General features: G+C 37.8%; 1 protein-coding gene across 1 annotated transcript; it reads left to right on the top strand.

Annotated features, from left to right (window-relative positions):
* The first annotated feature begins 15,316 nt into the window (after positions 1-15,316).
* Positions 15,317-96,489, top strand: LOC102220574 (metalloprotease TIKI2-like). The gene is made up of 7 exons (XM_014471199.2): positions 15,317-15,749; positions 19,456-20,025; positions 62,343-62,489; positions 68,772-68,946; positions 90,612-90,708; positions 93,901-94,179; positions 95,664-96,489. Exons 1-7 carry the CDS (start codon positions 15,636-15,638, stop codon positions 95,887-95,889), a joined length of 1,608 nt encoding a protein of 535 aa, XP_014326685.1. The 5' UTR covers positions 15,317-15,635; the 3' UTR covers positions 95,890-96,489.
* Positions 96,490-124,197: the final 27,708 nt, after the last annotated feature.

Here is a 124,197-nt window from a genome sequence, read left to right as displayed (position 1 = left end):
GGAGGAGCTGAAGTTACTCCTTTGAATAAAAATGACTTAGTGTGCAGTAATTCAAAACCAATGCTCTACTTTCATCATAAAGATGACCTATTCGTTCTTACTATTCTGCAGCTTCAGTCATCCCAGTTAATTTATTCATAGATACAGCAAGATCTTTTTCAAGGAGTCCCATTGGAGGACATACTGCTACATAAAATGTATTTCTCTTATGGAAAATATGGATTATTTTATTATATGGTTCAGTTTAAGTGGTCTGAGTTGCTTGGACTAAAATAATGTAATGACTTAGAAGTGTGATGACAAACTGCAGGACTAGGAGACGATAACCTAACAAAGATCAAGCATCCCTCCATCAGTTAAACTATATATCAATGCATAAAAAGCATCTTTTTTAAAAGTCTGAAGGACTTTTCTGAATTCTCTCTTAAATAGCATCCAGCAGTATTGTTTTGTTTCTTGTAAAATTGATTTTGTGTTAGTTTCTCTCTATGAAGTGAGAGGTACTGGACTTTAAAAAGATCAGAAAATCAGAGCCAGGGTTACAGTAAATATTAACTGGAGCAAAGGAAACAAACAGTAAATTGAAAAAAACCAATGAAAAAACTGATCCATAATAACAAAAAAAAATTTTTTTATGGACATCATTTTATAAAAATATCAACCAAGTGCAACAAAACAAACCTGCATTTACAATATCAGATGAGTAGCATTGTATCATTACAAAACAAATCACACTATTTATGTGACTGTATAAAAGTGGACTGGCTGATCAATTTGGTTTTATTTTACATAATTATGACCTTGCTATTTAGCTGGGATGTACTCTCTTTGTTGAGGTAATGTTACAATATCACCTTACCATTGCTATAAACTATTGTAAGGTTATCATAAAGCAATACTAGCCATTTGATTTAAATCTGTAAATCTATCATCCCTCTGTTATGTTTTCTTGCGTTGTCTAAACCTCAACAATCATGTGGTTCCCAACAAAGCCAAGACAAACAGGAACCTTGGGATTATTCAGTACTTTTTTATCAAAATCTTCTTCAGTCCATTCCCTGAATGAAGTCTGGGCTTTGGAAATGCTCCACTCAACAGTCAAGTCTCCACCAGGGCTTAGGATGGGATTAGAGCTTAAATTGCAGACTCTGTGGCTCATTTACTCTCCGAGTCCACGGCCTTCAAAACAAAAGTTGCATGTGGACATGTCCAGTGATATGATAATGGCATGAAATGAGAAACACATTTCAAGAGAGAAACTCTTCCCGGGCACCGTGGAGAGGCTTTTATGTGTAACGTTTGATGTTACAACATACAGAAGATGTGAAAGACCAAAGCGGAGGCAAAAGGAAAGATGTTTTGTGCATATCCCTGAACAATCTGTAAATGGCAACGGGAAGAAAATAATGATTTCAGGGAGAAAAGTAGGAAATTACGAGCATTATGTGGAGCTATTAGCATTTTCATAGGGCTGAACTGCGGAGAAAAAACAAAGCCAATGTCGGATAAAGATAACAAATATTGGTGAGAGCCATAATAATGATAATTTTTATGCATACACACCTATTTATACATTATGTTCCTTTTTTGGTTCTGAAAGTAAGGCTAATTTAAAAAAAAATTGAGAACAATGCGGTGTTGTAAGGATTTGGGTTTTTCTCTGTGTTGATTTGAGTTTTTCTGTGTTTATTTTGAGTTTCTGTGTCCTTTGAGTCTCTGTACTGTCCTGTCCTCCCCTTGATTGTTCCCAGGTGTGTCTAGTTTCCTGATTACCTCCTGTGTATTTAATGTCACCTGTGTCTCTGTCGGGTCCTTGTCGAATTGTCAGTTCTGTCTAGTGTCGTTTGTTCAGTTCTGTCTAGCTGTTGCACTGTGTCCGTTCGTTTCCCCAGTTGCTACCAGCGTTGAGCCCTGGCTTTAGCTCAGCCGTGCTGCCTGGCTGTTGGACTGTGTTGGATTGTGTTGGACTGTTTTGGACATTCTCACCATTAAAAACCATCCTTTCACTTCAACCTGGGTCTGCAGCGTTTACTTCACCACCTTCCACCACTTCACCTCTTGACAGGGGTAGTTCGAATCTATATGACGTGGAGGTGGCTGAACAATATAAATACCCTAGTGTTCACCTGCACAACCGACTGGACTGGAGATTTAGCACTGAAGCCGCCTACAAGAAGGAACCAAACAGGATGTACTTCTGGAGGAAGCTTAGATCCTTCCAGGTTTGCACCAAGTTGCTGCATAATCTTCTAGAAGTCTGTTGTTAAGAATGTCATCTTTTCTGCTATTAGCATCAACAACCTGCTAAAGAAGGCTGGTTCTGTTCTGGGGGCTACTGTGGGACCCCTGGAGATGATGGTGCAAAGAAGGATTTTACGTAAAATCAAGAAAATGATTAACAACCCTGACACTATTAAACTTTAAAAATTATGTAGCTTTATGTTATTAAAGCTAAAGTTTAATCAGTAATACTTTTCTAGTAGCACTTGAAGACTGGAGTTCAGCACCACTGCTACAAATGGATGGTCTGTCTCCAATGTGACTGAGATTGAGTCATTTCACAAAGAAATAGGAGAAGAGTGTTAGTCTCAATGTGTAAAAAACATATTGACGACCACTGGTCATTTTCCTTTAATTTCAACATTAATCCACTACTTTGCATTGGTCACAAAATCCCATTAAAATCCATTGTGGTTTGTTGTAATGTGGCAAAAAGTGAAAAAAAGTTTGAGGCACATTCTTCAAATACTTCAGCAAGACAAAGTACATCTAACAAGTTAATAAATTCCCTTAGCCATAATCCTGTGTGACTTCAAAGATTTCACATTACAAGCACCACAAAAGTCTGATTGGACAGGACTTTTCAAGAAAGTCATGCAAAAAGGTTACGTGTAGCCCAAATATCCCCGTCTCCTGCATAGTTACACTGTGAAAAGCTTCAAACTTTTGAATCGCTGAGATTTTCTACATGTGAAAGGATACACATTTATGATCAAAGGAGCAATAAACGGAAAGAGCATGGGAGAGAATTACAAGCAACAAAATCCAAATGCCCCTTCACAAAAACAGTGGACTCCTGTATTTTCTGTGCTCAAATTTCTTCTTAAAAGTTAACCTGTCAACTTCATTTGTGAGCCTCTGATGTCAAAACAAAGCTCAGTCATCTCTGGGTGTGTGCACAGCGTGCAGAGTGAGAGGCCAGCACATTGGCTTAGATGTGACTTTCAATCATGGTGCGTGCCTCAGCCCACCAGACTGTGCTTAACCCAGCTCTGGCTCATAAATCAACCAACTGTCTCAGTTTGGCTGCAGCTTTCAGAATTCCCCGTAGAGTGATGCACTGTAAGTGTTAACCCTCTGTGGTCTATACAGGAAAGCCTCTGGCTGGCCAAGTTGCCACTGTGATCTGCCAACACAGTTTTATAGCCGTTTACTTTCTTTTTTTGACAAAAAATATATTTTTTGTCAGAATAACTGTTCCTACTTTGAAAGAGTCTGGAGAAATTGTAATAGTAGAAGATGAGTTTTACTAAGGACTATGGCTCTTTCCTCAAGCTAGGTGATTTGTATTTATTTTCAAACATATTACATTCTATTTTTTCTTCCTGTTTCCAATTTTTTCTTGCAATTTTAGTGACTTTTTTAAAAAAAGTTCCCACTAGTATTTTGTTTCGCAAACCACATAAAGTCACATTTTTTCAGTTTTCCAACAAAAAACCTAAAAATGCTTAGATGAATCTTTCATCAGAAAGAAAATCAAGGTTTGGCAAAATTTAACCTTGTTTTTCTTACCAAATATGTCAGTATAGATGAAAAACACTATAGCTGAAGAAACAAGGTACATTGTGTCTTCAAATCCTGTCACAAAGTGCGTGTGTATCGGGTTTAACATTTACATAGTTCATTCCCATTCATCTATCCTGAATGGGAATGAATTAAGTTAATTTATTATTCAGTAATGTCCCTGTCTTATCATCTGACCATCTTGGTAGAACTGTACTGTTCTACGTACAGTCTATGACTGTTTCCTATTGGTCAAATAATTATTGTCTGAATTAATCAGAAGATAACTCCAACACTGCCGTGTGACGTTAGCCATATCATGCATTCAACATGCAGAGAGAATATTCATATGCGCAATATTCATATCTCCATTGCTTAGCATGACATTAAACAATGGTAATATGCCTGGTTTAGCAAAAGATCCCATTGTGTATGCTGGGTAGAACAGTCGATCCAGATGCTTTATTTTCTAAAAGCAGTTTGTCTTTGTATGTCTACAGCCCGTCACTAATTTCAAAATGTAATCAGTGTTTGAAAAAGAGTTTGCCTTTGTGCTATAAAGTCAAGAAAAACAATTACAACTCTTCAGTAATTTTATCAGTTCTAAATTAGAGTTGTAACATTCCAACAGATTCACTGACTTATTTGTAGCTTTTCACCAAGCTGAAAATATGTTTGTATGAACATATATTTGGTACTACATTCACAAATAAAGGTTTGCATGTAATATTGTATGTGTGAGTCTCACTGAAACAGATTATAGCGCTCCAAGTGTTTTATTGGCCGTGCCGCTGGGTTGCGAGTGTCAAAGCTTAGTCAGATTCAGGCTGTAATTTATCTTACATGAGGCCGGTTGGAGACTGGGAGCTGTCATCGCTGTGTTATTGATGCGTAGCACTTAAGCCACACTCCTAGACTGCATTGCTAAAAGAGTCAGACTAATCTTTGCTTGACGCAGTCTAAATGCAATAAATAAGATGGTTATTTTGAGAATGAATTTTGGATTATATTTATTAATCATCTGTCTCACTCACTGAAAGCTAAGTGGATTTAGGGACACACACCGGAGCACAGCAGAAGAATCCCAAACAGAACTCCAGGAAAGTCTATAAGCAAACCTGGAAGTGAAAGAACAGATGAAGTTCGTGTATTTCCTTGTTTGAATTTTTTTTTTTTTTTACTGTAGATTAGAGTGTAAACTGTGACACATGTTGAGGATCAGCTCAAGAAGAAGAAGCAAATCACTTTCCTGGACCTTTCCCCAGAGCTCTGTTTATAAATCAGTTTCTGTGTGTTTCTGTATTCAGACACAGGAGTCGTACTGTTTTCATGTGTTTCAGCTCTTTGTGTATGATGTTTGTGTGTCTTCCAGCTCAGTCAAACAAACGCTGCTGTTTAATGTATTCACCTTACATACCTCGTGTGTTTGTGTGCATTTTGTCAGAGGAGCCATCTTGCTTGACATGTTTCAACTGTGCTGTCTGTACGGATCTCTGTTTATGTCAGCGTCTGTGTGCGAGTGTGTTTCACATGACGGTGCAGCCTGCTTCTCTGCAGACTCTGGGCCTGTCGACAGTCCAACTGCTCCCTGTCAACCACCAGAACAGCTTCAAGTGTTGGTGAGGAGCTGCTGAAGGAACCATGCCCATTGAGGAGAAAAGGCGTCTTGTGTGTAGGTCTATGTGCGTGTACCTGTTTTAATGTTTATGTTCATCTGTGTGTTTATGTGGCTTGTCTCTCTATATTACACTCCTATGTCTCTTCACCTTAAAAGCTTTTCTTTAAAACCTTTACTATTTTACTTTTTTTTGCATTATTTTTGTTCCCACTCTTCCACCTCCTCACATTTGCCTCAAAGATTCTGATGAATACACATCCTCAGACATGACCTTGTCTCCAGGGGTTCGAGTGAGCAGAGCAGCCAAGTGTTACAGAGCCCCGCCTTTGTCATGAAAATAAACAGAACTCTGAAAATATGGGGAGGGAAGAGACAAAGACTCACAGGAGAGCAGAAGACAAAGACAGCATGAATTGTAATATTACTCAAAATTATATTCATACTCTTTAACCACTATCACTGGTAAGCTACAAGAACTCATAGGACTCATAGTGAATTTGCTCATTAGTTACATGGTTATTTATTGCAACTGGAGACTAGGCTGGGTTATAAGTACTGAACCATATCAAGGTTTAAAAATGCTAATGGTTAGAAAAAGAATAAAAGTTTTCCATCATAAAGCTTAGCGTAATGCAGCATTGCACTTGTTGCTATCCACTGCCCATCAGCTGACTAAAACAAGGCTGATAGCATTTATCTTTTCTTTTCTTTTTTTTTGGTTTTAAAGACATTTAATTGTAAATATTTCCAGTCCCAAAAAACACATTAAGTGATGTTGTGGAAAGTAAGGGAGCACCGTACACCATCCTTATAAGGATAACTGTTGCCGTTTGTTAGACTGCTCCGAGAGAACGGAGGAATAAACAGCAAAAGAAGAGGAGAACGAGGAACCGAGCATTGAGGAAACAGACAATGCAGAACAGAAGAATCTGGTTAGCAAACTGACAGGCTTTTTACTACAGGGAAGGTGAATAATTGACATGAGAGCAAAGTGTGCCTAATCAGGGAAATACTGTACAGCTGGAGGAGAACCGAAGCAGGGAAACCGACTAATAAACTCTGGAATGAACCCAAATGAAATAAAACAGGGAGATTTAACAGTGAAACCCCAAAAACCCCCACTAACATTAGAATATAGTCTAAGACACAAAGACAAGAACAAAGAGAGAAACTCAACCCAAAAAATTGAACGTACTGAACATCCTTGGTGTTGCAATAGGCAACTTAAAATAATTCAAGTACAAAAATTAAGTAAGAACACAAATACAGACTGTTCTTGACCCTTAACATCAAAATGAAATGACATTTCATAACAACAATACACATTTTATACATTTATAAACCTCTGTTTCAAAAATCCAAATAGTTATAAATAAATGTCATGCAGTTGACATGAATGTAATAGTCAATATGCCATTCAACTTTTTGTAGTGATGGGAACAATTGCTACTGTTGTGCTTTAAATGCAATTCTATTGCACACTTTTTTAGTTATTTACTCTTTTGGAAATTACAAATTAAACAGTTGCATTTTTACTCGAAGTTATCAGTTTGTGAGAGTCTCTCTCCGGTCCATGCCCGAGGCCCGTTGGTACTAGCTTTGTGGTGTGCTTAGCATTTATTTTTACTAAAAGAAAAACTTATCTTCTGTGCAAGTCTATCAGCATATTGAACACACGTGTTTGACCAAGCAAACAACTTCACATGGTTTGGTATTTAAACACCTGGCTCAAGAAGACACACTATGTCTAAGACTCCTCTCTGAAATGATTTTTTGTCTAACGACACCGCCGGGATTGCTGCATGACCAGAAACTGAGTACCACAGGGCACTAAGCAAACTCTACATGAATGCAGAGTAAACGGTTAAAATCCCATCAGACTGAATGCTGAGCCAGAAGCCGAACTTTCAGAGGACGGGCTTAGCTTTCTTTAGACCTTGTAAACTCCCAGAGGCTAGAAAGAGCAACCACAGACCAGCAGTGGCTAAAACATCCACTTCACATTCTCTGACGCACTTTAAGGAGAGTATCTTTTAACCAAGGCAAACTTTGATGCCATGCATTTACTATACATATGACATTAAAGTACCTGGAACAATAAGCTAATCTTCAAAGAACCTCATTAGAGCATACAACCTCCTTCAAAAGGAGACTGAGTCCAAATCCTTTTTCTTTTTTTCTTCATCTTACAGAAGAGCTCATCTGATCCCTGAGGCTGGAATTCATGTCTGGTTCCTGCACATCACTAAAGACCTGAGGCTTTGATTTCATGATATCATAACACATGCTGTTAATACTCTCCAGCAAATGCAAAAAGGCCTTGTCTGGCTGCAGGAGCCTCTGACTGAATAAACTACAAACAGGACATTGACAATGACAAACAACAGTATCACAGAGACAAACATTAGTGATATTCGGCATCCATAATATTATTACACCGGCGAAAACTACTTCCCATCCCTGGGATTTACAGAAACACCATTATGGCAGCTGAAATGACAGGAGGGGAAACATTATTATTTCTCTGCATCCTTTTCTTTTACCATTCAAATGGCTTAAAAGGTGGATGTGCCTAACAGCAGGAGGAGCCTTTTCACTCCTCCACCTCGCCTGCTTCAGCTTTCACAAGGTAAATGGGGTTGAGAGAAAAAAGAAGATAGCAGGGGGCCTGCAGATTTGGATAATGCAATTACTCACAATGGCGGTGATCAGTGGGAGAGAGTATAATGCATCACAGGGTGACTTTGGCAGCTAAGCCTTTGATGTGAGAGCATCAGCGGCTCTACAAAACAAACACGGGGATGGGGTATGGTTCTTTCTGAAGGAAGTTGGTATCTGTGTATGAAAAGAGCGGGAAAAGAAACATTATGATCCAAAGAGTCATTTTACCAAAATCAAAAAGGACAGAATTGATTCCAATTATCAAGCAGGCTTTATTTATCTTAAAATAGAAATTCTTCAATGCATGATTTTTTTTAAAAGACTTATCAGAGTCTCGGTAAGGTATTGGGTCACCAGAGGTTTCTATATAAATGAAACAGATTCTGCATGACACTTCCATCTTTCTAATAAAGGTCCCTTGTGTTCAGCTGTTTGGAAATTATTTAAATATAGCTTTTTTTTGTTTCCATGAACTTTGAGTGGGAAGAATAATCATCTGCTAGTCTTCTGCATAATAAATAACTTTTTATTTACTTACCCTACAAATAATTACAAATAAGACATGATTCAAAATACACCTTACATTGGCTGAAAGGCCACTTAGGGAAATAAGAAGCCATTAATCCAAAAGAAACATAAAAAATTTTTGCATATTAGAAATGTTTTTACGCACAAAGTTGAAGCATTTCCCCTTGTTACATTTGGAGGAAAAGGGTGGAAACTTCCAAATCAAAGAAAACCATCCCGACAGTGAAGTATGAAAATGGCAACATCATGTTGTGTTGGCAGAGATGGGTAAGCAAAACAAAGGGCCTCGTGAGGAAAGAACTTTGTGTGCAAATATTGAAACAACATAAAGACATTAGCTAAGAAATTAATGCATATGCACAAATTGAACTTCTACATATAGATAATGAACCAAAGCATAAAGTTAGGTGCTTGGAGACTGAAAAGCCAGTAATTTTGGAGGCAAAAATTTGATCTCAGTCCAGTAAAAGTAAAAAAAACAACCTAAAAAAAAATAAAAAAATCTGGCTTTCAGAAAGTAGATATAATTAGGGTAATCCTAACCTACACAGAACAGGGAAAGTCTGGTCTGATTTAAAGTCAGAGACAAATGAAAGGTGTTGATAGGTTTTTGAATTGTATGCAAATAGATGCTTTCAACAGTAAGTTCTGTCCACTTACTTTACTTGCCTCAGTGTCTATTTGAAACTTCGTCATACCTTTGGGCATCATGTTCAAATACACGAATCAACATCTGGTCTTATGCTGCTTTGGATTAGCAGGGTAGTGTGCCTCATATAGTATGAGCAATATGAGTTTTAAGTTTATCATTGCAAAAATGCACTCTTAAAATTCATGGAATCAACCACATTTTTTCGCCCCGGTTTTACTGGATCAGATACTTAAAAAAAAACAACAAAAAAAAAACAACCCTGGCTGTGACCCTTGCCATTTTATCTCCTCCTCTCATCTTCCTCCTCCTGCTTTTGCTCATTCAGGATGATGAAGACAGATAGCCATCATCTGCATATATTGACAGGCCGTGGCAGATATCAGTCTGATTGCTGGCGGGAAACACCTAAACAGAGACTCTGCAAAGCCTCTAAGTGACAACAAAACAAACAATACAAAACACAGATGTCGACTCATTTCACTTCCTCCTCGGTTATGTGTCATCCCAACTTTGAACCCTTTTGGAGTTCTGTCATATTTTGTAACGAATATCATTGTCCTTCACCTCCTACCCCTTTTTTATGGCCTCCTATTTTACCATGGAATCCAGAAAAGGGAGACCACAATAACAATTCACTGGAGACTCAGTCAATATTATTTCTTGACATCTTCAAAGCACAACAGAGGATATTGGAGCCTGAGCAAGAGATGGGTGGAGGTAGGATAGACTGTGCATGTCGGGGTGTGTGTGTGCGTGTGTGTTTATGTGTGTCTAACTGTGTATAACACCTGGCAAAAGTATTCACACCCCTTGTGCTTTTAACACTCTGTCACAAAGTAACCATAAACATAAACTAAAACAAAGTAGTCATGAAGTGGGAATTAGTGGAAGTTTTCAAAGTATTTTCCAGATAAAGAATGGTAGAAATTTGTTTTCAGCCCTCCAAGGAAAATACTTTCTTGAAATGCCTTTTGTTGCAACTGCAGCTGCATGTCATTTGGGGGTATCTCTATAGCAGCTTTGCAGGTCAGCACACAAAAGATATTGCCTAGTTTTCCTTGCAAAACATCCCCAGCTCAGTCAGGTTAGATGTAGAACGTCTGTGAACAATAACTTTGGGATCATGCCACAAATTCTCAATGGGATTAAGGTTTGGACTTTGACTGGGCCATTTTCAAACATGAATGTGCTTTGATCCAAACTATTCCATTTGCTTGAACTCCTTTGTAACCTCTAACAGGGTTTTTTTAATCACCCTGTATTTAGCTGCATCCATCAACTCTGACCAAATTCCCTGTCAGTGCAGAAAAAAAGCATCTCCACAGCCTGATGCTGCCACCACCATGTTTCACAGCAGGGAGGAGGTGCTCAGCATGACGTGTAGTAGTAATTCAGATTTGTGGACTGCAGAACTAATTGCTGTGCTGATTTCACATTCTCCCACCTGGGCTGTGGATTTCTGCTGCTCCTGCAGAGTTTCCACTCCTTTCATTTTCAGATAATGTACTGAATGGTGCCTCACTTCCAAAGCTTTTTCATAACCTAGCCTGTTTTAAACTTCTTCACAACTGTTTCCCTGATCTGTCTGATGTGTTCCCAGCTCTCCATGATGCTGCTCTCTAACAAATCTCTAAGGCCTCCAAAGAACAGAATTATACTAAGGCCAGTTTTATATATCTAGACTCTATTAACTAAGGCCAGGTTCACACTGCACCCTGAAGTGACCCAAATCCAATTTTTTGGTGAAATCGGATTTTTTGGCATGGTCGTTCACAGTTCAAAATGTGAACAACCACTTGTATGCGATCTCCTGTGTGAACTGCAAGCGACCTGAAAGTGTCCCGCATGCGCAGTAGAGGGCGCAATAACGTCACATACATAGCGTGTGATCAGCCATAAAAACAGAAGAAGAGCTCAGTGTTTGCGGAAGTAGACGTGGATGCTAATGGTGGAGCATATCTTACGATTCTAAAGTTGCTGTTCGATCGGAGCCAGCACATTAACAACTTAATCCACATAATGGTCCGCCATGGTTGTTTTTCTTCCCGCTTGCGCGTATCAGGTCGCAGAATAGTGGCGTTTGTCGAGTATCAATGACGTCCAGGTCAGCTACGATCAGGCTTTCGCTAAGTTGCCTGGATCGCATTCTAAAAAAAATGGTCTCTGTTGTTCAGACTGTCATGAAGAGATCGGATACAGGCCGCATTAATTCATGCTGCAGTGTGAACGTAGCCTAATTGACTCCTAATTGACAGTTGGCTGCTCCGGAATTTATTAAGACTAAGCAGGTATGTGTCACATTCACACCACACTTGTATAATTTTTTCCTGTTTACAAATATGCACGACTTTGTGGTTCAATGTGTATTTACATTTTTGCTGCAAAATTCCAATAAAACACACACAGTCATAAAATGGAAGAAAGGTTGAAGCACCCTGAGTACTTTTGTAAATGAAAACGATCGAGATAGAATGAAAGTCAGAAGTTTCTTTTTTTACGCCACTAGGGGTCCCTGTGCACATAATATACAATTTGCTTACGTCCTTATTGTCAATCAAATTTCACTGGATTCTTCAAGACATACAAGTGTATTGTTTTTATTTTGTGTTTCTACAACGATACCTAATGTTGAGAGAATGCAGAGCAATGCTAGGGATTTCTGCACATCATCAGACAGCCTCAAGGACAAGCAGACATTAACAAAGTCTCATTCTCCCCCCTCACTGTGTGCTTTCCTCTTTATCAGCTCACGCAGAATGTAATAGCCAGAGAAAGTGCTGGAAAGCATATTAACAGGGTTCAACTACAGACATGCATTGTTCACTATTTCAAAAAAATACCTTTACGAGTAGCAAAGGGAGGCTTTCCGTTTCTCCAAGGCCTTCCCCAAACCTGCCCTCTGTAGATGAGGGCATTTTTGCAATCTGCTTACAGAACATTAACTCTAAAGTCTTCTTTCGTCCCCAGCTCTATATGCACACCATGCAGTAAGCACTGGCCCCGGTCCAGGAATCTCCCACAGCCGGGGCGCTCATAAGCCCTCTTCTAACAGGCCAAGAATGCGAAAAGCTCCTTCAAAGAGAAAGCCCTCTGCAAGGTGTGGTTAAAGTAAGGCACTGGAGTCCGCAGGTGGCTGGGTTAGAGCAGTTGAAGCAGCTAAATGAAATCCCACACCTGTTGGAGCAAAAGCCACAAAATGGGGAAAACAGCATAGTAAGTTTACAGTAATTAGGTTACATCATCATGCTTTTATTGTCCTACTGCTTTTTATCTGCTGCAAGCACGTGAAATCATTTGAGGAAACATTATGGAAAGGAAAAAGAAGACTTGTCTACTTCTTTGAGTCTCAGAGATTGATGAATCGGAGCCAAAAGATGCTGTCCAAGTCAAATTTTTGCGCTATGAAATGTGCTTAAAATACAAATAGAACAAAGTTACTCAGCACTCGTGAAATGGAAAACACAATAAAGGTGCAGAAGGACAGTCAGCCGTGAGCAGAACAGCCCCACAGCAAAAGTGAATGCTGAGTGGTGAGAAGAGGAGTGGAGAGGACGGGGAGAACACGGCCGAGGACAAAGAAACGCTTGTCTGGGGTCTTTCTACCACCAGCTTGACTGCGGGGGGGCCTGGTGCCACTTGTTTGAGGGGGTCCCCATGATAAATTTCCACTACTTGACTCTGTCACACAGTCTGCCACTTGAACAATAACTGAGGTCACAGCTGAGTAGTGGAGCGTTGACATCGTGGCCCGGGCAGGAAGGGGGGTCACTTTCTCTCAACACTGGCTGCTATTCCAGATCCGCCTGCTCCACATCATGACTAATGAATCTTTAAAAGAAGACTGCAGGTAACATAAATGAAACAATTCTCACTGTTCTCTTTAATCGTACTTATTTATTTGTGTTCATTAATCATGCTGATAGGGCTCAAGGCTCTTTGCCCCAACAAGATCCCCGAACAAGGGTTTTGTCGAGCAAGAATTTGAGGAGGATGCGCGTTGTCGCATTTGAAACATTGTGTATTTACATTTTGAAATGAAGGTGCTGAAAATAACGGAAAACAAACAAACTTCTCAAGCTGCCCTGTAGGTTCCCGGCTTTTAAGAGAAGAAAACTCGCATTCAGACAGGAAATAGAAGCCATGCGCCCATACCTACTGTATTAACCATTCATCCTTCTGTCTGACCATCCATCCACTGTTCACCCATGTTCAACCATGTAGGATAGTGGAAGTTAATTTGATCTGATTGGACACTGGAAAACGCTATTGTTGTACAAAAAGGAGATGGCCAATCACTGAAGCTATTCAAGCCTAACGTATCATCTCAATGCAAAATATCTTGCGGCTACCATACATGACCCAAACACTAATGTCAGCATCCAAACTCCACATTTCTGACAATGTATTTTTTCACTGAAATTACATGAATAATCAGGGTTTGAAAGCTGAATGTATAATAACACTTTGCGCCAATCTGATGGTTGAATGACCTAAATAACACTAAAAACAATAAATGTTTTTGTTGTTGAGCTCACATGTCTGTCTATTCAATAATTTAGCAGCAACATATTTGAATCCAAATTGTTGCTAATTTTGTCAATACTTGGTTTTAGATTAAAATGCCATCAATTGTAATTAATCAATTAACTCTATTAAAAATAATACTCCACCACTAATTATTAGTAAAAAAAATGCCAAAATTGAATGCTGATATAATCTAGTGCTTTAAATTAAAACAAAAAAAGCAACATTTATTCTCATGGATGCTAAAAATCTGATTGATTCAGTAATAAGTGCTACCTATAGCATCAATTTATTTTAATTTTGGCAAACTTCAAAAGCACATTAAGCTGATATTAACTGCCTATCTGCTGAGGCAGCCAGCCTGCAGCCCGGTGCTTTACAGTCATGCTGCTGTAACTTGTCAACTGCAGTTTTGTAACAATGCACTGACAGGTGGTGCTTCCCCCACCCCCACCACCACACCACGACTGTCCAGGTTCTACTGGACTCTAAATGTTTTCAGTCAAAATGATCTTTCTTGCAAGCAAGGACATGCAGTTATTTTTAGCAAGCTGATAAGCAGTGTGCAGCAACAGATGGTAGTGAGATTTGGGGGACTATTTTAACCCTTGGTATACCAATACTGTCCCATGCCTGGATGCTCCTGTTACTAAAAAAGAAGAAAAAAAATCAGTATCTTAGGGGTGTCAAGAAATGAACAACTAAAAGAGCAGTAGCTTGAGTTGGCCCAAGCTTATGTAAAGCCCCAAGAAAAATTATATTTGGGGCTCACCTCTAGCTCAACCTCCACCACAGCAATACTAACCTCCTGTAAAATAATCAATGCTTGGTCTTTTCTAGGTGACTTCTGAAGGCAAGTGACATTTCTACTTAGAGATATTGAAGTAGGGGCACATGTTCTTCACATTTGGCATTTTTTCCTACCATTTTACTTAAAAGTGGTCAAGTTTGATGTGCTAACAAGAACTCCCCTCACACCCCACCCCTCTACAAAAAGACATTCTCAGGCGACAGAAACTGCAAAATTAGCTCTAGGGTATGGGTCTGTTATCAAAACTTTGAAATTATGAATTTTTTCATATGTCTCTGTGTGTGTACAAATGCAGTGTGAGCAGGTTCTGTGTACATGTTAAGTTCTCCTGAGCCCTAAGGCAAGCAGCTGCACTATTCGGTGTTACCAACCGGCCCTGCCTGCGGCAAGAAAATATATACACAATCACCAACTCTATAAGATTTGTATATTTTAAGTGATTATTTGGAGGGACTCGTTAATGCTGATTAGTACACAGTACAGATCCGGCTGTGACAGACATAATATTGAGGTAAATTCAAGAATACAAGGCGATTTAAACCTCGCAGCGTTCTCTCTGCGTCTATCTTTAGGGTCTTTTCTCACACACGCATGTCCTCCGCCGCTCTGGACCTGCTGCTCACTCCTCTCTAAAGGGGCTGTGGTGGTGTATGCATACTTTGTGTTTAATGTTGTGGAGGGGTGAGGGGTGTACTCATGTCGTTCCACCTCTCTCTCTCTCTCTCTGCGTCTCTCTCTGTCTCGCCCCCGTCCAAACTCGCGCAGCGCAAACTTTTCCCTAAGACTTTTTCAGCTCGTGGCCCCGGAGCGCTCCGTGCGAAGAGACACGAGAAAAACTGCAGACAGAAACAAAACAAACTCAGAGGCGGAGTGCGTGAAGAGGCGGGATGGTGCTCCAGCCGAGCTGCACATGTGAGCCCAGAGGCCACCGGTAGCGCTTCTTTTTACTCTTTAATTCAAAGCACAGAGAGTAAGAGGAGAGGACGCAGTCTGACAGAGAGAGTAAAATAAATAAAAAAAAAAGTTCTGTGCTACAAGTGTCCTGTCACCTCGGGGAGATGTTCTACTTGCCGGTGTTCAGCTGGATCCTCCTGGGCGGTCTGCTGCAAACTGTGGCACCCTGGGGTGCGGGGCGTACGGGCAGACCGAGGCAGTGCGACCCACCGAAGTCGGTGAGTTTTATTGGGGGATTTTATTGCGCAGAAGAGTCCTTTTATTAGACTCATTACATAATTTGCTTCTGAGAAAACAAGTCCGTGGCAAAATACACAGACCTGCATGTTTTGCAGCTCTACTAGCAAAATAGCAGATGATTTTTCTGTTTTATGTTTGCATTTATACTATAGCAGTTTGGAGAATGGAAAAACTGGAATTAACATCGAATAATGGGTGTTAAACATAGCTGAACGGCACACAAAAATAATTATTCAAAAATCTATTGTATTGATGCCTTAATACTTGAAAAAAATTGCAGCTTTGAACAAAATACATAATTTATAAACAATATATTTTTCTTCTTAACAACAGTAATATTAATAACCGTTATGATTATTATTATTATTACTATACACATGTAAAAATATAAAGAGATTCTTTATAGGATTGTATAGATCTCGGCCTTCCCAATGAGCGGGTTTGCCAAAGGAAACTACGCGCTTGCCAACTTTACGGCTGTTTATGTGACAAAGTAGAGAACACCCACGGTTGACTTAACTTCATTTGGAAAAGTTTCATTGACCTTTCTGAAGTGGTCATGTTTCAACACAGTGTGCGGCTTATTAAACAAATACAGGTTATTACAGGGCAAATCAAAGATTTTCCTATGTGCGCAGAGGAACACTAATCATACATCCCACACGCTTTTTTTTTTTTTTTGCTGCTGACAGGAAGAAAAAAAATGCATCACCTAAGAAACAGGTGTATGGCACTTGAAAATCGCTCTCCAAGTATCTGCAGTGAGGTTATTATCATTATGTCATTATATCATTATGTCTGAAAAACTGGTTTTGTTTTTAGAGTTCAATGTAAAGACTTCGTGCCCCTGCGCTTCGTGTGATTTGTATGCGTCAGTACAGTGGTCTCTGTTTTGCATTAGGAGTAATTACCCTCATAAAAAAAGGAGCACCGCGCGTCAAAGCTCTCCAAAAAAAGTCCGCCCTGCCTCAGCAGAGGGGATCTCTCCTCTTGTCGGTTATAAGTCAAGCACGACCACACTTTCCGTGTCTAAAAGTCATCTTAACCCTTTAAAGCCAACATAAGTAATACGAATCAGGAAATTGTGATCTTTTAAAACTAAACTGTTTATTGAACTTTTCTTTTTAACAAAAAAGTTACAAAATGTCCCCTTTTTTTGTATTTTATCTAAAACGTCTGCGTTTTTTAATGTTTTCTTGACAATATTTATCACTTTTACCGCAATTAAAAACTACATTACATTTTTTGTCTGGCAGTGTTAAAGTTTTTCAAATATGTTCTGCAACACATTTACTTCATATGGAGAATTGAACTAAATGATTGAATCTATCCCTCCTTATATTTGTATACATGCTTGTTTGTCAATTGTTGATGTTTTCCAATATTTGTCACCACTCTATTTGTGTCGGCAACAGGGGAAAAAAATGCAACATACTGGACATGTTGACAAACACACAAATTTGTGATAACCGAGTCATGATTTATAGATTATTTAACAATTCATGCTGCTTGTGTCTGAGTCAAGAAAACATTGTATGCACATGTCAACTATTTGTGAAAAGATCAAGAAGGAACAGGAGCAAGATTGGATATGAATGCTATATTGAACTTGGAAATATACACAGTCATATTCAGTAAATGATACATTATAAAGAAAATACATTTGATGAGGGTCATTTGTCATATTAAAAATATCTTTTGAAAACCCTTAAGCAGGTAATAAACATGCACTTTATTAAACCTAAATTTCTACATTAAAAATGTTTTTTATTGGTCATTTATAGTAGTCCAACCTTATGAGAAATTAAGCATTGTTGCCATCATAAATAATTGAAATAGAAGCTTAAGAACATCAGTCTGTGTAAGGCACTGCATTACACATTTTTTGTTCAATTAATTAGAGGTTTTGTAAGTAATTACCCCCAAATTAATCCAATTTTTCTAAATGAATTTCACTTCAAATGTCACCTTTATGAATTAACAATATGGATTACCATCAGCAATCATTGAGAATAAAATTTCAATCATGACAGAATCAATCATGACTATACACATGCATGAACAGTTTTGTCAGATGTGGATTTACTTATTTTGGCTCTGAATCCTGTCATCTGTTTTGTTGCTGCCTGTTGTAGCTAAAGTTAGCCCTGGTGTCAGCGCTCACAAAACATGTTTTGCATTAAAGTAAAACTGTAGTCTTGAAGTACTCAATGCATAATCCGTTCGGTTGGCAGACATGCTTTAGATGCATTATGACCATCTACTGGGGTGGAGTGTGTGCATCAGCGTTACCAGTGCGCCAGGAATTAGGGAACCAAAAAAGATGCTTTTTCTTCTCCCCAACAAATAAATATCTGAAAATCTATATTCAGTATGTCTTACCCTAAGACCCCTAAGATGGAATTTGGTGAAAGCCACTGATTTCGCTGAACAATATACTGGACAATATCAAGGGAAGTCAGTAGTGTTGTGGTGGATGGTGGACTTAAATGGAGCTTGGCCCTAAATTGATTTCTGCTTAGGACCTCAAACTACTTGGGCTGGCACTGGTGCTCAGAACAAAAATACCCTATTCCCATTTCTCAGAAATACGATGAAGGGCGAATTTACAAATCCGACCCTGACAGGAAAATATTAAAAACAAAATAAAACTCAAAATCTACTCTTCTTAAGTGTCCCGGCTTATCTGCAAAGACTTCAAACCACTGTAATGAAATCATCCAGACCATAGCAGCTCTGTTTAGTTTGCCCTTGCAGCAGACTGCCAGGAAAAATACTGGATGCTCATTGCAATTAATTAAAGAGAACATCCAGCAAGAAGTCTTTGCTCATTTTGGCTGCTATTTGAAATTTTAAAGGCAAACTTGGCAGCATGCAGTATGGCTAGAGCGCAGATGAGGGAAATCTTCTTGATTTAATTGTGGAGGTAAACATTTTCTAAGAATAACTTTATTCTACTGTAATGGGTTTCATCCCCTCAGTCGCCTGATTACACTGTGCGTCGGTGGCCAGCAGCGTCATATTGTTTAGAGAAGCAAATTCTTTTTTCATATTCGAATAATGCCAACATCAAAGCCATAGCACATGCACGGCACATTCGCTGAGCTCTTAACAAGAAACATATTTAAAATGCAACACGGTCTGATGTTTATTTAAAATGACTATGATTATTTAATTTCCTTTGTGACATTGTTTTTTATGAATATAAGCATAACAGACAAATGCTTCCTGTTATGGAAACCACAGAAAAACACAATGCTGTGTTTAGGACTGTCAGCATCGCATCTCCTGTCTTGTGGCGAGTGCAAAAACATCACAAACAAAAGTATCACAGTGAGGTCAGAATGGAGAGCAGGTTTCTTTCGGCTTTTTGTTTTTATAAGCTTCAACGCCGCATTACATTTGCACTGTTGCCTTGAAAATGCTACACATGGTGAAAAGAGGCTTTGGCAACAGAAGTATGTACCTCAACAATACACGAGGGTCTGTTTACAATGCAGGAGGCCTTGCTATAAACTACTTCAAATCCACAATTCTCTGTTACTGAACAAAAACCCGTTTTCATTTTAGTTTCTTTTTTTCTTTTCTTTTTAAGCTCAGAGAAATATTTCTTCAGCTCTAGTTCTAATGTAAGCTTAACTGCTCTAAAGTGATACTTTTGGTTTTCCTCTCCCTTTTCCACAGCAAAGCGAGCTGAATTCTTTCCTGTGGAGAATAAACCGCACACCTCCTCAGCCACCCTCTTACTTGTTTGGTACCATCCACGTTCCCTACACCCGAGTCTGGGACTTCATCCCCGACAGCTCCAAGCAAGCCTTCCGAAGCAGCAGCAACGTGTTCTTTGAGCTGGACCTCACAGATCCTCTGACCATCTCCAAGCTCACTAGCTGCCAACTGCTCCCCCACGGAGAAAACCTGCAGACCCTTTTGCCGCGAGACCTGTACCGTCGCCTCAAACGCCACCTGGACTACGTCAAACACATGATGCCTTATTGGATGACGGCGGACCAGAGAGGTCGTGGCCTGTACGCCGACTATCTGTTCAACGCTATCGCAGGGAACTGGGAGAGAAAGAGGCCTGTGTGGGTGATGCTGATGGTAAACTCGTTGACGGAGTGGGACGTCCGGTCCAGAGGGACTCCGGTGTTGGACTTGTTCTTGGCTCAAGAGGCAGAACGAATGAGGAAGAAGACGGGCGCAGTGGAGCGGGTTGAGGAGCAGTGTCACCCCCTTAATGGGCTAAACTTCTCTCAGGTAAGAAGGAGAAAGCGAAGCTCTTTCGTCTTTAGTCTGTTGTTTTGTTTTTGAGTCTAGACAGCTGGGACATCTGGAGAACTTGAGCAGAATCTTACTTTGTGTGTCGGTCATAACTCTGGCTGCAGTAAAGTAGCTCTGAAGGAGGAAAAGGTTGGGCTTTATAGTCTACTATAAAAGTTTAGTGTATATGGACGGATTCTAAAAGAGTGAGCAAAAAAAGAGGGAGAGGACAATATAAGGAGAAGGAAGCGCTAAAATGTGTCTGTATGGAGACAGCTTTATGGTTATGGATGTCTCTCCACCTCACTAGACAAACATGCTCAGCAGCTGAATCTGCAGAAAGGGTATCAGTATGAGTGGTGTACATGAGAGCAGATTAGCAAAGATGAAGAGAGCATGGAGCTCTCCCTTCCATCAGCATAGAGTGGCTCTATTTCTGCCAAACTGCTTGACTAGGACTGTTACTGGAGACTAAAATATTAGTGAGACACTAATTATCTGATGAGTAAAACATGAGAATTTTTGTAGAAGGATAAAGAAAGCACGAATGCAGTTTGTTCTGGCATAAAATCATGAGACGTATTTGATGTAATTGAAAACCCAGCAGTGAGTCGCAGCAGCAAGAAAAAGATGCTCTCCTCTACTCTGTATAAAGGCTTGCTGTAGCCATGCAGAGGCTTCACATAGGAACATTTATGGTGCGCTGCAACAGAATCTGCAGGGGGCCGTGACGGCACAGATTGGTCCACAGCTAATTTGAGCGGCAGAGCGTTTTGAGCCTCTCCGCTTTCATCAGTACTTTCTAACTACGCTGTCAAAACGGCACTGCGTGCACTGCACATGCCTGAGAGCTTTGCTGCCCCTAGAAATAAGCAGCTGCAAGGCACCGTTTTTCGGTAATGACGAGGGTAAAGGCTTCCAGCTTTGGGTGGACTTACCAGTGATCTGTTTTGTGCCGCAGACATGCCGTTTCCCTAATGTGTGCCGCGGTATTCTCATCCTATGTGTGTAGTTGAAGCTTGCATTTAAAGTGGGCCTGTGTTGCTATAAAACTTTGTTGCAAAGCGTGTCCTGCATAGCTGAACACACAGTGTATTTCAAAAATGCTGAAACCTTTTGATATTTATCAAAACCACCAATGACAATGTAACTGGATTTATTGGTAAGGACAAAGTACTTACCAATAAATAAGTACTGCAAAATCATGAACTGGGAGCAACAGGACAGCTAGCTTCCAAAAATATTGAAGCATAGAAAATTGAAATTTGCACCATGCATTCTTATTCACTTCTCTTTACTTTTACAGCCCTAAATATAATCAAGCTAAACCATATGCCTTCAGAAGTCACCTAATGAGTGAAAATAGTCCACCTGTGTGTAATTTATTCTCAGTACGTTTACAACTATTCAGTGGAGGCCTCAAAGCTTGGTTGGAGAACGTTAGGAAACAGGCATTTTCATGAAGACTAAATATCACAGCAGAGAGGTCAGGGAGAAAGTTGTTGTGTTTAAAGCAGAGTTATGTTATAAAGTAATGTCTCAAGCATTGAGGTTCTCACAGAGCACTGTTTAATCCATAATCTTAAAATGGAAAGGAATGAGTTTGACACAACTTTTTACCTATTAAGCTGACACAGACTGTGCAAGGACAGCATTAATAAGTGGAGCAGGAGCTGTGGAGGATCTGCAGAGATAAACTGCTCTGGTGGGAGAATCAGTAAAAAAAAAAAAGAGACTAATAGGAAATCAACCCAACCTGTGTGCTCTGAACTTCTGACTCTTGGGTCCTTCTCTTTCCACATATGTATAAATACAATTCAGAGCTGGACTGAAACTGATATGGGAACCATTATTCTCAATTACAATAATGTGAGGTTTAATCTGAAGATCATGGTTGATTGGATCCTTTTACGCTTGACTGTAACAATGATGAGGTCAGGAGAATGGCTAGACCTCAAGTCAAAAGGGAAACTGTGTGGGTGTGAACTAAAGGAAAGTGAAGCACCAGAAAGACGGTCAAAGACACACACACACACACACACACACACATTATGCTGGGATAGACTGTGTGCTGAAACAGTGGTAAGGCTGAGTCTGGGGTGCGTCATTTCCCTGCTAACACGAGTCTGAATCACTAAGAAAAAGACAATCTGAATTTGTAAAGATTCCAAACCTCACAGTATTTTTTGTTCTTTTTCAGATAGTTATAGCTTGTGATATTTAAAGAGAAGCTTTTGCAGAAAGGGGAACTGTCTTGCTACACAGAGGTTTCTTCAACAGAACTTGGTCCTGGAGATACATGTGATTTCAACACATTTTTGTGCAAAAACTCCATACTTTTCGAGACTCAATTTTCCAAGGTTGCCAAACTCACTCAGTCTGTTCCTAAAGTATAGAAAGAAAAGGTTACATTGGATTTATGGCAGGTGGATAGACAGACAGATGCATGGATGGACAAATGGATGGGCAGATGGATGGATATATGGATGGAAAGTAATCTACAGTATATTCTGGGGCATATAGAAACATTAGGCACACCAGTCTTCTTTTGACAATAAACTATGGCGGTCTAACATGAGCGCTGCCTGTCTGAGAACTCTCTGTGGTCTCTTTAGATCTCAGAGAGGTGTGAATATGACTGTGAGAAACAGTTTAGAGGCTGTGGAAATAAAGGCAAGTCATGGTGCATGGTTCTTCTCTGGCTCTTTGAGGGCTGATGCAACTTGACAGGTGGGCAGGACAGCGAGTAGCGAATGCTTTGAGCACAGATTGGAAAAGGCCGGAGAAAGTTTAGTCAGTTCAAAGAGTGCAAGCTGCACATCAGTATCCCTTTAAAGGCTTCCTTTTTTCCCACAGGGGTAGGTCATTAAAGTGCCATCAGTATTTATCAAGTAAACGCATCCATCAAATATCTAAAAATTGCTTCAAATAATAAAAAAATGTTTCTTTTTGATCAAATCTCTTAATAATATCAGCTGTCACAAAATAGCAATAGTGGTATGTAACTGTGATGCACATTGCCAAACTGAAATTGATTATTTATGTCACTATGTATGTCACTTAGCCCCCTGAACATGTAAGCTAGAAATTTCTCTAATTTAAGTTTCGTTCTATTCCACCAAGCAAACACACATATTTACTTTCCCAGGGTCACATTTCAGCTGAGACCAGCGGCCCATGTTAAGGAGAAATTACATCATATTGGTGGCGCCTTTCTCCTGGGCAGGGGTCAGAGGTCATGGTAGGAGGTGGTGGAGTCATGAGCAACGAAGCAGTAAGGAGACTGGCAGTCTGCTGGGGTCTTTTCTAGGTACTGCTGAGCTGGACGGCAACACCACTGCCCACCTCGGTCTCTGACCAAGTTGAGTTTCCATCGGCTGCTTTTTATGGGGACCAGTGCAATCACACAGGGAGAGAGATGTCACTTGTCACTTCATCACTTAAGATCAAATAGGGTTAAAGGTTTTGAGATTGCGAGGTGACAGAATCTGGTTTCCTCTTGGTCTCATCCTTTTTTTAAGGGCTGCGATGTTTACAATGCCTATTTCAGTCAGCGTGACTACTGCAGTATCCTTCTGCTTAAGTGGGATTCTCCACCAACCAAATACAACCCTATTGGTCATTTGTTCCTGCAGGAATTTACAATCAGTAGTTACAAGAATAGTTTTCAGAAACAGGTGACATTTAGTGGCTAGTGGAACAACATATGAAGCTTTAAAATGTGTTTTAAATGACAGTAAAACACCTGTTAGTGATAGAAGAAAATAAATTGACAGAAGAGCAGAAATCACTTGTTGCATTTGGTCAAAGGTTTATAGTTGAAAGCATTGCGTGTGGGCGTGTACACACATGTGCGTGTGTATGCATGCGTGTGTGTGTTAATAGTGCTATTTTTCTTCCTTGAGAGGACTCTGACAAGAAAAACACTTGACTGAAGTCTGCTGTGAAGTACAAATGCTCATTTAAGTGTTTATTCTTGTGGTTGTAAGAAGCTATGTTAAACTGTCTTAAAAACATAAACAGTCACTTTCGAGCACTTTCATAACATATGCATAACATAATTTATCCAAACTGTGTCTAAAAGATTAATTCTTACCATCCTGTTTCCCATCTTGGATGGCGGTGCAACAGCAGCTCCAACTAGTTTATGTGGCGCAGGCTGTCGGGTGACTGTATAGTTTTCGCTGCATAGAACTGAGCTAGGTGGAAAAAAATGATTCTTTAGTTGGAGGTGTGGAGGAAAGACAAAATAAGGAGAACTTTCACATAAAATTTGATAAAAATAACAATGCATATGATACAATGAAAAACATTTATTTCAATCAAATCTCAAGACAGTGATCAGGCCTGGGCTCTATATTGGCTAGGCTTCTTTTTTATGGGTTTGTGATACAATTTCTCTTTCTTTCTGAGTCTCGGCACTTAGCTGCCTTCAAAGCCAGCAACTTCTGGTGATGGAAATCATTGTGAGAGCTTGATCAGCAAATCAGATGTAGAATGTGGATTATTTTCAACCAGGTCATACTAGCCAGCCAGTAAGAAAAATGAATTCTATTTTCCTAATATTGCTTGTAATCGTTTTAATTTGGTGAACATTTCAGGGTCCCTTCTCAGACTGAAGATTCAGGATGACATCTGTGTCGGATAAGGAGTGCTTTATAGCTAATGAAACACTCCAGCAATGACATTTTGAAGGACCTCAACATTAGCAGTATGTGAAGTGTCACGGCTGGTGTGTTTGTAAACATTACTTACTATATTATAGATTTAATCCTGTAAGAGTAAATCTATAATCCTGCTTTTTGTTCCACCATCAAACTTGAAATATGAATAAACAAACATCTGTTTGTGCCTCCTACGGTCTAGGCACCAACACTCTCCACCATTTGGCACAGATTTGCTGACTGTGTCTATTATGTTAGCAAACAGCAACAATAAATCTCCAAGTCAAAGGGTGGCGCCAAACACACAGCTGTCAGAGAAACCCACAATTTATAAAACAAGCAGGAGAAGTATAAACAACCATGTAGAGACTTCATAATTTCTTAGATTGGTAGTACCCTTAGTCCATTCTACTTTCATTTCTTATTTGCAAGTATCCAGTTATTACATATGCTCTTAATCTTGCATATCAGTTTGTTTTAGTGTATAATGAACTTTTTTCAACAATTACATATAATCATAAAATGGGATTTAATTTCATTTTATTCAAAATTTGTATTATTTTCAAAATTCTTTATATAATACTAATAATATTTATTATGTTTATTATATAGTTTATATAGTTTATTATGAATATAGTCCACATTTGGGTTAGTTGGGTTTTATGAAAGATGACAGATTAAGACCCATTAGCAAATTTTAATATTTTTTTTGCTGGTAGACACCACTTCTTACAGAAAACTGAGTAGATTAGATACAATTCATAAATACAAAACATTGAGTTTATAATCACAAACTGAAGCTTGATCAATACAAGACAGTTCCTTTCCATATCTTAAAAAGTCAGGGGTAAAAGCCGATTTAAGAATAAAAACAATCAGCCTGTGGGTGGATGAACTTGGTGGATTCTTCAGACTTGTTTATTGCTATGACTTCAGTCTCATATGTGCGTGGTCACAGTATGCTCCACACCCTATAGATCTCAAGATATGGCCATAGTTTTGTAACTGTGGATGTTATCAGGGTAGTATTAAGTCCAATATGTTAACATTTAGACATTATAATTTTTATGGAGACATACTGTATAATGAAAAAAAACAACAAAAAACCTAATGACACTCAGTGGGTTTACAACAACTGATCTTGAAGATACTTTTTTCTGTCTGAATGAAAAAAAAAATGGTTCTATTAACTGTTTATAGCCACACAATCTGTTTTCCATTAGTCACTATATTTTTACATGCTGCTGAATTTGATTTGTGTTTTTTTTTTTTTCAGTCCAGAAAACCTACTAAAATATTTCCTTAAAACAAATCAGTATTTTGACATACATAAAAAAGGTAAAGACACTACAATGTAGAATATCCAGGGGGAGTTTCTACTGTGTAGATCCAGATGCTTCTGGCTGTTCAATTCACCAACAAGTGTTTATGATGAGCAGCTCAATATTCATAGTTCAGAGGAGTAAATGTCTGCACTGACTGAGCAAGCACTGTTTTAAATAACAGTCAAGGATCCTCACATGTCATAAATCATGCTAAATATTTCCCTTAGATAGTATTTATCCAAAAAGGCATATTTAAGGGAGGATTTTGAATACCATGCAACCATGCCAAAATCCAAATATTTACATACAGTGATGGGGTGTGTATGTCTAAGTTTAAAGTGCAGACCGTGATCTGACTAACGGAAAAGGAAATTCTGTGTCTGAACTCTGCTCTAGTTTGCTCTAACCTTGTGCCTCCCTTTTGATTCTTTCTTCTTGCTTTCTTCTTTCTGTCTGACATGACCCAAGGGTCTGACTGTGTCATTGCTCACTTACTGCTCATTTGAACACACAATAACACACCCACACCAAGTGGAAAAATGTGAGAAAGGGAAGGGGAGAGTGGGGGTATTACCTTTAAAGTGTGTTATTGACGTCCAATGTCTCTTTAAGCGTGACATCTGAGTCACGGTCCACTAGGTCAACTAACCTATAATTACGTCCGCAAATATGTAGAAAACTGCTAGGTAAAACCTATCAGGCTGATCATTTGGTCCTTTCGGCAGGCAGACGGCAGTTCCACTGTTACTCTAATGACTTAATAGACTTCTTAATGACCAAATAGCTCTCTGCCATCCAGAAGCATTTAGAGAATTATATCCTGGACAGAACTCTGTAGGAGAGATGGAGGATGTTACATCGGCACTGTACACAGTAGACAAAACAAACGTCAACAAATCTTCAGCTTGATTCATATTTTGGGAGAAAAGTAATGCATTTCTTGAACACATGTCTGGAAAAAGTCAGCAGGCAGGAGCCTATTGAAAAATACAAAGTGGCTACACAAAGGCCTCGGTAGAAGTTAATCAGCAAATGTTTTTCCTGTATGGAAAAAACATATTCGCTCTCTTCCAATTTAACAAACATAGAAGAAATGACTGGAAAGTGCTAATGCTAAAAGTTAATTGCATATCCAGAAGTTTTTCTTTTTTCCTTCAAAGAAATTGTATCAAACTGTTTTTCAAAACCATACTCAGTCAAACCAAGATGCCTGTAAAACATGTGCGTCCCTATAAACTTTCAGTCCTGTCTCCATTCCCTGACTCCAACTGAGGCCATGTCCCCCTTTCACTCAGACTACCTGAAATCTAAAGTAATGACTCTACCATATTTTCAGTACATTGGAAAGAAAAGATTTTGGGTGGCATTTCATTTACTAAATTCTGTCAAATAAAGATATAAAATATATGATATTGATTAGATATTTACCACCATTGATAAGCCCTTCTAATCTAAAAATGTGTTTTAGTTTTACAAAAAAATTAATAATAATAATGAATGTAATGTTTAACTGAGTATTATTTTATTAATCCATGACTTTTTAACAAAACAATTTCGCTATCTGGTTGAAAACGTAGTCCCTTTTTAAATCCCATGTGGACAGCCACAATTCAATGGCATAACAAATGTAGCTGACATCTCAGAATCAACAGGTGACAGCCAGACATGTAAGCTACATGTTCCCTGCTGGTCCATCATGATAAATCATTGCTAATAAAAACAAATAAGTCATGTTTTACTGAAAAAAATCCTTTCATTTATTATAGACAGTAAAGCTTATGTCAATTCCTTTGAGGTGAGATCTAAAGAATATGATACAAGTTTTTATCGGGACTTGTCTCTGACACTGCAAAGTGTTTTATGCTTCAGTAAAGGCTTCAATATACTCTGGGGTTCTGTGTGTATTGCCGATTGCATTACATTTCTCCTGACGAATTCCTTAATTTCCCTCAATCCCAATGGATACTCGCAGATTTGATGATCTAGTTGGACGCCTAGCTGTGTTTCTTCTATGCCAGTGAAGCCACTGCACAACTGTTAGTGCAACACAAAGTGGCAGTCTTCCTGATATGCATCCCTTCCACTGGTTGCCCTGACTCAACCTTTTCAGCTCGGTGTCGCATACAGTTTGATGTGAACATCGTTTCCCGCTGAGCAGTTTCCTTGCGACACCACGACACGGTCGTGCAAATTACCTTTACGCGAACGTCTGCATCGAGTTTGCATTGAATGCGCCTCAAGTATGTGCAACGGTTGTGGAGTGAAATGCTATAATAATCTGGCTCAGGGGTATTCAGCTCCTGCCCTCTAGGGCCAGTGTTCTGCAACTTTTAGATGTGTCTCTGCTTCAATGTCAAATTATCAGATTATCAGCAGTACTCTGGAGAATGTGACTGTGTAGTAAGAAGGTAATTCAACCATTTGGATAAAGTCTGTTGGACCAGGAAGATATCTAAAAGTTGTAGAACACGAGGCTTGAGGACTAGAGTGGAAGACCCCTGCTCTAGTTTGATATAATTGCTTCTACCCGTGTTCTTTTAACTGGAACACTCACACATAAACACATCTGTCCAGAGACATGGTGCTTTTTCAGGTCCTAAACTTTGGCACCAGTTAAAATATTAGACTGGCACTTTCACTGTATATTTTTAAATCTCTTTTAGCAGCCAGTGTTCAGGTGGCCTTCAGCACAGTGTGTTTATTCCATGTTAGTTTTTTTCTCCTCTGTGACATGCTTTATGTCTATTTCTATTGTTGTGTTAGTTTTATGTCTTGTACATATTTTGTCATTGTTAAACACCTAATTGTTTTAGAATTTATTTTTACATGGGTTGTAGATATAAATTGGACTTGGACTTTGACTAATTTATTGGTTATGTTGTGACATTTCTTCTCCCCAGTGTAAGCTGAGTGCTGCTGAGACTGGGAGTTAAGCTTGGCAGACTAAAGTACTCTTTCATTCCACTTTTCTTCGCCCACAGAGAAAACAAATGTTCCTTCCTGCTTAAATTGTAACAACCTCACATCTCTCATCATCTTTATACGCACTTCTTCCCTTCAAATGAGAAACAGAGCTGCCAAGCACACCTACACAGTAGTTCGTTTCTATGTAATTATTGTCTCAACCTTAAGGAAAAGGAGGAAATTGCAATAAAGGGTGGTTGAATCGTTTTGTTGCTGGCAGGTGGTCTTGTTTATGTTCTTTTTTTCAGATACAGTATTTGCTCAAAAAAAGAGATGGCTAGACATAATAAAGAGCAGGAGGTTATTATTTGTGCCAAGGGCAGGTGGTTTTAAAGATGGGTTGATTTGACCTGGGTTTGGCTGAGGTCAGAGGCTGATTGATCACAGACAAGAATGTGACTGACTGATTTCCTCAGAGACCCACGTGACCCCTCTGGAATGTTGTCTTTTGGGACATTGCTGTTTTATAACCTTTGTTTAACCAAGGATCATCTTTTGTTTGAGGCCAGGAGTGTAGAGAATCAAGGATATTACATGTCTTCTCTCCAAAAAAGGGTTCAGGAAACAGAGCAGACTCAATGCAATGTTTTAGTTTGTTATAGTAGCCTTTTTGATTTCTGAGTGATATCTGCTAAATAGATAAATAACCCATTCTATTGATGTAGCATTTCTTCACCTTTATTAGATGAGCTTCTAATAAGTCTCACCAATCTCAAGAAAATTCACAAATTTTGACCCAGTCCCTTTTCACTCCACTGTCCAACTTCGTAGCTCTACCGTCACATACAGTACATGCCACAAGACCCTGGTGTTTCTTTTTTCTTCCTATAATGCAGGAAAAAGATATCTTAATTATTTACAATGACAGCTTAAAGACATGTACCATTTAAAGCGTCCTTTGCATGTCATGCTATTCTAATTTGTGGTGCATTCACTGCTTTAAAGGAAAAAATTGGATTTTTGAAAATCTGACTTTATTCAGGGCTGATCAAGCAGAAAATGAGTTGTCTTCATCTGTTCAAAGCTACTATAAAATTTGATGCTCTGCTAACTGCATGTGGTATCCTGCACTATTGCATTTTGTAAAGGTGTGGCATCATTCCATAGAAAAATAACACTTGCTTCAAACTGTACACTGTAGCATTCACAATTTAATTCCCAGCCTGTCACAGATTTTTAGGACATGAGAAATGCCATCTCATGAATGCCGCAGCTTTCCCATGTTACATACATACTGCATGTACTGTACCTCACTGCTGCAGAAATGACACAACCATGACTCACACATCACTGCAATGATCCAATAAGACCCTATCCTAATCTCACACTACGGCATGCAGATGATTCATTCACCTGTGGGGTTGTGGGATTGAGAAAGTGAAAGTGAAACCTCAGCTATCACTTGTTGACTAATTAAGTTTGCCAATAATTGCTTGGTCATCTCGGGGCATTCAGAGACCATCTAAATTTCATTGCCAGATGATCAGTAAATCCTTTTTATGAACAAATAAATAAATAAACAAATCAAGATGGTGACATCACAGAAAAGTTGCATATCCAGACACAACGCAATAAGAAAACTACATGAACTTTTGAAAGTAAGACTATCAAAGGAATCACATTGAGTTGAACAAGTTGTTCCACAAAATCTCCTTCATTAGAAATAAACATGCTAAAACGTCTTTGAGAGCATGATGAACTTTGTCTTTGTGACCTATTCAGATGATTTCTTGGCTTGAAGAGCTACATTGCAAGTTGTGCATGAATAAGTGTGGGTCACATTTTTGAGAATTTTGACCTGTACAGTGCTGTTTTTAGGTTAGGAACGTCAAATTTACTTACTCATCTTGATCTCATTTACATCAAGACTTCTTGTTTGTATGTAGCGCTTTCTGGTATCTAAGGCTAGATTTAGCGCTCTATGTTCTATTTATTTAATGTTACACCCCAAGAAACTGGTTCCACTACATTTACCATGAACCACCAGGTACTGATTTGTCGTAAAGAATAAAACTTAGTTGAACTGCCCATGTCTGACCCATAAATAATGAGACTTTATAAAGGTAAAGTATTTATTTAACAAACTTCAGAATGAAAATTAAGTAGACCACATGTGAAATTGTGGAATATGCCATCACACTGAATAGTGTTGCTAACAGACCTTATGTCGGACTGAATGATTATAAATTAAAACAGGTATTATCTGTTTGCATTTTCTTTAACCTTTCAAATACCCCTCCAAATACCCCTCCAATACCCCTCCCCCCCCAGCTTAGGTTAGTCCCGCCCCCCAGTCAATCAGAATTCAGGAAAAGTGTAATCACCCAATAGCAATTGACCTTAGGCAGAACAACCAAAAAAACATATACACAGCACTCTAGTCTTTCACACCTCATGTTGAGCTGTACTTTACGTACAAACTACACAATATTGTTCGTTCTTAAAGTGACAGAACATTTTAATAGACATTTTACTTCAACTGTTTATTTTCTTTTTAATGAACTCTTGCCATTTTCAAACTCCTACCAAAAGACTTGGAAATTATTTCTTATTTTAAGATATTAAGTTGCATACATTAAATTTGTTATTTTTCAAAACAACAATAACATATATATATATATATATATATATATATATATATATATATATATATATATATATATATATATATATATATATATATATTCCTGGGAACCCACGGGTTACATATACACAAGCTGTATTGTTTAATGTTATAACATATCTGTTGACCCTGCTGGGTAATTTGGAGATCAAATAAATATACAGTAAGCAGTATTGTCACTAAATGTCCCTTAACCTGTTCTACAAGGTTTTTTTTTTCTACTTCAATTTGTTAATTTGTATGTATTTATGTTATTAGTTTTATTTTAGTCCATACAATACCAGAATATATTTTTATTTTTATTTATATTTTTTTGTCTCATGTTATTTTTAAATGTTAATCAGTTACTCTGTAATTAAGTAGCATTTTACCAAATAATTGTTGGTTCTTTTTACTTTTAGTTGAGACAAATACTATGTTGAAGTAGTGGGACTCTTACTTGAGTAATGTTTTTAGTAGTTTATGTAACAGAAATGCTTATGGCACAGATTAAAGTTTCATTAGGTTTAGGTTTAAGAATCAAGCAATTATCATAATTACTTTGTGTTTTGTTAGGGTTACACTGTGTTCATCGAAAACAGGAAGCAACTGTTTGTAAATGTTAAAGTCCAATGTTTGGTTGACCCATGAACCCATCCTGAACCTCCCTCTTTGTTGACTGTGTAAGTCAATATAATTGCCAGTTTTAGCACTTCCTCTGTTCCCTGTTGCAAAAAGATATTTCACGGGCAAGTTAAAAGGGATTCATAACTATAAAAAACAGCCTAAAAATCAATTAGTCATCAATTTTACAATGCTTATTTCTGCTTGTTTTGAAAGGAACATTAGGTTGATTGTTGGAAACACTTTGCACTCTTGTGAACAAACTATAAAGCTCAACTTGACAATTAACTATACAGCGATCATTATGAGTCAGAGTAAGTGAGCATAGAAACAGGATCGTCAGCACGCCATGGTATGCAACTTTCCATGTTGTATGCTTGGTCCGTGATTAACTTAGTTTCCTGGTCTGTCTGTGATTTTAGCCACACATACACTGCAGTTCAACAATCCAAAATAGAGAACCGCATATATGTTGTGCATTGTGAGTTCCAGGCTTCTTTAGGATTAAATAGATTTAGCTAAAACCTCTCGCTGAACCTGCTTTTAATATGACCTGTGCTTCTCTTCAGCCCCCCTCGGCCCATTTCTCATTACATACAACCCAGTGGAGCGCTTTATCTTTCCTCACACTCTGCTCCCGTACCTCTTCCCTGTCTACCACAAAAATGGTGCTGGGACATAGACTAAAATGAAACTATAAGATCAAACTTGCTTCTGTTCTTATAAACGGTGCCTTGTCAAAGTAATCTCTCATACATTTTGTCATACTGCAACTACCAACTTCAGTGGAGTTTATTGGGATTTTATATGACAGACCAACACAAAGCATGCATATTTGTGAAGCATAAAGAAAATAATACATTGTTTTATTATTTTACTTATACAAATAAGTATCATAAAATATAGCTTGGATTTGTCTTCAATCTTTTCTCTGATGTATCTAAATAAAACACAGTGCAACAAATTGCCTCCTGAATTTAGTGAATTGGTAAAAAAAATAAAACATATATATATATATATATATATATATATATATATATATATATATATTAAACCTACTTGAAAGAAAGTAATTTTTGATTTGGCACAAAACTTATAGGAACTTGCAAGTGAGGTTAGACATGGAGATGGTGGTGCCATGCTGTGGGAAAGCCTTTCTTGAGTAGTTACAGAAGTGGTTCAGTGTTTATAAGAAGATGAATGGAGCTAAATACAAGGTAATCCTGGGGAAAAAAAATCGTATTAAAGGCTTCAAGAGACTTCATAAAGGAGGAGAGATTCAGCTTCTAAGAGTACATCAATCTTAAAGTACAGCCACATATGGAGTAGTTTAAATTAAAGTATGCAGTACATGCAGAAAGCATTCACAGCCCTTCTGTGTTTTTTTTTTTTGTTTGGTTTTACATTTTCTTATGTTATAGCTTCATTTCACATTTTGTTAAGTTAACCTTTTCTCTCAAAATTCTACACACAAATATCCCATCTCGACAATGTGGACGTATTAAAAATAGAAAACCAAGAAATCATATTTAAGTATTTGCAGTCTTTGGCATGAATCTCAAAACCGAACTGTTTCCATTGATCACAGATTCCATGAGTCATGTTTGGAAGAAATGAGGCACAGCTCATTACCAGGCCAATACCATCGCTACACTGAAGCATGGTGGTGGCAGCATCATGCTAGAGGAATGTTTTACAGCCACAGTAACTGGGAGACTAGTCAGGATAGAGAAAAAAAAGACCAATGTACAGAGATATCCTGGATGAAAACCTGCTCCACAGCACTCTTGACCACAGACTGGGACAGATTTTTCAGCTTTTAATACAGTTGCAAAAATTACCAAAACATTTTTATGAAGAACTTTGAGCAAATAAAAAATTCTGCACACAAATTAATTTAATCAAATTTGGAATAAGGGTGTATCATACAATGTAGAAAAAATTCAAGATGAGAATATTTTTCAGATGCAGACCTAACTTTGAATTGCTGCTTTCATTTTGACTGACCTTAAGCTATTTTGCACAGATGAAAACACTTGAGATTCTAGACCTGCTACACTGGAATATACACTCACCAAATTTCTTATAATTCCAATTGCATATGTTGGGATGGTTGAGGTAGTGGGGGGAAAGTTTTGATATTTTCTCCAATACCTTTGAACTTATAAACAGTTCTTTTGCCTTTTTACCCCAAAGAAGTAAAAGAAAGAGGACTTCAAACAAGACTCTGCTCGTAAACTGTACTGGAGAACACATAAGTCTTCTTGTGTTATCTGCATTATAAGCAGGTTTAGTGACTCCCTTTGCACACCTCTCCTTTAAAGAAAGCTTCTTAACTGAAGCCAAAGTGCTGAGGGTCAGTGGGTCAATAGATTAATGAGAAAAGTGACCCACAATCAGACAGGCAGGCAGCCAAGGTGCAGGTAGGTCGACAGGGGAAAAAGGCTGGCAGGGAAGCTGAAGAAAGGCTCCAGTACTATTACAAAACATCTAATGTTATCATATTATTACAAACAAAATTATTGCATGGATAGATTACATCAGAAATGAAAGAAAGTGTAAACACAGAATTTTACAAGTTAAACTGAACTTCATGTGAAAAATAACAGCCTTCGCCCAGACATTCATCCTCCCTTACAAACTTGAGTTAAAACTGTTTTCATAAAGTGTAGCCAGGTTGTCAGCCATAACACATAACAGAAGTATGAAGTCTGGGATGATTGTAGCAAACATGCAGAAACGTAAAATAACTAAAAATTAAAATAAATGAATCCCAATCAGTAGTTTGGAACCTTTATAACTATAATGCTCGTCATGTTGTCTAAATTTTCCCTATAAATGCTTAATTCCTAATTCATGTACTTCTTTTAAGATTGTGTTTCCTTTCTATGGATTAGAGGCCTCTGTTTCACCTTCTAAACTAGAGTTTGAAGAACGTAGTTTGCGTGTAGAGGGAGACGGATCTGCAGTTGGCCTCTGGGTGACCCCACTCCTTTGGCTGAGGCCCAGTATGTTCAACCCCTCCCTGCTCTGCAGTTGAACATGACATTTTAGTCCTTTCTAATAAAACAGACCTACATCAATAAGTCATTGCCTATTTGGCTTTAACGAGATAAGAGGCTTAGTGAACACCTCAGTGGAGGATTATAGCCAAATATTTTTTAAAGTGGGTATAGAGCACCATGACAATAGTGAAAGTAACATATTTCCTGCTGCCTGAAACTCCCTTTGTGTGCTTTGATTTTCATCTACTGCCAGTGTTTAGAAAGTAAGGAAATTTTGAAAGCAAGACCAAGGAACATGGAGAAGAAGCAAGAGAAGCGCAACCAGATAAAAAAACAAAAAACAATAGTGTATTTTCCAGAAAATTAGTAATTCCAGATAGTATACTGTATCTCAAAAATGTGTCATCACAAAAACACATATGTCACACTGGATTATCAGTTGAATTAATTTATAAATTGGACCTCATCACTGTTGACGATGTAATCTGATGTAACCTTATGTTCAGTTGCCTGCTTTATAGTCATGGAAACCGTTGTCTTTATCTAGGAGGTCTGTTTGCAACTCTGCTCCACTGGTGAAGTGGGCTGTGTAGCGAGGACGCATGCAGTGTAAATCCGTGGTGATAGAGAGGTGGTTCTTGGTAACTCTTTGGCTCACGTCCATCAGTATGAATTAACACTTAGCACATCAGTCAAAAAAAAAAGCATAAAAAACAGGAAAAAGGTTTACCAACCAATCTACGAAAAAAATTCTGGAAAATATGGTAGCTTAATTTGGTGAAACTGATGAGCCAAATCAACAATTTTACCAGAAGATTTTCATTCTCCCTTCTCAACAGATTTCTGTATGCTGAAATAAAGAATGACTATAAAAAATGAGGCTGCTATGAATGTTTCCCCTTCTTTTTTTGTGCTGATTTTTTCCCCTCTCTAATCATGCTCAATTTAACCTGCCATTCACCAGAGCAATTTTTCTAGCACAATTCCTCCATTTTTCCCAAGGCATACATTCTCTTGGCATCCACAGGAACTGTTTAAAAATAATATTAACCACATGGTAGAGTGTACAGAACGTAAAAAAAAAATACTTTGTGAGTCATAGTAGTGCTGAGATTCTCAGGAGGACATAGGGGTGCTATAGTTAAGGGACATCCTAAAAGATTACACCCGCAAACTGTGTGGGATACGTGAAGGAGCCAGGAGCAGAGGCATCATGGGAGGTGGAAATAGGTTCAGGGAAAGGAAAACCAGGGTGAAAAGGGGAAGAAATTGTGAAAGAGGGGGGCTCTCAGTGGGTGGCTCTTTACTCATTTTTCTTTTTCATTCTGTCTTGTGGGTGTGCTTCATGTGACCATGTGTAATTGGCCTGTGGTCACACCAGAGTTGTGCAAACAGATTAGCAAGGAAACATGTCAGCCTGAGGTGAATGTGTGTGTTGTGTGATTCACAGATGTGGGGATAGTGTGGGAAATTGTTTGATGGAGTAAAGCCTGTATTAATAGTGAACAGGTGGGACAGTTGACTTTGTCATTGACTAATTTGCTGTCCTGGGCACTTGAGGAATGTGGTAGAGTAGTAGAGGTCTGTTTATGCACCATTAAATATCCACTGTATGTCCAAAGCAAACACTCTTGCTCCAAACTTTACTAGTCTGCTTATAGCATATGATGTTAAGTTAGGGTTTTGACATGGACCTCAAAACCAAAGTTACACCACAAAAACAACAATCTGAACAAATGTAAAGAGCTGTGGATGCAACAAAGACCTAAAGAGTTCTGGGTCAAGCTCTTTTTCCACCAGTTGCTACCACTGATTTATACCCATGCACTTTGATTTTTTACCAACCTACTTTCTGCTGGTTAAGTACTTTGATGATTTATTGCAATAAATAATTATAAAAATGCTAAAATCCCATGAATAATTTAAAAGTTCACTGTTAATTTTAGTATAATATTTATACCTGTCCAGCTCCAATTGCAAGTTTTCCTTTAAAACTTCCAAATATGACAACTTCCTTTCCAAGATTAAAAAAATTACTGAAAATATCATTTACATTTATACTCTGATTAAAAATTTTGAGTCCATCAGCTACATTGTGAAAATAGTGGCTATAGAAACTGTTTTCTTCAGCCTAAGATCGGAAATATTCCCAGGTATGAATAGTTCTGGGGGGGAAAAAAAGACTTGCACAAAGTGAGTATTCCTGGAACTTCACTCTGGAGACAGACAATTAGAGACCAGTAAAGAAAATAACAGCTATAAAGAAATACCATGGACAAACTATATGGGCCCATTCACACTTAAGTTTGACTTGGCTGAGGAAAGTAGGTGTGTAAGCAAATTCAGTTATTGCTTTCTGATGCTTCAACTCTGTGCCAAACCACCTGCTTTCTTCTGGTGACAACCTGACTGATTTATATATATATATACAGTATATATATATATACAGTACAGACCAAAAGTTTGGACACACCTTCTAATTCAATGGGTTTTCTTTATTTTCATGACTATTTATAAGGCAAGAAATCCCACTTATTAACCTGACAGGGCAGGTTGACCTATGAAGTGAAAACCATTTCAGGTGACTACCTCCTGAAGCTCATCAAGAAAATGCAGAGTGTGTGCAAAGCAGTAATCACAGCAAAAGGTTGTTACTTTGAAGAAACTAGAATATAAGGGGTATTTTCAGTTGTTTTACACTTTTTTGTTTAGTGCATATTTCCACATTTGTTATTCATAGTTTTGATGCCTTCAGTGTGAATCTACAATGTCAATAGTCATGAAAATAAAGGAAATTCATTGAATTAAAAGGTGTGTCCAAACTTTTGGTCTGTACTGTATGTGTACATATATATATGAATTAATCCACAAATATCTTGAAAAGATTTAAATTACATGATTATAGTTTTGATTCTGGGTTACGACTAAAAACAAATGTGGTGTCTTGTAGTGTTTAAATAAGAGTAAAGTTAAAAAAAAAATAGAAGGTTATTAAAACATAAATGCAAAGAACTGGAATGACAATGTAAACATGAAAAAGCCTAATCCAGAAGTCATACATACAAAATATAATACTGCAAGAAAACCATATTTCATTAAAATTCAGAGACAATACTGATAAAGAATTTACAATATAAAATGCATCTTGCGATTATTTCAGTTTTGTCTAAATTGATCTTATTGATGCAGTTGAGGTCACATGAAGCACAGCTGAGAGCAGACTCAATAAAAATTGTTTATATACCCAAAATATACTGCTTAATGTAGTAGTATATAGGCTAATTAAAAGAAAAGACTTAAATTTGCTTGTATTTCCTAAAAGACAGAATGAAAGTTCATAAAAAGCATTGAATAAAACTATTTTTTACATATAAAGCACATGATAAAATCTATTCTACTCTTTTGTTGTTGTCTGTTATTCCTTATATCTACTTTCACTGACATGTATTTGCAACATTTATACTGGCACATCTTTCATTTTATTTTTTTCACCCCACCTAAAAAAAGACAGTACAACTGATCCACCACTGGATGATTCACACAAAGCGACCACAATAACAAATGTGAAATTGTGTTGTAGACAATATAACAGACAGCTAAGAGTTCAATATTTGTCTTCAGAGGAATCTTTTTTTTGTTTGTTCGTGTAGTGTTTCCACGAAGTCAATAGTGCTGCATTCCAAATATTCATATTCCCACTGTGTCCTAATCAACAGTGTGTTCTGGTTTTTTGAAGGCCAGTAATATTACTTTGCACTTTATGATTGGCAGCATCCAATAACAAATGTACTCTTTTTTTTTTTTTTTTTTTTTAGGTTGCCAGGGGTTTGTTGGGTATATAAAAGGTCTATTACTTAAAATTTGAGTTTTCCTGTGATTTTCCTCCTGTTAATTAGGTTCCGGTTAAGTAAACCTTTACTGCTGAGAGCTTGGTTCCACTGGTTTTACATGGGTGTATCTTTGGTAGCATGTGCACTGCATTCATTTGCATAATCCCCATGCTTTTTCTGGGGCAAAACAAGAAATGCAAAGGAATTATTTAATGTAGTTTAATCACACTGAGCTAGGATGCACCACATATTATAAGTAGTTCTCAGAAACAGAGATTTTACTCAATATAACTTAATTCATTAAAGGTGAATATGTGTCCAGAACGCTAGACTTTTATAAAAAGCATACAAAGATGATTACACAGGCCTGCAGAGATGCAGAGAGACGACTGGTTGGCAGACTTGTAGAAAGAGAATCAGTAGACGAGAGACTACGGGTTTAGGACCCCTTAAAACCTCTTCACAGAGCCATGGTGTCGAGCCAGTTGAAGCACTTCAGTCGTAGTGTGAATTGCTTTTTAATGCCTGCTAACAACCAGGGTATTTTGTGGGATGCTCGCATGGATAAAGTGATATGGTGAGGAACCGAAAAGATGGGAAGAGGGTGAGAGCAGCAGAGTATCAACAATGTTTGGACAAGAGGTTTCAGCTGACCACACTGCTGGCTCTACATGGCTGCATGACTTAAATACTGTTTGGGTTTATTGCTATCAGTGATTGTATATTTAACATTGTGATCTTTCTTTGACTTCAGCCCCATTTATCTCGGCTGTCTCTGTGGGTTTTTGCTTAAACTTGTTATTTAGTTCAAGACTGACAAAAATTAAATCTGTTACGCTGAAATCACAGCAGCAATTACCTTTATTGTTCTTCTATCCATACGTGACTGTCCAGCTGGCTACTGATTATACACTATCTTAATTTTCAAGAATTTGCTGGTGAGAAACTTCATCCAACAAAAGTAAAATGCAAGATCCAATATCAATAGCAGTTCTAACAGATTTGAACAGAATTACGGTAGTGGTTAGAAGAGACATTTGCTGTTTTTATCTTGATGTGAACCTAACTCCTGTTTGATCACTTCTTGGCCATCTATGACACTTTTTCCTACAACAAATCAAAGCATAAAAGAGAAAGTGTTGCTCTAGTTTTCAAACACAATTTTCTTCATTTACTAAATAAAAAGTCAAGGTTAGATCCTGTAAAAATAAGTATAGATCAAATTATAAGCAGCTAGAGATGTCAATTAAACAATGTCACAACCAACCCTATCAAACTGTAGGAAACTGTGCGACCAATCCCGCCGGCATTTTGATTTGCTGCACTATTTAGTAAATGTAAATCTTCTGAATGTTTTCAGTTCAGCTTAAAACAAAAATTTACTGGGTTTGAATCACAAATTCTCATGTTAACTGAATACAAAAAACAAAAATAGCATTTCTATGCAATAAAAACTAAATGTAAGAAAATCTAGAAAACATTGTCATAAAACGGATGAAACCCCTAAGAAACATCAGACAAAATAGGCTAAATTCAGAATATATGAAAATTAATGCAAAACAACAGCTCAGACTATAAACATACTGTTAACAAAACTATGACGCTCTGTATATTAGATGAAACTGGGATGGGTTTCTAACTTGAAATTACTGCAAAGAAAGAAAATATTTCTGGGAGACCGGTGGCTTTCTTCTAAAACGCATGCACAGACACTAAGTGCTCAATAATGGAGTGATGAACACACACTCAAAATGAATTTCACAAGCACAGGAAAGATTTCTTTGTGAAACTTCCTCACACTGGTTTGGGACTGGATTGTTCAACAGTCCAACTATTAATGTTCGAAAAAAAAAAAAAGGTAATACTCTTGTAGGTATCTGGAAACCCAGAGGAGACAGGGTGCAAAAATGACTGGAGGACCCAGAAAGGGTTAAAAAGGCAGATAGAAAAACCATAAAAAATCATAAAACAATAAAGTAAGGATGCCTGTAGTTTTTCCAGATACAGACGACTCTTTCTATTTATTTTATTTTATTTTACTTCTGTGTTTATCTTTCAAAGACCTTTTACACAAACATTCCTGAAACTTTTACTTTCTGCATGAATTGCGACCAGTAGGTAGAACTATTTGGAATTTACTAAAGCTGTCACTTTGTAAGTTGATATGAGCCATTCTAAGTGCTTGGCAAGGAAATGGCTTCTTACATATCATGAAATTTTGGTTAGACTATACCACTCCAAGGAATTGATCATAACGTGGAATTTTGTAATGACATCTTTCCTGTTGCATGCTTGTTACCCGACACAGCACAAGAGACTTTAACTTAAATTCACCCCCAAACCTTGTGGGAACTAAGGCTCTTCTACACATGCAAGTGATAAATTAAATTATGAGAATTCCAATTTAGTTAGTAATGATATATGGGGATATCAAACCAGGGTAAGTGTACAGTATCTCACGAAACACTATACAGTTGCTGTTTTAGTTCAAGATACGATAATTATGGCAACTAATGCTGTATGTTTTACATTTTCAACTATGTAAGTTATGTGTTGAGGTAGGCTTGAAAGTAATTGGTTGTTGAATAATAATTGCATGAAAAGGTCAACTAATAAGACCTGTAGGTTGACTGGCTGACACTTCGCTACATAGGTACTTATGTAGTCCATTACTTTTAAGCAGTTTTCTGGCAGTGTTTTTGTTACTACATTGCTTCACGGATCAAACAATTTTTTAGTTACAAAACTCATAAAATTTACTGAAACCAGAAAAGTACCCTGATTTGAATGCATTACATCGCCATGTAAATGTCAGACATAGTTTTTTTGTTTTTTTTTACCCCTCCAGGGGGTCTTTTGTGGGCTCTAGTGTCCCCTATATGATAGTAGACTGACAGGAAACGGGAAGGAGAGGGGGGAAGACATGCGGCAAATGTCGTCGGGTCCGGGAGTCGAACCCGCGACGGCCGCGTCGAGGACTGAAGGCCTCCAAATACGGGTCGCGCTAACCACTACACCACCACGGCACGCCCCAACGTCAGACATAGTTATCAAAATATTTTGTGTCCTTTATTTTGTACGAAAGACATTTCTTGAAATGATGCCATGTTGTGATATAGAACCATTTAGAAAGGATATAAATATATTTTTGTAGATACTCAATTTTAAAATAGATAAGGAAGGCCTATTAAGCATAAAGTTGTACTAAGGTATCAATCCATTGTAATTTGCATGCATACAGTTGTGTGGAGTACACACACCAATGGCCAGTGAGTTCTTAAATCTGACCTTGTGTGAAACCTTTATTGTATTTGTGGGAAGAAGAAAAAAAATTCTAAATTTTTTACAAAAATCTTGTAGTTCTCATGAGCTCATTGATTGCTACACCTCTGGTGTTCAAGGACTTTTGACCCGTCCTTCTCAGAGCTAGCTTGTGGTGGTTTTGAATTATGGATATGATAGCACACTGGATGGGAGGAATTTGGTTTCTAAAAAAATAATAATTGGGAATGTTTGTGGAATAGTGGATATTTCTGTCATCATTGCTATATTCTCACACATGCAATGCTTATTTTGGATTTGCTGGAGAAAATAGCACATCAGGGACTGGGGATGAAATCATTTAGAAAGATGTCTGGCTTGGGTTGGGCACCATTGCCCACCCAAGCGGTTGTGCTGATCTGAGTCTTGTGGAAAAAAAAAAAAAGAAATCTCCATTTCACCTCATCTCTCATAGAAACACAAATAAATTCCTTTTAATCAGCCGTGGATTGTCCAGGGCCTCATTTGGAAAGAATGTAATTGAATCTAAGGTAACATTATTCATAAGGTAAATTTGCTTTCCTAAGCTTGATTTCTTTTTCTACTACAGCTGGCTTTTGATACACACAAGGGTGATCTTGTGGTTTACGTAAAGACCCAGTTATTGGAGATGAACAGAAAGCTTCAGCTTTTAAGGGCTGCGCCTTGTGAACTGTAGGAATTCACACGGCATTGAAACTATTTTAACAAATGATTAAATATAAACTTTCTGGTATCATGAGAGCTCCTTGGCTCTCACTTCCTGTCTCTCCTGTTTCCTCTGTGTTTGCTCCATTCCTGCTTCCACAAGCTCTTGACACTCTGGAAGTGCTGAGGGAAAAAGGTCCGAGGTTCACCTTCTCTGAAAGGGGATCTAAACCGCCTGCTAACAGGAATGCCAAGCCTAACAGGGACTGACAGCTCATCACATTGAACATTGTTGCATGCGTGTGTGTGTGTGTGGGCGTGTTCGGGGGGCGGGGGGCGGGTGTGTTCGGGTGGGAGTTTTTTTTTTTTTAAGAGTGTGCCAAATATTTCTGCACATTTATTATGAGAATGCAAACATCCTTGATAGGGCTTAATAACTCTTATTGTTTTCTCTTGCGTGCATGCTAGGAATGTGCCAGCATAAACACATGCAGCTGATTAAACTACACACACAATCACACATGCTCCATACACATCAATCAGTCAGCAATAATAATATTTAGGAGCTTGATTGGAAATGTAAGGTATATGTCCCCCTTAGCTCCCCCTACCTTACTTAACTGCGTCAAGGCCCTAACCACCAGCTTTCTCCACTCGTCAATCTCAGCTCAGATGGAAAGCAGATGGGTGCTTAGGATCGTCAAAGGGAGTCTGAATGAAAGACATGAGGTGGAATAAAACAGGCGTAGAGTCAGATGAAGGCCAGGAGGTCATGGTTAAAGACAGAAGAGATGAAAATGTGAATAAGAGACAGTTTGCCTTAGAGAAATTTAGAGACAGACAACCAGCAAGAGGGAGATAAAGGCAGCCAAGGGATCAAGATGGAAACCAGGGGCATAGACAGCCATTTTCAGATGAAAGGAATCCAACCAATCCCCTCAATGATAAACATGTGTCTGTGTCACCCATCCTAGGGCTCTATTTATGCATGTGTGTGTTTGTGTGACACTGCATGTCATTGTGTTGTTATAGACACCGATTCCTGACTCACATGGTACAGATGAAGATATACACTCAGACACATGACACCTTGTTCACCAGCTTGGCAACAGCAAAGGAAATATCCAGCAGGGGTGTCAACTGACAAAAACCATCTTGCTCTCAGCACAGCAACAACCCAGATACACAAATATTTCATCTTTTCTATTCTTTGGTCCGAACCGCTGCTAGTTTAAACTTTTGCATTTGCTCACAGAACATTGTGCAGATAAATGTATGCTTATATTATGTATCTTTAAGTATTTTAATAGTTGTGGTACAGCTTTCTCTAAAATAGTACATTAAAAATATTTGGTTCAATATGATACTTACTTACTCACATGTATTTTTCCACTTTAACAACACAATATTATAGGGTTTTGCAACAAAATATAACTGTGCAAGAGGTAGGGGAATTACTGTGACCAAGAGCATGGAAAGATTTACAAGTAAGAAGGAGAATTTTCAAGCTGATCTGAAACTTAGCTGAAAGCCAGTAAAGTTAAATAAGGACAGTCGGGATTTGCTACAAGTATTTGGATTGTCTTGTATTGCTTAATTTACTGTTGGTGAGTTAAATAAGATTTATTAGCATCCAGTTTTAGAAGCAGGGAGTATGGTGGAGATACTGAGGGGTAAGGGTTCAGAGTTTAGAGAGAAGGTAGATGAGATGAGACTTGAGACACACCATGTTTGACAGGGCACTGTAGGGACAGAATTACCAATGAAGGTAAAAAAAAAAGATTTTCAAGTTAATGGAAAACTTGCACCAGATTTGAATAAGCAACTTATTCAAATCTGGTGCAAGTTTTCCATTATTCAAATCAAGTTGAACCAAGTGTCTTTCCGTCTTCATGTCTCCTATAGGAAGAGGTGTATTCTAAGTACTGAGCCTTAGGCACAGTGCTTGACTGTGACTGTAGGGCAGTAGGAGTTCTTTGTGATAGTATTCGACCACTACATAATGTAAATATAGGACCACAACCAGACAGGTAAACTATCAAGCATGTAAACTACATTCTATCAAGTAAAAACATGCTTTTTTACTATCAAGTATGTAAAAAAAAATCCCCCAAAATGTATCTCTTTGAGTAGCCTGTCATGACAAAATCTAAAACTAAGCTTAGAAATAATAGTTAAATGATGTAATACCCATATTAAACATGGTTCTGTAATATTTTGTTTTCACATGTCATTTGACACTTCAATAATGGATAAAAAAACAAACATGTATTCTGACTCTGAATTATCAAGCTGCATTCTTCATTGAACTTAAATCTTCCTTTAAAAACAATTTGTATATAAATTGTGAACTTTTAGATTTCTATAAAGAAAGATTACTGGGGCCACTTTAACAGGAAGTAAACATTTGAAATTTCTTTCAACAGTTTACCCTATAATTGTTCAGAAAAACATATATTGACCAACAGAGTGTCTTAAATAGTGCAAGTCTTTGCTTTAGAAGTGTGGTCTCCAGCAGAACTTTGCACTAAAGAAAAGGAAGCACCACTGAACAAACCACTTGAGCACAAGTAAAGTCAACTTGAACCTTTGGTGTGGTTAGAAATTCAGAAATATGTTGAGTGTTGTTAAAGCAGGCTATGAGGAAAAAAATTCAACAAAGTTCCTCTGACTTGATGGTCTTCTATGGCAAGGACACCAGACAATTCGTAAACAAGACTTCTTAGGGTCCACATTAGCTGATGGTTTGGTTGTGTGTTGCAAGCTGCTTTTGCCCAACTTCAATAACATACAGAAAATGTGATTCATTTTCTGTTGTGATGATTGATGTGTTATTTAATGTGGTTTTGTGGCCGTGTTGTGTATATTGTGATAGTGTTGTTCTTTTTAAATCTTAAGCAAGATAAAATGGATTTTACATACTGGGGGTTTTGGTTTACCTGGTTGTGAGTGGGGTTTGTTATGGTGACACTGTTGGATACACAAGGTAGGGGATGTACTGTACGGCGGTGATTAGTGAACAAATTGTGTTGTTTATGCAAAATCAGTACAAGAGCTTTGTTGTCTGTTCTACTGTATGGGTGTTGGTATTGTGAGGTAAAGCGGATGATAGATGTCTTATTTTCACACAGTTTAAGGTTTGCTGAAGTATAGTAGCAGAACTTTAGAGCAATTAATTTTATTTCAAAGACCATTCCTTTTTGCAGCCATGGATTTTGATTAGTAATATTATGAGTCATCACAAATACTCATCTCCATATTTATAGTTTATTGCTAAGCCTCTTCTGTGAGGCTTTTGGTGAAAATGCAATCAGTAACGCTGATGCAGAGCTTCCCATGATCACATCTTCATTAGCAAGCAAGTCCTCTTCAAAAATCTGTCCCGTTCCGCATGTGTTTGTGTGTATGTTTACCGATGCATGTTTAGTTTGGTGTATTTTTTTTTTTTTCATAATAGTTCACAACAATGACTGTGGGTAACATGGAATTTATTTGTGGGACACGAAGTGTACATTCATTCCTTTTTTATTCTTAGTGTGTAACCCATAACTGTTTTGAACATCCATCAGCACATCCCCTTGAATGTGTGTTTGTGAATGTGTGGAGCCATCGAAACCACGGCTACTCACCCGTAACCACACCATAACTACTGGGTCGCTGGCATGCATTGACGCATGCAGAAGAATAGATAAACACTTGAGGACACTCACTCATTCGTATTCTGCGGTATTGCTTCTTGTGGCTCAGCTCCACTCACTGACTTTGACAGATATTGTTTTAGTGAGGTCAATAACATCATGTTGGTGTGACACCTTCTTATTTTTGTTGGCACGTTGTCACCCGAGTTTCAACTTCGGCACTTAATTACTGTCAAAGCCAGTACTAAACCAACAGCAATCTAGCAAGATTTCAGTGTTAATAAATAGAGGTTTTGGCACGTAAGGAAGGGAGGTGAGAGACATATGGAAGGCTTTGTGGCCTAGAAAACTAATGCTTCCCAGTTCACTCAAGGCTATCATTAATATATAAATTGAAGTAAATGTGATGAATAGATTTCATATTGTGTGAGTAAAAAAACAAATAAAATGGTATCTCAAGAAAATAATGAGATAAAGAGCTTGGAAAATCCACAGGACCTTGACAAGGAATTTATTTCCTCTGTGGTAACACTTGGCCTATTAAACCTACAGTATGAGAAACTGTGAGAAAATGTTTGTTTGTGCCTTTTTGGCTCAAATTTAAGTTGAGAGTTGACCAGAAGTGTTTGTCGTTGATCAGAAGATATCATTAAAGTTAGGCTGCATGGAGAAAGTTTGTGTTTTTGTGTGTTTGGGTTTTGTTCTCTATATAGACATTTAAAATAAACATTTCTCTGGGTTTGAGTGGTAATGCCAAGTCTTCTTTTCTAAGAGGGGAAGCATGTTGTTCTGAGTTCCTTAAAATTGGCAAAAGAAAGAAATTTTTTCTATCAAATTTCTGATGATTGTCAATTTTGAAGAGTTAGTGTGACTTTCAAAGCTGTATTTAAACAGAACACAGTGATTCCTTTTTTATGTTCTAAAATTACAAGTGCTGATGTAGCTGTACATATTTGTGCTGACATGCAGATAGGCTGTGCTTTTCAGAGATCATTTCCAAATATGTGGTGGACTTTAAAGGCTTTGCAATGTACTATAACCAACAGTGGTTTGATTGAATTTGTTAACATGAACATTCACATTATGAGTCTTCATCAGACTCCAATACAAGACAGTAGAAGTATCATTAAATCACAATTTTAGGCCTACTTTGCAGCCTGCTTTAACCTTGGCTCTTGTTGTAGCAACTCTAATCATTTTAGATTTTGAGTTAGATAGAGATCCACTGATTAAAGATCTTTTTTACTCATTTAAGTGGAAATATATTCTTGTATAACTACTATAATCAACAATTTTAACACAGCATAGTCTACTGGGAACTGGAGCTTCTGAGAAATGATTTGTGGTGAGGTTCTGATCAACCAATCAGAGGATTGAAATTCAGAAATAAAAACAAAAAAGGAAAGAAAGAGAGGAAAAATAATTGATTCTTCTGGTGGTTTTTTCAGCTACATTCTTTAGACCCAGGTTAAAGATAACAGATGCACATTTCAAAATTCAACTCAATAATTTTAAATGATAACCAATTCTTAATCAATTTAAAAACCTTCAACATTTCTAAATTTGCTAATTAAAATCTTGTATAACAGAGACAATATATTCTGAGCATAGTAATTCAGGGTCGCATTTTTAAAATTAGAGATTTTATTAACAAATTTTAAAGGTCCATAAGAGGCATTTTGAAGGGACTCATTCTAGAGCAGTACTTGTGGGTGAAAGGTCAGATCGGATGTGTTTGTAAACGAAAACAAAATTATTCCAGTTACCTATTATAATTTCTTTTTTATCTTATGCTGAAAGAGCTGTTAAACAGCAGTCAAAACGTGTATTCTGTGGAGAACCTTCCAAGTCTAGCATGTTCCAAGACAGAACAAGGGTGGAAGCTCAAAAGAACAAAAAAGAGGAACTTTGCTTTATGTCATTTAACCTTTCTATAAAATGCATAAGTCTTATGACCTTTGCAGTGATTTTTTATATCTTACATGTTTTATGCATGCTCAGAATTTCCTTTGTTTGAGACTACTTGCCTCGGTAGCAACTTGTACATCTTTTCCTGTCTCTGAAGTGCTGCACAAGAATCCAGTTTAAAATCAACCAATTAGGGTCACCCACTGATTTCTGTGGGCATCTCCAAAGTTAGCTGCATTATTGAACAATTCTTAAGAGACATGGGCACAATCCAACTATAATATAACAACTCTTACGATCATTGAATGAAAAAATACACATTATTTTATGCATAACCTAAAAAGAGCTGTTTCACACATCTGCCGCTGAATATTCACTGCTAACAGACAGCCCAGAAAAAAGGATAAACAAGTATTTTCCTATTTCCTATGCTTGCTTAAACCTCGCAGAATTGTGGGGTGCTGGTAGCTATCGGTAGTTGTCATTCTAGACAGGCAAAAACAATTTAGAGTGGCCGATTAACCTTTCCATTCATGCTTTTAGACCGTGTAAGGAAGCCAGAGTACCCTGAAAAAATCCACCCATACACACTGATCACATCCAATTCCACATAAAAATAAACTCCATCAGCTAGGATTAGAATCCAACACCTTCATGATTTGAGGAAAAAATGGAACCAACTTTGCTCCAGTGAAACCCTAAAACGACTAGTTTCAGCAAACCTCAATAAAAATCAGTGATAAAATATGACATGGTGTCATAAAAACCTCAGTAGTGAAAGTGCAAGACAAAGATGCAGAACAATATGCACAACTGGTTTTCTGGAGATGCCACTGGATGGTTTTCTTTTACATTATTTGCTACACTTAGAACTTTGTTTAAAGATATTTTTAATGGGGTCCTATGTCCAACCAGACTAATAAGCAATAAAAAGGAAACAGTTAAAATATATGTAAACTATTAGTCACTGACTGGTGTCAACCCAGACGCCTGGGGAGTTAAACAATCCTCCAGTAAACATCTTCATTAAAATGAGCTGCATGGTTTATAAGACTAATAATGGTGTTACTTTACAGATTTCACCAATACCTTTATTTTCTAAGGTTATTACAGAAAAATATCTTCCAATCTTTGTCAAGCACTGAACCCCAATCTTTGGTTAAGGGTGAAGGCAGTTGACAGTAATGCTGTTGTTCCTTGAATGTAACAAGGAACAGCAGCTAAACAGTTGTGATATGGCAGACATTTATTAATGACAGCTGCTTTTTGCATTTGGGTAGAAAAACAGAGCTTGCCTTTTAATTGAGAGTACTGCACCCAATCCCTGTCAGCTGCTTCTGTGAGTCCAATTTTAGAAATGTGTCAAATAAATCATGAGGGACATGGTGAGAGCACTGCAAGGGCTCATTAGGAAGCTGTATTTTCTCAAATTAGTAGATACTGTTGCTTAAGAGTTAAGACAAGCATCAAATGGCACATATAGTTGAGGAAAGTTTCCATATGAAATGGTAAAACCTCACATATTGTTGTAATTTGCTCTACTTCCACTCTGAGATTTATTTTTTGCCCCACAGGTTTTATTCTTTGTCTTCTTGACAAACTGCAGAGGTTGTAATCTTGTTTATCTTGTTCTCCTCCCTTCTGCTTTGGCATTTCTCTCCATCGGTGTGGCCTCTTTGATGATTTGTGGCCCACTTAAAACCACAATCCTGTGATCTGTTGGTCATGTTGACCACAAACACTCAGCAGCAACATGAGCTCACAGTTTTACATGCACACAAGAAGAGAGCAGGGGAAAAAGTTAGTCAGGCATATTCAGATGTGTATAAAGCTCACACTTATTTTATCCACATACACAATCTTAAACACTGGATTATAGGTCTCTTATATAGGCTGATCTTCTCTGTCACAAGATTATGCGGAGCTGTGGTTCAAACCTCTCTATTTTTCCTAATAGAGGGTATGGGTGCTAAGACTATTAGATGTAGCAATTATAGACTTAATAATACTCTTTCTTCATACCAAGCACTTTTCCTTAGAGACTGTGAGTGCTGGGTGGTTAAAAGGATGATGAATGACATTCATGTGAGGGCAAAAAAAAAAAAGTGGATTTTTCTAAGTAAGGATACTCGCAGGAAAAATAATAATTGCCACTCCACAGAAATGAGTTTTGAGCCGAGCAGAGACTATAAACGTACGTGTAGTTTTATTTCTGCATGTGTTTACATTTGAGGTCATGGAGATGTAGACTTTGGAGTTTGGTAGACAGTACGTCAGCAGACAGCATGTTTTCCGTTGTGGGGAGTTCACTGATAACAAATATAATGCAGGGATAAAGAAGAAGCCAGGAATGTGACTGGGATAAATAGAATAAAATATGTGTCGCATTTTCATCAAAGGATAATTTCATGTGCACACCAGATGTGGTGGCACTGTGTAAGAATTATCACTGTACAGTTCATTGTGGTGCACGAACGCAAGCAAAGTGGGTGTGCACTCCGTTTCACTTTATTTTCACCTATTTAGCATCTTCAATTCTTATTGAAGAAGAATAAGCGAATACCTGCTTCTGTCCTTCCATCTGAACTGTAAAACAACCAGACTGTGCTCATGTTTTAAGCCTCTTTTAAAGTAATATTATTATGTATACTATGTATTTTCCAGGCACATAGTGCCAATTTAGCTTAATTATAATGTGGACTGGGCAACAATTCCAGTCTCTGGGTGCAAATGTAATAGGGGAATACCCTTAAAGCTTGCAGTAAAATGTGGTTTGACAAAATACTGATACAGGGAAGCTAAATAGTTGTTTACTTAAAACTGATTTATGATGACAGGTACAGTTGTTAGTGCTATTACATGTCGACATGCATGCATGGGTTTTCTTCAGGTATTAAACGGTGTCCTCCCACAGTTTATGACGTGCATTTTTAATTAAATACAGATTCTAAAATGCCACTGAGTGGGCATGGTTTGTTTTGTTTTTTTTTGTCCCGTGTCTCTGTCCATGGTGTGTCCTGCTCCTCACCTATTGATTACTGAACATAGTTACCATCACCGTGTAGCCCCCTAAGGATTAAGTGGATAGATAGATTGATGTTGTCATTCCATCATCATCTCCCACTTTTGTACTCTGATTTTTTTTTTTTCCTGGCCCTTGCTCTAACAGCTACACACATACACACAGCTGTACATACACACATAATTCAAGGCTGTAAATAAATTAAAAAGACTGTAAAAACATTCTCTAAGTCCTGGCCGGGGCCCAAGTCAACAGAGTTGACTGCCTAAACTGCAGATTTATGAAATAATGAGAGTCTTACGAGGGCAGTTAAATGACCAGTCTCTGATGTGATAGCCAGCGCCGCTCTTCATCAAGGTATGCTAGAGGAAGGGCAGCTAATCTAGGGCCAACATCGCTGTATCCCCTTAATGTAATGTTGAACAGACACTGTCTCCCAAACCACTGGTAACATGAAGAGGTAACCTCCTTATCCTATCTTTGCTCTCATTTCCCTTTCACTCCTGCTATCTTGGTGCTTCTGTGAGATTTTCATTTTGTCTCCTTCTTGTCTGCTTTGCCCAGTCTCTGTTGACCTCTTTGTCTTCTACTCTGCTCTCCAGGCACAGATATATTTTTTTCCCTCTGTCTTTATTCTTTGTCTGTCAAACTCAAACGTGCTTGAACCCTTGAACCAATGGATGTTTTTTTTTGCTTTCCAGTTTTCTTCCCTCCAGCTTTGATTAGTTGCTTTGGTGATGCAGTCAGACTCATTCATGGGTGGCTCATAAACATGAATAATTCCTTACAAGTCCATTCTTCGGCACGGGCTTGATGATTTAATTTGATTTGATTTAATTTTCATTAACAACTGGTCATGGTAATAAAGTTCAGCAGGTGGTGACAAGAATATTTCATTTAGAATCCCTGCTTCTGAGCACATGCACGGTAGGTCAATTTTATGATCATAAGACAGATATGATAAAGTCAAGCCAACAACGTGTCCTTTTCCTAATTCAGATTCAGTTCAATTCTGATATGAACTGAATGAAGGCAGTTAAGTAGGTTCAGATGGATGTGGCTCGGTTCAGCTCAATTAAATTCCAACCATTCAATTGAATTTCATTTAATTGTGTTCAATATATGATTTATTTTAGCTTAATTTCACTTAGTTCAGCTCAGGGTTTTCAATTCTTTTCAGTTTAATTGACTTCAATGCAATTCAGTTCAACTCAGTTATGCACATTTACATTTAGTTCACTTATTGATTCAATTTAATTAATTTCAACTCAATTTTAAACTGAACACACACACACACACACACACACACGCACACACACCCCACACACACACACACACATATATATATATATATATATACATACTAATTATATTTAGAACAGTGATTTCTGAATTCAGACTTCACTATGCTGAACCTGCACTACATATGACTTAAAGAACAGCTCAAGTTAGTCCACATTTGTCTCTGTATGGCAGAAGCAGGAATTTATTCGATTAATTTGTTTTTTTCAGTTTTATGCAACAAAAAGATACTAAACACATCATGTTACATCAGACAGAATAATACGCGAAGAGCAATTGAAAGGATGCAGCCAATTCGGTTTCCAAGACTTTGTGTGTTAAACACATCAGAGCCCTCCTTTGGTGGTCTAACAATTTGAAGTCCTGGCAGACGTTGACTGGCAGCATAATAGGAACGGTTGTGAGAAGTGTATTTGTGAACCCTCTTCACTTCTCCCTGTGCTAATGTTAAAGATGAGTAACATTTCCTGATAGAGCTTTGAAATATTGAAGGAACATGACCCTTCATGCCGGTATGATTTCAGACCTTAAAAGACCATAAATGAACACGCCCACACACACACACACGCACCCCCACACGCGCATTCACCATTCAGAGTTTGTGCCTCTTTTGTGCCTGAGAGTTTCGCGTTACAGGCTTTCTCTCTGTCTCTCTGTTTTTCTGCCGGCTGAATACACTTGCGTGAAATCGAACATTTCTCCTGCTGATTTGCCGTGAAATGGTGTGCTTGTGTGGGATTACCCTGTCAGCTTCGGCTCCGAGCGCAACACGGGCCAGACTGAAGGAAAGGAGGAGAAGAAAGGAACCTTGGTCCAAGTACTGTGCCTTATGCCACTCAAGTCTACTAGACAATCAGAGCACTGTGAAATTTAGACAAATTTTGTGGTGTAGACAGATGCATCTAGAAACGCAAACAGGGTATCGTCATGCATGAACATATACACACAAGCATTGCATGCAAATTTTGGACTGTGTCAGTGTGTATGACATGAAGCACAGGAAGGAGGAAGGATTTGAAGGCTAAATAAACAGAGATCAGTGGCGGTGGAAGGGGATCTGCCATGAGATGAAAGAAAATGTGAAACGCTTTTGGATAGATTGGATTGAGTGGAAGGGAGAGAAAGGCAAAACTTTGAATTTCTCACAGTTAACATATAATGATTGGCTGTCAAAAAAAAATAAAAAATAAAGGTTGATGAAGCAACATGAACGCTTGGAGGGGATGTGGACAGTTTAGAATGAAGAGGGTGTTTGTGAAGACAAAAGAGGGTTGAAGGAGTTTAGGAACGGGCTGAACCATCTGTGCTGCAGATCTGTTTTTGACCAGGAGGATGAGGAGGTCAGAGAGAAAAAAGTTGCACCCTTATCTCTTACAACTCTGGTTTAACTGTAAACATCTGGTCTTTTGTTTCTTCTTGTTATTTATTTTTGTCTTGTGGATATTTAATAGATTTAACCCTCCAGTTGTGTCTCTGTAGTTCTTTCTTTTTTTTTTCTTCTGAGGATATTTAATCTCATCTCCAAGTCTTTACAGATTACTGTTTGCTAACTTCCAACAGAAGTTCACATTTGCACAAAGTGGTAGAATTTGTGCTTTTATGGCTATAATTTGCAGCCTTACTCCATGACCCAGGACAAAATTGGAAATGCAATCTACATAGATGTTACATTTATTTCAGTTTCTCAAAGGCTGGGTGTACGTTTGCATAAAAACAGGCTGAGACACAGATGTTACTGACACTGACTGAATGATATTTTATTTAAAATGTTGAGTTGCCAGAAATATTTTTTATTTATTTATTTTTTTTAAGAGTCTCTTCAGTGCTCGGCAAAGGCATCCAGAACCCATGTAACCTTATTTCACATTATAACCACAATCTCCATTGTATCTAATTGGGATATGATGTTACAGACAAGCTAAAAGCATTGTACATCTGTGAAATGAAAAGAAATAATGCACGATTTTCAATTTTCAAAATCAGAAAGGCATGGTGTGCAATCTGATTAGTTGGTTTTACTATGATAGCCACTAGATAAAATCCAAATACCTTGAGAATTTACCTAATTACTAAATTGACTGTAGTTTAAGCATCTTTAATATCATCATAGCTTCCTTAGCATGATTATATTATGCTAAGTTGTTCAACTTTTATGATGAACAACTTTTAGCAACATGAAAGTTGTTCTGCAAATAATTGAGTAATCGTAGATTTAATTCAAAATCTATTCCACTGTGTCTTAGATTCTCTTAACCATGTTTAGCTGAATATGTTTAAGCATCACAGTCTCTAAAATCTCTATCACATTTGGCCATCAAGGGCATTATTATTTTCACTGGCAATTATGATTCAGTATATTGTGTTTCTCTATCAAAGATCTGTTGGGGCAGAAAGTAATCTCAAAAATAAGACCAACAGATTTAATGAAGTGCTTAAATAAAGGTTAGCAGTAACAACAAAAAGAAAGTAGCATTGTAGCAGAATGATGTGGAATGAATGGGATGATTAAATGTTTCTGTTACTCACACCTTCAGAGATGTCTCTGCACCGATTCCTCCCATGAAAAGAATGCAGTCTGAATTCAGCCTTGCTAGAAAATTAAAAAACAGATTATGTGCTGTTCTTGTGTTTCAGCCAGCCTTCTAATGTAGCCTTTGCAACAAATCCTTCCTTAGGAATTGTTTTGAATAAACATGTGAGTACAATCAAAGCAGACTAAAAGAAATAAGACAGACTGTTTAGGGCTCGAGAAGGTATGTTTTAAACATGCAAAACTATTCCTTTCTCATGTTGTGGAGATGACCCTACTCATCTGGTTTGCATAGCATCACACTTAATAAAGGAAAGCCAGATAAATCCAAGTGAATTCAATAAGAGTTTTTCTTTTGGAAAGAGTGCAGATGAGAAATGTGTTGGGATTAGTGGAAGCCGTGATGCCAGAGATGGCTCATGAGTTTTGGGAAAGATAAGGTTAGCGTAACCTGATGCAAGGTCTGCCTGTGCAGGACATTAAATTAGATTTTCCTTTAAAAGAAAAGAAGAGATGTAACTCTAGAGTCATGTGAAAAAAAGAAGCAAGCTATGAGGTCCAGTATGTTTTTTTAAATTTTTTTTTATTGTTTTTGGATCTTTGAAATAAATTATACTTCAATATTAGGTGTGGATCATAAAAATGACATAAAAACCCAGACTGAACTTTGCCAGAGAGAATGTAGATCAGGGATCTCAAACTCCAGTCCTCAAGGGCTGCTGTCCTGCAACTTTTAGATGTGCCTCTGCTGCACCACAGCTGAATAGAATAATTAGGTCATTAGCAAGGCTCTGGAGAACTGATCTACACAAGGAGGAGGTAATTAAGTCATTTCATTCCAGTGTTTTGTACCTGTGGCACATCTAAAAACTGCAGGACATCGGCCCTCGAGGACTGGAGTTTGACACCTGTGTTGTAGATAAAAACCAGAACTTATGGAGTAATTTTCAAGACACAATTACTTCACAACTGAAGTGAAGAGTGGGCAAACCTTCCTTATAGTGGCACCAGAAACTCTGAGTTGTCTACAAAGAGCATTTCACCAAAGTTTTTCAGTCAAGAATTTGGAATTTTAAAAAAAGTATTTTGCTTATTGTGAAAATTATAATCAATGTCAGTTTTTATAAACATTTTTTGTTGATAAATGACAAAAAAAAATCAGTTATGAAAAAATGAGACTATTTCTTATTAAAGATCTTAATATTTTATGTGGTACCCAAATATTTCACATGAATACATGTTTTTCATGAGCATATGACTGAGATAAATGTGTATAACAGGGAAATAAAATGCTCCACCTAAAGTTGTGTGACACTTTGTGCTGTTACCTAGTTCCTCCATGACAACAATGAAACCTCTGAAATTGCTCTACTTTCCTTTTACTGTTTTCCATCTTGCACTTCTTTCTGGTGGGCATTCATGACCAGAGTCGACTGCTTGCTTTCTCACTCTGGTTTAAGCAATTCTTTAGTATTTTCTCATGTATTCTGGAGATGCAGGAAAGCTTGGATGACTGATGCAGCAGTTCTGCCAAGGCAAACATGGAGGTTTATTTGTTTACAAGTGGATACGGTGGAGACCCCCACCTGAGAGTTGCTTGAGACGCTCATTAAGAAATAACATAAAAACCCAGACTGAACTTTGCCAGAGAGAATGTAGATTCTCATCCTATCTGAGAATATTTTTTCTCTGACGTTTCTCAAGTGTATTTAGGGATGCATTTAGAAAAATCTACGCACACGTAAAAGAGTAAGCAAAGAAGGGATACGGGTAGAGTTAATCAAAAACAGAAACAATTAGAAAAGAGAGTAATGGCTTCTATTATAAAGAGATATTGTACACCCCTGCCTCAGAGGAAATTAGGCAGAATGGATGAAAGAGGTGGGGAGGGGGCTCTGGAGAAGCTGGGAGCAGCAGGCCTCTGCCACTTGAATTGTCCCTCTGGTAATCCCTGGATTTCCTGGGCTGAGACAGAGGTAGACCAGGCACGGTGAAGGACTTAGCAAGCGAGGGATAAAAAGAGAAAGGAAGCTGGAGGAGAAGAAAATGAGGCAGAGAAAAACAGAAACTGCCTTCCAAACATTAGTGTTGTAATTTCTGCATTATGTGGTTTGTATGCAGGTATTGCTCTAAGAAGACTGCGGTGTTTGTAACTATTTGCACATGTATGTGTGTGTGTTGTTGCATGTGTGTTTTTGATAGTGTACGTACGCATGTGTGTTTGAGTGTACCGAGAAGTAACAAGGATAGAAAATTGAAAGAAAGCAGATGTAATGAGCTGAAAAGGCTGCTTACCTTTAAAAAAAATCAAAACAACCACAGAAAGAATTAAAAAAATCTGTAAAACTATTTTGGAATTGCTGTGACACCAGAGGAACACTTCAGGCTGACTTCTGCCTTTAAATTCGATCATGTTTCCCAGTTCCTTCAAAATCAAAACAAATAACAATGAGTGCTGAGTGGCTTCTTAATAAAACTGTAGACGATGACAGAAAATATATTGCATGCAATAAACCAGATTGTTTTGAAGTTCTGACACCATCGTGTCATGATATATTCAAGGTGCCTTTAAGAGTTTATGAAGTGGAAGGTCAGACCACAGCAAGTCACAACAGTTTTACCACAGCTATTTTGTGTAGACCGTAAAAATAAAGAAACAAAACAGATGAAAAAATATTTTCTTCTGAGCTAATTTACGGCCCTGTCCTGTGGCTGTACTTTGGAAAGCACAATCTCAAATACACACTCGCCTGGTAACTACCTCCTTTGAGGCTCCTCTGTGGGGAACAGAGATGAGACATCGCACTTCTTCTATTCTTGGGTTGCCCAGGATGTTATTTCAACTCCCTACCTCCTTCCCTTTAGTCACCCCTGTGTGTTGTGAACCCAGTGCCTTCTTGTAGTCTATATAGCTGAAGCCCAGAGGGAAGGCCGGTTAGACCCAGAGGAGCTCAGTAGTGTGTGTTTTGGGTCAAAGGTCCAGCTCTTCTCTTTCTCAGGCAGTGAAACACAAGTGGCTCTCGGGGAAACGAGAGTGTTTGAGGAGAAAGAAGCACCATGAGACTGTTTTCTTTATCGAAGGCGGATTAAGTAATCAAAGCAAAGTGCTGCAGAGAGAGCGCAAGCAAAATTTCAACCATTTATTTATTTTTTATTTAAAGATATCAGAGGTTTCTGTTTAAAAAAAAAGATTGAGAGAAGATCCCAGAACACTATTGCTGCAGGTATATTGAGTGTTCTTCCTTTAGAGCACAGAAAGTAAGACATTATTGTCTTACTGTTTCATATTTCAAATTTCTGTATTACCTTATCTCTAAAATATTTATTCTCATACACAGAATTGAGGAAGCCATTGAAAACGGTATATGTTTTTCAATTATTGTCCGTTTTTTTAAAGAAATCACTGTAAAATGCCATGCATTTGTAGTCAGCTTCTTCACTGTGTTATCCCTAAGTAAGTATGACATTTGTATGATCTAATCCGATTATTAATGTACCCATTCTGTAAAGATCTTAGACAACATTAGGGAGCAAAGAGATTAATATAAACAAGGAACACAAAGGAGTGATGAGAAATGAAGTTATGGAGAAATTTAAAGTAGAGTTAGGTTATAAAGCAATGTCCTAGGCCTTTAACATCTCAAACCACCACTTGAAAATGGAAAACAAAAACAAATCCAGTCAGTCATGATTTTCCAAATAAACTGAAAGACCAGCAAAGAGAACATTAATTAGAGAAGCAGCCAAGAGACTTATGGTGGCTTCACAGCTTACGTGGCAGAGTCTGTTGACAGGACAACTATTACTTCAACCCTGGAAAAGTGAGACCTTTATGGAGAAGCTGCAGCAAGAAAAGTTTTGTTGGAAGAAAGTTATACAAAGTTCTCTTTGCAGTTTGCCACAAGCCATAAGGGTGACACAGCAAACATGTGGAAGGTGCTGCTCTAGTCAGATGAGAAAAACAACTCTTCAAAAACACCGTTCAAGAACGTGAAATGTATCAGTGGGACCAAGGAGACATCTAGAATGCCTGTCCTAATATGTCTTTGATTTTGGTCTTGGTTTGTACATGTGCTTCACTTTTGTTGTTTTGGATTAGTGAAAGGCTTTGAAGCCCATAATACATTATTTACTATAGAAGCAAGTTTTTTTTATTATATCACTCTCTCTCTTGTTCAAATGCACACATACAGGACTAATTTACAGAGGCAGGAGTCTATTGATTCCTGCACCTCATCAGCTCATATAATGCACCCAAAAAAGTTTCAACTCACCTAATGCTAATTTGAGGTAACAGCCAGGACTCAATGTACTTTGAGGTCAATTGCCATGATACAGACTCATGTTAATACATGACATTCCTACTATGCTTCTGGATTTTATTCATCTCCCCCTCTGCCCAGCCCTTCTTTCTGTTTTCTTTCCAGCTCTCACTAATGAATTTTTGGAGTGCTGCATTCTGATTGCAGCTTCCAAGACCATCCGTGTGCCCTTCTCCTTTCCAGCTTTGTTCTCACGAACCTTTTTATTTATTTACAATTGGAGTTTCTCACGCATGGATAAAATAATTTTTAAGAAATAACAAATCGGAGGCAGGAAAATATCTTGTTGCAACTATTTAAGATCCAAAAAGTGTATTTTTGTTATTGTGATGAGGCCTGTTGGCTAAAGAGTTTGTCACCTTAGCAAGGAAGCACCCAAACTGTCAGTCAGCACACATTCACATGTTCTGATGCATGCTGGCAAACACAGAGTAATATTTGCACTTTCCTTTTTAAACCTTCTTTTCTTCTTTGCCTCCCGTTCGGCGACTGACGGGCTCCCTCATTCTGGCCTGCATAAACTTTGTCACCATAGTTACAACTGCATAGATGTTCTTTTCCCAGGAGATAGACAATATTGAAATAACAGCTCCCTTGACGACACATCCGTCCATCCGTGTACTCGCTGTCATGTCTGTTGTGTCTCAGCAGAGTTTACCATGTAAGAGAAACAACTGAACCTGTCAGGGCTACAATAATCCTGGCGATTGTAGTATTTGCTTTGTCAGCTCCTGACCAAGAGTCTGCACAGAGTCTGATGCACTGTTTCCCTTGGAAAATCCTGAAGACATAGAGGTGGTCCCCCGGCGCTGTAGCATTAGTAGATCCTCAGAGTCCACCTAGCAGTGTTAGCGTCTCTGGGTTTGGCATCCTGCTGCAATACTATGATCTAATCTGATTATATATGGAGTAAAGGTTATGAAACCCAATCAGATGGAAATAGAAACTAAATAGATGCATAGTGTCACCTCAAAACCGAAACTGTTTGATGCAAAGATCTGAGTGAAGGAAAGCAAGAAAAAAAATCCTTCTGAGGTTGCTTGCCTCTGGCGAAGCAACGCTGAGTGACATACTGCACATTGCAAAAATATTCATTCCTCTTTAATGTTTTCGTAATTTGTCGTGTTACAACCACAAACTCCAGCATATTTCATTAGGATGTATTTTTTCCTTTCCGTGCTGTTGACAAGCATCTCCACAGCATGATGCTGCCAACACCATGTTTTTAGGAGGGTGTTTAGAGTGAATGGCATCTTTGCAGAGAACAGAAAGTTGGATTTTTGTCTCATCTGACCAAAACCCATTTATACATTTTCAGTTTAGCTACAGTCTGTCTATTTCTGGATGGTGGACTGAACAGTGATCTATAAGAAGCTCAGCGCTTGGGATGTACTCCTGAGGGCTTCACAGAACAGCTGTACTTACCTTAGAGTTTAAACATGGATATGCACTATTTACCAATGAGGTGACGTCTGGGGGGAAATGGTTGCGCTGGATTTCATTTATTGGTATCACACTTAAGTGTGTTGAATACGAATGCAATCAAAAATGTCAGATTTTTATTATGAAAAACGGAAAATTCAATCCTTTTCTTTGTACTTTTTTCCACTGTTTTACATTTAACCATCACATAAATAAGAAAATGCATACATTAGTGCTTGCAACATTATGTAGTTTGGAAAAGTTCAAAAGATTTGAAAAAAATGTGCAGGATATTGGAAAAAATAATAGAACGGCAGAAGGGATTAGTAAAATAGCTGAATAAATGATGGTCATTCAGCAGCTGTTTCTATGGAATAGAAAAAAGTTTAATGAAACAAAAAGATGGGGAGATAGGAAGTTCACAAGGTTAAGCTTAGAACTTGGTTCTTGTTATCCCAGTGGAAAGGTTGTGCAGAGTTTAAACCTATAATGTGAACAGTATTGGCATATATGATTGTGAAAACACAGTTTTATGAATTGCGACCCAGAATTTGACCTCAATCAGTTGTGCAGCTGCATCGGCCTTTAGCTGCTCCTCAAATCAGTGAGAACACTAACACCAACGTCCTCTCAGTCATATTTTCCCAATTCTTTGGTAATTAAAATCATAGACACAGATGAGCCAGGTTTACATGTAAAACAAAATATGTATCTGCTGAAGCTCAATACAGAAAGAAAAGAAAATCTCCATCTGACGTACCTCTGGTTTCTGTAAGAGAGCTTTACGATGATTGACAACTTGGCCTTGGCTGCCTGGCCAGTCAGGGGAGGCGTGGGACTGTGGAGAGTGTGAGTGAGGAGGTTAACCCCTGGTGTCGAAGACAGCTGTGGAGTTTTTTTTGGCCGAGTGGCGGCTGCACGCTATAAATTCTTTCTAAAGAGGGTTTACTTCTGATTTTAATGGTGCTGTAAATTTATTGCACGCTAGTACTGGAGAACACGAAGAGGGATTATATTTAGAAAGTCTCTCTCTTTCTTCACCTTCTTCTTTATATATCTATTATATTCTTCCTGCATTTCCTGAATACAACCTGATTCTGTTGACAGGACAACCAGTTTATGCGAGTGGAAAAAATGCTTTGGTCATTTCAAACTTGTATTTTGCTTTTTAGTGTGACATTCCTTTACTTTGATCGCTTTGTCTGCAGGTTTTGTTTGCATTGAATCAGACGCTGTTGCAGCATGAGGGTGTCCGAGCGGGCAGTCTGCAAGGATCCTACACCACGGAAGATCTCATCACACACTACAACTGTGGGGATCTTAACTCTATCATCTTCAACCATGACACCTCACAGGTTTGTTACATCACTCTGGAGCTAATTTATCAAGATAAAGTGCAGTGTGCTGCTTGTTCTTGAATTCAGTTGTTCTGCAGAACAACCGAAACTTTATCTTTCCAATATGTACAAAACTAGATATTATCTTCCACATTTTGCCACTTACAAAGCTGTAAGTTGTCCAACAACAACATGCTCTAACAAAACCCTTCCTTTAAATGTGTAAAGGTTCTGGCACAGGATTCTGTCAGATAGCAAAGTACTTTAATGCTAGGACTGAAGTGGACTGCAGCCCTGATAACAGCTCATCCAGTAGCCAAGAAGAAGTCATTATAACATACATCATCAGTAAACCTATAAATTTGTTTAATTTTCTGCAGATGCTTGGCAAGGCTTATTTAGTTTTATTCACTGAGGCAGTGTTTCCACCAAGTTTAACATCAGCAAAGACTTTTGTTGAAATGTTGCATGCCGCTGTTAATCAGCTCTTGAGTGCTTCAGCTTTGGAAACTGATTTAATGCAAAACTTAAAGATCGTTTCTGTACTTTGTGCTCCATTCTTTTCTGTTTTAAAACACATATAATTATTTTCATACTCCCTTCTCTACATAAAATAATGGACTCTGGCCTGCAGTCTGCCTACAGAGCATAGTTTTGTCAGTAATTCAAATAATAATGATAAAAAAATTAAACTATTTTATAATGGTTCAACAAAGGATGTGAATTTTGTTTTTATAAATTGTCCATACTTATCTACTTAAAATCAGAGTTTAATAAAATTATTATGTTTTCCTGTTTACAGATGAAGCTCAGGCTGCCTTACAAAACTATACTTTGTGATGTTTTGAGCCGTCGATATCAGATTAAGAGTTCTTAACCTGAACATTAAGTGTTCTCTATATGACGAGCACCAGCTATTTTTAGCCTAAGCCTTAAAGCATCTGCCTCAGTGTTACAGAACACAAATCTGTCAAGACTCTGGATTTAAGTTGGCATAAATCTCTTCCCTGCTCCTCTGCCATTACATAATCATCACCTCAAACATTTAGGCTTCCACATCAGTTCCACAAATCTGCAAACTGCCACATTAATCCTACTCAACCTCGGGTTACTTGATAGTCTGACACTTTAATAGCTCTGAATATAACTAAAAACTCATCATCTCACCTCTTACTGACACTGACTCAGCTCCTTTGCTGAAAGCTACCATCACCATTTCCTTAGAGTTGTCAAAAGGCTATTCAACCCATAACGTATATACATAAATGCTAAACGTCCACATGCTAGAGTCGTGCTGGTTATACAAAAAGCCCTTGTTGTAGGACTGCATTGTCAATGTCCCTCGCTGACCCTAAAGTTCCACGCCACACATTATGCAACCTCCACTCAAAAGTTTACATACAGACTCTTAACCATTACACTATGGAGACACATAAGGTATGCACACCATGCCTCTATTCTCATGCCAAATTACAATAAACACATATTTTTATTATTCCCATCTCTCTTGCTCATGGTATGCTCATCCATCTCTTTAACCGAGGAGACCATTAAGAGAATATTAGCCTTTAGTTTTACCTGCAGACATAGCTTCAGCTGTATCCACCAGCAGTTTGCCCCTGCTCCTTGTGTCATAATAAAATACATCAACATTCCTGAGCATTTGGTTAAGCAATCAGACACCCGACTACAGAGAGCTGTTGTAGCACGGTGATCTACGACAGGTTTGGGCCTCTGGACTTACCATGCTGTTTTTAAAACATACAATCGGTCCAGACGCCTCCAGCAACTGTAATACTCTCTCCAAACTCAGTTTCAACTTAAAAGAGAAAAGCTGATGCTGAACTGCAGTCCACTGTTAAGCAACTGAATGCACTGCAACATCGGACATCTACTAATAACTTAAATTATGACAAAAGAAATGTTGAAGGGCAGAAATATTAAAGAGAATATATTGCTATTTTTTATTTATTTCCCATTGTGTTTGGGTAGGTAGCGTACAAAAATTCTTATCATTTGTGTCTGGAGTTGAGAAACACAAAAAAAAAAACATTAAAGAATAAAAGCAGCTGAGTCCAAGTGTGATGACATTGCAAATGAAACATCAAACTCTGCACAATAAAATTCTTCCCCAAGAAAAAAAAAATAGGATTAGTAAAGTCTACAAAATGAAGGTGAGTTCATGGATGACTATTTATACCATTATTCTTCTCTCAGTGATTAGGAGACAGACAGGAGACATTTTTTAAGAGCAATAACTTGGGAGACGTAGCAAGCTGGCACAATACCCAGGGTTTCAAAAGCGTGACAAACTCAGTGCGCCTGTCATTTGCCGCAGTGGAGAATGACCACATGAGAAATGTCGTTCAAAAAGCAAAAACTGCATTGCAACGTTCGCTGTAATTGTGACTTTCATAGTTACACGAGAGGCAGTGCGTAGCAGGAGTTAGGAGTCCCTGGGAACTGTTGTGGTGACAAGGTTGAGCAGCACAGTGCTGACCATTATGTTTAATTGTGAATCTATTCATCACTATCATATAAGTTGTTAGAAAAACATAGCAGCTGCAAATGAAAGCAGAAGATAATTTAACTTTTCAACTCATAAGAAGTTTAGTCCTGAAGGTTTTCCTGCAGCCCTGAAGACATTAAAACTGGAAGTCCATCAACTCAGGTTTCTTATAACATTTTGTTTGGTATTAGAACTCATTTCAAGCTATTTCTGTGATTAAAAAAGCAGTCAAAATTCTGAGAAACAATCTGAAACAATTTGATAAATGACCTTTACTTCTGTAGTGCTTTATCAAAGCATTTTCCACGACAATCAGCAATTCACCCATTCACTCACTAAAGGTGGAAAGCTACAAAGTAGTCACAGCTGCCCTGGGGGAGACTGATAGAAATCAAGTTGCCATTCATTCGGCACCACTGAGCTCTCTGACCACCGTCAGCAGGGAAAGTGGATGAAACGATGATATGCTTGAAACAGGCAACCAGCTGGTTACAGGACAAACCCCGAGACTTCACAAATACCACTTTAACGGCGAAGCAACATGAGGAAGACCCATTATAATTTAATAAAGTGGTCCTTGGATGTTAACAGACATTTTACATTGACAGAGGACAGATAAGATGTGAAAACCACAGAATAACAATGTGTTTTACAATCAGCTAATACCTGCAGTCACCTTGATGTTACAGTTGTCTTAATGTTCACCCTCTTCTTGTGAGTTTTATTGCTTCAATACGAAAAGAGCAGAAAACGTTTTGAAAAGGAGAACTGAATAGAAAATATTAGGAACAAGACCAAAGAAAAGACCCTAGGAATGAAGTAAATTGCGTTATGACAGGAAACAAAAAAAAGAGGGGAGATATAATTCCAATAGAAGGGGTTTGGGGGGAATATTTCACCGTTACCCTACATTTCCTGTCTGGGTTGGAACATTGGACGGTAAATGGTCTTTCATTGGATAACCTTCTGCATTCACTGCTGCAATCACACCATGAAAGAAACCAGAATTTGTAGCCACAAAGCTCCCTTTATTCAGCCGAGTTAGTACATCTTTTCAACATATTTCATATCCGACCAAACTTAAATATATTTTTAAACTATATGTCGCCTTCTCTGAACCAGTTTCACCACCCCCAATAAAACACAAGCAGGTGCAATTAATTTTATCTTCCTTATACATTAAAATGTATTAAGCTATTTTTTCTTTTATACTTTTTTTTTTTAATGAACTTCTGAACTGCTGAACTTTGCAAAGGCATGCAAAAGGATTTTAATAGTAAATCAACATAAAAATCAATAAAAAATAAATTGTTGTATATTTTACAACTGAACAAAAAGCATCCGGCTCTTACATAAAACAAAAGGCTGAAAAAAAAAACACTCAAAGGATTGAGGGGACATGTGTGAGACCCCAATTTTGACTTGATGCTCAAATACCTTGTGATATATATCCATATATTTACAAACCATTCCCTATGAAATACACACACACATTTAGCCACCATTTGCAGCCATTATTCAGTCCCATCAACCTGTAACTCACTTGTAGACAGTAAAGCAACGCATGTTCTGCATGTGTCTCCTTGTCACACTCTAATACAACCCAGATAAACACATCAGTACAACACAGTACACAAACATCTTTTCTGTCGCCAAACTCTCGATCATTTCATTTATTCCACAGCAGCACAGAAGACGGCAGAGTGGGTTTTCTCATGTGAACTCTTTATACTTGTTCAGTCCTGGTATGAACATGCATCTTTAGGGATTTCTTTTAAGAAGCGAGTATGGCGAATATGGTCCCTGGATGCACAATTATAGTCGGTCAATAAGAAGTGATTTAGGTTACATTTGTACATTTGACCAAATTGTTTTTACAGCACAAATATAAAGATACTGGTACAATGCTGCAGGACAAACTGCCAAGTTAACACTTACAGATTTTCACCAGGGGGGTATGCTTTATTAATGACAGTATTTTATTTGGAAAAATAGTAAATGAATAATTAAAGGTGAGGCTCTTTAGTGTATAAAAATCAGCCTAGAAAAATGGCAATAGAGTAAGGGTTCTAAGTCATTGGGTAATGTGATGCCCCAGGTCAAAAGGCATGCACTAAGACTGTCTGCTCCTCTCTTACAGTGTTGAAAGCATCTGTGATTTGTTTTGTGTTGGAGCAGAGATTTTATGTGTTTAAATGTTAGATAAAGAGTTTAAGTTTAATTCAGCTAAATAATTTCAGTTGGGCCTTTTGCCCTGTTTATTTTTCTTTTACGGAGATTGCATGAAATCAGACAAATTTCTTGTTGGATTAGACATGCTAATGAATAAGTATCTGATGAAAAGAGGATTAAATAAGTAAATTGTGAGTTTTGCCATATTTTAATATAAAAGTTAATAAAAACCTATGTTTGATTATGATTTACTCATTATCCTCTTGCAGAGGTAGTTCAGCCATGGAAGATGATCAGGTAATTAAGAATATCTATTGATTTTATGACAAAAATTAAGTATGTGTTGATAAAAATGTCTTCTTCTTATGTCTACATTAAAGTTATGAGAATTATGAACTCAAAAGGAGAAGACGTCAGGGAAAAGACTGGGGTATGAGAGCCTCATCCATCTCCAGAAGCAGAAGAAGAAATTATTTAGTTTCAGCATTAGGAAAAGACAGGTTAGGTTAGATTAATTTATTTTCATTATTTGAATACTCGGTACTGCTGAATTAGACTGTACTGACCCCTGCTACATTTTACTAATTAAAGAAGTATATCAAATTGTTTATTTAATTTGCAATAATTACGTCTACACAATTATTATGTTGCTGTAATTTCAAGTTCTTCAATTGTAGTAAAATAGTCTTACTGGATAGATCACAAATTTATCGGGGCATTTATGAGCCTTAAGTCATTTAAACAACGCCTCTGAGTCACTTAAACATATCAGGATCAGAATCGAGAGCCAGTTGTAATTGGGGGAAAGTGGTTGTTTAATGAGTGTCATCTGTGAAACTGCAAGGCCAGCTGAGTTATGGAAGGAAGAGGGTTGGGACACTCAGTTTAGCCATTAGAATCCAGTCAAGTTTTCACAGATAAACCAGCTAACTAGATTCTATTTTAATCAAAAAAGCATAGAGAACTCAGTACCTGGTGGTAGGAGAGCTAGTTAGGTGTTAACCTCTCAGAGTAGGTAGTGAGTTTGGAGGGTCTTGGCACCTTGTACAACAAAAAGTAGAAGTACCAAATGTAAATACAGGAAACACATTGTGTGTTCTAAGCTAGATTAAACAGAGAGTTTAATCATAATTTTTTTTGGTACTATTTCAGGTACAATCAGAGAAATATTCTGATTGATTTTGAGAAGATATCTTGAAAGATTCATTGGAAAGAAACACAACCTTTTTTTTGCTTGTTTACTCAACTATATCCCAAAATGCAACATATATGGGAAGGTGTTCGGATCAAGGTTGCATTGTATGTCTGGTGGCAGTGTCAGATTGAAATCCAATCACATTCACGACATAAACAAATTGCTGTAGCCCCTGTTTAGAACAATATCGAGACCAGTTTCCTCTCTGTACAGTTGTTTTGTTCAGTACCTTGGTGTGATTTTTGTATTTACATCCACACAATGAAACCTCATCAAGGGAGGAAACAAAGCAGAGTTCATATTAAACTGACTAAATTCCTCAAGTGTGAAAATGCCCTAAGGGATTTGTAATATAAGTTTAAGAGATTTTTAATGTAAAGTCTTTCAACATCTTATTTTCTCACAGTCCCTTTCTCTATTTCAGTTGCCTCACTTCATCAACAGCTCTCTGCCAGCACATGACCGTATGACTGCCATGCAGATTGACAACTACTTCCGTCAGGAGCTCATCTACAAACGCAATGAGCGAATGGCTCGACGCGTCTCTGCACTGCTGCAGAAGAATCCCAACCAGACTTTCTTTTTCGCTTTTGGAGCAGGTATAACATGTCTTTATACAACATCTGGAGTTTGTACTAATGCCGATTGTTAATTGTCAAGTAATGGCCACATTAAAACTGCTGTTCTTTAATTTGCTAGTTATGGTTTGCTCCTCTTGCAGCCAAACTCACAAAGCCATAATTGCACCAAGACCTGTCAGACATTCTTTTTGCATTCAGTGAGGTCTTTCCAAGCAAATTGTTTTGCAGCTTGTGTGTGTTTCCATGTAATTGTGAAGAATCGAGAGGAGGTTTACTGTGGTCTGGAACAATTTCGGTTAGTGTTGATGTCTAGTCATGTCTAACAAATTTCCCGTTATTTGTAATTTAAAGTAAAACTGGAGAAAATGCAGAGTGTTCTCAATTGGTCCCAGGTCTTTGGCATGCAAGGCTCATGTTCATAAAAGCAAAAGTACATGGACACACACTTGCACGGAAGTCCAGTTTACAACCAGCTCCCACCTTAGAAATGAAGAAATCCATTAGCTTGTTTGTTTCAATTAGCATTCCTGGCAAATGTTGGTTAGGAAAGTATGTGTGTTTATGTGAATCAATAGATGCACATAAACAGGTGGTGTTCCTGTTTACTGTCCAACTGTGCATCTCTGTTTTCGATTCTGCTAAAGGGTAGTACTCCCTCTGGGCTGTGTAGACATGGGTGTACCAACATGTGAGTGCATACAGTGTGTGCCACAGTGTATTATTACCGCAGAATGCCTGGTTCCTTCCTTTGGGTTTGTTGCTCCCAGTTCCTTTTGTGATTTTTGGACTGTTGCGCGATCCAGCTGCTAAGTGTGTGTCGTCACAGACGTAACTAAACACTGCAAGTACGCATTAGGCTTGTACTTTGGGTGTAACAGGAGGATGGATGGAAGTAATGCCACATAAATGTGTGTTATGTGAATAAATAAAGAAACGCACCAAATTTATGAAACAGCTAATTGTCAATTGGTAGTCTGGAGGCCGTTTTAGTTTATAACTAAAAGGCCTTTGAAACTTAAGGTTAAGAAACATAGAGTGAATCTGAAGTATTTTGCAAGTTATTAAAATGAATTATTTGAATTGAAAGTGACAGTGGTTTGGGTGGAATGTGACTGGATTCATTACAAATGAAACAAATTTAGTTATTTTGTATTTTCGATAAAGCTAGGCCCAAAACCATTCATCCCTGTAACTATAAAATCTAGAAACACTAAGAACTGAACTAAAAGAAAACAGGAACAAGATCTAACTAAGATATGAAAAGTAACACAAAATATGATAAACTAGAATGAAATCAAGCTACCAAAACAACTCAACAAACCAGGAACCAAAATAGGAAACATAAAATGAAACTAGTAAACCAAAAACAAGTCTAGTTTAAAATAAAATTTCCATTTTTATTTTAGACCAGACTTGTTTTTTTCTAAGAAGCGTCCTTCTTTCATGCATGATTCCTATAAAATGTGGCTTAAATTGAAGCTGAGAAAATTGCTGATGTCTTGATATGTAAAATATGTAGATTCCCTGGATATGAATCTATAAATAGTTTTTTTTTGTCAAAAAATTGCTAGAGAGGACTAAGAAAATTTCTCTTTTATGCTGGTCAAGAATTTAATTTTACATAATTGTTATTAAAATTAGTTTGTTAATATTTAACAAGCCATGGTCCCTATACTTTATGACAATATTTCATCCTATTTGATGATTGTTATGAATATCCCCCATATTCTACAAACAAACAAGGCAATTAGTCATCGTTTATTAAAGGGTTTAAAAATGACAGTGGCTGCAGTGTGCCACAGCAAAGAGAAAATAAAATGATGAACAGGTGTTGACAACTTTAAACCACTTATATTCTGCTCTTCTTCGCTTTCTGTGTCAGATTTACTGTACACGCAAACTCGTCATGCCAACACCTCCGCTAACCCGCAGAGCAGAGGATAATATATTGACCAGAATGTGCTGCACTATAGTTAGCTTCCTGCTTTTGGAGCGGTCTCCGGTCCACTTGCATTCACAAACCGCGCAGGAGTTCACTTCAACCGAACTGAGACCAGAGTTTGCTTTTTTTTTTGGTCCACATCAGAGTTTATTGTGCATTCACACTTCCCCAAATGAACCGGACCTTCTAGACAAATGAATTGGAGTTTGATTAAAGCAGACTCTACATGGCTGGTGTGAATTCACCCTAAGATTCAGACCCTTCCACAGAGTTACTGTCAGATTAATCTTCATTTAGAAAATAATATTTTAATAAATTCAATTTAAATCTAAATAACGTTGCGCTTAACCTTGTTCTTTTAGGCTTTTGTCGTTTCCCTTGCTTCTTTTTTTTGTATGTTTGTCGTTAGGTTGAAAAACATTAAAAATGATTAAGTTGTTTGGGTCTTCAAATATATTGTAAATGACAACATTTTCACATTACCAGTTCGACTTTTGCATATTGCATGTTTTAAATAGTTCAGTCAGTCTTCAGTTACAAGTTTTCTTCCTCAGCAAAGGCGCAGACTTTGAGAAGTTTTCCACCGACTCCATTTTGAGCACTCTGGAAAACTACAGTGCATCCAACCGCATGCTTTAGATGTGAATGTGTGTGTTGGGTCACCTGCAGGTTGTAGTCACTGCATGTGACAAGACTGACAGCTAGTGTGAAGTGATAGGAACCATTACATTACGCTATGCCTGCTGATTGAGCTCACACACGTGTGCTTACACACATGCAAACACAAAGAGGTGCATTCAAAGGTGTATAACACAGTGCTGCTCACATTTGAGTGTGTATTTCATGATATACACAGTTGCTCTAATATCCATGTAACAACATGAAATTTGTGTTTGAATTAGAACAGTTGGAGTTCATCTGGATACCAAGTCTCTTTTAAAACAATAATCAGATTAATGTAATTTGAGGAAATGCTTATTAATGAGTTTATGTAATATTACGACATTATGTAACAAAAATATATTCAAATATAAGCAAATAATTTATCACATGAAACCTTTACACATCTACAGAAATCAAAGCTACGAGTACTGCAAAATAAAAGAAGAGTTTAAATTCCACATATGACCACATTTTATAACTCTTGAAAAATTAAACTTATTAAAAACAACAAAAAGCAAGTTGTTTTTAACAAGTTTCAAGTTTTAAATCAAAACAGATAAAAATCCTCAGAAATCTCTCCCACATTTTAATCCCAAATCACTTCCTTTCTCTAACGTCTCTTATCTCAGTCCAGATCGCTGACACACGTCTTTATAGTCTTGTAAATGTCCCTATTGGTCCCACTTTCCCACTGGCCATAGCCAGCAGTGAAATTTTATCATCCAGTGATGCCTGTTTGTATTATGTGACCCAGACTCCCCAGAATCTGGCTTTTCTTATGTCTCTCCTTCAACATTTTTGGACCTTGTTCTTAGAGTGGCGATGGTTGCTGTGATGTTTTAAAAGACTTTCCTCTAATAATTTCACAACAGAGAACATTCTTAGTAACAAAGGGATATAAAGAGGTGAAGCTTTGAGTGGGTTAGGGTTATGCAGACTTTAAAATAAATAGAGCCGAGGGAGACGGATAACAGGCATTTTCAGGGCAAAAGTGAGCGAAGAATAATGGTGATCATATAACATTAAATCTTTATAGTAGGATCTCAGATCACGTTAGATGGCATGTCTGTTTACCTCAGAACAAAGCTTTATAGGGAACTTTATGGCTGACTTTAAAATAGTCATAATATGGATTACATAATATTTTTATTGTAGATGTGTTTCCTGGTGTAGACTTCCACGTTTCTGGTTACTACTTCGTTTTTCAGTACATTTCTGATTGCTTTCAACCACTAACTTTAGAAGAAAAACAGGTCTTTTAAAAATACAGATTTCAAGTCAAAGTTCTGAAAGTTGCCAAGCTGTAGCAGCTCGAATGGATGAACGTTTTTCAATAACTAATAAAGAAATATACTACGTCTATAAAGTGATTCAAGCAGATGAATCTCTTCTCTGCTCACCTCAGCACCTTGCATTCTGCTTTTTTCTGTACTTTGGAGAAGTCTGCATTTTCTTCTTGGTTTAGAGCTTAACACAATATACTACATGGTTATGTTGTTGATGTTATTTCACCTATATGTTCAGTAATATTAATAACAGAAATAAAAATGCTACAAACATCATCAAAGTCTATATTTGGCTCCATTCAGAAGACAACAACCTTTTGAAGAACTTTGCATAATATGTGTTACAAAAACATTTAATATTCCTTTGGGATCAATGCAGTATTTTTTGAATTTCAGATTCAGACTAACTTTATTTTGGTAAATTTACAACATTACACAAAAAGTAAACAAAAATAAATACTACTTAAAAAAACAATTATTTATCAGAAAAGGAACAGGCTGAAGCCAAGGGTAATACTCATCAGTCTACACTACAGTAATGAAAGACATCTACTGCTAATATACATACATGTACATAATACACACATTTTTATTTAAATACATACTCACATTACATATATACTGTACATGGTTATGTAATGCATATACACATTTACATAACAGCATGAGCTTTATAATAACTTTATAACTTTACATTTTAAGGTTCTTTTAAAACCCACCAAAAAAATCACATACTTTGAGATCATCATTCAATTCATTTCACAGTTTCACACCAATAACTGAAACACATTTAAACTGTACTTTACTTTTCTCTTTAGCATATTCAAATATTAACAAATCTCATAAATTATATTACTCTTTCTTAACTTAAATAATTTCTGAATTCCAGAAGGAATACTTTTGGTCTATGCTTTATGCATTATTTTAAGTATTTTTATTTGTCCAATATCTTTTAATTTTAACATATTACTTTGAATAAAAGGTTTATTAGTTGGTCCATAATATCTCATTGTATTAGTAAGCCTAATAACATATTTGTAACTTAACTAATATGTAAATACTTATTTTATTTCAATTTCTCCATATTTCTGAACAATATGGTAAATAGGGCATAACCAAGGACTAGTATATAATATTTTAAACAATACTGCACAATACTGCAATAGTTTTAGTTGGTAATTTTTAATTTCAATTTGAGAGCATCCTCACAGCATGATCCTGCCACCACCGTGTTGGTGTTCAGAGTGCGGTGCAGTTTTAGTTTTGCTACCTTTTGGTTCACTGTAACCCATGCCATGAATTCACTAGTTATTGTTTTCCAGTCAAGTTCATTGTCCCAAAATCAAATCAGCATATATATATATATATATATATATATATATATATATATATATATATATATATATATATATATATATATATATATACTGTATATATGTATAATCTAATATACTGTGCCACATATGTGCTGTATATATGTATAGTCTAATATATATATATATATATATATATTAGAGCATATATCAGTGTCCGTCAGTGGAAAAACAGTCAAAGATTTTTATAGAGCTCAGTTGCTTTATACGAGTTTGCGCTTAACATCAAAGATCAGTTAATGGTGAATAAACTCAAAGCTTAACACTAATTTTCTAATAAGCCAGATTAAAGGAAAGGAACCCCTTCTTTTGCAAAGAAAAAAAAAAGAATTAGCAGTTACTGAGTTCAGGCTATTAACAGCAACAGTGATTAATAAAGAAATTCTCTTTCTTTCCTTTGGGCTGTTTTGCTCCCAAAGCTTTTTGTGGTTTTTGGACTGGAGTTCTGTTACTCTATCCAGCAGCTAATTTTGTGTTCTGATTAAAGTACACATTCTAAGTATCCCTGCACTATGTGCTCTGCTTGTGATGGTGGAATAAATATGTTAAGTCAAATTTATTAATCTGTGGGCATTCTGACCAATGAGCGTGTTATATCATGTGTCCTGAGACAAAAATGTGGCAAAAAACTTTGAAGATTTACTTTTACAAAAGAGGTAAACTAAATATGACTTTCAACATAAGACACAAAAGAAAGCCCTAAAGTAACATATTTTCAACTTTTTTAAAATTCTGACTCAAATAGCTCTGTGTTCTTTATGCAGCATACAGGAGCTTCATCTCTCATTGCTACAGATGTTCAAAAGGTGCTGTTTTCATTTCTATTAGAGAATGTGTTGAAGTTGGAGTTTTGAGTAATTGTAGCCAGACATAATTATTATTTTTTTGAGTAAGATGCTTTGAATGAACTCGATTTACCTTGTTAAAGTTTTGCATCATCTTTCTTTTGTCAGTCTTTCATGTTATCTTTTGAGCGTCTCTTTCTCCGATTTTTTTTTCCCTTTTTCAACTGTTTCAACTGTTTTTTTCACAAATTTACAAACATTGATTTTAACAGATGAAACGGTGTTCTTTCTACAAATAAGGAAATTAGGGGAAAAAAACACTGGGAGTAAGTTGGAGTTTAAGACTTTTTGTTGCTTGCAGCTTATTACAGTAGCGCACTTTGTTCCCATTTGTTTTGCTGAATGTATGGAAAACAACAAGCAATGTGGAATTGAACCCTAACCAGGTGACTCATTAAAAAGCTTTTAGCTTAAAAGTGGATATGCAGCAAATTATTGTACAGTATAAAACTAGAGTGCATTGTTTTGATGATGTCCAATTCATTCAGAGTTGCTGCATTTCATATCAAGATAAACAGCCTTTTTCTTATTTATAAATATTTTGTAAAATTAGCTTACAAGTGAAATTTTTATTCTGATCTACAGAATAAAAATTTGCATAATATATAAATGTGTCTAAGAAATGTTGAAAGGGCTTTGTTTTCACTTATCTGTCATTATTAAAGCAAACAGTAAATGGAAAGGGACAATTTGGAAGTCAATAGTCACTTTTGGTATATTTCAAAAAAATAAGTTACTTGACGCAAGATCTGGCAGCACATCTTCTAGTAGTTAAGGCAGTGCAGAATGGAAAACTCTGGGTAACATGCAGCTTTTGAGGAAAGGAAAAAGCCAAGACACACTGGCAACAAACATGACAATGATGTAGAACATTGGTGTCCCGATCCAGTCCTTATGGGCCGGTGTCCTGCCAGTTTTAGACTTGTCTCTGCTCCAACAAAGCTGGCATGCTAACTACCTTGTTAGCATGCCAGAGTTCTGCTAGGCTTGCTAATGAACTATCATTTGATTCAGGTTTGTTGAATCAAACTAAAACATGCAGGATTCTGGCCTTTCAAGACTAACTTTAGACACCACTGATGTAGGAACCACTCAAAGCACTTTACGCTTGAGTAACACTCACCCAATTTCACCCCTTCACACACCAATATGCAGATCAGTGGGAGGAGGAATCTGGAATTAAAACCTCAATTTTAATATTGCAAGAGGACTATTCCTATTACTAAGTCACATTTGCCCAGTTATTTGACAGTAACATACTAGGAGTCTCTCTTGGGCTAAAATGTTATGAACTACTTGGGCTTTTGTCAACGACTTTAATTGACATTTTACATTTGTGATTATCCACAAATTGACAACATTGGTAAAAAAGGAAAATTCCATAGTTAAACTTAACTCAAATTTAACAAGTCGCACGCTTAGGCAAATAAATTTGAGGATAAATTCTACAGACTAAAATAAACGTTAGTGTAATGCTGGTTGTAAAAAGAAAAGAAAAGAAAAGAACCCCTCAAATGTGCATGTCACACTGTCTAGAATACTGGTAGCTAAGTCCTGCTTCTCTCTAGATCTAGAAAGAGGCAGATGCTTGTTAGGATGAGAAAACTATTACACAGAACCCGCTACCTGTGGTCACTTGGATGAGCTAAAAGTAAAGTTCTGAATCAATTTAAATGTGAACATATTAAACAAGCAGGCAATATCAAGTTTTATCAAACAATAACTTAAATCACAGGTAAGTGCCCAACTTCCTGCAGTGTATTGTGTTACACGGCTACATGTTCTAATGAAACACCCTAGCTGACTGATACACTTGGCTTGTTTAAGAAGCACCACAGTTGAAAATTGGAAGAGGTAGCTCAGTTCATCAGAACTCCGACCACACCTCTTAACATTTTGTGTAATTCACATTACTGGACTCCAAGTGGTTCATTCCACTTTATATAAAGTTATATCACAAGCAACCATTCACTACCAAGGCAAATTGCACCCAATGATCAGAGTACCTTTATTCACCAATATGGGGAGTGAAAGAAAGATCCCTGATACTGCATGGAAAGCAGCCGGAAAATCTTGAACATTGTCTAGTTAGAATATCACTGTGCATTAAGCTGATCTTAATCAGGCATTTATTTAAGTTTTTCCATGTTCCTTCTTTGTTTATTGGCCTTTGTATCTGATCCTGTGCAGCACTATGGTCACCAATGTTAGTGTTAAGATCATGTAATGGGGGCTAATCGGGATAATCTACTACAGCATGACCAAGCGTTCAAAAGGCCAAATAAATGCATCACACTTTCCTCCTTGACAAACTGTCACAGCATTACCACATAATAACAGTTAAATCTGTAGCTTACAAACTTTTTATTAAAGCTCAATGAACACTTTTCCTTGTTCATTATAAGCCTCAGTTGTATATGTCAGTGTGTTCTCGGTTCATTGGGTCACAAAAACAAAATCTGTAATTTTACCCAAACGCACATGTGAATTATCTGTGCTAAATAGTGGAGCACTTCAAGGGCAAACAATGTGTTGTTGGAGTTCCACGATGTTCTTCATCAGGTTTTCATTTGCTGCTGCTGCAGCCCATCCTTATTGAAAACATCCCCTGGAATTTCCTTACGGTGCACTTACACACAAGTGGCCGTGTACATTCCAGACAAAAAGAAAGAGTCGTATGATTCGCAGATATTTATCGCCAAAATAGTAGCCACTGTCAAAAGTGTAGCTTTTTTGGTTTGGAAGTCTGGGATTTTAGAGTTATCCTCTTTTTTTCAGCCATTGAGAGTAAATTGTACAGACAGCATGGGTCCATCTGTTTTAGGTCCCTTTGTGGCATTGTGGTGTCGAGGTGATGAGTTGGGGAGAGAGCCTGCCTGCAGAGCGTGTCACTCTGTGACTCTTCCCCTCTCAGGCCATAGTTGCCTTTTCAGCCCTTTTCCGCATCTGTTTGTCTGCCGTTGTGTCTCAGCCTTCACTTCAGTCTGTTTGCAGCAAAACTTGGCTTTGTGCTTGTCTATCAGTGTCTGTCTTATGTCTGCTTTCTTAATCCTTCACATATGTGTCGTTTTCATCTCTAAAGATTCCACCATCCCTTTATTTTGTCCACCTCTGTCTGACTTCATGTAGTCTTAACTTTCACATAGCTAGTGGTCAAGCAGTACAAATTATTGTAGTGATTTTCTTATTACAGTTTGGTCCCAACACATACACTGAACGAATATAAACACAACATTTTTGTTCCCATTTTTTGTGAGCTGAACTCAAAGATTTAAAACATTTTCTATATACACAAAATAAGAATTTCTCCCAAATATTGTTAACACGTCTGTCTAAATCTGTGATAGTGACCTGTGATATGCCACATCACAGGTGGAGCACATCACCACCTGTGATGTTGGATGATTATCTATGCAAAGGAGAAATGCTCACTATCACAGATTTAGAGATGTGTGAAAAATATTTGAGAGGAATGATTGTTTTGTGTATATAGAAAATGTTATAGATGTGCTCAGCTCATCAAAAATGGGATCAAAAATAAAAATGTGTTGTCTTTTTATTTTTGTGTAGTGCATCTAGAGTTTATTGTTGAATATTGCTTTCTAAGGGGGTAATCTTCTATCCGGCTCCATTATCAGTGTTGAGCTGCAGCGTAAAGCTCAGGGACTTCATTTCTTAAGTGATGTGTTTGGAATGTGAATTTTTTGAACAAATTGGTTTGGACATGTGGTCAAGGTATGACACTCATGTTTTCCAGCAACATCTTCTGCTTTCTTTGAATTAGTGTGCTGGAAAAGATTGGCGGAAATAGCAAACTTAAAAAAAAACTGTCCAAGGCTTTTTACATGAAAAATGGAAATACCTTTTTATTGTTATATAACAAATTCAGGCAGAAACATATCTGACGAGTCTTCTACGTTTGTCTTCCTTATGGGGGATATCTGGATGTCTTGTGTGCTTTGGCTTCCAAAAAACTAAATATGCATGTTAAATAACCCCATATCAGAAACTTGAGGGAAGCCTTGAATTGCTACTATGTAATGTTTAAGACAATAAAGTATTGTGATTTGTGATTGCAGTATCAGTATATTATGCGCCCAGGGCTGTCGGGAGATGTAGTGTTTCTCTAAACACTAACATGTTTTAAGGAATTTTGTCAAAATGACTGCACTATACTCATTGTGTTAATGGAGAAACAACTGACCGTTACAGGAAAACCGTTTATACGCCGTCATTGATGGCCATGCTAACTACCTGCAGAAATACACCACTCAGTCAGAAAAACAGTCAGAGCCAGGTGGAGGGTGTTATCGCTGTCAATCACTCCGTATATGCGCTGCGCTCACCCTCCCTCTTGCTTTCTACTACATTCCAGGTAGTTCTCCATACCAGATTCTGTCGTGAATGCTAACAGTAGTTAGCAAGCAGGCAGAGCAGTTTGATCTATTCACAGATTGTCTTATCTTATACTGTCCCAACATAGTGTTAGTTTTAACAAATATATATATAAAAAAAGAGCATGTTGTTTATAAAAGTTACATACTGCAGCTTGATGCTAAAGTGTAACAATGTTTTTCATGAAAAATATTTTTTGTTTAAATTTTAGAAACTTATCACAGAAATAACTAAAAACTGCAATTATAGTTTCTGAAAGTCAGGCAGAATTGTTTTACACAATTTGTTTCTGACTAAGTTACAGGTTGAAGAGTAGTTTTTGGAAATAGTACATGGTTTCAAATTTGCAAATAAAATCTAAACCTTGGGATTTATTTTTAATTTGTGCCTTTTATTCTGATGACCCAAAACACAGTTTAGTGGCACTTCCCAAGTCTTCTATGTGATGGACAGATTCCTCTAGTGTTCACTTCAAACCTGCAGATCTGAGCTCAAATGCAAGTTGCCGCCTCTGCTACATTTGAGCTCAAGTCTTGTGCATTTTAAGAAACGTAAGCTTTGGGTTTTGTGTATTTTGGTAACTCTTTGCTGCACTGATTAGATTTGTCTCTGTAATTAAATCAGTACAGCTCATTAGGTTGTTTGAAGATTTCACGCTTCATTTGGAAGTGAAAGTACATGTTATTGCCCAGCAAATTTGATGCAACATTAAACACACAGTGGTCGCTTCAGGCTCTTTTCTAGTACATGCTCTCAGCAGAAACTACATCTGCTGCAACAGGGACCTATTCCTTAACTGCATCCACCTGTTGTCCCAGGTGTAAATCAGATCCTGATTAAAGGACAGGAATAAAAACCAGGTGGTCTGCAGGCTGGAAACAGCTAATGTCCGATACAACTTGAAGGAAATATAAAAGGGGGAAAAAAACCCCACATGCTTATATTTGGTTAAATTCACAGTCACATACCTGAACACTTGCAAACAGAAATATGTTTGTGCAATTGAGGCCAGCATTTGATTTCTAATTAAAATTATAACAGAGGAAAAAGGCAGTAATAAGTGAAAAAGAAAAAAAAAAAACAGAGGGAGGATGTCACATGTGCTTTCATTATTTATTTCCTATTAAATACTATATTTAGGCTAACTTAAAGCTCAAATGAAGGAATAATCTAAAAAATGTGTATTTTTTATTCATAGAATTTCTCGATCACAATTCTGATTTAAATTATGCACAACTATAAAGGAAAAAAAAAACTTAAACACTTCGACTTTCCACCTGCTAAATGGAGTTATGACACAGAGCTGAAAATCGGAGTTATTATATCACGTTTCAGTTCTCCAAAATTACATACAACTTTAAAAACAAAAGCTGCTTTTACCCGGTAATCCTGATCGGGATCTGCATAACAGAGCACTGAGGGTTGTGGTGTTTGACCACAAAGATGTCACGCATCACTCCACCTCCTTCAAGAGCTCTGAAGAAAAAATTTATATTTTGGTCCCATTTGAAAAATTATTTAGGGATGGGAAGGATATTCATTCTACATATAACAAGTACTATCAAATTGTGCACTTATTTGAAAACCCGAAGTCGTCTTCATTTATTTTCACCTGCGAAATAAAGATGTCAAATTTTCACTTCAATGTGTGGAGTTCCACTTTTTAACTTTTTCTTTTCTATTTCCTTTTAACTCCTTTTCTAAACTATCTGCATAACAGACGTACGTTCCAGATGGAAGCAGCAAGTTCAGTCTAAATATTTAAACGTAGTGGAATCCTAAGTCCCCAACAATGAGTGACTGAGCTGTTCCACCAGGTTTTGTTTTTACAGAGACCAACGTCAAGACCACCACATGTTACTGTTTTATGCCCCAGGACGTGATCCCTGTAGCTCTCCTGATCTGTCTTTGACCAGAACTTCAACCAGAACATGCACATGTATGCTCCATCAATGCGTGTCATTCATAAACCCTCACTGCGGTGCAATGAGACAGACTTGCGCCTTGCCGCATGGAAAGGAAATGAAGTCATTACTGAGATGAGGAATGGGTGACAGAAGACCGATGGTGAATGGGGCTGTTTGGCAAATACCCATTTATACTCTTAAAGAAATCCAGCACGATTCTGAAATGTGGATTATAGTTCTTTAGACTCGCACTTGATGTGAAAGGCATCAGAACTAGGGGCAGTTGTTTCTGCAGCTCTGCTCTGTTAATAGAAAAGCTGATGTGTGATTTATAGAAGGAGCTCAGTGCTGTTAAACTATACATGGAAGTTCACTGCAAGGCACAGGGGTGCTGGGCTTATTAAAATCTTTGTTGCATTACTCATGGGTTCTGCAAAGGAAAATGTGGGGGTGCTACACATGGTTAGTCATAAAGAAACTTTCTCATACAACACAAACAGGTGTACAAATTATTGACTGCTTCTAACAGCAAGGATAGCACATTTGCGGTTTCAAGCACAAAATCCCTCATGACCGAGATCAAGTCTTTTGCAAACAAAAAAGGCATGCATTAGAATAAGTATTTTTGGAGAAGCTTTCGATATTAATTGTAATGATTCATATTATAGTGCACTTACATTAATACTGGGTAAATAATGTAAAGTAATGCCAATATAGGAATATATTTTTAAAGAACCATGTAAGATAATTTTGTTTTTATGCTGCCTGACAAAGTGTTTTCCCCTAGTGTCAGATATTTTATATATAAAAATAAATTAGAAGTATTCTAACTTTAGATTCTAATCATGACTGATCCAAAATGTTGCTGTGCACAACAAGCTGTTATACCATCTACTGAGGCCAGTGCTAGAGCAGAAACCATCAACCCTGTGATTATGGTACAAGTATGCTGCTGCCTAAATCATAATCTCTGAAATATTAAATTTCTCAGTGTTTCTAATAAAAGGTTATAGATTTACAAAGGTAAACAAAATAAGAGACGCAGTGTGGAACAAAATTGTTTACCATATGTCTTCAAAAATGTGCAGATTCTTATTTATTTTTGTTATACCGGCTTAAAATGTTGAAGATTTTCACCTAGTTTGACCAGCTGGAAAACTAGCTGATCACTGAAATCTGAAATTTATATTTTATGCAATGAAAGAGCAGTGCTACTCATCACATCGTGTCATCCCATTAAATGCAGAGTTTAATTAATTTATCATGCTTCCATGGTAGAAAATAAAATGAAACCAGGGGAAACCAAATGGATTTCAAATTAATTTAATAAGCTAAATTTGTGATTTTGGATAGTTGCCACCTGCACCTATTCAAGCAAATAATTACAGGTAAAAAAAATCGACAAAAACAAAAATGCAACCTTGACTTTATTGCACAATTAAAGCTTTACTCTTCTTGTCCTTCGACAGGAATGACGATAAGCTAAAGTAATCTACACCAAATGAAACAGATGCGAGGCCACGTTGTAGGATCTGACCTCCAGCGGGACATCGGGGAGACGGGTCAAATACCACAAATAGTTTGCTTTAGTGAGAGAAACAATTAAATTTCTTTTTAAAGAAAGTCTTGCAACAAATGGTCAAAGCTTATGTAATGTCTTTTTTGAAATGTCATATTCCCTTACTGTCTGTTTTGAATTCACACACATCCTCACACTTCACTTTTGCTATTTATATACTGGTTCTCTATTATATTCTACATCTTCACCAAAAACAAAAGGAAGGGCTAGAAACCAAACCTCCAAACATACAGTTGGCTTAAAACCACTCTAGGCCATGGCCACCATGGAGAAGTATATATATAATCAAACATGGGGAAAAAAGTCACTACATTATGCTGATGCACTCGATAAAACAAACAAAGAAAAGAAAACTGACCAAAATGGCTGAAATGTCACTGAAGGCAGTGAAAAGTGCCTCTACTGGCTACAGTGTCTGTTTGACTTCAGAGACTTGTAAATTATATTTGCAAAAGCTTTGATACTCCTGTGGTGATTCATGGTGGTCCAATACATTTGATGTATTTATTTTACTACCTCTTTAACACCTACATACACATTGGGAAACACTTAGAAATTAGAGGAATTTTCCCCTCATCATCTCTGTCTGGACATAGATGAGACACATTTTCAAATAACTCTGAAGAGGTACAAACCCACATCAAGTCTATAGAAACGTTTTTCCCTCAGTTCACAGGACTTGTCTCCATTTTCTGTTCTCAGTTTTGTCTTCCTTTAAATCTGCCAAGAAAAGAGTTTGCTTTTGTTTGAACCATGATATAGTAACAGTACTAAACATGTAGTGTGGTGGATGGTTCCCACTATTGCATTTTTCTCTTAGTTTATGATCGGACTATATCTGCACTGTTTACAGTTTTCTTTTTTTTTTCATCCCATATAACTCTGTAGTAATAATTCTGCTAGCCTGCACCCTGTTTTTCTGTCTTACTCTGCTTTTTGTTTGTGCAATTTTCATGTGAGGTGGTCTGTGTGCAAGCCTTGTGGGATTTTCTAAACCAACCCGACATATCAGTTGCTACAGTGTTTACATGGTCTAATTGCAAGCACATTTGCTTTGTGAAGAACAACAAAATACACATCATTCTCATCCTGTTTTCTTCACACTTGGATGAACCTCAGATGACTATTTCTTTTCTTTTTTTCATTTGCTCTTTCTTCTATTCTCTCCACTGTTGCTTTGTAGTTCCACCTGTACATTTGAAAAGGAAATGTTCGCAAGAGCGATGAACTGACTGAAGAACAGATAAGCATGGAGATAGAGGCTATGTTTACACAAGACCGCTGTCTGGAAACTGCCGGTATTTTCGGATGTTTATTGGGAAAAGTTCCACATTTAGACAAGACTGCAAAGACTCCTTGCATCCTCAGTTGTCATGTCAGTCTATTCACATGACAACTAATGACATGTCATTAGTCCAAAAGGTTTCACTTCAAGACCTGGTTTCAAAAAGTGTTGGTGTAAGAAACAGCAATCACTGGAGATGTGTAAACATGTGATCTAATCACTACAAAAATGTTATGGTTTCACTGAAGAGCTGCTCCTTGTAAACGGGCTATTGACTCGCTTGGAGTTACAGTATAAAGATTTAACCAAAGACAAGCATACATGGGAATTAAGATGACAATCCCCAGTGGAGTGTTGTGAAATATTTACCAACAACTTGAACTGAACTGAAAAAAAGTATTACAATACTGGAACTTTTAATGCATTGTGCAGCTTTGTTGTACCATCCGAAGAAAATCTAACTCAGCATATTGCTCCCAACACCTGATTAATACTTTAGATAGACGGATAGGTTTTAACAGGTTTGCAGTTTTACCATATTGTTTTCACTTTCTGATGCCTGTTGAACTTTCTGCTGTGGGATGCTCAAAATTTGGAATATTCTTCTGTAACGTAATCCTATTTTAAACCTTTCTATAACTTCATCAACAACCTGTCTGCTGCATTTCTTGGACTTCTTGAGTCCCGTTTGTTTACATTCACTTAGAAATATGTTAGGCCTTCACAAAACAGCTGGAGTTACAGTAGGATTAAATTCCACAGACTTTTACACACAAAGTTTATCTTATAATTAGAGGACCTCTAAAGACAATTCATGAGTACAATTCCAGCAATTGAACAAATTTTTCTAGAGGGGTGTCAGAGTTGAATACAAATGCAGGCAATACTTTTCAGACTTAAATTAGCAAAACAAGTGGTTGAAAATCCTGCATTCTAGTACTTCTACTTGAAAATTATGTGCTGCTTCATGTTGGTGTATCACAGAAAATCACAATAAAATAAATCAGAGTTTGTGGTTGTGGCAAAATGTGAAAAAGCTTAACTGGTATGAACACTGTGCAATTACTGGATTGACAACAGCAAGTAGTTTTTCAGAGAAATATGTCTGGAACACCAAACATAATGACACTGGCCTTGGTCAAAAAATACTTCCAGTCACAGCACACAGATGAAGTGTGCTAGACCACCAATGTAAGATCGGATCAAGATGGAAAGGTTTTTAAACTGAGGAGTTGCTGGATCATTAACTCTGTTCCCTGGAGCGGCAGATAAGAAAAACCTTGGTTTAAGTCGCATGCAATGCAAAAAGACATAATTGCGCCTTATAACCAAATATTTTTTAAGCAAACATGAAATATATCTGCTGAAATAGTGATGACAGCAAATTGGCAGGAAAAATCAGAGGTTGAGTGATATGTGAAAGAGGTTGTAAGTGGTGTGTTGCCGCAATCCGCCTTAGGCAGAGCCACAGCTTACTGGAAAGATTAACCACCGTGATGATACTGATGAGGATACAATAAACGATGTCTGGTCCAGCAGTTCATAGGGCATGAACCTACAAGCCTGCCATTCGCAGAGAAACATCACCTACAAACTACTAAAACTGTTGGAAAAACAGACCCTCACGAGAGAGATCTGCACCATGTACTATGTCCAAAAATCACAATCAAATTTACAAGGAGAGAGATGTTATGAAACAGTATTTACAGAATTACTGTCCCCTATGGAAATAAAGGCAAACTATAATAGAATAAATGGATTATTCTGGGATATATTTAAAAAACAATAAGACTTAAAATAAATGGGAAAGAGCTTGATCTTACTTTATCATTTCTAATATTTTAAGCCGCAACACAGTTTCAGTGTTTCCATTCTGACAACATGCATTATGTTGTGGTGTCCTGATGTCTGCTTTACTTATATAAAGTAAGTAAAGCAAGGAGTAAATTATAAAAATTAACACCAACTGGCACTCACACACTTTAAATCCACATACTTTTTTTGGATACAAGCATAATCTTTTCATGTTTTGGCATCTACAGGAGACAAATCCCAAACAAAGTGATCTTAACTATACATGGAGTATTTATGAGCTTCTTGAAAACAAATGCTGATGTCTTTTTAGCGTGTTCTGCATTCTTCTTCGATTTCCAGGTCAAATTATCCAAACCCCTGGCAGGTTTAGATTTAAGGCAAAACTGATTCAACCAACAGGCTTGTTTCTGACAGGAAATTAGATGTGCATCTCCTGCTGCTTCTTGTCATGGTGGTGGCCTTTGGTTTGATTTGGGTAATTACGTTTTTGGGGATTCAGCATAACAAAATACAAACCACATAGTTATGGTTCTGTTGAATAATATTTAGATTACCCAATTTTACCAGGAAGGGCAATTCAGGTTAATGACTGCCCTCATTTTATAAAACTAAACTTAAAGTGAAGTTTTATATTATGCCTTTTAACCATTTTATAACCATTTTGTAAAACAAGATTCTGCCTCCCAAAATGTTATTTTATATGCCAATCCCCATCACGACCCACAAAAACGAATAAAGCAGCAATTAAAAAATAATGCTCTTTTCATAGATTAGATTACCAGTTGTTTTCTTAAGAGGTATTACAGCAATGTGGCCAATTCTAAAGTTAGACCAACTCAATTTCAGAGAAACAAAATACTTTTTATTGGGTTTTAATAAAATTGTCTCGGTGAAAGATTAAAACTATGGATCTGTCACTGTAGGAGTAAATTTTACAGGAACAAGCAGTTTATTTTTTATTGTTTAATCTTTCCAGCCAGCTCGGGAATGCCAAATGGGGCAGAGGTGCCATTAGGGATCAGCTGACTCCTTATTACATCTTGACAAGTGAAATTGTTTGTTGGGTCTACTCTCTGCTTCTGAAGCACCACAATTTACCGTCTGGACACTTCACTAACAAACACACAAGCTCATCCGCCCACGCACATTCAAGAGCTTTTATTTCTAACTCCTTCACATATGGGGAGGAAACGTACGTAAGCATAAATACTTTTGCCACTGTTGCAAGATGAAAAGCTAGTGTGTATTTTTTATTTTTTTTCTCCAAAATACCAGATCTGTAGGAAACTCGGACACAACTGTTTGCTTTGATAAATTGCATCAAATCAAGGAGAACCATGCAATCCCTCAAATGTTAGTTCAAACATAAATTTTTAGAAGTGGGGGTTTTCTTTCACCCTGACCAGGACGGCTTGATTGTGTTTTGTTTTGAGTCGAGACCCAGACCAGAGATTTGTCATTGTTTATCAATTTTGTTTATGAGTACAGTAGGTTTTTCAAGGACGGGGTGCATGTTAATGATCCTGAACATAACAAACCGTCACAATGTACAGTGTGAACGGTCTGAAAGCAGAAAAGGGTTTGGAGGAACATGGTGGAGAAAACAATTTTTTATTAAAAGCTTTTAATAAAAAAGCTGTTTTATAGACGAGCTGAACCTTTACTGAAAAGCTGAATCTTTTTCCTTAAATAGTTTTTTTATAATAGTAGCCTTTTCCTAATGTTAGAAATTGTTACATATTGTTTAAGTTTATTTTGAACTGCATTGGGGTAGTCTGAATACAACACAAAATCGTGAAGGTTCACTTTTCTAATATCTGTAATTAGAATACTTATTTCATACTCTATGTTTTAATGGTAAATTGTCTTCATGTCAAACTTTCAGACTTGGTTTTAACCTGTGAAATGGTTATATGGGTTAAAGTTGCCTCCGTGGGGAAGGCAGGTGGTCTTTTGAATAAAAAAGGAGAATATGATGAGAGGAAGTTTCTCAATGATTTCTTTGTGTAGCTTCTGGGGTAACAGAGAAATAACTTTCAGGTAAAGTTTGTTGAGATTGTTGATACTGAGATGTACAGTTGAAACGAGACGTTTACATAAAGTGAATAAAAAGACGCATACACATTTTTTTCCTCATTGTCTGAAATTAAATCAAGCCAAACTTCTCCTGTTTTAGGTTGGTTAGAATTACTAAAATTATTTCCATTTGCTAAATATTGACGAATTTAGGAATAACATTTTTTAAGGACTTTTTTGTAGCTTTATTCAAATTTAGAGGTTTACATACATTTGGTCAGTATCAGGAATAATTCTTTTAAACTTTATCACTTGGGTCAAACCTTTTGGTGTCCCTCTACAATCCTCTGATAGGTTAAGTAACACATTTGAGTTAATTGGTGGAACAACTGTGGCTCTATTTTAAGACCACACCAGGGACAGGTTGGTTTCTTTTTTGACAAGATGGGAAGGTAAAAAGAAATCAGCCAAGACATCAGGAAGAGAATTGTGCAGCTGCATACGTCTGGTCCAACGATCGTACCGCTCAGAAAAAAAAAAGCGAGTTCTGTGTCCCACAGATGAACATATAAATGTGCAAATCAATCCCTGAACAAAAGCCATAGACCTTGTGAGGAGATTGCTGAAGTTGATGATGCAGTGTCATTATCGACAGCGAAAATCTCAGTGAGATTCAAGTGATACCAGATTGGTATTGCTGCTGTAGATGATATAATACCAATTATACTCATTGACGAGCAGTTTCTAGCTCTATTTCTTTCGCTATGTTGCTCCAGTGCTACGAATGAAAACAACCTTTCACTGTTTGCCATTAACAGTGCAACTGTTTTTAATAAAGTTTATTGCTTTAACTTTTTCAGTCTGAATGTCATAAAGAAAACATGGAAATAACTGAGAAAATTACCTAATTTTACCCTTGGCTTATATTTCCCAGCAGATTAAGAAGCCACTTTCGTATGAAAGTGTCTATTTATACATAAATAGACAGAATCATTTTCACCTAGACAAAACCTCACACTCAGTCCTCTGTGTAATCCCATCTGATCTTGCCGACACTGCTGTTAGCAGCCTCCTCTGACTCCGTGGCCTCGCCTTGGACTGCCTTTGAACTTGCCTGCCAAGAAAGTGTAACGCTGCATGTTTCTCTCATTGACTTTCAGGAATGATTGGGAACATTATAATGATAAAATTGACAGGAGGTGGAGAGCTGAGTGGGAGCAGAGGGCCCTGACAGAAAGCAAATAAGAGGCTTGAATATTGTCAGCATGTTGTTAATAAGCTGCAGGAGAGATCCGAGGTGTGTGAGTGAGAGAGCGAATTCCTTTGTGTGAGCACAAATATGAATTCCTCTCATAGAGTATGTGTGCTTGCAAAGGTGATGTCAGGCTAAAGAGCGGCTTATTGCTGAGTTGAGTGACACACAGGATTATCGGCCGATGGCAGAAATAAAAAAAAAAAGCTTTCATCAGTGTGTGGCTGAGGCCTGCATGTTTGATGTTAGACTGAGGGAATCACAGACAAGGTGACTGAAAGTGATGGATGATTGGAGGAGAGGCGAGAGGTTGAGTGTCGACAATGTGGGGTCATTACCAAACAACAAGTAAGCCCAGTAGATATAAGGCATGACTGCAATTGAACATTCTCAGCGTTTGAAAGCTTCTCTGCTTTTTCTCACTAACGAAATCTAAAATTGTTAAAGAAATATTTTTGCCTAAAATCCGTACAGATTTAGTCACCTTGTAAGAATTATTTGAAAGACTATCATCTCCTAACCAGGGTAAAGTTTAAAACAGGAGTGACATGAGCTCTTTTTGTTCCACTTAAAGGTTCTTCCTTAAATTTGACTCAACAGCTATATTGGCATGACCAATCTCTTGCTTAATCAGAGAACACTTGCTCTCTGTGGCAATGAACAGATAATCTTAGTTCAATTGAAGAGTTATTTTTTTAAAACCAGTTTGCAGCTTTTTAAAATCTTATAGTGTATGCAAGATGAACAAAATGTTATTTTAAAAAAAAAGCCCTCTGTGAAAAAGGTACAGAGCATGATTTTGAGATTGTTGACTTTCGGCTAAAATTGTTTGGACAGAACTACATATAACGCGCGATGGTTCACATAGTACGAAGGCACCTTTTAGACATGCACTGTATTTAGTATTACAGTCATAACTACATCAGTCAATGATTTTTGCTATTGCAAAGTATCACTTGCAACATTTGATATTACAGTATTTCATGTGTTATATGTACAAACTGCAAATTAATAATATATTGTGCATTGATAGTTGAATGGAGTCTAACTTCCCTTAATACCAACACCAGGCGTATCTGTTAGTGCCTGAGGTACAAGGGCTCATGGAGAGTGCAGACATTTTATTGTTATTGGTAAAGAAAGAAACGTGGAAAATGCTTTATCAATACTGAAAATGTATAGATTGTTTCATACAGGAATGTGTTATGAGCCTTTTTTAATTTCCATCAAACAATATTCAGTCATTAAGATAAAACAAGAACATTGTTACAAGTTGTTTATAAAGTAATTTTCCCCATTACTTTTCTGCTTTTGTCCACTTTTAGGTCACTTCCTTGGGAACCACAGTGTGCTGGATATACTCAAGCTGGACGGTTATGAAATTGTTCATCTTCTCTCTGACCATCATGAGCAAGTTACAGAGTAAGTAAGGTGAAAGGGCAAATAACTGTGTGGTAAACAAACCCTACACTTCACAGTAATACAGAACATCTATCAAACATGTATCCCCAAAACCTCTGCAGATTTTATGTTACAACAGTCAATAAGTTTTTTATTTAATTGTATGTGACAGACCAACACAATAAAGACCATAATTTTGAAGTGGAAGGAAAATAAAACAAGGTTTTCAAATGTCTCAAAATTCTTTAAAAAAATGTAAAATATAGCATATGTTTGTGTTAAGTCCCCTTCACTCTTAAATGCTCTTAAATAAAATCCAGCGCAACCAATTACCTTCAGATGCCACTCAATTTGTAAACATCTGTGTAACTTAATCAGCAAATTAGAGCTGTTTTTGAAGATCTCAAACGTGTTTTGGAGAACATTAATGAAAAATCAGCATTAGAATGACCAAGGAACATAGCAGACATGTCAGACATAACATTGTGGAGAACTTTAAAGAGGGTTTAAGCTATATAATCATATCCAAAGCTTTGAACATCCCACAAAGCACTGCTTGATCCATCGTTAAAAAATGTAGAGTGTGACATACTGTAAGTGCAAACCTAACAAGACGTACCCATCTATCTAAACCAATAAGCTAGTCAGGGAGGGCTTAATTCAGATAAGCTTTCAAAAGATCATAGCAACTTTGGAGGAGCTGGAGAAAAGAAGGTATTCTGGTTAGAAGATACAAAAATGTTATTTTTACTAGTACTACTTTTGACTACAAAATGCTATGTATTGTGGGTTGATACGGTTTATCACCTTGAATGCGTCTTCCCCAGAGTAAAACATGGTGGTGGCCGAATCTTGCTGTGGGAATTTTTTAGCAGGGAAAAGGAAGCTGGGCCTACGGGACCATGCCCCTAATCATTCAAGCTTGGGTTACAACAGACTGGTATTGGTCAAAATCTGTTCCTGTGTATGAACAGCAGACACAGTCAGGCTGTGCTTAAGCAATCATGCAAAGAAAACTGGTCATAAAGTTCAGTCTCTAGATGTGTAAAGGTGATCTACCCCAAAAGACTTGCAGCTGTTATATCAGAGAAAAGCAACGCTACAAAAGTATTGACTCCAGTGGGCTAAAAACATATGTTTCCCAGATTTTCAGATTGTTTGTTGCTGCAAGTTGACGGAATAGGAAAAAGGTCAAAAGGTTTTTTTTTTTTTTGTTTGTTTGTTTTCAATGCATTGCAGCCTGGTTTTAGTTATTTAATTCTTGGTAGCTGAGTTATTTAGATTCTGTAGATTTATAGCAGCTCTTTGTGGACAAATACAACCCGAACTGAGATAAGTAACAAAAACAATTCAGCTATGCTGGAATACTTTTAAACATCATCACTTCCATCACTTTAGTCGATCTCTTCTTCACCACCCTCTGCTCTAATGCTGCCAAAGCAAGCTGCCAACAGTTGTTCTACTTGTTCTCACCACAACACATGAGCACATGCCCACACACGTGCTTGCAGGAGTGAGTAGAATGATGTGCGCTGCCAAGGAGGGGCAGTATTGCACACACTTAAGTTCTCAGATGTTCACTACATGCAAGAACCTCACAGAAAATTGGAGTTGGCTAGGCTGAGTGTCTTTACAAAACCTTTCTGCCAACCAGTGTTTGAGTTTGTCTTCCTCCAGTTCTTGGCATTCTGCAGCCTCCCTGTTACGGTGGGCCTTAATCGATCTGCCCATAAAATGATATCAAAAGCAACTTAAGTTTGAGTAAGACAGAAATAAAAGCAAAGTACAAAAGGAATAATCATGTTGCAGTAGTAAAAACATTAGAGTTCATCAATTTAGAGAATTAATCTTTGCAAATTAAAGCATCAAAAAGCATCTCTCTGTCCAATTGAAGGCTTGATTGAGTGGTGGGTCATGTTGTTAAAGTTAACAAGTGAGTTAACTTGCTGTGGTCACAAAACCCACACATGCATGCAAAGATACATTTGCACCTTCCTGATGTGAGATGATACAATAGGCATGTGTACTTCAAGATGCATGACAGGTGTTCGTGAAAGTTGTAAGCCTGATACCTGGATCGTGTCAAGGAATAACCTAAAGAGCAGTAATGCTACTGTATGACAGACAGAGCAATTTGAATCTGGGTTTGGCTCCACAGTAACTCAACAGCAGGGCTGGAGATATCATCACACTGCTGACCGAGCCATTAAGATAGAAATTCATCTCACTTCCTCCATATCACACCTTGCATGCATAAGAATTTATTCATTTCATTGATAAGTGAAAAGGCTCCATTTGCGTTCTCCAACTATGATGCTCATATCATAACAGTTGTTTCACCTTGTGTTTTCACCTCAAGATAAAATCACAAATTAGGCTCATGTGTTTTAATAACCTAAAGCTAACTGTGCAGTTTTGTGTGGATTCATCTTCATTACTGTGAAGCACTTCAAAGTTCAGCAGTGAGACACACTACAAGAGAAGAAAGCTCCAAAAGTTTGCCTCCTGCAGACACCTGCAAGCAACTTTCATAGAAAGTATGTCTAAATTGAGACAGACATTTATTTAGCAATATTTGTGTTTAACATCTTCACTGTAAGGAAGACTTTTTAAGTAATTCTCGTTTATTTAACTTCCCTTTGAGATATTAGTTGAATATTTTTGAATTCAACTAATTGCTCATTGACTTTAAACGATAGTGCCTTGAATACTAAAAGAAATGAACATAAGAAGAGAAAGTATGAGTAATGGATGTAAGAAAGATGAGTACATTGAGTTTTTCAGGGAAGATTCTGGGTGGTCTTTTTTTGGTCAAATTGTTAGTCTTGGTAGACAAAATATGGCAACCACAAATGTTGAACTTTTCCCTAATGTTGGCTGCTTTGTATTTAAGCCACTCCGGGTATCATTAATAGAGTGAGGCTTTCCTTGCGGTGTTCATGTCCTTGATTCAAATTGGGGTATTTGACGAGGAAAGTGACTGAGTGGTCAGAAACCACTAAAAAAATAACATTCACTAGCTGCAGGTTAAAACTTGTAGGAAAGCATATAGCTTCACACAAAAAAAATCCCTCCCATTTCCCATTAGCTGTGGAGCTAAATTGTTTTAGTGAAACCTCTGATTAAGTCGGGGTTTATACAATCAAATGTTTTAATAGTTGACTCCATGCATGCCTTGTTTTATTTTTCTCTCTTTCTCTTTTTCTGTTCCAGGAGTAAACGAGATCCAGAACTGCCTGAAGCAAGGTCTGTTGAAGAGCCCTTAGACACCAGTACAGTGACTCCCACCAGCTGGCCAACCGGTCTGGAGGAGGAGATGGAAGACCCAGATGATGTGCCTGGGCTGCAAGGGGAGGAGCTGCCTCACATGCTTCTCCCCGACAGCCTGAATCAGCTGGAGGAGTTTGGACGGCACAAACGGCCCCACAAAGCCCACCGGAGCCATGGAAGGCCCAGACTGTTCAGTGACCTGTGGGTTCGCTTTGGGGATAGGTGAGACATTTACTGTGATCAAAGTCAAAGCAGACTTTACCAACCAGCTTACGTTGGAGACTTTATTGAATTAATTTAAATTCGGCTTACTTGCATAGCACCAATTCACAACAGATGTCGGCATAATTTGTGAGAGATTTACAAGACAAACGGGTTCCATTTATATCCAGTTCGGTCAAAGTGATGTTTAAATTAATGCAATTCACCCAATCCAATCATTATATCAGATTCGGATGCAGTTATACACAGTCCAAATCAGTTATAAAACAATACAGTTTCACTTTACTGATTATAAAATGCCAATTAGTAAAGAGTTCTTTGTTAAGAAAGCAGCAGATTACTTTCAAAATTGGTTTTAAAGTGATTCTTCATTCCCAGCAAGCATGTGGGAACAATGAAGAACAGCGACTCCTGAAAGGTTCAATATGAGTAGGACTGGAGAACAAAAACCAGATAGGGTTTTTGAATAATGATAGTTAAGTCTAGAAGTAACTAATGGACGAGTGATGCAGTTTTCCAGCTTTACTCTGAGACCAGTTATTTGTTTTCTTTTTTTTTTTTTTTTCAAAATTGTACATGAAAGAATGGATGTCACAGAAATAGTTTTTAGCAGGATTTCCTTATAATGTTTTTAGACAAATTTGAATAACAAACTGAGCTTAATGTGCTGTTTGATAACTAATATCAATTAGAATACTTGTGGTATTAATTGACTTTACTTTCTTGTGAAGTACCTCGAGACGACATTTGTTGTGAAATGGCATTATAAAAATAAGCTGAATTTACCAGACAGGTTCTAGTCAAAGTTAACTCCAATATTCTTTCTAAAGGGTAATTTAAAATCTGGGTTCTTTCAAATTATTGTCAAAGGCCAAATAAATACTACTAAGTCTAAGTGACCGACTAATCTACAGATACCTGTGATCCATGAAGAAGATTTATATTTAAAATAAACATTACAATAGCTGCTTACACGCCATAAGAACTCTTTTTGAAACCTTTCACATCATTATACAATAAATGTTTACAGGATGTTCCCAGAATTAAAATATGTTCAATTTTAAAGGAATTAGATATAGGTTAGACATCTAAAAAGTTTAGAAAAAAGTTTAGATCTTTTGTTGGAGGATTTTGTTGTGAGCAGTCAATGTCTTACCAGTAGCAGATGGTTGTCTAAGGAGTCAGGGTCTATCAGGTACTCTGGGCAATGAGCTTAATATGAACTTATTAGGTGCATTTTACATTGAGTTATTGGTGATTCATTTTGCAAATAAACATGAACTTCCATGCAAGTCATCATGGAATGCAGATAAGGTTTTGTTTAATGTTATCAGAGCTACAAGATCAGCACTAGCAGAAATTCAATATGGAGCTGAAGAGTGAGTAGTAAAAACATCCTAATGATTTTTCAAACTGAGACAACTCTGAATGGTTTGGCAAAAAAACACAAATTTTTAATTAGCTGTTTTTTATCCCTCCTCCAGCACACCACCACCTAATGTGAGGATAATCAACGGGTATATAACAGTGGAGCCTCCGCTGACCCATCAAGAACAACACAGACAGTTGGAAATCTTTTCTATAGAGCGACACGCTGACTCTCCTTCGCCCACACTGCACAGCCTCAGCTCAGCCCAGCTGGCTCACACTTCCCTCACCCTGTCTTGTATTTTAGCCTGGTTTTTATCACACATGCTGCTCACCTCCTGACCACAAGACAGAGCTATCTCGCAGTCAGACACTTAAGACGCTACTACATCCATACCAGAGCAGAGGAATGTACGTGATAAAGACAAACAACGGTGGCCATCATCAGCACGCGCAGACATGAGATGGTGAGAAGCTTCAGCCAGCAGGACAGCGGGTCTTCAGAGGGAACACTCCTGCCGTCAGCCTCCTCAGTACAGACATCATGTTGGAAGTGTTTAATGACTCACCAGGTGTCAAATTGTGAGGAAGAGGCTCGTAACAAAGGCACAACAACGGGCCGTGGATGAAGATTTACAGGCCTGTCGAACTATTAGAATAACAAACACATAACAGTGAATTATTCCAAAGAATTGGAGTCTTGACCTAATGTAATTTTAATATTGTGTAGAAAAAATTTACTTTAACATTGAGATTTGAACATATCAATGACGGTTATGATTCTGTGATAAATGGCTTCATTGCACACAGTGCTGTGCATGAGTTGTCACTTTGTAAATTGTGCATTTGTTCATAAAGAAAATTTGTACTGTATTTATTAATTCTGGAAAACAGAGTATATTTTCTTGCTATTTGATGAATAGAAAAAAATAAAAATAACTAATGACGTATACTGTGAGTTGTTGTTTTTAGTTGATATACAAATTGTGGAAGCGGATTAAAAAAATCAAATAATACATCAATAACTATTTCCCTGATGAAGCCAAAGCAAAAAATGTCTATTTGATTTTTTTTTTTTTGTGTGTGTAAATTTCTGAATCTTCAAACAAGGATGAAATTCTCCATTACTCTCCAGTGATTTATTTCTATTTTTACGTATGTAAAGTTTTGTGCAACAGGTAGTCTTAATCCGCCATCTGCTGGTTAAGTTGAAGACGAGCGCTGAAACTTAAAAGTCTTCTCAGATTTGTACTTCAGACAAATTCAACTTTGGTATAAAAATAACAATTAAAATCAGTAATGGAAAGAGATGTGCTTACAAAAGGTAAGTTGACTGAAAGAAATATATTTATTACCATGCAATTATCTTTTTCAATTACAGCCTATAAAGACACAGAGTGGCATTGTCTAAAATTACACCAGTCAAACGCAATATGATAAACAACAACTCGGGAAAAGTTAGCATTCTTGGGTTTACTCTCTAGATTCCAGTACAGAATGGACCATTATCATCAACCCATTGGGTGACAAACTGGCGACCTCCACGGGTGAAAAATATAACAAAAGATGTAAATTTTTGAAGTAATTATGAGTTTTGGCGTATGACAGACATAAAATTTAAATTATTAGAAAAAGTACAACATATTTCGGCCAACATGTTCAACTAATCCTGGATCCCTTAAATACATAGATCACCAAATCTGTCTCTCTCATACTGAAAACACCTCCACTACTACACAAACTGTAGTTATTATTACTGCCACTAGATGACACTAGAGTCTCAATATAAGTAGCGCAGAAGCAAGCAGCGCGGATGACGGTTCAGTTTAGAGACCTCACGCACATTTAAATTGGACTCTGCGTTTTTCAATTCCTTTTTTGTTGTCTATCTACTCTAATGATGTGCAATTAATTTTAGAGCAAAATTAATCTTTAAACGTTAAATGATCATTAAGCCATCATACAAGAAAAAAGTGGTGTTAGAAATAACTTTACTTTTAAAAACACAACTTTAGAAGAATTTACAAGGAATAATACTCAAAATATAATATACAATTTATAATCCAATACCTATCAATACATATTTTAATGTCAGAGTACCTTTGCAACTTTTAATAATGTTAATATCCATCTGCTTACTATTCATAGCAGCTTGTCTTTGCAGACTTGTGGCAGAATTGATCCCTGTCTTCACTAGTCATTAGGCAAGAATATTGTTAATATTGTATTATTTCTGAAAAGTTTTGTTTGCAACAAGCTTTATTTTTATTTTGACATAACAAATTGTTGTCAACAAGAAACTGAATACATTATACTAAAATGAAAATTGCAACTTAAATAGATCTGTTTGCAAAAAATATTATCATTAAATGGACTTCACTGCACTGTTTGTTAACTAGAATAAATTTGTAAGTAATTAACTTAGTAATATTGTTTGATTTAACTGACGTTTTTGGAAAATGTTATAAGAAAACATTTGCTGTAAAATTGTGCTACATAATAAATTTTATTTAACTTATGTATTAATTAGATTTATGAGCAACTAATTGATCTTTATTCAGTTGTGAAAGGATTTTTTTATGTAAGTAATTTCAGAAGTTCTTTAATAATTTATAATACAGCAAAATAAATTAAGAGATCCAGATATGAATTAACCATTATTTAATTTTATAATAATAAAGTTAAAATGTTACTATCTGGCAATTATATAAAGACCCCCCGCCCCCCCAATATGAGATGTCTGAAAGGTAATTAATATTACTGTTTCTGCAGAGGTGTTTTGTTTTATAAGGTATTCTATTAATTTGGAAAAAGAGGAACAGACAACTTTTTTTTTTCATTTAGAGCAAACAGCCCCTTAAGCCAAGACAGGGCAATATTTGCCTTAGTTAGAATACCATTTTCCCTGGGCTTTGGGGTGTTGTTTGAGGGTGTGGGGCCTTGACAGGGTGCTCTGAGGGCTGACCCTCCCTCCACCAGGGACACAACGCCGGCCGCATATAAATAAAAGATTACAGTGGAAAATCAATTTCTGAGCAAACTCATTAAAAATGCCCCTCACCTTAAATGATTCCCATTTCCTTGCATTCAACCTGTTAGCGCCTAGCTGTCCCTTACAACCAACCACACTCACATCACCTACACCTCATCCAACTCCCCCTCCTTCCCCTCCTGCCACTTCTCCATCCTTCCTTCACCCTGTTGCTCTCCCCCAGTGGTAATTACTTGCACAAGTCGTTTTTGCCCTTTGATTTGCACCGTTTCACAAATGAAGGTTAAGTTTGTTTAACCGTGGTGGATTTGCCAGTCATGTTGGAGCATATAATGTGGCAGATCCTTGGTTTTTCTCCGTATACCTCAGACACGGCTGAGTCTAAAGACACCCACCCACCGAAACACCTCCTTCTCCGTATCCACTTCCCTGGAAAGGGGGACAGAGGGAGAGGCTCCAAGGTTAAGGCTTTGTGGGACTTTGGAAACCTACCAAGGATCAAGCTTCAGTCTCACTCAAAGGAGACCAGGAAGTTGTTAAAGATCACCTTTGCTAAAACGATTAGGAATCAGAGTTAGATTTAGATTCAGATTTAGAGGCTTATGGATAACTCACAACTCTCACAATTTGCCAGCTGTGACCAGTACTTTTCAAGACCTCTGGGAGTCTTTGGGGGCACCGGTGAACCTGTGATTGGTGGCTATTAAATGGGTTTCAAGGAGATAATTCTGAGTTGGGCAGCACAGCTATGAGCTATGAGCTTTGTTCCTACGTTTTACCTATAAATGTTCCATAGTAAATCCTATTTGAGGACCATTTTTCAGCTCATTACTCATCTTTAAAACCTGTGCATTTTTTAAAATAAATTTTCAATTTAAAACTGCAGTAAATATTTTAATTTGTTGCTAAGACAAGAAAAAAAAAATAAATAAAAAAAATATATATATATATATATAATGGGTTATCGTATATATGGGTTAAACAGGCTCATTTTTTATCTTCATTCTGTGGTAATTCTAGCACTCCTGAGAGGAGCTTGCTGTTTTAGACATTGTGAGGGGCTGTCCACAATAGAGCTATTTTAGAAATCTGTGTGCTACTTTTATATCTCTAGTCCATGTAAAAATTCTTGGGGAAAAAGTCTATAGCATTTCTACAACTACTTTTGACATTTAAGATTTTTAGAAAACTCACTTTGTGTTTTTACACTGGTTATCCAGTACACATGTACACAGACAAATGTAAGACAAAAAAACTTAAGTACTTAGAGGAAAGTGTAAGTAAACGACAAATCTTAAGCTTAGCACTGTTTTACTGAACACACGGTAGACATTTTATTGTTAATATTGTTCTTATTTTATTTTCAGTGGAGGACAAAACAACAATATTTGTTGTTTGGTGTAGCCGTAGCTGTGGTTTGTCTGCCTGAGTCCATGAAGTGTAAAGGACACAATGACAGAAAATGCAGAGCAGCAGATGGAACAAGTGGCATAGCTTAAAACAGGATCAATACCTGATAAAGTGTCACTAGAGCCAAGGAGAACATTGATTTCAGGTAGCTGCAGCTGTTAAGAGCATTTCAAGAGTGTGTTGCTTTGACTGTTAAGCTGCAGCATGCATACCGATCACAGGGATATTCTCCGGTGGACTTTGCTATCACATTACCCACAAAAAGTGACAGTTCCAGTTAGCTCTGTTTTCTCATAGTAAATCACGGCTATCAAAGTATCATAAAGAATTTCATCATGGTTATTGCTGGACAATGAATATATAAGGTAGTGTTTATTAATTAAACAATGTATTCGTAAACCTCTCAGTGACCGCATGTCCTGCGTATCAAGGAGATCTTTGATAGTCTGTCTAGCCGAGAGGGAAGCCATAAAGCAATGGGACAACAAAAAGTGTGTTTAGCCCCGGAGCAGATAGCTGTTCTCCTTTTTAGATAATTCCCCTGATAGCGTGTAAAGCGGAGCTTTTTGGAGGGTTCTGCAAACTCGCAGCTCATCTCTGTTTGTGTTGGGTGAGATATTATTTTCACCCATTGTCCAAATCTTGTTGAAGGCTTTGTGGCCTAAGCTGCTAAATTGAGCCCAATGGCCTTGTACTGCCAAACACAGGTCAGGTGCAAGTTGCAAAAGAAAAACAGACAATATTATCCTGGATTTTATTTAAAGGTTTATAAAAAAGATACACTATTTTATGTTATGTTATTAGCTAAAATTAGACTAGTTTATTGTTATTCTGATTGAACTTTCTTTTTCTAGATTTTAAAGTAAAAACAAATTGTTATGTTTGAACTATAAACTCATCGTGCAATAAAGAAATATGACACATAGTTTATCAATTTGTTTTATGTCTCATGAGGAAATATGAACTTATATATATATATATATATATATATATATATATATATATATATATATATATATATATATATATATGTATATATATATATAATCAAAAAATATTTGTGAGAATAATAATTTTAAATAAAAATATGCTTTGCAATTTACTCAAATTTTCATACCTTAACAAATAAAACAACCTTTTGTTGGCAGCAGACCTGCTGTTCATGAAAAAGGTAAACAGCCATACAGTGGAGTTCTGTATAGAACACCCGGCAAGACAGGATAGTATGTTTTTAAGTGGCAGGCCAGACAGAGTGAATGTGTACCAAGGAGTGTAAAGACGCCACAAAGGGGAAAGGAATACTATGTGTGCTTGTGTATTCATATGTACACATGTGTGTCCTTGGGTTGTGCATTGAAGGATGATGGCGAGAGTGTTGTGTTTCACAGTTTTTTGCCATGATGCACTGCTTTATTATTCTGCACAAGGGGCACTTCACATGCGGAATGGGTTCTCTTTGATATCGACAGCAGCTTGAGGGAGAGAGTGCACTCAAAAACAGGCAAGGGCGAATTTATTCTGGGGGGAGAGAAAAACAGATAGTTGTGTACTTCCCTGGCAGCGGTTTCCGCACATATATACGAAGAGCCAACCGCTTTGATGCTCCAGCGGTGACACTCCACACGCTAATGAAATATGGTAATTACAGCCACATGAAAGCCCTCCTAGACACAGTTGGGGGAAAGGGCATAAAACAAATATGACTTTATCCAAAGATACCTACTGAGATTAATTCTTCTTTTCATAAACATATTCTTGTTGTTTACCTGCTACAAAGCATTGTGTGTCAGTTGATCCTAGAAAAAAAGCATAAGGGTAAAGTCCTATGATTAAGAACCCAATTGTTCCCTCTTTTGCCAGAAAATGTTTGAAGACCCAAAGGTGACAGATGTGGAAAAAAAAAGAGAGAGAGAGAGAGAGAGAGAGCACTAACTGTGCTGCTGTAACTTGACAGTATGCAGAAACTGAAATGTTTTTTCTAATTAGAAATTCATCCAGTCTGGAGTCCTAAACTCAGCAGGTCTAAAAACAGGCTCCAACACCAGGTGGCTGTGTTTGAGGGCAGGGGGTGGAGGGTGGAGAGCGCGAAATGAGTTCAGTCAGTTCAGGATTTAAGTGCTAGATATTTATGCAGTGCACTTCTATCATACACTTAAATTTCAAAACCCTCAAGGAGAAGGATCAAAGCTTAATCAGCCACTTAGAGGCTGTAAATTGGGACAGTAAATTACCAATTAACACGGAGAATTTAACTTTGGTATGTCTGCAAGAAAAACCCTGACACATCACAGACGAGCAAATTAGCAATGTGTTGGAAATTGTTTTTTAAAAGATATTGCAGTTTATTGCAGTAACAAAATCGCTTATTGAAATTTTTTTACGTTTTTGAAAGGGGGAAAGTTACGTTAGATAAAAAAGTTTCATTTTTTTAAATTAAATTAATTGGTGGCACAATTATTGATTTAAATAAAAAAATTATGAGTTTATTCTTTACTTTTAGAGTTGATCTGAGTGTCAGCTGTATTGTTGTGGCAACTGGACACAAATATTACACAGCCTGAAAAGGATCTAAATTTATCTGTGCCACCATGGACAATGACTGAGAACTTAAGGAAACAAAAAATAAAACTCTTTGCTGTTAGAGAAGCGTAGCAAAGAGTGGCATCTTTGCGTCACCCAGTCACCATAACACCTGGAGACAATACCTACATGCCAACCGAAAAACATCTTTCTTGTCATACCATCAAAATCATTAACACGAGACGTCTAGCAAACTCCTCATTTTGTGTGCGTATTGTGAACAATGTATGATGTAGTGGATTCATTTTAGCACTGTAAGTTTTAAGTTTTTTTTAAGCTTTTTGTGATGGGCTACAACACCTGCTGGCCTAAATGGACCACATCATTTAGGTGGTGAAACCCTGCAGAGCAAACTGAAGAGAAGACACAGAAATCTGATTGAAGTAGAGAAATTTTGTGAGCAGGAATGGTCAAATGTCTCTCTGTATTGTAAGAAGTTATAGAAAACCAAATAAGTTTGGGTTGGCAGTGATTTTTTTTGTATATAAAATGTCCTTTCTTTTCTCAAAAATTTTAAATTTCTAGTTTTCCAGTATGACATTGTGTCATGTAGGTCAAAGATTAATTATTATTATTTTTTTTTTACATATTTACCAGTGGTGATAGCTAATGCGTCTATGTCTGTAACACAGGCAAATCAAAGATAGAAACAATGAATGCATCACCTCCCCAATGGCTGTGTTTTCAGTTTTTACTCATGTTGCACTACAAAAAAAAAATTTAAAATGTTCCTATATGTTGAGTGTAGGCAAAATACAGTCAGATATTTTTCTGCAGTTTTGAGCAAAAAACAAAACATAATTAGATAAAATCGAGCATTTTACAAGACTGCAGTGAGATGCATTACATAACTTCACTGCAAAACTTTTTTTTTCTGTAATTGAAGAAAAAATTAGAACATGACTGTGATGTAAATCACACCAAGTAGGGAGACGGCAGTGGAAGTGAAAATGCAAGGGGTGGAGGAAGTGTGTTTGACCATCAGTGTTTGCTCACGGTCAGACAGTGTAGCAGCCCCTCTGTCCCACATACACCCCCTCACACACTTTCGCCCCACTGACCATGGCTCTCCCGAGGGATGGAGCTGGAGGTCAGGGAGAAGGTGGAGGTCAAATGGGCCTTGATAAGTCCTCCTAATAGGTTGCTGTGTGTCTTTGTGTGTGTTTGAAAAGGGGCTGACGGGCTAACTGGGGGGCTAAAAGCTAAGCGAACAAACACACGCACACACGCACAGGGTCACGCACTGTGTGCATGCATGCTCAGTCTTTAAGGTCAGACCACGGGTTGAGAATGTTAAATGGGGAGGCTGGGGACATCAAATATTTTCCTACCCATCACTGTCTGCAAACCACCTGAAATCCTGAACTCCCATTTGTGTGCGGGTGGGGGCGGGCATGTGTGTGTGTGTGTGTGTGTGGGTGGGTGTGTGTGTGTGTGTGTGTGTGTGCGCAGAGGACGTGGATTAAGGTTTAGTTTATGAATCTGTGCACACTGAAACAGACAGATGTGCAGACATAAAGGCAGACAGACACACAGACAGGGTGTGTGTCATGGGCGCCAGTCAGACAGATGGACTTTCGGGTGCAGACTGCGGCCACAGAGATAGGAGCTCAATCCCATCGCTTTTCTAACACCCGCTGCTCGTTTTATCGCTCCCCTCCAGATGTATCCAGGTAACTCCAAGGCCAGCCCGGTCTTAAAACCCTGCCAGTCAAGGTAACAGGTAATTGCAGAATGACACTCGTAAAACAGCGTGTTTGCTAACAGCTGGGCTCCGCCCACAAGGTTTTAATCACCAAACTTGGGGAGACGGCGAACAACAATGCACACTGCGACATAATTGGTTGCTTAATCTGTTCTTTCGCTCTGCTTTCCTTTTCCTTTACACCCTGACTTGTTTTCACTTACCAGCATTTGTCTAACGTTATCCCAGTTGTGACTTATTTTCTGTCTTTATCTAAACCTCCTTCCCCCTCCTTCTGTGCCTATATTTCTACAACTTTATGAGCGACACTGGCACCCTCCCTCTTTTAATGTTTGATTCCCGGTGATAAGGCAAGACAGAGAGATGAGTCTGATTGCACTGGTTAATGTGGTCAAAGGTCAGAGGCTGTGTGCTGGGAGTGGAGAACAGAGGAGGGAAGTTAGTCCCAGTGAATCCCAGTTGAAACTAGAGCATGAGCAACTTTTGAACCATCAACATGTCCAGCACACAAGACACATAAACTGAAGCGACTGTCCCTATCAGCTTGAAAGTCATTACCTAACAATCTAACAAGATACGCATCAAGAGTTTGTATATATATCTACTGTCACATGTACTTACCCTCTGAACGACGATAAGATTACCGATCCTCTTAGCAAACAGGCCATTAACCTAAAGATCCACAAACATCCCCTTACAGAAGCATTCACAACCCTTGAACTTTTCCAAAGTTTTCACTTTACACCTGCAAACTTCATTGTATCTAGTGGGATTTCATAGTGGGATTTTAGTGTGGGAAAAAAAGTGGAAAAGAATTATACATAGTTTCACGTTAAAAATAGAAATCTGGACTTTGTGTCATGCAGTTTTATACAATCCTGATGTAAACCTTTTATAGAACTAACCTTTGTTGAAATTACAGTGTTTTAAGATATGTATCTACCAGTTTTGTGCCTCCAGACCCAGACGTTTTTGGCCACTCCTCTTTGAGAACTATCTGGGGCTCATTTGATTTGGATGGAGAATTTTTAACAATTCAAATTTTAGATTGAATTTAGACTTGGACTTTGATTAGGACAGTCTAAATGTGCTTTGATTCCAACCACTCCATTATAGTTTTTCTGCTCAAGGAACAATTTCCAAAGCCCAAAGCTTTTTTAAATCCTCTAAAAGATTTTGTCAGTATTTAGCTCCATCCATCTTCTTATTAACTCTGTTAGCTTAGCTTAACTTAGCCCAGTGGTGCCCAAAGTCGGTCCTCGAGGGCCGGCATCCTGCATGCTTTAGTTCTCTTCCTGGTTTAATGCACCTGCATCAAATGTTGGCCCATCAGAAGGCCTAAGAAGAACATAGACATGCTGAAAAGGTTGTTACTACCACCAGGGAGAGAACTGAAACATGCAGGATGCCGGCCCTCGAGGACCGACTTTTGGCATCACTGGCTTAGCGTGATGCTAAACCTTTCATGTTTCAACGTGAAGATGATATTTGCACTGTTGGGCGGTGTTCACTTTCCACTGCACATGGCACTTCGCATGACCCTGTATGTTGAATTGTGCCATGCTCTTCCCATTTTCAGTTGATGGATTTTTTTAGGGGTATGAGAGTAAAGGGGCAGCTGAAAATAATTTTTTACTTGCGTAGAAGCTTGGAAAACATAAATCATTTGCCTTCCACTTTACAATTAAGGCCTACCTTTTGTTGTTTTTTCACATACGGTTCAGGTAAAAGACACACATGTTTTGTGTGACAAAATGTGAAAATGTTTAAGGGGGGGTGAATACAGAAAGTACATGTGAGCAGCTGCTTGATAGATTTAGTGCACATACAACCTACGCAAAAAAAAAGACATGCAAACATGAAACTTCATACACATGTATACAGTACAGTTCACTGTCAAACAAGGACACAGTTCATCTCCTCTCTCCTCAACAATCTCTTGTTTGTTTCAGACCACAAACAAACAACACACTCCCCCACAACAGTGGTCATTGACACAGACTGAAACTCAATCGTCCTCCGGCTCTTCGCTTCACCCTCTTCTGCTCTATCCTAAACACCCCAACCTTTCTTCTCCCTCTCGTTCGCAGTTCTCATCTGATTCCATTCTTCGCTCGGATCCGGCTATTATAAATTCATTGTGTGCTGTTGTGGCTGATTGAAGTGATGGGCTGATTCCTCAGGGCTTCCTGCCTGATGGAGGGTGCTATAACAAATAGCCCAATGGGTCTGTTTAGATAACACTGACCTCTCGCAAACCACTGCCACATCTGCTGTAAGGGGGAGCTTTTGTGGGATTTGCTGTCATCAGTGGGTGAAAGGAAGGAAAGTGAAACAGATAAATTGGATCAAATAAAATAAATAAATAAATGAAGGTTAAGTTAAAGGAAGGGAAAAGAGAGGTGGGGGAGGTCACAGAGGGAAGGAAGTCTTGGGTGGACAATAATTTGAGACGTATTGTAACTCCCACCTGCCCTCTCAAAGAACAAAAGTGTGAGTCATCATCGGGGTGGATTGTGAAGGGAGACAAGGGGCCGCTGCTTCGTTGGTCTGCCTGATCTGCATTCTGCCCATGGGGTTACCAGGGTAACGAATACAGAAGACAGAGGGGTGAGGAGGGCGAGGGGGTGCATGGAGAGGGCACTCACCCTTTTCCTTGGAAATGGATATTTGCGCCTTTGTTCTGCAGGGGTTATGATCGTGTTGATTAACAAAAATAAAAATTGTTTAAACAGCCCGCCCTCTCCCCGCTGTCCTCTAATATCATGAGGCTGATCAGGCTTCACCTGGCCAACTCATCAGCATTTAGAAACCTGTGCCCATTAGAAATAGGTTAGATAAAGGAACACACATAATAACCACAGATGAAAAAAGCTCAGTGTTGGGAGCTTGACATAATGCTTAAAAGAGGGGGCAATCAGCTCAGTTTTCTTCCACTGACAACCCATCTGCTTCCATTTTGTGGATTTTTTTCATACATGAAAATGTTTAGCAAGAAGCTTCAGCACAGTCTGTTTGGGGTAAAGGCTGATTATTTACCTCATAACATCCATCCTATTTAAATGTGGCTTTCTTTACACTGAAAGTGTGCTTTAGTGGTCAAGTCCCTTTTTGAATTACAATGGCAAGGCTGGCCCAAGGCACAAGCAAACTAAGCAGCAGCTTCAAACCTCTAATAAAACAGGTAGCCCCCAAGGAGTATTGGAACTGTTACACAAATCAGGTTTACAAATGTAAGTTTTGATTTTGTTGTTGTTTTTTTGTTGTTATTGTTGTTCTAGTGATACATCAGTGGAATTTGTGCAAAACAAAACATGATATTTAAAAAAGTATATGCAAAGAAATGCAATAGGATTGGAAAGATTTTGGTTTGGGTAAAATATTATGCTTAAAATTTTAGAGACTGGATGTTGTGCTCATGAAGCCTAGTTTCTCCTTGAATGCATAAGGACAAACTGCTCAAAAGAAAGAAAAGAATTACTTAGAAATTATCTTTACATTTTTAAAGGCTGGAATGGAAAATGCTAATATCATTTTAGTCCTCTACTCAGTATTTATCATGTTCTGGGCTCCAGAAACTACATTTGACATCTTTTAAATTTGAGCATCACAAATTATGTGAACTAAAAGTGATTCAATCAGCGTGCCTGGTATTAAATTTTATTTCCGATTCTATTTAGAGCCCCATGCAGCCTTGAACCAGCTCTGACAACAGAATTCACACACTTACTGAGCAGCAGTTAAAAATAATGATCAGTGGCAATGTGCATGTTTTCACATATACTGAAAAATATTACAGGGTACAAGATTATAGCACATCTTTGAAATCCAGCAGCTATAAACCATAACTGTAACTCTGTCATGTGACAAAATGTTTTACAACCACACTATTAAAAACATTGACCAAGCCTGGGCCACACAGAGCAGTGTTAGCAACTGCATGCTATCTATCTTGCCTGACACAGCAGTGAAAATAGGACACTCCTCATTCTGAGATGCACAGCTGCCCCTTAAGATAATGTTGTTCTTTAATTAGGCTATCTGTGTTGTGCAGTTTAAAGAAGCAGAGGAGACAAGGGGCTTCCAAAAACAGTCATTTCGAGCGCATGGGTGGATCATGGGTGTATGAATACACGCTAACAATGCATTGTAAATAAGCTGAGAGGAGGGTTGTTGTTTCCTAAGAGCAAAGACGCATCCAAGTCTTCAGACAGCAAGGGATTTATTTCAACTTAGTAATGCACATAACTAATTATCTGAAAGCAGAACAGTCCAGACTGTAGCACTGTGTCTGAAATGGGACTGGACATTTGCCTTTACAGTTTAATTCATGTTATAGCATAATTATATCAGATGGCATTTAAGAACAAACAGGCTTCTAATTTAGTTACTTTCATACTAACTTTGGACTAACAACAAGAATAGAGAATATGAAACATAAATGTTCAGGGTAAAGTGGGTGACATATCTCTGAAGTTCACCCCAAACCTTAACCATGTTATTATTTCTATCATCTAGCAAATTTTTAAACTTTGATGCACAATCTAGCCTGATTCACATTGTCAAGCAAACATAACTGGCCCAAAGTTTTTGAGACCCTATGCAGAATTTCATTTTACCCCCCAAAAATTATATTTGTGTCACACATATGTAGTTTCAAATTGGATACATATCCACTAGAGTCTGCTGTCAGAATGGTTATGTTGCATTTTATACCATTGCGTTGTAATTTTGCACCAGCAGCAACAATGGCTGAAGAAAGCAGTGCCGATACTCAACTTTCTGGTTTTTTTTTTAGCTTCCTTGATCTTATGATCTTGTGACAATACTGTCGGCTCCCATTGCTCAACATATTTCAAATCAATCCACAGACAACGGCAACCATTACTGTTTCTGTAAACTGTGCAATGCTTTGTGACGTACATTCCTCTTCTGTGCATGAAGGTCACTGATGGGTCATAACTCGGCACACTGATTGCAGTCGTATTTAATTAACAGTATGAATGACCATGTAAAATAATTGGATTTCAGTAAAAGAATCAGCATCAAAACATGCTGTGTAAATGTAGCTTAATGCAATTTTTTTTTTTTTTTGCATGTGTCCTATCTGGGAGTGTGATACTCAGAATTGTTGTCTGAGAGCGAACGTGAGGCCCAAAAGATTTATTTTCACAAGTGGAGCATCACAACTGTCTCCATTCGCATTATGAAGCTGTGTTTTTAGTTAGTGGTGATCAGCTCTGCTTTTTCTTCCTGCACATTAACTGCTAGAAAGACTCGACAGCATCCTCGACCCTGTAAGGGTAAAGGAAGAATAGAAGGATGGAAAGACTGCTGCTCATGTATTTCATTCTGCAGGCACTAGGAGGAGGTGTGGATGGGAGTACATGGATTCCTGCAACAATTCTTATGCAATGGACCAAAATGCACCTGCATCTGCAACACAAGGACAAATCCGAAGCATGTTTCAGGCTATAAAAAAAAAAAAAAAAAAAACAAAGGTTAGGTTGAACTCCATCAAACGTCACATGGGAGGTTTTCAACTTTCAACCTTTATAATACACCACGGTAATGCAGTTTGGAATTTAAATGATCATTTATAAATACCAAGGCTAATCAGAAATTTAAAAAGGCCTATATCTAGTCTTTTTTTTTTTTTAAACACATTTTAGGGTTCAACCAGTGGCAAAGTATGCGCAAAAAATTAATCGCCTGAAGTGGATTCAAGCGGCTGGGCTGAGAGAAAAACGTCATTTAGGATTCAAGATTTTCCATTTGGCCACCTGAAAGAGACTTAACGCCAATTGTCCTGCTGGTCATCTCACAGGATAGAATGCAAATGCAGGGGTCCATATAGGGCCTGGTGCGGGGAAAGCCATTGATTTGAGATGAATACAGTGGCTACTCTCAGGCCCTTCACGGTTATTAGGGCTAATGGAGAAACATAAAATAGTGAGCGAGAGAAGCAGAGATCCGGCACAAATGCTCTAAATAGCTGGCTACTCCACAGGCCTCTTGGAGAGTTTGGCTTGCAATTTGCATTCCTTTGTGCGACAACTTGTAATCCTCCCCTCAGCATGCCAAGAAACACACAACAGATTTATTGTCCCAGTCAACAAATCGTTTAGGTCATCCCGAACCTATTACTGCCTAATGCGGAGGGAGACCCCCCTCCCTCACCCTTGTCTCCACTCCCCACCCTGTCCACCGCCTCATATCCTCCACCGACCGGAGACTTTTGCAAACACAGCCCCCTTTGCTCAGCCGGGGCCCCCAGTGCTCTATCGCTTTGTTGGGGCCCCCACCGGTCCATTCAAGCTCCATATCTACTTCTGGAGCAGAGCTTCGACTTCTGTGCATGTCTGCTTGGGAGGTTGGGAGGGACTGAGAGCAGCGGTTGAGGCTCGGATAGTTTGCAGCGCTTTAAAGACATGAGGTTTCCACCGCCACAGGCCCACACAAGCTGCGCGAAGATTTCACACGACATGACAAAAAAACAAGGGCAAGTTTGTGGGATGACAACGTGTGTTTGTCGCTTTAAAATAACTTCAAATCAGCAACTCTGTCTTCACTAATGTTTTATATCTGGGCTGAACAAAAAATTTAAAAATAAAAAATAAAATAAACGCCACAAATCCAGCTGAGTATAATTTTATATTTTTGTAAAGACAGTTGTCTAAATCCAGTTATTTTTGACTGTTTCTCATACCATTGTTTATATTACCATTGTGAAACAAATTCCCTTTTTATGAAGCTTGGCCAGGAGCTTGAGTAAATCACGGTGCGTCATATTGTTTTTGGATAAGATGTCCCAAGTGTGACAGTTGGTCGGTCCTGTTATTATGTTTGATGGAGCACAACCACATCCTCTGTGTGTCAGCAGGAAAACCCAGAAACACTGTATTTTTGTCTGCCTGGGTGTTTGTTGTGGGACTGAGACAGAAGGATGTTTTTATTATCTTTTTATAGATAGATAGATAGATAGATAGATAGATAGATAGATAGATAGATAGATAGATAGATAGATAGATAGATAGATAGATAGATAGATAGATAGATAGATAGATAGATAGATAGATAGATAGATAGATAGATAGATAGATAGATAGATAGATAGATAGATAGATAGATAGATAGATAGATAGATAGATAGATAGATAGATAGATAGATAGATAGATAGATAGATAGATAGATAGATAGATAGATAGATAGATGATAGATAGATAGATAGAATGAATTCATATGAAATGAACTGAGACTAATTCTGAGATAATGAAAGCTTGAGAAACAGAGACTGCAGTCCATCTGTGTGTGTTGGCCCCACTCTGCAGGACTCAAACAAGGGGTCAACCCAGAGAGAACAACTCCCCCCACCGTCACCGTCCCACTAACACAACGGGCCTTTGATTCGTTTGTTTGGACACACACACTCGCGTCTAATCGTTGTTTTTCTTTTTTAGTTTACCCCCACAAGGCGCACATGCATCACGCAGGACAAGCAGCGCATATGGGATCGGTACTCCTCGCAAACCACACCAAACACATTGTGAGACCCCGCCACTCCCCCTTTTCTCATTGCATGCAGAGAAGCGGTGCTCCGCGCTTGTGGCCCAACAAGCGTCACTCTTTCTCCGCATATATGGAGATCAACACGGCCATAATTAAAACGCATGGGATTTCTGTTCCATAGAATTGACATCTGCAAAATGAGTCTCCGAAATAGTGCAAGGGTTGATTTTCGTGATTAAAATAAATTGAATCGATTAAAAAAAATAATAATAAATAAAAAATTTAAAAAACCATAATGATTTTAATTGTGTGCTTTGCTGCGACGTACGGACAAATAGTCGAGACTGATTAGTAATATAATCCACTCATCTATCCTCTATTTATTTAACAACTGGGCCTGACAACATCTAATATCCACGTCTAATTTATGTCAGAGGCCGTAATCCTTCTTGTTCTCCTTCTATTCAGGCTTATTGCTCCAGTACATCCTTTTTCTTTCTTAATGTCAGTAATACATAGGAACGACATTATACAGGTGAACGAAGGGGTTAAGAAAATAATTCTTCATCTCTGGACCACGGGATGAAAGCTGCATAATAGAGTTAAAGCGGAAACACATGTTCACCATTTCCACTCGCTCACTTTGAAGAAGCTGTTGCATCGCATCCAATGAAATGCATTACCTGAAAGGAAATATTTATTCATTCATCAATACATTTATTTCTTTGTTTATACACAAATAAACACTGTTTTAGTAGTAATAATAATAATAATAATAAAAATAATAATAATAATAACTTATTATTTATTACTAATTTTACACATTCATAAAAATAAAAAAAATGAAATAACTTAATAAATGAAGACTTATTTTTATGCTATTGGGAGCTTTGATATAACTTCAGTTATAATAATAATAATAATAATAATAATAATAATAATAATAATAATAATAATAATAATAATAATAACAAAAACTGTTCTATTTAAGTAATCCGCAATCCCCCCCCCCCCAAAAAAAAAAGGAGAGTGAAAAGCGCTGTAACACATTTTACAAGTGCCCTACATCCCAGCAGAAGCAGCTACATGACACTGCAGCTGCACGTCCGTTGCAGTGGGGCGCTGGTATTAATTTATTTTGTCAAATTGAATTTTCTCTCGGAGTGCGTCAAGGCCAATAGAAGCGAACATCGGGGGGATGTTTGCAGTTGTGCTTGGCAGAGAAGGCAGGCGACTCCTCAAGACTGCAGGGCCCCGCGGTTCAAAGACAACTTTTATGCGTTTATTTCATTTTGAAGTATAATTTTTTGGCCCTTGAGCGCTACAAGTTTTTTTTTTTTAATAGGTGCCCCTATGTAGACAATTTCCCGCGATAAAAAAAAATAAATAAAAAAATAAATAAATCAGATTTTAAAACCACTCACTGAATCTCATGCGGTTCTCAGAGAATTTTTAGAAGGAAAATATTATGCAAAATATTCAAACAGTGAAAGACAGAAAACAAAGCACCAGATCTTAATCCACAAGGCCGAAAGATGATGGGGAATCTAGAGGTTGCAGCAAGAGCGCCTCGTTAAGAAATATAAAGGGGCTCCAATTAAATACAGCCACCCTGGGTAACACATGAATTTGGTTTGAATACATTTTCTGGCTGCACCGCTCCCTGCACACATGCCCTTGGTTAGGTCGTCTCCTTCTGTGATTCCCACAGAATCGCTGGTAACTCTATCTGGCGACAATCAATTCCTTGCCAGGAGCTTACTGGATGTATACATTATCCAGTTGTTTGCACCACACCTTGCAGGACTTACTTTGTTTCTGTCATTAGCTAAGGAAGTTTAGATGAAGCCTGCATTTGAAGTTAGTTGGGAAATGTAGTCTAAAAGCGAAACTCAAAGATCAAAGGTTACACGGTGGTATATCTGAAGTGTTTATTTCAGTTAACCAAAATTTTAAGAGCATTATTACAAAAGTGTTACCCTACTATAAAAGTGACAAAGTAATCCCTGTGCACATTTTTGATCACACTTCTATCTCCTTTCAATCAACTTTCCATTGATAAGCTTGGAACAGCTTCTTTCAAGACTTTAGCTATGGTCAAGTAAAGTCTAATTTGTTTGTGGAGCACATTTCATTCAACAATCTGCAAGAGACATGTAAAAATAGAAATAGAAAGGCTACCCTCCATGCGTTGCACATGATTCTCTCCCAGGACAGCTGTCAACTCAGCAAGTTTCCACATGATTATGGACTATAACATTTCTGCAATAAAACTTTTAACTTATTAAAGCTAAAGTTTAATCAGTAGCACTTTTTCAACAAATTTACGTCAGATCATGATTTCTTGGTTAATGTCAAGTTGTCATAACATAACATATACATATAACATATATGTATAACCTTATGAAGTTAATTGCCAAAATGCATGTATTTTCAGCAATATTATTTATTTATTTATTTATTTATTTATTTTATATGCACCTGTAAAAGCCAAATGAGTGCATTAGCAGAGCAGGCGCCTTGTCTTGTTTGAAAAGGTCCAACCAATTTAAACACACAGTCATCCTGGTTCTGCAGCTCTAGCTTCCCCTCCTGTCTCTCTCCTATAACCTCCTCCTCCTCCTCCTCCTCCTCCTCCTCCTCCTCCTCCTCCTCTTCTTCCTCCTCCTTTGGGGCCTGTGATCAAAGCTGGCCTCTCTGCCACAGCTGCCCATCAGGGGGCTCCTCACCCTCACCTACAACAACACTGCCTGCTGGGCTTCCCTCTCTGATGCACACAGCCAGAAACATACAGGGGCAAATGCTGGAACCCACACACAGGTTCACACACACTTCAGGCCTCCCAGAGTTTCAACCCTCCCCCCTCCCTACCCCACCCTTCAAAATACCATTAATCTCCAAGGTGAAAGCAGATGACACCCTAAACTCAGTGCAGATCAAGCTGTAAGCTCAAGATATTGCATATATATTTTGAGCGATGAGAGGCCACGATCCTGCGTATGTCATCTTGCCAACGTTTGCGCCAGGCTTCACAACTTCACACTATGTTTTGGAAGAGCAAAAAGTAGACACGCCACACTGTCCAGGATATTAGCAACCCTCTGCATGAGCAAACACATGATGCAGTGGCAGACGCCAGGAAAAACAACCTCCACAGCTTGAATGTGCAGGACTGTGTTTGGTTCCACCTGTAAGCTTTTATCCGATGGCTTAGTACATAAGTTACTTCCTCTTCTGTGCTTGACCTCAGCACTTCTCTCATTTAGCATGTGTGCTCCCAATTACACACATGACAAACACTTTGGTCTACTTCTAAGAGGCACTAAGAGCACTCCGGTGTGGAAACCTTCTAGACGCCCTTGTTTTGCTCCTCATGCCAGTTTGTTGACTCCTTCTGTCGTTTGACGAAACGCGCTGAGGGTTTCACTTTGAAAATCAACCGCCCCACTCCAGAACTGGAAGTAATCCTGTCGAAACATCTGGTGATGACTCAGGCTGCGTATCGGATGCACATCACATGCGATTCATTATCCTGAGGTTGGACTGTCCCAGGCAAATTGGTCTTTGTATATTTTCAGACAGACCCATACATATACATAGGACTGTGCTGTGATGACACATCGGCACGATGAAAGTGTTTCCAGTGTTTTTCGTCTGAGTTCAAAGGGGTTGATGGGAAATCTCCACCAGTCATGTGACACAGGAAACACCTTAGGCCTATCCTCTCCACTCTCACCTGTGCCCGGCTCCCCTCCATCACCCTGTTATCCCAATTCCCCCAAAGACTGTGGGGTCAGTTAGCTAAATAATTACCCATTAAAGTATTATCTGCTTCCTGAATGTGGTGAGGTAGCACTGGGTTAGGACCTGGATCAGATGGTGTTTTTCTATTACATCAAAAATAGTAACAAAGAAGTCAACTGGCCACTGTGGTGAGACAGGATGAATAATGTGTATTTAAAGTGCAATTACATCACAGTTTAAACTTTTAGGGGATCAAAACAGATTTTTCCAACCATTGTTCTCTGCTTTCAGCAGAATGCTTAAAGTCTTGAGGCAAATAAGGCATAAAATTGCAGTTTTAGTTGTTTAGCTACTTTATTGTGCTTTAAAAGGTGTGCCAGTTTCCAGACATCACCATCTTTTGAATAAATGCATTTTTTCTTTTTTAACACCTGAATGTTCCAGATGCAACAACACCAGCCCAAAACAGCTTGACTTAATTCCCCCATAATGATTGGTTTCTCTTCCCCACTCACCCATAACCTCTCTCTGTTGGACTTTGCAATATTATTATGTTCCATATTTCTTTGTTCATTTGGAGGCATCTGGTGACATATTTTCCATGCCCCATGTTATTAGTGAAGACAGCATGGTTAAAGATGCAAGAGGAACAGAAAGTTGCTGAAATAAAAAAATAAATGGCCAGAAAATTATCTTGAAGAGTGAGTACAGGTTGCAAATCCTTAGTAATGCGTCTCCTGTTAAAGCTCTTTATTCCTTATGTTTACTAAAAAACACACCCTAATGCATTTGGCATTGAAGCTTCACAATAATCAGTACTGTGATTTTTTTTTTGTTCTGCTTCTGTCATTTGCAAGCCATAGCCTGATCCGCATCTTGTGTTTTGCTGTGTCTCTTTTCTTGATGTAGGTATTTTCACCATTAACTTCAGGTCATCGGCTCTCTTTGATTTTCATCCCCCACTGCTCCCGGCTTAGCTTTTGTGTTGAGCTGTTTCTCTTTCTTTGAGGAAGCCACCAATGGACATTTTGCCGCGATTAACTTAAATTACATTTTTCTTTCTTTACCATAGAAAATGCTCATGGTTCAATGTTTAACAGTTTAGCTGGCATTAGTCAGCATCCTTTGTTTTGCTTTTCAAACAACAAGTACTCTTGGCTAAGTCCTCCTGTGTTTAATTATTTCCTTGACAATGTTATTGGTGGAAACATTGCAGACCTTAAATGTGTGTACTCCCTCTGTTTTTGTTTTGTTGCAGTTAACTTTATGTACACTTTTTCTCTTTCAGAGATAAAGCATTTCTGACTATTTTTGTCATTTTGGTTAAGGATTGCCATTTGTAATACATATCATGTTATGTGTCCGCACAAGACTAACTAATTAGACAGTTTATTTAATGCAATAGTTATGGATGACACAGACACACTATATAAATTGGGCAACATCAGCTAGTTTAAATTTAGAAAAGTAAAAAAAAAAAAAATAGTTGATGATAAAAACAGACAGTCGTGATGACATGTGTGCGCACAAACACAATAATGTTTTTGCTACATGCTATTCCAGGAGGAGTGAATGCTGCAAGTCAATGCAATCCGCTCAGTTTCAGTGAACAGGAACCGAATCGAACCGTATTTTCTTTCAAATAAAATGTATACTGTTGATTGATTCTTAGAAAAAAAGAAGACTTAGTCCTTTTTGTTAAATATAACAGCCAATCTTGATCTTACCTGTTATTGTAAAAAAAATAGCACTAACTTTATTATCATATTCTCAAACAACTGCGCAGTGAAATTTGTACTCCACAAACTCCATACAACTGTATTAATCTCAGCATCTCAACTCTCAGCATCTATGCACCACAAATTTGGAACAAACTTCCAGAAAATGTTAAACAGCTGAAACACTGACTTCCTTTAAATCTCGACTAAAAACCGACCTGTTTAGGATTGTATTTGAAACGTAATCAATTGCAAATCTATTGACGGAACTTGACTTAATGTCGTGTTTTGATTGTTGATTCTATGTTACATTGTGTTTCTGTGTTTGATCTGATGTAAAGCACTTTGAAATGCCTTGCTGCTGAAATGTGCTATACAAATAAAATTTGATTGATTGATTGATTGATTAAAATAGTCCCATTAATAGTATTAAAAAAAAAAACTACAGTCACATGCATTAAAAACTAGAAAAAGCTTGAATGACGTTGAGTGTAAGTAAGTGTTGGCTCGACACACTTCTCACAGGACTAGTTACTGATTTTTTTTCCCTTCAGCAGGCTGAGTCCCTGGTTCCCCCTCCCTCTGTTTACTCGGGCTGGTTGCCACCTCCCTTTCAGCAGGTTCACACAGAGTTCTGGGCTTTTTAGCTGGCCAAGTGATGCCTCCATCGAGAAATCACCTCATCGTGACAATGCATAGAGAATACAGTCAGATTCACTGTAGCTACACAGACCAAGCAAGCCAAATGACCAAATAGCTCTCAGGTCTGTATTCACAGATATTGAAATGTTAAGAGTGGGTCTGCTTTGGAGGAATGAAGGGAAAAAAATGCAACATATGAGCGATAAATATTGTCAGTGGTGGAAACTAAATGGTGCAGTTCAAGTTGAACGAGTAGGTTCGGCTTGGAGGTGTAATCTGTCTCACATTCTCTGCAGTTTATAGAGACAGGGGGATAATTGATGAGAGACAAAAGTTTTCATAAGCTCGGTGGCTTTCAAGGCATTCATGCAAGTGTTATGTGAGACAGGAGGAGAGGGAAAAAGACACCATGGGAGCGAAGCAAGGAGGAGGGACACAGAAAGGATGAAGACAAGGAGTCGAGTAGAACGTTCATAAGATCACAACACAAAGACCTAACTCAACCACCTCCAACTGTTGCACATTATTTTCACTTTGTATAGGATGATATTCCTGCAATGCAACGAAATGCACATATATTTCTATAAATACAGACACTTGGAAAATCCATGGAATGCTGACAGCAACTGCAGCTTACAGCCCTTTGAGTTGAGAGAGAATCTGAGGAATGGTACCAAGAGGAATTCTAGTTATCTAAAGCCATCTTTCACTTTCCTCCTAGTAAAGGAATTCAAGCTCTTACTGTTTTTGTGAAAGCGCTCAACATCTGAGACTGATCCATCAACTAGCACCGCTCATGTGTTACCGCGAGTCAAAATGCCGACTCCACAGAAAACGAGGGCGAACGCTTCTGTTCTGCAAGACGTAAGTCACGGGCTCACAGCTAAACCTGCGGCCCTTTAAGTGAAATATTACTCCAACTCCACTCTCCCTCTGTCCTTCATTCTTTTTCCTCTAATCTCTCCTTCGCTAAATGTTTCTGTTGGAACCGAGCTCCCCTGCCTGTGTGCATCAACAAACACAAGAGGAGAAACCAGCAACTGTATTAACAGATGGCCAGAGTCAATAAAACACACACAAATCAAGCGCCGGACACATCTGTTGGACGTAGAGGCCGACTAATCTTTCTGTGTGGCTCGACGGGAGTGATGGAATCACAGCAGCTCAGCCAGATTAGAGGCGAGCAGGGCAGATCACCCAGGGGACCCGCAGGGAGCTTTGTAATGGATTGCAGAATAGAGATAAAGCATGATAAAGGCTCGGAAGGGGGAATGACACGATTTAGTCAGATAAAGTAAGTAGCACTAAAAAGAGCAGGAAGTAAATGTTTCATCGTGCATCTCTGACCGCTTAGAGACTTCTGATTTAGATCGCTGCTTTAACTTGGATGTTTGGATGAGTAGATGTAAAGTTGCTCCGTCTCCTTTGGCATGTTCATTGACGCACAAACTTAATACACAACAAAAAGTTAATTCTAACGTGAATAATAAGCGTAGAGTCTTGGAGGTGTATCACACTAACTTAAATATATTCTAAATATAAGATAAGTTTCATGCTTACTGATGACAATACAAACATAGAGGTCAAAATCATTTGTGTAATTTCAAACTAGCTAGACAAAACAAAAATAATTTGTATATAGCTAAGATATATAACGTCAATGGATGGTGGCTTATTTGGGACATTTATCTTACTAACTGTCTGGAGGAGGAAATAATATTTGCTGGAGGTTATCGCTAATAAAATACACAGATGGGAAAATGTAGGAAGAGCAGACAAATGTTCAAAAAACAGACACCAATCTTTTTTACTCAGATTTAAAAATGAGTTGAATCCTTGTCAACATTTCTATATTGAAATATAAATGTTCTTTTTTTTTTACCTGATTTAATCACTTTAAATAGTCTGCACATCAGGGACAGATATGGGCTAGTGTTGGGGAAATAAGGCACTTACAGGTTATAAAAGGGTTTGGTCACAAAACCAGATAGACAGACAGACAGAAGGCACTTCCCCTCCCTTACTTATTGCTGCTGGCTTTTGTTTACAAGACACCTTGAATTTGGAAATAATTTTTTAACATTTGGACATTGATTTTTTGATTTGTTGCTGTGTGCAAACACTGACAGGCTGTAGAGTGTAATGGATATGATCAGATAGTGTCTCTTAGCATAATTATATTCCACATTTATTTGCCATAAGTAGAAAATTAAACAGTACCACTATAATCTAAATGAGAATAAGAAATCATTTAATCTTGAGACAGCTCTACCCGGAGAGATGTAACAACATTGTTGACTTAATCTGTTGAAAAAAAATAACAAGAATGCAAGAAGTGTGCTGGAAAAAAAAACACAATAAGCTCTGGAAAAGAAAAGCACCAAACATCAAAGAGACGTAATCAGATGAGGTTGATAAGCATATGAGTTTGGTTAATTCCCAACAAATTATCTAATCCAGATGTTGCACTCTGAGTGTAAACACAGTGCCCTGCAGAATCATAAAACAAATAAGCATGAAAAAGGTTTAAAGTTTCAAACAGAGTCTGACCCCCAGACTCAGACTCTTCCAGTGAGGAAAAAAAAGGAAAAGGAAAAAAGCAAAAGCAAATCCACAACACACACTCCCACTTTGCTGCCTTTTTGAAACAGGAAAATGTAAATATGGTAATATTTAGCACGTGTTTTAAAACAGATCAGTTTTCTCAAGCAGGGAGAAGTTGAGAGAAAAGGAGCGAGAGAGGTTTAGACGGGAAGGAATGGAGATAAAAAAAAAAAGAATGGCCCACACACGATATAAGGCCTCCACACATTTGGGTGTGTAGGGGTGTGTGTGTGTGTGTTCTCCAGCCTGTGCGATGTGGACCAGCGGCAGCTTCACACTTTCCACCCTGAGCTCCTGCTCGCTGGTGATGGCTTCAGCACACTGCAAATCACCAAACTGGATCTGTCATACTGTGAGTCTGGAGAGTCAACAACAACTTAACAATAACAATGGTGTTTTCTTAACAATAAGAAAACACCACTCCAGTGGGTCACATCATCCATCTATACAGCACAGCTATTCTTCACAAACAGGAAAAATTAGATGAGGAAGATAAAGGAGGAGGGGGTAAAGAGAAAGAGAAAGGAAGACAGCAGAGGGAGGAGGAGCAGAAATGGAAACATGCTGGACATATGGATGTGTTTAAGGACCACCAGGGAAGGGAAGCTCGTGCATTTTCGCATAAACCCTGATAAACTCCAAATATGTAATTACACGGGGTTTAGGGCTTGTCTGTTGCCGATTCATTCAGGAATTTTTGGTTACGTCTCTCAGAGACTTCGCCATAGCGGGGCTCTTCTTGTTCTCAAGTGGCAGATCTGCAAGGCTTTAGCAGCAGCCCAGCCTTCTACTTACCCTAAGACCTGCTCAGGGTGAGAGTGCCATTGTCCTCCACCCACACCCACACCTATTTAACAAGGCGGTGTGCGAAAGAAGAAAGCAGTGAAAAGAAATACCTCCTCCTACATAAAAAAAGGCAAGAGTGGGATCCTTGTAAAGTACCTGCAGCACGTTTAAAGATTTCATCGCGTAGCAATATTTATGGTTCTTCTAGTCCTTGTCAGTGTTTGTAGCCAATTTGTTGAGCTCCAATAAATAGACTGGCCTATTTATCAGCAGACCACATGGCAGCCATTTATGGCACCTAACAAGAGGCAGATGTGTTTTGTATATGTTTTCACATGCAGGTTTGACGCGCTGACAGGCCGAGACAGATAGCTGAGATGCACAACCTCTGTCCCGACTGCTGGATGGGCAGTAAACATCGGCTCTGATTAGACCGTGGAAAACACAAACAGGCTTCTCTGACCAACCTTGAGCCATATTTGTCTTCTCATGACAAGGATCTTCGATTCATAAACAGGGTACGTCACTTTGACTGCGGGAAAGACATTCATGCGCAGAGGGACTTTGCACCACTCCTGCTGCCTGTGAGGCCTGTTCGTGTGTGTGTGCATGTCTATTCCAGAGTGTAAACACAATGCGTACCTACCCTAACTGTGTGTACATTTAAAAGTGTCTTTTGCTTTGTACTTCCTCGTGTTTTGTGTGTGTGTGTGTGTATAAGTGTGTGTCTGCATGTCTGAATGTTGCCAATTACCCCAGCTATAAATACAAAGATCCCCATCCGTCACAGAGTTTCTGGGTGGCTGCAGAGCCGCCATAATTGGTTTCAGATGGTCACCAAGATCTCGCTCCCTCTGCTGCAGCACCATCACCACGACTGTGTGTGAGAGAAAGCCGCAGGGGAGAGGGAGGAGAAAAAAAAAGATGAGTGACAGAAGTGAATAAATACAGAGCGAGCACAGGAATAAACAAGGAGACACTAAATGTTTCTTTTGTTCTGGAATGCTGCTCTTGCCAGTGAGCAGCGAACTGGGATGGAAAGGAGAAGTTAACTTGTTAACTCAATAAGCGCTCATGGAGTTTTAAGCACTGTTTGCATTTTGACATGATACATGATAAATCAAATGAGATTTTAAAGACGGGATATTTGGATTAGACTTGATATGTTTGTAATCCATCAAGAATAAAAGTGGAACTCTAAAAAACAAATTATATTTGCATGACATTAACACAAAATGTCATTAAAGTTCACCGTGGAAAATTTAATATTCACTTCATAGAACCTGTCACTTAGCTTTAAGAACACTAAGCATCTAATTGAGATTCATGAAATGAATATTTAACGGTGTTTACGTCATGTAATGCTACTTGGCAACTTAGTTAAAATCGGCTTAAGTGACGTCCATTCCCATGGGGAGTGTGATCAATGGACATATTAACAATAAATTGGCTGACGATGGACCTATTGACTACTTAAGCAGACGGCACAGCAAGACTAAGTGACAGCTGGTTAGAGGGTCAGCTTAAAAGGTTGGATCAAAGAGGAGCAGACAACAGAAATCATAAATTAACCACCTAAAATTACAGCTTTATTGGCAGAATAACTAGCCTCAGAAGATGGTCTCATGAGTGAAGGAAGATGTGCACAAACTGAAAAATACATTAAAACATCTAATAAAGGCTTGTGTCTTCTTTTGATGATCACTCTCGTAATTATTCCCAATACAGTTTTATTCATATGGATCATATTTTGCACTTGCATGCCATACCTTTTACACATATTAGGACTATAAACTGATCGGCAACATTAATTAAGACTACACTGCAAAATCCTGCAGTGTAGGATTTGCAAACTTTGATTTTTCAGTCTAAATGACATAAATATATTTATTAATAAAGATGAATTTATGCATGTTAACTGACTAAGAGTTTAGTATTGTTTTAAATGTGCAATCAATCAATAGGGCTCAAATGTATACTTTTATATTACATATTATGTGCTGTATATAAATCAAGTGGGTTTATTTATAGTATGCTATTGTTATAGGGAATACTAGTTTTCAAAGGGGAAAGTCATATTATGAGACACTTTCAGCCTACTTCATGGCCACATTAAAATGGTTTGAGCTGAATGCTAGTAGTTTACTTTGCTCTGCTGCTTGTGTTTAACCTATTCTTACAGGCAGACACCTCTCAATTAATTGTCAGTTTCAATCAAATATGTATTTAAACATTTGTTGTTGTGGCTGGTGGGTAACAAACCTAACAGGAAGAGGCACTTAGACCAAATTCAGTGAAGACATACATGCAAAATAGTTTTATCTGTACTCACACACTTCTTTTCAACATGGAGATGCTAAACAAACTAATAACTTATTACATTTTGTTGAACATATCACAAAATAAAATATTTTTTCATGCTTTAAAGATACATTCTGACTTTTCTCGTTAAGTAAGGGACTTCATATTTTTAAAATACATTTATTTTTTTGAGAAAGTGTTATGATGGACCATTGATAAATCTTTCTAAAAACAACCAACTTAAAATTACAAAAAATTACCCATGCATGCAGCATAAAAAGTTCTCAAAGCGTCCCTGATTTTCTCACTCAACTCCGTTTCCAGAGCGCAGCATCTGTGCTGCTGCAAACTACCTGTATCGCTCCGTGGGAAAGCAGTGGAGATGCATGCTTTCCTATCTTTGGCTCGTGTTTACGAAGAAGGCGGCTCACCAGTTTATTACAGAAGTTACTAGTTGGCGAAGCCGACAGCGGCTGCGGACCCACAGGAATCCTCCTGCGCTATAAATCCATTACGTCCCCTCTCATCAGAGCGCGAGCCTCGTCACGGCAAGGCGGGGACAAGTAACTGGGGCGCGTGCAGTTTCTCACAGTGGGTGTCAGCGTGCCCCCGCGCGCCCATTCCGCACTGAAGCTATTATCGGCTTTCTGTGGCTTTG

This window comes from Xiphophorus maculatus, chromosome 9, assembly GCF_002775205.1.
Source record: "Xiphophorus maculatus strain JP 163 A chromosome 9, X_maculatus-5.0-male, whole genome shotgun sequence".
Classification (NCBI taxonomy): Eukaryota; Metazoa; Chordata; class Actinopteri; order Cyprinodontiformes; family Poeciliidae; genus Xiphophorus; species Xiphophorus maculatus.
The sequence above is the reverse complement of the archived record's forward strand: the minus strand, read 5'-3'. Positions and strand labels throughout refer to the sequence as shown.

Coding starts and splice junctions, on each gene's coding strand:
- LOC102220574 (XM_014471199.2), top strand. CDS start 15,636: ATGTTCTACTTGCCGGTGTTCAGCTGGATCCTCCTGGGCGGTCTGCTG. Junction 20,026..62,342: donor ATGGGCTAAACTTCTCTCAG/GTAAGAAGGAGA, acceptor CTTTGTCTGCAG/GTTTTGTTTGCATTGAATCA. Junction 68,947..90,611: donor CTTTTTCGCTTTTGGAGCAG/GTATAACATGTC, acceptor GTCCACTTTTAG/GTCACTTCCTTGGGAACCAC.